This window comes from Oncorhynchus nerka, linkage group LG12, assembly GCF_034236695.1.
Source record: "Oncorhynchus nerka isolate Pitt River linkage group LG12, Oner_Uvic_2.0, whole genome shotgun sequence".
NCBI lineage: Eukaryota > Metazoa > Chordata > Actinopteri > Salmoniformes > Salmonidae > Oncorhynchus > Oncorhynchus nerka.
The window spans coordinates 54690079-54834257 of NC_088407.1; the positions used below are offsets into that span (position 1 = coordinate 54690079).

Consider the following 144179-nt stretch of genomic DNA (forward strand, 5'->3'; position numbering starts at 1 on the left):
GTGACAAAACTGCACATTTTAGAGAGGCCTTTTATTGTCCCCACCACAAGGTGCACCTATGTAATGATCATGCGGTTTAATCAGCTTCTTGATATGCCACACCTGTCAGGTGGAAGGATTATCTTGGCAAATGAGAAATGCTCACTAACAGGGACGTAAACTAATTTGTGCACAACATTTGAGAAACATAAGCTTTTTGTGTGTATGGAACATTTCTGGGATCTTTTATTTCAGCTCATGAAACATGAGACCAAAAGTTGACATGTTCCCTTTCTATTTTTGTGCAGTGTATATCTGCCTAATCACTCCCTTAGCTTGCTCTCTGCTCTCCAGCAGTGGTATATTGGCTTAGTCACCAATGATGATACACATGCTTACACTGTTCTAAATATCCTTATTGCCTATCGGGTCTCATTTAAAGCAATAAGAATACAGTTCTTATGTTTTTGAAAGATTCCCACAAGGAGATAGTGGGGATGATTAAATGATTCACATATGAGCCAAATGTCTCTCCACTGAGTGTGTCCCTGGATGAGTGTTACAGGCTGCAGCTATAGGTGGATGACAGTGAGAAGATGATGACAAACCCCATCAGGTCAGATTGTCTGGTCATCTTCACTCACACACACCTCTCTCAGTGGATATTTCTCACTTCCTCCTTCAACTACATCAAATTCACTTTATTAGTATTTTACAGCCTTATCTTGCCTACATCTGTTGTTCTGCCATTAATGTATCGAGATTAGTCTTATTGAAATAACATCTATTTGTCTATGTCCATGTCCCTCTTTCATATAGTTGGACAAGGTCCACCCTCCATCTGGAAACTGAGTTTTCATTGGCTGCTTATAACGGAATCAAGGATAACAAACTCAATGCAGTGTATAAGTAATTTGCAAAAAGTCTACTTTGATTTTCCGAAAAAGAGTTGGTTAGCATGTTAAAGAGAGACAACAAAAACAGAATTCACTTTCCCAAAACAGCTTGAAACATTTTCTAAATAAAACATTTACAACATCCATACTTTTTTTGTCTAAATGTATCATGACTGAAAACTTCAAAGAAAGTGTAGGCCTTACTGATCAAGAAATGAGAAAAGAATGTCATGGTTTTTTTGCAGCCTCAGAGACTCCAAAAAGCACATGTATATTTCTAACTGCCATAAATCTATTTAAGTTATGACCCCTAAAGATTCCATACAAAATTCTAGATATCCCAGTAATTATGTTTGTTCAATCTCAGTTGACAGGGAACATACTGTATATGACAGCTGACTTGTATCAGATTTATTCTTAGTGCATGCAAGAACAAGACTGACAGAGAGTGTGTGAGGGAGAGAGAGGGGGGAGTGAGAGAGATAGCTATGGCGTATAAATATAGAGAGATGCGCAGGATGTGGAAGCGTGAGAAAGCGAGAGACGAATGACATTTTACTGTAAAATAAATTTTCAGTAAAAATGACTGATAATAGTATATTCTTATATCCACCATAATTTCAGGATAAAACACAACACTACAGTTATTTTCCTGCAATTCTACACATTTCGCTATGGGGCATAGAGAACATTTTGCAGTTTTAAAGCAAGTTTGCTGCAACTCTGCACATTTTGCCACATTTTACTAATTTTTCCAGGGGGCGGAGAAAAACATTATCGGAATCTGAGTGAGAGTCTGGGGCCTCATGATTACTACAAGTTTAGATAGCTGGCCGCTAGACAACCTACCAATACAAAAAAGTTAGCTGACATGGGCTAATTGAGTGACTGTCAGTGCCTGACATGAAAGAAACTGCTGATGCACAACCACATTTCGAACTTGCAACTTGTATATTCTGCTATTTTAACTCAACAGTAAGTTGAGATCCCGACTGAGTTCCTAAAAAAGTATTTATTTATTTTTGGGGGGAGGGAAATAGATCGTCAGTCCTACAAAACTGCGGTCCACCCGTTGCCCATCCTTGATCTAGCAGGATCAAAGATATGGGCCAGGTAAGCAGGTTACACAGAGTTGACATTATGCAGTGAGGAAGTGCCTCATAGGTGAAAGATGATGACTAGGACACAAATATAATGGAGCTTGGTCTTTATGAGCAGCATAGGGTAGGAGGATGTATCTGTTCGATTGACCAAAATGGTGGATGTTTGCAGCTCAAATCTAGTCTATATCTTTGAAATCAATTTCAGATCATGTTTTTTGGTGTCACTTACTTTTCAAATGTTTCCATTTTCAGAACTCATCAACGTATTAATGTATTTTTTTCTTGCTCATCTGGGCTTGTTTCCTATTTTTCTATTCGTTATGGAAACAGACTTCCCTCCCACTCTCTCTGATGCTGTCTGTCAGTCTGTGAATGTATGTTCTGAACAAAGACCCCTCCGCCTCCCCCTGTGACTCTGCACTGGAAAAACATCAACAGAATTCCACACAGTAAATTGGCTGAAAGTCAACCTGGAAAATTATTAGACTGATATGATGTTGAGAGAAATGTTTTTTGCAATGTAAAAGGATTTCACCAAATGCCCACGCATGTTTGAGTGTTTTAACAAGGGCTGTCCCTAACAACAACAAAAATATTGGTTAACTAAGAGTCGTCTGTTCTTTCGACCAATCGAAAGAGAACAGACAACATTTTTTAAATTGTGTTTTTTCCCATATATAGATACACCCTATGTGTTTTGATAAAATCAACTATATGTAGGCTTCCAAGTTTGTCTGATGCTTTAAGCACACTGTGATTCAATAATTAAAACACACAAATGACTTAAGAGGGAGCCAGAGATCAAGATAGCCTAACCAGAAGAAAGAAACCTGTTCCCGAGCCATCTCCTCCCATTGCTGCTGGCCTTCGAAGATTCTATCATTACTTTGCCGGTAATAGGCTACACCAGGGGCGGCAACCTTTTCTATTTGGAGTGCCATTTCTACCAATCTGCGTGCCAGTTATGATTTTCATATGCCCATTTTCGTGGAACAGATTCATTTATTATTTGTAAGTCTTTGTATCTCAAAATCATTGTCATGTGATTAATACAAATTCTATCTAAATCTAGATTCAAATCATACAAATATAAAGTCACTTTTATTGCCATTGCCAACAATGTGAAACTAGCCTACATAAAGTCAACTAATAAAAACATTGCAGACTGCAGGTCGAAAATATCTTGATAATAACAAATCACATTGGTAGCCTGTCTGCAAGGAACTTAAACCATTGTATCATCTATCAACGTGTCCATCCCAAAGTTTGTGCTAACAAACTTGCCACATTGTATTCTGTATGATTTCTGAACTTGTTCTCAACTAGCCTACCTGGTTAAATAAAGGTGCAATAAAAAATAAAAAATATTCTGGACCCTCAGAGTTTCCCGGGACCAATGAGCTCCAGACAGACACTGCTGTATTTGCTCAAAGGATAAGAAGTAATTGGGTAGGCCTATTTTATGACCTTTCCACCGGATCAGAGCAAGATTTGGTTAGTGGTTATTGAAAGGGAGAGAGCTGGAAAGATTTTTCAAATAGGTTACATTGAGGAACTATTGTCATTCTCAATGGATTTGTTTACTTGCAGTTTGAGGTGAAGAACAATTACTTTGAGAAGCTGGGGTGATGCACAATTGGCCTAGTGTCGTCCGGGTTAGGGAGGGTTTGGCCAGTAGGGATATCCTTGTCTCATCGCTCACTAGCGACTCCTGTGGTGGGCCGGGTGCAGTGCACGCTAACCAGTTTGCTAGGTGCCCTGTGTTTTAACAATTGGATACCACGAAAAAGGGGGTAAAACATTTTTTTTTTTTTTTTTAACTATCAGATCCCTAAATGGGAACATTTCTAAGCCTACATTGCACGCAGGGGAGGTATCCATAGGCCTACTTCTATGTGTAATCAAGTGCAAGTCCTTACTCAACATTTATTTAATATATACCAACGACCTTCCCTATGCCTTAGTTGAAACTCAAGCTACTATATTTGCAGATGATACTACAATTTATGCAATCGGTTCAACAGGCTTTACAAGGAGATTTGGAGAATATCAGGAAGTGGGTTTGCCAAAACAAACTTGTTTTAAACACCAAGAAAACCAAAGTTATGTTGGTCTGTTCAACTAGGAAAAGGACAAAACAGCATGGGATACAATTAAGTATGGGAGGAGTACAAATTGAAGAAGTGTCAGAAACCAAACTATTGGGAGTGCAGCTAGACAACTGCTTATCATGGTCGTCTCAAATAACTAATCTATGTAAAATATATATATATATATATATATATTAAAACAGCATGCAAGCATAATCAGAAGGATAGCTAAATATTTACAGGAAAAATTCTTCAGCAAATAACACAAGACAACTGCTAATGATCAAAAAATTTGATCATATTACTCCAGTGCTAGCCTCCCTACACTGGCTTCCTGTCAAAGCAAGGGCTGATTTCAAGGTTTTCTTGCTAACCTACAAAGCATTACATGGGCTTGCTCCTACCTATCTCTCTGATTTGGTCCTGCCGTACATACCTACACGTACGCTACGGTCACAAGACGCAGGCCTCCTAATTGACCCTAGAATTTCTAAGCAAACAGCTGGAGGTAGGGCTTTCTCCTATAGAGCTCCATTTTTATGGAACGCCTACCCAAGCCTACCCATGTCAGAGACGCAAACTCGGTCTCAACCTTTAAGTCTTAAATGAAGACTCATCGCTTCAGTGGGTCATATGATTGAGTGTAGTCTGGCCCAGGAGTGGGAAGGTGAACGGAAAGGCTCTGGAGCAACGAACCGCCCTTGCTGTCTCTGCCTGGCCGGTTCCCCTCTTTCCACTGGGATTCTCTGCCTCTAACCCTATTACAGGGGCTGAGTCGCTGGCTTACTGGGGCTCTTTCATACCGTCCCTGGGAGGGGTGCATCACCTGAGTGGGTTGAGTCACTGATGTGATCTTCCTGTCTGGGTTGGCGCCCCACCCTTGGGTTGTGCCGTGGCGGAGATCTTTGTGGGCTATACTCAGCCTAGTCTCAGGATGGTAAGTTGGTGGTTGAAGATATCCCTCTAGTGGTGTGGGGGCTGTGCTTTGGCAAAGTGAGTGGGGTTATATCCTTCCTGTTTGGCCCTGTCTGGGGGTGTCCTCGGATGGGGCCACAGTGTCTCCTGACCCCTCCTGTCTCAGCCTCCAGTATTTATGCTGCAGTAGTTTATGTGTCGGGGGGCTAGGGTCAGTTTGTTATATCTGGAGTACTTCTCCTGTCCTATTCGGTGTCCTGTGTGAATTTAAGTGTGCTCTCTCTAATTCTCTCTTTCTCTCTTTCTTTCTCTCTCTCTCAGAGGACCTGAGCCCTAGGACCATGCCTCAGGACTACCTGAAATGGTGACTCCTTGCTGTCCCCAGTCCACCTGGCCGTGCTGCTGCTCCAGTTTCAACTGTTCTGCCTTATTATTATTGGACCATGCTGGTCATTTATGAACATTTGAACATCTTGGCCATGTTCTGTTATAATCTCCACCCGGCACAGCCAGAAGAGGACTGGCCACCCCACATAGCCTGGTTCCTCTCTAGGTTTCTTCCTAGGTTTTGACCTTTCTAGGGAGTTTTTCCTAGCCACCGTGCTTCTACACCTGCATTGCTTGCTGTTTGGGGTTTTAGGCTGGGTTTCTGTACAGCACTTTGAGATATCAGCTGATGTACGAAGGGCTATATAAATAAATTTGATTTTGATTTGATTTGATTTGACATTAATTGAGAGTCAGGTGAACTACTGTTTGGTGGTCTGAGGAAATGCATCATCAAGTGAAGTTAGGAGGCTGCAGAATGCACACAATAAAGCAGCAAGGATTGTTTTAAGGTGGAGATATGGTTCTTCTGTTGCAGTCATGTGCAGTGTTCTTCGTTGGTCATCAATCGACAAGATAATTGAAAGAAACATGCTTATTATGTTTCATAATATACATCATTTAAAACAGCCAAGTTCTCTTCACAACGGTTGTCACGTTCTGACCTTAGTTATTTTGTTATGTCTTTGTTTTAGTATGGTCAGGGCGTGAGTTGGGGTGAGCAGTCTATGTTCTTTTTTATATCATTTGGGATTTCTGTGTTTGGCCTGGTATGGTTCTCAATCAGAGGCAGCTGTCAATCGTTGTCCCTGATTGAGAACCATACTTAGGTAGCCTGGTTTCACCTATGAGTTGTGGGTGATTGTTTTCTGTTAGTGTGTTACACCTGACGGAGCTGTTTCGATTGTTCTCGTTTGTTACTTTGTAGTTAGTGTTTCATTTATGAAAAGGATGAACACTTACCACGCTGCAAATTGGTCCGATATCACTTACTCCTCGTCAGAAGAAGAAGACAAGCGATACAACGGTATTCAGTTGGTAAGAGACAGACATTCTGTAAATACTAGGAATAGATTGTCCACCATCTATGCGTTATCCAGACAGAAAAGATAACTAGGCAAAATAACATTTCGATTCAGAGCAATAAAGAAATGGAATAAATTAACTGAGCAAACTAGAAACCTTTCAATATATAAATGTAAACATTATTTTAAAACAATTTAAATATAGTACATAGAAATGTTGTGGGACTATAGTAGATTGAGTATTTATTGGGTCATTATGCTAGTATTATTATGTATGTATGTAATAGTGTGTTATATGTGAAAATGTGTTTGTATTATAAATTGTATTTGAATATTTAAGGACTCTTGGAAGATTAGTCCAAATGGGGGTTAAAGAGATCCAAATAAAATCAAACATTGACAGGAGCGCTTCAAACAAAACACAATGAATAATTTGACAACTCCTAAATGGAATGAAATTAACCAAAACTTGTTTCTCACAACCATGCGCTCTAAAAAAAAAAGTGTCCACTCCGACAATGAGTAAGATGTGCCATAAAAAAATGTTTTTTTTGCAAATGCCCAACTAAAAAGTTATCGGTCCTATCGACCAAAAAAATCGACCAAATTGGGTCAGCCCTAGTTCCAATCCATGAAAGCACACCGAGTTTGCAGATGTATTTGACTGACTGAGCCAATGTGCTTCAGATCTGGCACTCATTTGTGACTTTTCTGTGAAATGTTATTGCTTCAATTGAATGAAACCATCTACAGAATTTGTTTGATGTTGTTGATGAACATGCCCGGAAAGATTCTACTTTGTGAGAATGTTTGCACATTTGTCTCTCGTTGGGGCAAGTTGGAATCATTAAGGCACAGAGCTGCCATCTTATTACCATCTTATTACCATCTTATTACCATGTTATTACCTATTATTATAATTACCATAGTGTTGCTATTATAACAAAAAAAAACATTTGCATGGCCTAAAGTTGTCTCAAGTGTCTTTTGGCACATCAGGACCACCTCAGCTCTGTCGAATGTAAAGGTCACCCCTTCTGCTTCTGACTAGATGGATAATTCCAGGCACAGCCCAACCCTTGGTAATGTGGAGCCAGAGCACAAGATGTCTTCCGTGTGTTTTGGATGTTCTGGTGTTAGCTGCTCGAATAGCCAAGGGCTGAACGTTCTGGACACCGTCATAACTCAAAATGGAGAAAGAGCAGGTGTTTTTAAGCTCATATATATTTATACTCTAATTTCACAAAAATGAGGGTTATAAACAAAGAAGTTGATCTAAAATGTGCCATGTGTTATGATCTATCCTCCAGATCCATTTTAAATGAGTTGTCTCCTTTCCTGCCACATTCACCAGCCACACACACCCACATTTCTTCTCAGCATTGAAAATGATATTTTACTGAATGACAGCCCTATTACCATCAGAAAGACTTTCGCACACCATGTGTGGCCGATCCAAAATAACCAAAAGAGATAACTAATTATGTGATGTGGAGAAAAACCCAGCCCGTGCTACGTTTCTGGCCACATAAAACTTTCAACATGGTATTCTGTATGATTTCTGTGAGCCAACTTCATCTCTAGTGGAGTGAATGTGAGTATGATGGAATGGCAGCTAATATGCTGTATCTCTGAGTGAATGGAACACCATTTGCAGATGGCACATTTGAGGTGAAATCAACACTTCCATTCACCGTGCTGATATGAGATTTCTGCTGTCAGAAATGGTTAGAAACTACATCTTAGCTGAACTGGGTATAACAGTGGTTTGTGTCATTGTAAAATGCATTGTGGTTGTCTTTTTGTCATCTGAGATGACATTTTTTTTAGTCACATCTTACATTGTGGTCTTGAAATAGTCCAAGTTACTACGTCATTACATTTGAATAAACACCAAATGTGTGAGTACTGACTTAAGTAAACAACATTTTATTTTTGAAAGCCAATTTATAAACAACATATAACGTAGTTTCTCTTACTAAATACTTGAACATCACAAAACTCCTTATATCCCTTTCCTGTACACACCTTTTCTATTCATATACTGCCTATAATGTATATACACAACATCACATATGTATATACTGAACAAAAATATAAACGCAATATGCAACAATTTCAGTGATTTTTCTGGGTTACAGTTCATAAGGAAATTAGTCAATTGAAATAAATTCATTAGGCCCTAATCTATGGATTTCACATGACTGGCACAGCCATGGGTGGGCCTGGGAGGGCACAGCCACGGGTGGGCCGGGGAGGGCACAGCCATGGGTGGGCCTGGGAGGGCACAAGCCCACCCACTGGGGAGCCATGGCCAGTCAGAGTTTTTTTTCCCTACAATAGGGCTTTATTACAGACAGAAATACTCCTCAGTTTCATCAGCTGTCTGGGTGGCTGGTCTCAGACGATCACGCAGGGGAAGAAGCCATATGTGGAGGTCCTGGGCTGGCATGGTTACACGTGGTCTGCTGTTCTCTGGTAACAGCTCTGGTGGACATTCCTGCAGTCACATGCCATTTGCGTTCTCCCTCCAAACTTGAGACATCTGTGGCATTGTGTTGTGTGAAAAAACTGCCCATTTTAGAGTGGCATTTTATTGTCCCCAGCACAAGATGCACCTGTGTAATGATGATGATGTTTAATCAGCTTCTTGATATGCCACACCTGTCAGGTGGATTCTGTCCCCAGTCCACCTGGTCATGCTGCTGCTCCAGTTTCAACTGTTCTGCCTGTGGCTATGGAACCCTGACCTGTTCACCGGACGTGCTACCTTGTCCCAGACCTGCTGTTTTCTACTCTCTCTCTCTCTCTCTCTCTCTCTACTGCACCTGCTGTCTCGAACTCTGAATGCTCGGCTATGAAAAGCCAACTGACATTTACTCCTGAGGTGCTGACCTGTTGCACCCTCTACTGTGATTATTATTATATGACCCTGCTGGTCATTTATGAACGTTTGAACATCTTGGCCATGTACTGTTATAATCTCCACCAGGCACAGCCAGAAGAGGACTGGCCAGCCCTCAGAGCCTGGTTCCTCTCTAGGTTTTTCCTAGGTTCCTGCCATTCTAGGGAGCTTTTCCTAGCTACCGTGCTTCGACATTTGGGGTTTTAGGCTGGGTTTCTGCATAACACTTTGACATCTGCTGATGTAAAAAAAAGGGTTTTATAAATACATTTGATTGATTGATTATCTTGGCAAAGAAGAAACGCTCACTAACAGGGATGTAAACAAAATGGTGTACATTTCAAATAAGCTTTTTGTGCATATGGAACATTTCTGGGATCATTTATTTCAGCTCATGAAACACGGGACCAACACTTTACACTAAGTTCAGTTTCCAGACTTATTGTTCAAATTTGTTTAAATTTAAATGTGCGTGTATTGTTAGGTATTACTGCACTGTTGGTGCGAGGAACATAAGCATTTCGCTACACCTGCAATAACATCTGCAAAATATGTGCACACGGCCAATAAAATTAGATTTGACATTGATTTGATTGATCTCTACATGCTTCTCTGCCTATGCTTGTTAGACAATTAGCATGGGAATCCTATGCTGGGAAATGCACGACAGAAGCCCACACCGATATGTAGGTAAATCCTTGGCCAAACCTTAGAAAGCATCAACCATTCCTTACTATGAGAAATACATCTCCATACGGTAGTCAATGTGTCTGGTCTGGTATCGACATTCATTGGACCAGTTTGTGATTGTTATTCTTTTCATAGTCAGAGAATGATGAATGTCTTCCCCACAGTCCTTAAAGGAGAAGAATGCATACATGTGGTAAATAAATTAACCGATACCTCATCTACCTTAGACAAGCAGCCACCAAAATCAACCTATAGTATGCTCTATATCTGGCCTCCAGGCATTGTAGATTTACACTAGATTAACACAAAATGTATCTTTTTTCGGGAAAGAGAGCTTTCTGTAGAGAGATATCTGCATTTGTATTGCAGCAGGAGGATGATATTGTTATTTAAATATTCACCAATGGTTTAGGGACATTAGTGGATGTGCATGATGAGAGATGGGAGATTGGTCAGGAAGATATTTGTTTTGGCTCTCTACCTGGGACAATCACGACTACAGGGACACAATTATATTCAAATTCACTTCTAATTGTGTACTAAAGGGATGTTTCCATTATGTAATTTTGGTTGCTGTTAATACCGACTGCAACTATTGATCACTGAGAAAGATTGTTGTTATTATTCTAAATTACCCTGCTAAAATGCTACTATTAACGTTTGTTACCTACCTATCACTCATTTTCAGACATCCTACGTACTTCATTGTGGTTCATATAATTTTTATCAATTTCATCCAATGACCATCAAGCCAGTATTGACGTTGGAACCTGATGTATTTGAACTTCAGGATTCATGTTGTGATTTGTTGAGGCATGTTACTCGTAGAATTGCCAGAGAAAAGTGTATTGAAATGTCCAATGAAAGCACGGACCATGTCCAACATTGTGTGAGCAATCCCTCACGTAGCTGACATGCCAAATAGGGAACTTGCTATGTCCCTGATTAATCAACCATCTTTGACCTCATTGTTCATAGCGCAATCATTCAACTCAATGGTTCATGCTGCATTAAGATCAGTTAAATGGCTGGTGCTGAATTGCATATGCTCTCTACGGTTCTGGTATGTGTGTTTACATAGGCATGATCTGTTCAAACCCCTCTTTACAGAAAGAACCTACCTCTTTTTCCCTTGGATGTTTACATGAAGAATGTCTCAGTCCAGATGGAGCTCTGGACTACCATATCTGCATTGCCAGGTGAATGAAAATAATTTAGACCTGTAACCCTGAACCAAAAGGCAACTGAACAGACAAGCTAGTATGTTTGGTACTGATTGACCCTTTTGTGTTTGGACCTGTGACACTATACTATATACAATATACTACCTGCATTAACCCTTCTTTGAACTAACTCTCTTCAACTGACTCTATGCACACACACACTGGACTCTACCCACACACTCACGCATACTTACATTGACACCAACACACACACCATAATCACAAAAGCATACTGACACACCACACACACACTTTCACACTCACCACATATGCTGCTGCTACTGCTCAGCATTTGGAAAGTATTCAGACCCCTTAACTTTTTCCACATTTCGTTATGTTAGTCTTATTCTAAATAAATATTTTGTTCTCCTCACACACAATACCCCATAATGACAAAGCAAAAACAGGTTTTTGGATAAAAAATGATACAAATGTAAAATTCAACTGAAATATCACATTAACATAAGTATTCAGACCCTGTAGTCAGTACTTTGTTGAAGCACATTTGGCAGAGATTACAGCCGTGGGTGTGATGCTACAAGCTTGGCACACCTACATTTGCAGAGTTTCTCCCATTCTTCTCTACAGATCCTCCAGGCTCTGTCAGGTTGGATACACAGCTATTTCCAGGTCTCCCCAGTCATTTTCGATCGGGTTAAAGTCTGGGCTCTGGCTGGGCTACTCAAGGACATTCAGAGACTTGTCCCGAAGCCACTCCTGCATTGTCTTGGCTCTGTGCTTAGGGTTGTTGTCCTGTTGGAAGGTGAACCTTCGCCACCAGTTTGAGGTCCTGAGCGCTTTGGATCAGGTTTTCATCAAGGATCTGTACTTTGCTCCGTTCATCTTTCCCTCGATTCTGATTAGTCTCCCAGTCCCTGCTGCTAAAAAAACATCCCCACAGCATGATGCTGCCACTACCATGCTTCACTGCAGGGATGGTGCCAGGTTTCCTACAGACGTGACGCTAGGTATTCAGGCCAAAGACTTAAATCTTGGTTCTATCGAACCAGAGAATCTTGTTTCTGATGGTCTGAGTCCTTTAGGTACATTTTGGCAAACTCCAAGCGGGCTGTCATGTGCCATTTACTGAGAAGTGGCTTCCATCTGGCCACTCTACCATAAAGGCCTGATTGGTGGAGTGCTGCAGATATGGTTGTCCTTCTGGAAGGTTCTCCCATCTCCACAGAAGAACTATGGAGCTCTGTCAGACTGACCATTGGGTTCTTGGTCACCTCCCTGACCAAGGCCCTCCTCCCCCGATTGCTCAGTTTGGCCGGGCGTCCAGCTCTAGGAAGTCTTGGTGGTTCCAAACTTCTTCCATTTAAGAATGATGGAGGCCACTGTGTTCTTGGAGACCATCAATGCTCCAGTATATTTTTTGGTACCCTTCCCCAGATCTGTGCGTCAACACAATCTTGTCTCGGAGCTTTATGGTCAATCCCTTTGACCTCATGGCTTGGTTTTGCACTAACATGCACTGTCAACTGTGGAACTCTATATAGACAGGTGTGTGCCTTTCCAAATCATGTCCAATCAATTGAATTTACCACAGGTGGACCACAATCAAGTTGTAGAAACATCTCACAGATGATCAATGGAAACAGGATACACCGGAGCTCAATTTCGAGGTATTTCTGTTTTTAATTTTTAATACAAACATGTCTAAAAACCTATTTTCACTTCATCATTATTTTGTATTGTTTGTAGATTGAGTTTTTTTTATTGATTTAATCCATTTTAGAATAAGGCTGTAACGTAACAAAATGTGGAAAAAGTCAGGGGGTCTGAATACTTCCCAAAATTACTGTACACCGCATTCACGGTAAAGGCTGCATACGTCGGCTCAATCAGCACTGACCTTTACATTTCTGTCATGCAATCTATATGACGCCTCACAGGTACAGATTGAATAGAGCCTCTATTCTCATCCACCAGCCAGCTCTCCATGCATTAGCAATGGAGACCGCGGACAAAGTTACACAGGACCATATACTCCATCAGTTTGTGATTGCACATTTTCCCATCTGTTCCAACATCAACATCTCGCACACCCCGAGAGCTTCTGGTCAGCGGGGTGGTGGCACCGGGATCCTCATCTCTCCCAAGTGGTCATTCTCTCTTTCTCCCCTTACCCATCTGTCTATCGCCTCCTTTGAATTCCATGCTGTCACAGTTACCAGCCCTTTCAAGCTTAACATCCTTATCATTTATCGCCCTCCAGGTTCCCTCGGAGAGTTCATCAATGAGCTTGATGCCTTGATAAGCTCCTTTCCTGAGGACGGCTCACCTCTCACAGTTCTGGGCGACTTTAACCTCCCCACGTCTACCTTTGACTCATTCCTCTCTGCCTCCTTCTTTCCACTCCTCTCCTCTTTTGACCTCTCCCTCTCACCTTCCCCCTACTCACAAGGCAGGCAATACGCTCGACCTCATCTTTACTAGATGCTGTTCTTCCACTAACCTCATTGCAACTCCTCCAAGTCTCCGACCACTACCTTGTATCCTTTTCCCTCTCGCTCTCATCCAACACTTCCCACACTGCCCCTACTCGGATGGTATCGCGCCGTCCCAACCTTCGCTCTCTCTCCCCCGCTACTCTCTCCTCTTCCATCCTATCATCTCTTCCCTCTGCTCAATCCTTCTCCAACCTATCTCCTGATTCTGCCTCCTCAACCCTCCTCTCCTCCCTTTCTGCATCCTTTGACTCTCTATGTCCCCTATCCTCCAGGCCGGCTCGGTCCTCCCTCCCGCTCCGTGGCTCGACGACTCATTGCGAGCTCACAGAACAGGGCTCCGGGCAGCCGAGCGGAAATGGAGGAAAACTCGCCTCCCTGCGGACCTGGCATCCTTTCACTCCCTCCTCTCTACATTTTCCTCTTCTGTCGCTGCTGCTAAAGCCACTTTCTACCACTCTAAATTCCAAGCATCTGCCTCTAACCCTAGGAAGCTCTTTGCCACCTTCTCCTCCCTCCTGAATCCCCCCTCCTCCCCCTCTCTGCAGATGACTTCGTCAACCATTTTGAAAAGAAGGTCGACGACATCCGATCCTCGTTTGCTAAGTCAAACGACACCGCTGGTTCTGCTCACACTGCCCTACCCTGTGCTCTGACCTCTTTCTCCCCTCTCTCTCCAGATGAAATCTCGCGTCTTGTGACGGCCGGCCGCCCAACAACCTGCCCGCTTGACCCTATCCCCTCCTCTCTTCTCCAGACCATTTCCGGAGACCTCCCTTACCTCACCTCGCTCATCAACTCATCCCTGACCGCTGGCTACGTCCCTTCCGTCTTCAAGAGAGCGAGAGTTGCACCCCTTCTGAAAAAACCTACACTCGATCCCTCCGATGTCAACAACTACAGACCAGTATCCCTTCTTTCTTTTCTCTCCAAAACCCTTGAACGTGCCGTCCTTGGCCAGCTCTCCCGCTATCTCTCTCAGAATGACCTTCTTGTACCAAATCAGTCAGGTTTCAAGACTAGTCATTCAACTGAGACTGCTCTTCTCTGTATCACGGAGGCGCTCCGCACTGCTAAAGCTAACTCTCTCTCCTCTGCTCTCATCCTTCTAGACCTATCGGCTGCCTTCGATACTGTGAACCATCAGATCCTCCTCTCCACCCTCTCCGAGTTGGGCATCTCCGGCGCGGCCCACGCTTGGATTGCGTCCTACCTGACAGGTCGCTCCTACCAGGTGGCGTGGCGAGAATCCGTCTCCTCACCACGTGCTCTCACCACTGGTGTCCCCCAGGGCTCTGTTCTAGGCCCTCTCCTATTCTCGCTATACACCAAGTCACTTGGCTCTGTCATAACCTCACATGGTCTCTCCTATCATTGCTATGCAGATGACACACAATTAATCTTCTCCTTTCCCCCTTCTGATGACCAGGTGGCGAATCGCATCTCTGCATGTCTGGCAGACATATCAGTGTGGATGACGGATCACCACCTCAAGCTGAACCTCGGCAAGACGGAGCTGCTCTTCCTCCCGGGGAAGGACTGCCCGTTCCATGATCTGGCCATCACGGTTGACAACTCCACTGTGTCCTCCTCCCAGAGCGCTAAGAACCTTGGCGTGATCCTGGACAACACCCTGTCGTTCTCAACTAACATCAAGGCGGTGGCCCGTTCCTGTAGGTTCATGCTCTACAACATCCGCAGAGTACGACCCTGCCTCACACAGGAAGCGGCGCAGGTCCTAATCCAGGCACTTGTCATCTCCCGTCTGGATTACTGCAACTCGCTGTTGGCTGGGCTCCCTGCCTGTGCCATTAAACCCCTACAATTCATCCAGAACGCCGCAGCCCGTCTGGTGTTCAACCTTCCCAAGTTCTCTCACGTCACTCCGCTCCTCCGCTCTCTCCACTGGCTTCCAGTTGAAGCTCGCATCCGCTACAAGACCATGGTGCTTGCCTACGGAGCTGTGAGGGGAACGGCACCTCAGTACCTCCAGGCTCTGATCAGGCCCTACACCCAAACAAGGGCACTGCGTTCATCCACCTCTGGCCTGCTCGCCTCCCTACCACTGAGGAAGTACAGTTCCCGCTCAGCCCAGTCAAAACTGTTCGCTGCTCTGGCCCCCCAATGGTGGAACAAACTCCCTCACGACGCCAGGACAGCGGAGTCAATCACCACCTTCCGGAGACACCTGAAACCCCACCTCTTTAAGGAATACCTAGGATAGGATAAAGTAATCCTTCTCACCCCCCCTTAGATGCACTATTGTAAAGTGGCTGCTCCACTGGATGTCATAAGGTGAATGCACCAATTTGTAAGTCGCTCTGGATAAGAGCGTCTGCTAAATGACTTAAATGTAATGTAAATGTAAATCAAACTAATGTCCTGTTATGGTGTTCCAAGATAGTAACCATTCAGAGAATAATAGGAATTCTCTTCTCTGCTTCATTTCTTTTCAAAGCAGCTGAAGTTTAAAAAAATAAATAAACTCCTCTATGCCCTGGTGTAAATAACAGCAGATGAGACTTCCTGTGATTTGGCATCCATCACCCACAGGACTTTGTAATTTCAAGCATTTGCATAATGACAATGGTTTCAAGACTCCATCCAGCTCAAGCGAGGCACTCATGCGTTCCAGAAGGCCTGTATTCCATCCCTGCAACGATCAACAACAACTGGTTTTATATTTCGTAAACTAATGCAGACCGATAATATTCAGCTCATTTGGTTACAAATGTGTTCTAAATCTAGACTGGTTGAAAAAAATGCTTTACTGCCTAACTGTAGCATATATTACCTTATTGTGGATTTGAGAAAAAGATCAAGGAATATGCCCAATCCTTTTCTCTGAGTGTCTCGCTCTCTCTCTCTCATCAGAAAACAAACCGTCCTCATGCACACAAAGAGATACAACCAGTTAAAACAACAACGAGCAGGTGGCTAGGTTTGTATGGCATGTTGAAAGTGCAGTGAAGTGAGAGATACCACAGAGATCATCCTCTACCAGTCCTTCTGGGTGACCCATCTCCCAATCCAAACACATCACACCAGATGAGTGACAGGGAGATAGGTACCCAGAGCCACCCACCTTGATCAAGTCAGCCCATGTTTTCACCATGACTGTGCGTCCTCACATCATACTGCGTAACCTCTAATGAAATGACCTTCAGAAATCAGAGTGGGTTTGATGTCTGTGGAGGCAACAGTCAGACTGACAGGGCCTTGGCATAGGCTACAGGCAGATAGTTAAAAGGATGTAGGTTTCTTGCAGTATTTTTTTGCCGTGAGTTGTCAACTGTTTAAGTAATATAGAAGTATGTCAAATTCACACCTACTATGTCCTGTTATGTAGGTCTAACGCAGCCTTCCTGGTTTATGGTGCTGCTCCTACTCTTCCTGACCAACCTGCCCTCCCCATCCAGTGAAACACATACCTTACACTCAGGCCTTCCAAGATGAAGATGAGGGAATGCTATTCTACCTTATAGCATAAACTTTAAAGCCATAGCATTAACAGAGCATTTTAAGTCCAGTTTTTGAGCCCATCGCTGTACTGCTTCTCTGCAATGCTTTTAAATGTAGCAGTCTCTAGGGTATATTAGTGTGATACATGTCATTTCAGTGTCAGGTGTCAAGTTGCGATGGAAATTAAGCAGGACCAATTCTATAGAAGCCAGACGTGTGGTGCATGCATCATGCAACTACACAGCTGAGAAAAAAATTCTCAAAGAAAAGTGATTATAATGAGTTGGAGCAGGAGAGTAACAGAAATATATTTCCAGACCTGGCACAGGCAACTTTTTTTGGTGCCATTTCCCATTGATGTTGTCTCTTCTATCACCTTCCCCCAAACGTTTTTCTCTGAACTAGAGCCTACTCAAGTAACAGTAGGTGTCATGCCCTGATCTGTTTCACCTGTCCTTGTGCTTGTTTCCACCCTCCTCCAGGTGTCGCCCATCTTCCCCATTATCCCCTGGGTACTTATACCTGTGTTCTCTGTTGCCAGTTCGTCTTGTTTGTCATGTCAACCAGCGGTTTTTGTCAGCTTCTGCTTTTCCCCAGTCTTTCTTTTTCTCGCTCTCTTGGTTTTGACCTTTGCCTGTCTTGACCCTGAGCCCGCCTGCCTGACCACCCTGCCTGCCCCTGACCCTGAGCCTACCTGCCGTCCTGTGCCTTTGCCACTACTCTGGATTATCGACCCCTGCCTGACCTGACCCTGAGCCTACCTGCCGTCCTGTGCCTTTGCCACTACTCTGGATTATCGACCCCTGCCTGCCTTGACCTGTCGTTTGCCTGCCCCCTTTGCTGTAATAAACATTGTTACTTCAACACAGTCTACATTTGGGTCTTACCTGAAACATGATAGTAAGACACATCCTAGTGAGCATGGTCCTCTGATAGAGGCCTGTGGTTTGTATCTACAGTACAATCACTGAATGAAACTCTGCCATAGGTATGTCATGACTTCCGCCGAAGTTGGCTCCCCTGCCTGTTCGGGCGGTGCTCGGCGGTCATCGTCACCGTCCTACTAGCCGTGTGACAGAGTATTTAATCTGACAATGATAGCATCCTCTTCTATTTGGGGAGATTGCTAAGTGTGCTGCACGATAGATGCTCCACAAATGCATTACATATATTTTGAAATGGCCTGTGCACATTTGGAGTTTGTCACGCCTTTGTTACGCCTTAACTATGCAAATAAAGTTAATTGAATTATGGCTTTTAAATCAGAGAGTGCACATACAACAATAATTTAAGACTAATATAAAAAGCATTGATTTCTCAAAACAGCCATTGTTTTCTACCCAGGTGATGCCATGAGCAGTCTATACTATGCTTCAACAGGTCACCATCAAGTCACATACAGGGAATATTTATTTAGGTGAGAATACTTACAGTAGCTGTACACCTCCAAACATTAGATCCTAAATCAATAGATTGAGTCATGTCACATAAGACATGTAAAATAACCCATCAGGCTGAAGACGGCAAAGAGCACATTCCTCATCAAAGATCTCCACTAACAAAAACCCACTGACTACATGGTCTGCTGCCAGAGGCAATTACTTTTCCAGGTGCCATATAGTGGATCTGCTACATTTCTATGTAATGTATCTATTTCAAGCGGGATACAGACCTATTTTAAACAAAGCGCTGTCTAAAGTACAGTACCTTACTCTATCTTTGGGTGACACAGGGTGTTGACAGATCTCATTCACAAAGGCACACAATGGAAGTCAAGTCAGGTTTGATGAGAGGATGTCGTTCGGCATTACTGTTGCAGCAAGGTACTAACACTACTGTGCCTAGGATTTCTGCACTGAGACTCTCTCACTGTGGCTCTTGAAAGATTTGACAGTGTTCTCTCCTCGTGAGAAGGGAATCTTTGTAGCGTGATAGTCTAATGTCTGCATGTGTATTTCTTCTTTCAGTAGACAAGCGTGATTACTCTTTAACTTGTAACTAATTATGAGCATTATGAATGTCTCTGCAATCTGTGTTGGCAAACCAGCCATGACCTGTCTGCCAATTAGAAGCTCCAATGGGCCTAATACTTCAAGATTACCACAGCTGCAACACCAACAACAATACACTGTATTGGGAGTGCTGTATTACAGTAAGTCAAGGCCACTTACAAATGTCAGCTGTGCAAGCCAGATGCTTTTCTTTCACTTGGTGTGAGAGATAGAAGACGTGAGGAAGGCCCAGGTCAGAACCTCACAGACCACAGAATAAGAAATTAGGAGTACCAAATCTATGATTAATAAAGTGTAAACCTCATTAACTGGTTTCCACGTGGAGAAGCCACCACCATCTACAGTGGAGTTAGAAATTGAACCCCAAAATCACCCAGTCTTTCACCTTAAATATTTACATCCAGCAGCTCCTGAATGATGCTCAGAGCAAGGCAGGCACTCCCAGTTTGATTAACGTCTGGTTGAAGAGTTAACGGTGTTGATACACCGCTCGTTAAAGACATCATTAATGGGTTCATGCTTCCTGACACCACCATCTGTATGTTGACATATGCACTACATCAAGCCCAGTCTCCCAAGCAGCACATCCCACAAAAGCTTGGCCTAATGTCATGGATTCTACCCTGAGATGAATATGCTGATTTCTACAATGGTATGTGTGATTTAAATGATTAAAGGGATTTCATAGTAATGTCTTAAAGGAGAATATCAAGTCAAGTACAATTCCCATCAAGGCATAAAGCGAGATCCGAATGCAGACGCAGGAGATAGATGGTTGGAGCCTTACAATGTTTATTAATCCTAAGGGGTAAGCAAGAGAATGGTCGTGGACAGGCAAAAAGGTCAAAACCAGATCAGAGTCCAGGAGGTACAGAGTGGCAGACAGGCAGAATGGTCAGGCAGGCAGGTACAAAGTCCAGAAACAGGCAACGGTTAAAACCAGGAGGAATAGAAAAAGGAGAATGCAAAAAGCAGGAGACCGGGGAAAACTGCTGGTTGATTTGGAAACATACACGACAAACTTGCACAGGGAGACAGGAACCACAGGGATAAATACACTGGGGAAAACAAGCGACACCTGGAGGGGGTGGAGACAATAACGAGGACAGGTGAACCTGATCAGGGTGTGATAATTCCACTGCTCTTCACTACAGAAAATGCTCTCAAATCCTCAACTAGACAAAAAATGGTGTGCAAATATAACTTAGCATTGCTGCATTATGCCGGCAATTATGCATAAGATCTTGATGACTGTAATTGGAGAGAAAAAATACTCCAATTCAAAGCACATACAACACACATTGTTGTATTCACCATCCAATTATTTCCAATTACAGTGATGTACTAAATCGGGTGGCCTGAGGTTTTGCCCCAAAATAACATTTTATAGTATCCCAAAATACAATGTTAAATTGCCATCGTTGAAAATGTAGTTTGTACGATGCTTGACAGCGAAAAGGTGCTTTCATGTGGGTAGGTCCATACAGGGCCAGTCATAACGCAGCTGGATTGGCACTGTCCAGGAGAATGGAAAACGTAGCACTGGGAGCCAAGCCTCATGCTGCATTGCCTGAGCTTTTTTAGTCTGCTCAATACTCTCTGCTCTCAGCTGGGACAACTCTGGAAGGGATTTCAGCCACAAGTGTTTGAGCACAGCGCAGTGAGGCAGCCATGGTATCTGGCTCGCTCTTCTAGAAGCATCTGCCCTAATTAGCAGAAATCGCTTCGCAGGCAGAATATGAGACGGACACGCAGTGATAATTTCAGGGTTTTCATTGCCTTTGGGGAAGCGATCCATTCCAATCCGTTTCCCCGCCACATCTGAGAACTGGATCGGCCATGGATCTTTTTGGTCTGGGGAAGTCTGGCCTGACAGACATAGGCACCAATAAAGATGGGAGAGGGTTTGGGGGTGAGGGGGAATGGGGAATGTCTTTTTTTGGTTCTTTATTAGAGAGTAAGCAAACAGTGATCGTTCAAGAGATTGATGCGATCACTGATATTTGGTAAGCAATGGTATCATCAATCAACTGCCATTGTGGTTGCATAATTGTTGCAGATGACTGAAGAGTGAACGACCGTCAGGGAAATTGCTATTGCTGCTCCGTATGGTGCTCTTTGAGGGCTTACCTCACTGTCACTATACTCTGTCTCAAGCTTGCTTGAAAGTGAGCTAGGATTTGCTTATGTAAAAGAAAAACTCAATGTTAATTTCCTTTTACTTCTTTATCAATCTCAAGTCTGCAAATATATGCATTTACCATACTAACAATAAAGCCAATTGGAAAATGTTGTTAAAGCCTATGAGCATTTTAATCACATTTACTTAGTCTTCTGGCCCCTTCTAAATCTCAGCCTTGGTATGCGTTTGCCATGAATTGTGCTTGATTGGGCTGTGGCTTTAAATTGAGCTACTATATTTGACCACCCAGAAGCAGTAATGAATAGAACACAACCAAACCCAGCACAGGCCAAACGCTAACTCTACCACCATCTGGGAGAAACACAAAGCAAACATCTGACATCACCAACATCATGGTAGTATTTGACCCTCGACCACCTTCCTAATAGTCAGTCTTGTTCAGTCATGCAACGTTGTAAGTAGACAACATTATGGTTGAGACCTTTGACACACCCACTGCATAGATAGCAGGCCTTTAGAGGCCTTTAAACTTGTTAGACGGCTGTTTTGTGTTCCAATCTCAGCTAATCACAATTAGCCGTTGGCAAGGAATGTGGCCAATGGTCGGGATGAGAATTGCATGTCAGAGATTCCTTGGGAAGGATAGACAATACTTTGGGAAGAGGCAACTTCTCTTGGCAAGTTTGTAAGTTCTCAAACATCTCAAAGTTAGTTTGTTTCCCTAAAAGATCATTCTCCATCCCATTTCATATGCCAAATTCAAAGTTCATATATTGCTATAAATATGATATGACTCACAACGATCAAGCAGTTAAACAAATAACAACAGCTATCACATCATTGACATCTGTCTCGTGTTAACAGCCAAGTCTTACACCCCAACATAGTCTGACACAGTTTGAGATCTCATTTCCTTCTACATGCTTTGGCCTCCAACTAGCCTCTCTGATATGGAATGTGTTACAGATCTCTCCATACGGAAAATGAAAGGGATTGATTAGACTGTGCAAAGGCCTGCTTGGCTGTGTGTATGTGTGTGTGTGTGTGTGTGTGTGTGTGGGGGGGGGGGGGGAACAGTGTCGTGTCTAGACCAGAGTGACAGACAGCTGTGTTTCAGGAACACAGAGCAGCATGTGGTGAGAAGGACTGGGGGAGGGGGGGGGGGGGCTCTGCTGTCTCTCTCCGCGTTGACACAACCCAAAGAGCATGACCCTGTCCCAAAGGATTAGACAAAGTGGCCCTGAGGACAAGTCTACACGCTGGAGGGTTGAGGGTTAGAATGGAAGTTCTTACTCTCTGTCTTCAAAGTCCTCTTGAAATATGACATTCACAGTAAGCAAAGGCCCACCTCATTCCAACACAATGAGTTAGGACAATCTGGGAGAACTCTAGGAGAAAGCGATAAAGATAACAGCTAATCTTACTTTTCAGCAAAGAGGGAAATCAATCAATTAAGTTTTCAGTAGGGGGATGGATGGTGAAACATTCATCCAAATATTAGATAACTAGTTTGCTCCAGGTGAGAGAAGAAAAGTGTGTTCATAACAGTAATAACATGTAAATGAATGTCCACACTCTGTAATGATAATCTAACTCATACATCCAATATTGCTTGTCAGCAGTTTGCTAAACCCAAGTCCTCAGGCTGTATACTCCAATAACAAATATAGGTTCACTTACCAGGCAACTTTAATGATAAAAGAGGGTTCAACAACAACAACCTATTCTCTAGGTTATTTACTTACCAACTTTCTACTGCATTTATCATCTTCAACTTTATTGTGGCTTTGTTCATTACACTTTTTGTTCCAGTGAAGTCTGCACGGGCATGCATCAATTACATGTCATTCACTTTATTGAAATGATCTCAGCATTTGACATCCAGTCAAATGAACACCTAGAGCTTGTCAGCTGCCATCCCACGTGGTATATTTACCTAATTCTAGGTGGAATTTCATAGCCATTTTTATGAGGAAGATATTCAGAGTTTAAAGTGTTTGGCATTAGTGCACCGTAGGTGGGGGGAGTCCTAAGTACAATTAGTTAGACCAGTAAAGTGCAGTCAAGCTAAATGTAAATGAAACTGTGTGGCATGCTGCTTTACGAATGTTGAGATGTTAATTAAGTTATACAAAAGTGGCAAATTCAGAACAAATGCAAATTATCAAATTAAATGAACAGTACAGCATATTGATTAGTGAATACATATATGTCTGAAAATGAATGGAACACACGCTGAGGGGGGAAGGAGGGTATGGGAAATGGCTTTCACATGTTTGAAAATGAGAGTGAACTGGCCAACACGGATGTGCAGTTGAGCACTTACCCAAATCACTGCTCTGATGATAGAAATGCAATAAGAGGCAGCCTAGCTGGAGGAAAGAAAACAAAAGAGAAATGGTAGAGAAATGTACATTGAGTACAGTGAGTGAATTTATTTTTATAGTATAGGATGATGTGACTTTCCAGATGCTGTTTTCACAATAGGAGACAGAGGTGTAGTTACTATTATAGTGGATCATACAGGAGGTGTTTGTCCTGGCACAACATTAGCATCATTTTCCATTCAGTGGTCCATACACCAGAATATCCTCACCAAAGCAAACACCTCAGATGGAGAAGACAGACTGGCTCGGCCAGGGTTGGAGCCCTTGTTCAGACAGATTAGCTTTGGAGGTCCCTGGTTTCCTGGGGGTTACCACAAGGTGAAGTGTGTGGTAGTGGAAAAACTAACGTCCTCTCTCTGCGCGTCAGGCATAAAGTTTGGCAGTGTGGATTCTCTCACCAGACAGACAGACTCACAGACAGAAGGACAGACGGGGGGTCTGTGTCTGGGAAGTGGTGGCGAGAGAGAGAAGCCTTGAAATTAAAATCAGGGGTTATGACATGTGAAAGCTGCACTTAGCATCACTGTCTCTTACTGGCTGTGGGGACTGGTGAGATGGCAGAGGAACAGTGACACCTAGTGGTTAGAAACAGAGGTCCCTGGAGCAGCTCTTCACCAGGCTCTATGGGCCCTGATATAACTAACACTAACATGGTGTAACATGGACAGAGAAGTCAAACCCATAATGTATAAGCTGCCCTTGCCAAGACAAAGCTTGGGTGGTATCCATCTTGTCATACCTTCATACAGACCTTGTGCAATACCAGGATATTCGGTAATACTGGCATTGAGCACAAGGGGCGCTATTTTCAAACCCCATTGAACTTTTGTAAACCGAAGGTTAGCAATGCTAACAAGTACATGGAAGGGATGGATCGAATTTTACAGAATGGCTACCTGGAGGAAAATGGGGGAGGATCATGTTTTTTCAATTTTATTCAAGGGGAGGGTTTAGTATTTTTTAACATAGTCCAGGGGAGGGTCATTTAATTTGTAATTAATGACATTTTGATATTTCTCTGTGTTTAAGAATTAATTTCTTATTAGGCTATATATCGATGTGTGCCCTATCCCTCATCTCGGATTCTCCGCTGGGCCCCCTTTGGCTGTTTAGTGTGGTCTCAATCAAATGATCAATAACCTATAGGCTACAAAGTGCATGCTCAGAGAAGCACAGAGCAAAGTTGTGTTTCTAAGATACAGTAGCTGCTGGGATGGTGTAAATGCAACTAGGCTACATTAAACATTGAAATGGATATTCCAACCCTGAGCCCTGCTCAGATCAAAAACATTTTTGTATGCTCCCTAACCAATGGCAGTGCTGTGTTGGCCAACGGTGGTAGTTCAGGAGTCAAAGGCTTTTTCAGAATTGTTTCATTTATTAGGCCTAGTCAAAAAAAATGCACTCTTGCAAGCGAACTAGCCTATAGTCTATGATCTGTTCAGTTTGAAAAGGAGCGTGCGAAGATGAGTAGGGAGACTACAGGTCAACTTTGATTGATAGCTTGCTACTACTACAATAAATTGGATTTAAAAAATGATATGTTTCTTGCTCATGATGTATTTATCACAGTCATTGACCTCACAATAAGCGAGATTCAAATAACTTACATTGTTGTGCTGAAACTTGGAAGCAGCAGCTGCTGGCACAATCAATCCGAAACGGACTGCACATGGTGCTGAAAAGTAGCAAATTCAAGTAGGCATAATTCCTTTAAACCATCATCATTTTAATTAGACTTTACTAACAACAATAGGACTTTATGCTGAAGCCGGTTTCTTCCTATTTATGAAACAAGAGGTAGGCCGACAGACAATATTAGGCTATAGCTGCTACATCCATAGATTTGTCGGTCAATTCCTCCACCCACCATGCACTCTTTAAATAGCCTACCAACGTGTCAGTGAAAGGCTGTTAGGTTAAAAACCAAGACTGGAATTGAAGGGGTATGAGAGGGTATGCCATAGGCCTAACTTTTCATAAAGAAAATGGCAAAAAGCACAGGCCTACCCCTTGTTAGCTTAAGATTTTGAAGACAATATAATGGATCCGATTATATAAAGTGATCTATAACGGTGCTTTAGTCCGAGATCATTTAAGCTAGAAACAAGCTGTAAAATACCCAGGAAAGACTCTGATGCATATGGGGATATGTTTCGTTTCTTTGACATTCAGAGGCTGAGCTATAATCTTCTATAGCAGAGGAGACAAAACAATTGACTTTGCCCCAGGACAGGGGGCAGCAGTTGTTTTACAGTGGGCTGGAGAGCAAGAGCGAGAGAGCGAAGTCAAATATTTGATTGCTACTCTGGGGGAAATTGCAGGAAAGATTTTAAAAAGATAGTGGATAGAACCCGAGGACAGAAAGTGCTACAACGGCGATACAACAGGACACATGGCAGAGGATTGTAAGGTCCCACCAAGGAACAGTAGACAGAGACAGAAAAGGGAACGTAGGCGAAGGAGAAAGAGAGAGAAGTAGTAGCAGCAGGAAGGCAAGTGTAAAGAGAGAGACAATGAGAGGAGAGAGTGAGTGAGTTACATGGAATTTTTGAAGTTTGAATTAAATACGTGAATTCTTTTGATAATGTTGTTTAATGCAGTAAGAAACACTTCTTTGAAGGGGTGGTATGACTTATGACCTCTATCATAACTTTCCTTTGTGGTCTGATCAGCCTCATTGGAAAGCAATTTGGATAAAGAATCTAAGGTAATTTGTAATACTGATCTTAAGGTAATGTAATACAAGGCTGTGAAATTGATATTATGGTGTTATTATATTTTCTTTGATGAATACGGTGAGAAAATGAGCTAGGATAAGTTAATTATGGTAGACTCATGTTAAGTATTTAGGACATATTTTAAGCCAACAGGGCAGGAAAAAAGATGAAGATAGAAAAATAGTGATTTTATAAGCGTTAAAATGAATTATGTTGCAGTTCTTAGGGATGGTAAATTACTGTAGATAATGGATCCCACACTATGCAACATATATTCCATTATTGATGACTGATTTAAGATGAACTCAAGTTATTGTTAGATAAAATACAGTAGACTCCCGAAGGAGAGATTTCATTAGTACAGAAAAGCATATGCTATGTTTAGCAGTCGTTTTGGCTTTATTTAATTATTAGAAGATTTGTATTTAAATAGTAGAAAGATGACAAGGATATGGTATTTGTTGTGATCCAGGATCATTGAGAGTATCGAGATAATTACATAATTAAGTTGAACTATCTTATAGATTACTACATAGAAATGTTTCTATTAAATTCATTAGTGCAAACAAGGAGAAAGTCAATATTTGGAAACAGAAACCTCATCTGGCATTGACAGTAATGGGAAAGAAAATACAAATTTGATCATCCATGTTTAAGCTAAATTTTGATATACAGTGGGGAGAACAAGTATTTGATAACCTGCAAAATTGTCAGTGTTTCCTACTTACAAATCATGTAGACGTCTGTAACTTTTTATCATAGGTACACTTCAACTGTGAGAGACGGAATCTAAAACAAAAATCCAGAAAATCACATTGTATGATTTTTAAGTACTTCATCTGCATTTTATTGCATGACATATGTATTTTATCACCTACCAAACAGTAAGAATTCTGTCTCTCACAGACCTGTTAGTTTTTCCTGTTCTGCACTCATTACCTGTATTAACTGCACCTGTTTGAACTCGTTACCTGTATAAAAGACACCTGTCCACACACTCAATCAAACAGACTCCAACCTCTCCACAATGGCCAAGACCAGAGAGCTGTGTAAGGACATCAGGTTGAAAATTGTAGACCTGCACAAGGCTGGGATGGGCTACAGGACAATAGGTAAGCAGCTTGGTGAGAAGGCAACAACTGTTGGAGCAATTATTAGAAAATGGAAGAAGTTCAAGATGATGTTCAATCACACTCGGTCTGGGGCTCCATGCAAGATCTCACCTTGTGGGGCATCAATGACCATGAGGAAGTGAGGGATCGGCCCAGAACTACACGGCAGGACCTGGTCAATGACCTGAAGAGAGCTGGGACCACAGTCTCAGAGAAAACCATTAGTAACACACTACACCGTCATGGATTAAAATCCTGCAGCGCACACAAGGTCCCCCTGCTCAAGCCAGCGCATGTCCAGGCCCGTCTGAAGTTTGCCAATGACCATCTGGATGATCCAGAGGAGGAATGGGAGAAGGTCATATGGTCTGATGAGACAAATATAGAGCTTTTTGGTCTAAACTCCACTCGCCGTGTTTGGAGGAAGAAGAAGGATGAGTACAACCCCAAGAACACCATCCCAACCATGAAGAATGGAGGTGGAAACATCATTCTTTGGGGATGCTTTTCTGCAAAGGGGACAGGACGACTGCACCGTATTGAGGGGAGGATGGATGGGGCCATGTATCACGAGATCTTGGTCAACAACCTCCTTCCCTCAGTAAGAGCATTGAAGATGAGTCGTGGCTGGGTCTTCCAGCATGACAATGACCCGAAACACACAGCCAGGGCAACTAAGGAGTGGCTCTGTAAGAAGCATCTCAAGGTCCTGGAGTAGCCTAGCCAGTCTTCAGACCTGAACCCAATAGAAAATCTTTGGGGGGAGCTGAAAGTCCGTATTGCCCAGCGGCAGCCCCGAAACCTGAAGGATCTGGAGAAGGTCTGTATGGAGGAGTGGGCCAAAATCTCTGCTGCAGTGTGTGCAAACCTGGTCAAGAACTTCAGGAAACGTATGATCTATGTAATTGCAAACAAAGGTTTCTGTACCAAATATTAAGTTCTGCTTTTCTGATGTATCAAATACTTATGTCATGCCATAAAATGCAAATTAATTACTTAAAAATCATACATGATCTTCTGCATTTCTGGTTTTAGATTCCGTCTCTCATAGTTGAAGTGTACCTATGATAAAAAGTTACAGGCCTCTACATGCTTTGTAAGTAGGAAAACCTGCTAAATCTGCAGTGTATCAAATACTTCTCCCCACAACAGAAACCAAGAAAGTTGTCTTACTATGACCCAATTTAATTGACCTTGCTTTATCTGATGGGTAACTGACTATGTTTGTAGATGGTTGATCCAGAAAGAACCCCGATGGCACTAATGCGACAGAATATGCTGTAGTTGGACACTGACGTGTTGGAAGCTGAAGCGTTACCAAAAAATTACTCCGCTCAACAAGCTGAAATTGTTGCCCTTACCAGGGCTTGTGAATTGGGGAAGGGTAAATGCATTACGATACATACTGATGGTGCTTATGCTGTTAACACCGTCCATGTATTTGCAGCTCAGTGGAGAAACAGGGGTATGGTCACCACGGCGGGTAAACCCATTACCCATGCACATCTAATTTTGAATGTACTAAAAGGCAGTTTTATTACCAAAGAAAGTAGCCATTTGTAAATGTGAAGAACATACGAAAGGCACGGACACCATAAGAGTTGGTAATAGAAGGGCAGATGAGGAAGCTAAGAGAGCAGCCGGAAAGCAACACCCACATACAGACTCTCATTTGAAAGAGGAAGTTAGTATTGACACAGAATTACTGAAGGAAAGTCCGCTTAGAGCTCCGATTAAGGAAGTTACTAGATGGGTTAAGATGGGAGCCGCTGATAAAGGAGGAATTTGGCACAACGGGTACCTACCTATTTGACCTAAGTTACAGTTTAAATAGGCTGATGTATTGTTACCTGGACGGAGCCAGGTATCAAATGGGGGATGGGTAGTTGTGGCCTAGGATAGGACGGGGCCTAGAGGGGCCTAGGATAGGACACTTTGTGGCCTATTGGATAATAAACTAATACAAATTTTAAAAAATTCTAGCTAACAAGTAGGCATAGAAGTTGAAGATACAACAAATGAGAAACTGTTTGTTAACCAAACCTGCATGTCCAAGATTTTATGCACTACAGGTGAATTACAGGAGAAGGTGATTCACTCAATCCAGTCCCTGGGGAGAATAGACAGGAAGCAGCCCCATTGGGGGGGGCCATACCAAGTATTCCCGGTGACAGCCTTCGCGGTGAGAATAGCTGAAGGAGCTGCCTGTAAAAGTACCACCTGGATTGGACACAGCTAGACAAACTATCTTTTTGACAAGATTATGAAGTTTTGCGACGAAGAGGCTATGGACATCACATGCCCTGCACCAAAGTCAAGGGCAGGACAGAAACAGGCTCTCCGAATATAGATTCCCTTGTTCATGCGTGGTTTGGATGGACTAGTCATCAGCACTATCTGCAGTGCCTCTATTCCCATGACTCTCTCCTATCACGTTGCTGCTACTATTGATTTTCTATTCTGTTGCTCAGCCACTTTACCCCTGATTGTATGCGTATAACTACCTCGTCTATCACTGATATCGTTTTTGATATTGTTCTTGTACATACTGTGTATGTTATTTATATTGACACTATCTATTTCTGATATTGCTACTATGCAAGTAACCATTTGGCTGTACCGTTTACACCTTCTGTAGAGACCCTCTGCAAAATATTGATATACAATGAATATTGATGTGTGGTCATAAGAGGATTTTGTGACACACCACAACAATATCATGTGACCGTATCAAGTGTCCACCACACAAATACATGGAGCATTAATCTGTTTATGTACTGTACATGTGCACCTCACTCAGGTTTCAACTCAGTTTGCATGGCCTTAACTTCTGTATGGAATACTATGTGATTGTAAGGGAGTGCGTAACTGGCGGCAGGGAAGTCCGGTGCAGGAGAGCAAAACTGGGTCATCAACGGAGCAGTTTTATTCATAAAACCCCGGAAACCAGAACAACAAACAAATGTGTACAAAGCCCGTCAACGCACCAGAGAAAACGTCTACATGCACTTACAATAAACAATTCCGCACAAAGACATGGGGGGAACAGAGGGTTAAATAAATACACAACATGTAATGAGGGAATTGAGACCAGGTGTGTGTGTGGGAAGACAAGACAAAACAAAAGGAAAATGAAAAGTGGATCGATGATGGCTAGAAGACCGGCGACACCGACCGCTGAGCGTCGCCAAAGAAGGAAAGGAACCCACTTCAGCGGAAGTCGTGACAGTGATAAGTGCATGTGTAACAGTACATAAAGTGTGCTAATGTACTGTTGTGAAGGCATTTGGGCAGTGGTGTAAAGTATTTAAGCAAAAATACTTGAAAATACTACTTAAGTCGTTTTTTTGTCGTATCTGTACATTACTGTACTATTTTATATTTTGGGCTACTTTTACTTCACTACATTAGTAGAGAAAATGTACTTCTTACTCAATACATTTTCCTTGACACCCAAAGGTACTTGTTACATTTTGACAGGAAAATTGTCCAGTTCACACACTTATCAAGAGGTCATCCTTACTGCCTCTGATCTCGCCAACTCACTAAACATAAATGCTTCGTTTGTAAATTATGTCTGAGTGTTGGAGTGTGAGCCTGGCTATCGTCAATTTAAACAAGTGTGCCGTCTGGTTTAATATAAGGAATTTGAAATGATTTATACTTTTACTCTATGACAATTTAGTACTTTTTTTTTTTTGTACTTTTTCCACCACTGGATGTGGCTGGGGATTATAGCATTTATTTCACATGACCCATCAATTTAGACAAGTGTGTCTGGGTAAGTGTCTAATATTTATAACATTTTTATCTGGACACTGTTTACCTGGAATTGTTCCTTATTGTAGGCTACTACTTTTACCACTTTTAGTGTTAATCTTTACTGCACTACTCACTGTTTAGCACATGACCTCACATGTGAATCCTTAAAGAGATGGGTGGGGCTGGTTTAAGAGGATGTGAACTGTGCTGAATGGGTGTAGACAAAGGAGAGCTCTCCAGTAGGTACCAAGACTTTCAAGGCCCTTTTTTCAAAAGTAAGTTGATCAACTTTCAAAGCAGAATTACTTTCCCATTGTATGATATACCATAATGTAGCTCTGAATCTCTACTTTTATCCAATGTAAAAAAAAAAAAAAAAACATTTCAAATTTGGCTACATAAGACCGATTTGAGCTGGTCAGTCACATTTTCACATTCAACATAAAACCGTTACTAAACAGCAATCAAAACCTGAAAAACTAAATGCTGGGAAGTACATCTGGCAGCGAAAGACAGACTCCCACTGATATCCGCCAGTGACCCTGGTGCCCCCCCTGAAACACATCTCCTCCTGGGCGAGGAACATGCTCTCACGGACCACCACACTGCATGGCTTGGCGCAGTGTGAATCAGAACCTCAGCAATGCGCACTCTGAAGTTTCTCTCCTAACAGTCAATAAAATGACGCAACTAGAGGAACAGGAAGGCTGCTGAGAGGGGTAGTGCTGAGTCCACACATCGCCATATTATTTTAGAGAGAAATCTGATGACGGGGGATTTGCTTTGAGGGAGTTTGGGGCTCTTTTTAACAAGCGGAAAATAAGGCCCGGAGCTATATTTGCATTGTTGGTTAGGAAAGTATTCGGGAAGGCCATTGACGAATGGAAAAGCCCCATGCTGTCTGTGGTGGGGAGGGCGATGAGAGGGGGAGGAGATTGGTGACCACTGACTGTAGGGTTCCTGGTTCTACACCACGGTGTTCTTTCGTACTGGGTCTCCAGCACGTGCTCACGAAAGGAAATAGCTAAATGCTGGCATGAGTGTATAAGCGTGTGGGTGATAGAGAGAGGTCTGATGACCACACTCTGCAGGGTTTCATCCAACTCGGTTCACCACCATACTACGGCACGTGTGCACAGATGGGGAAATATCACCATTTCAAAGCTAACACAAGGCAACATATGGTACATACTGTAGACCTAGAGCGGTACATAATCTCCTCAATGAAAGGCCTGTGTTAGCAACAAAAACTGTTCATGAGCATTATGAAGTCAAAATATTTTTGTCAGGTGAAAAGCACCTTTCTCTTCATTCGTTTTCACAGACGTCCTATTGTGTTAAATGGTCTGAGTGTTGCTTAAACGGGTCTGGCCATGCCACTAGTCTATCACAACAAACTCCGCATACACTCTTCTGGGAAGGCTTTCCACTACATGCTGGAACATTGCTGCGGAGATTTGATTCCATTCAGCAACAAGAGCATTAGGGAGGTCTGGCACCGATGCTGGGCAATTAGGCCTGGCTTGCCATTCCAGTCTCCATTCCAATTTATCCCAACGGTGTTCGATGGGGTTGAGGTCAGGGCTCTCTGCAAGCCAGTCAAATTCTTCCTCACCGATCGACAATCCATTTCTGTATGGACCTTGCTTTGTGCACGGGGGCATTGTCGTGCTGAAACAGGAAAGGGCCTCCCCCAAACTGTTGCCACAAAGTTGGAAGCAGTGTGAAACAAAACATTCCATTTTACAACCTGTGACATTTACAATGGATATAAATGTGTCAAAACGTGTGGTTTTGGGTCTGACTTTTATTTTTCTCAAAATCAAAGGACAAAAATACGAAAGGATTTTCTAAGCAAAGTAATTCAAATTAAGTCGTAACTTCTTTGGCAGTTCGTACTCCGGCATTTTTTTGTGTTGCAGTCTATTGTTAAGATCGTAACAGCAAGAATTATATGATATCAACAAGTGTTACAATTTTGATCAACACAGACGGGTATAGCAGTGATAAACTATAGGACAACATGAAGTATGTGTATTTGGCAACCAGCAGTGTGACAGGTTTATGACCAGTGAGAATAAGTAAGTGACTGGCTATGCCATCAGACAGCCAAGGACTTGTAATCATTCTGGAGAGGAGAGCTAATGTAGCTGCTGGCTTTCACAGGAGCTCAGGTCATGGTTACCTAAATAGAATGTACGGTAAGTCTACCATTAATCAATTAAAAAAGTAACTTAAGTGATCAGTCATCTGTCAAGGTTTCACACTGTTAAGAATTACAGTAGAGCAAGAACTAGACATATACAGGCCAATATGACCACAACTACAGCCATTGTTCTCTAAGCATTGAAAAACCTTTCAACTGCACTTATTGGCCTACCTTGCACAAGCCATTACAATTCCTTCTGAAAAGCAGCCATCCCATGGCACCTTCATAAGGAAATAAAGTTGATGGTCTCCCTTTTCTATTCAGCTCCTCCATTGTTGTGAGTGTGGGGGTGGCCCCGCTTGGTCCTCCAGGGCTGCAGGGTCTGGTGGGTTTCATAGTGCTTCAACGCTCAACTGGCATAATGACTTGGCCAGCGACAAGCTATACTCACTCACCTGGGTGTTCTGCAGGCCAAGCATGCAGGGATGTAAAGATTACTGTAAGAGAAGCCCCTGAGAGCTGTGAATTGCCTAGCTGCCATACAGCAATGAATAGGGCCGTGACATAAAAGCACAGCACCCCACAGTGAAAGTGTGTGAACATTCTACAATGCCAATGTGTATTACATCTTATTTGGCCCTTCAACGCTCTTACAGCAAATGGAATCAAATCTGAAAATATCAGATGTGAACAACTGTATTTGTAAACGTACTGCAAAACACTGAATGGCACAGCATTGGTAATAGTGCTGTTTAAACAAGGACACTGATATATATTTTGGTCACTTTTTCAACGCTTTATCAGTAATAGCTGACAACACAGACGTATCACATGATGCTTAATAAACATATGAAGCTATCAATTATTCCATTCTCTGTTGCTGAGGAGTCTTCTTAATCGTGTTCACCACAAACCATGTTTCACTTTTACTTCTTGACGTCTAGAGCAAAAGGGAGGTGCCCAGTCTGTCTGATTCACTCGAGACGAGACACAAATCACCTCCCTCAGGCCAAACCCTCCATGACCAACAGTGTTGCACATCAACCCTGTGGTTAGGGACAAGAGAGGGCCAGAATAAGGCCTGAGTCAGACAGCCACAAATCACAGAGAGACACGAGGCTCATTCTCTACAGCCCCAAACAGAGCCTTCTGGTTAGTGTTTGAACCCCGGGGCCTATGGAAAAGATAGGAGAAGAGGGAGAGTGAGGCTGTCCAATTACAAGCCTTCCATATTTTCCATGACTTAAGCGCAGCTCTTGGTGTCCTGGCAGCGGCTCCGTGGCGTCTGCTGGAGAGATGCCTGAGCCAGGGGGTTAGAAGATGGGGCCTGATGCAGATGGATGTATGGATGAACCACCCCCCACCCCCGGGCTCTGCGGTCCAGTCCCACTATCATACGTCAGAGGTTGTCTAGTCAAGACAAGATAATGGCCCCCACTCTGCCGCAGAATAACAGGGTCCATGTTAGCTAGGCCTCGCTTTGTCTCTCTCCTTCTCCATTCTTCCCACTCTCTCTCCCAGAAGGTTTTCAAAGACAACCCGACGAGCAGAGTGGTGGCATGATGGTGCAGGAGCCATCAAAGGGAGAGGGGCTGGTGGGCTTCCTGAGATCCACAGAGAGAAGAACGCAGAAAGGGTGAACCAGCAGGAAGCAGTGTATGCTGAGAGGAGGCTAAAAATGGTCAAAGACTCCAGCCACCCTAGTCATGGACTGTTCTCTCTGCTACTGCATGGCAAGTGGTACCGGAGCACCAAGACTTTTTCCAAAAGACTTCTTAACAGCTTCTACCCCCAAGCCATAAGACTCCTGAACAGCTAATCAAAGGTCTACCCAGACCCCTCTTTTACGCTGCTGCTACTACTGTTTATTATCTATGCAGTCACTTTGACTCTACCTTCACGTACACTACCGGTCAAAAGTTTTATAACACGTACTTATTTAAGGGTTTTTATTTTTACTATTTTCTACATTGTAGATTAATAGTGAAGACATCAAAACTATGAAATAACAGATACGGAATCATGTAGTAACCAAAAAAGTGTTAAACAAATCAAAACATATTTTTTATTTGAGATTCTTCAACTAGCCACCCATTGCATTGATGATAGTTTTGCACACTCTTGGCATTCTCTCAACCAGCTTCATGAGGTAGTCACTTAGAATGCATTTCAATTAACAGGTGTACCTTGTAATAAGCTCAAATAAGCAAAGAGAAACGACAGTTCATCGAGTTGCTACAAAGAAACCCCTACTACAGGACACCAATAAGAAGAAGAGACTTGCCTGGGCCAAGAAACACGGCAATGGAAATTAGACCGGTAGAAATTTGTCGTTGATCTGGAGTACAAATTGGAGATTTTTGGTCCCAACCTCCATGTCTTTGTGAGTTGCGGTGTGGGTGAACGGATGATCTCCACCTGTGTATTTCCCACCGTGAAGCATTGAGTAGGAGGTGTTATGGTATGGGGGTGCTTTGCTGGTGACACTGTCTGTGATTTATTTAGAATTCAAGGCACACTTAACCAGCATGACTACCACAGCATTCTGCAGCGATACGCCATCCCATCTCGTTTGGGCTTAGTGGGACTATCATTTGTTTTTCAACAGGACAATGACCCAACACACCTCCAGGCTGTGTAAGGTCTATTTGATCAAGGAGGAGAGTGATGAAGTGCTGCATCAGATGACCTGGCCTCCACAATCACCCGACCTCAACCAAATTGAGATGAGTCGGACCGCAGAGTGAAGGAAAAGCAGCCAACAAGTGCTCAGGATATGTGGGAACTCAAAACTGTTGGAAAAGTATGGACTTGTTTTTTTTTTACCAAATAGGGCTATCTTCGGTATACCCCTACTACCTTGACACAACTGATTGGCTCAGATGCATTAAGGAAAGAAATTCCACAAATTAACAATGCACACCTGTTCATTGAAATGCATTCCAGATGACTACCTCGTGAAGCTGGTTGAGAGAATGCCAAGAGTGTGCAAAGCTGTCAAGGTAAAGGGTGTCTATTTGAAGAATCTCAAATATATTTAGATTTGTTTAGCACTTTTATGGTTACTACATGATTCCATATGTGTTATTTTATAGTTTTGATGTCTTCGGTATTATTCTACAATGTAGAAAATAGGAAAATTAAAGAAAAACCCTTGAATGAGTAGGTGTTTCTAAAAATTTGACCGGTAGTGTCCATATTACCTCAATTACCTTGACTAACCGGTGCCCCCGCACATTGACTCTTACCGGTACCCCCTGTATATAGCCTCGCTATTGTTATTTTACTGCTTCGGTTTAATTATTTTAACTTTTATTTTATATTTTTACTTAATAACACTTGTTTTCATAAAACCTCCTAAATGGTTGTTAGTTAGTAAGTAAGCATTTCACTATAAGGTCTACAACTGTTGTTTTCAGTGCATGTGACAAATACAATTTGATTTGATTTTGATTTGAGAGATGGCCCTGTGGGTATAGGGTGATGTCATGCCCGGCACTGTGTCCTCACCAGAAGCATTGTCATACTGATTGCAGGTCATGAGTATGACCCACATTGCATTGGACTTAAAGGGGAAATCAGCAGTTGCTACATCCATTTTTGGACTTATAAATAATGGACATGTACCCATTGATTCCTGAATATTATTACTTATAAATGCCTCATGAGCTCAGTTCAACTGTAGTATCCCATCAGAACCGAAAATATAAGCTTGATTTACTCCAATGCTTGTAAACAAACATCTGTAACCCTTCACCGATACAGGTTGAATAGAGCCCTAACTCTTTGTCATGTCAGACCCAGTGAGGAAGACAAAGTTTGGCAAGCATCTCCACCTGATATCTTGTCCATATGTCTGGGGCGTGGAAGACTCAGGCAGTAAAATATATTTATGTTGGGCTCCTCTGGCTTTTTGTTTATCATTGCTGCCAAAACCTGCCACTCCATCTGACATACACTCAGTGGCCAGTTTATTAGGTACACCCATCTAGTACAGGATCGGACCCCCCTTTTTCCTTCAGAACAGACAGAATTCTTCGGGGTGTGGATAGTACAAGTCGGAAACGTTCTACAGGGATGTTGGCGCAGATTGGCCGTAGGCACACCACTGCGACCAGCCTGTACTGTTGACACCAGGCCGGATGGGTCCATGGACTGATGCTGCTTATGCCAAATCCGGACTCTATCATCATTATGGAGCCACAGGAACTGGGATTCGTTGGATCCAGCAATGTTTTTCCAATACTTAATTGCCGAGTGTTGGTAATCATGTTCCCACTTCTTGTTTTTAGCTGATAGGAGTGGAACCCGGTGTGGTCGCCTGCTGTAATAGCCCATCTGTGACAAGGAATTGACGAGTTCTGCGTTCCAAGATGCCGTTCTGCACCCCGCTATTGTACTGCGCCGCTATTTGTTTGTTTGTGGCCCACCTGTTAGTTTTGCACAATGCTTGCCATTCTCCTTCGACTTCTCATCAACGAGCTGTTTTTGCCCACAGGACTGCCGCTGACTGGATGTTGTTGTTGTTTGTCGCACCCTTCTGGGGAAACCCTAGACACTGCCGTGCGTGAAAAGCTCCTGAGGACCGTTTCTAAAATACTGGATCCGGCATGCTTGGCACTGATGGTCATACCATGCTTAAAGTCGCTTAAGGCCACTCATTTTGCCCATTCTAATCAAACAGTAACAATGCCTCGATGCCCATCTGCCTGTTTTATATGGAAAGCCCCAACCATGTGAATCACGGTCTGTAGGAGCGATCCATTTTTGAGAACGGGGTGATGTAACTAATAAACTGGTCGGTGATTGTATAAGGCTTGATTAATAATCGATCCTAAACCACAGACAGTGAAATGAACATGACTTTCGTGTCTAGTTCGGTATCCCTTTTCTGTCTCAAGGAATGTATCATTCTAGTTAATAATTTTATGGCAACACAAAAGCCATTCATCCTCATCATGCGTTATATACAGTATAACAACAAAGTATTAATCAAAACCGTAAGAAATCCGCTGTTCTGTGTATGGAAAAGATCAGGCCCGAATGTCTTGCAAGCATTTTCAGGTGTCATGAGAGGGTCTGACAATGAAATTAATCTAAGGTATCATTTTTGCATGAATAATGCACATTTCTTGTTTGTAATTTCCATAGTACATATGACAGGGACGTTGCACAGTATTCCTTAGATGTGTGGAGATGGATGCGATGCGTGCGAATGGCATATGTATCCCGGTGTTGAGGATCCAGGGCAAAATCCAATATCCAAAAGCAGATGACTCGTCTCATGTGGAACTCAAATGTTTGAAGTGAGCCATCAAAAGGAAATTCCATGGAACCCATAGTTTAGCAGAAGCTTCCAGTTTTGTGGTATTTCGTATTCTCTTGGCGGGGTTCAGAGGGAGAATATGGAGTCTCCCCCTGGAATAAAAACATGTCCAACACTTTGTCTGTCAGTAGAGAGTTCAACATGGCTGGAGAATGATTGGCCATTACCTCTCAGACCCTGGAGTTAATCACTATCAGGATGTTATAAGAGGTAAAAGGTGGTCATGGTCCTCATTAGGTAGGGCTATAACATGGACAATTGGATTGATGGTATGTCTGGGCCATGGTTTATGTTTAGGTAAAACTTGGACTCGTTTCCCTACACAGGTAAAACATTTTTAGATCTTCTCAAATGAACAGCACATTTTCATGCATGTGATTTCACCCAGCATAAAAAAAAAACAAGTCTTGGGTTAAGTTTCTCAACATGCACGCAGTTGCTGCGACCATTTAATGTAATAAAGGCCAGCTTTTTCATGTAGCATGCTTTGACTTGTCAACAGTCCATATAGCTTTCCAACAGGGGAGGAGGGATATGGAACGAAAATAAGTGAGAAACCATACATCTCCCATATCTCTATCAGCACACTGACTGCTTAGGTGACATGGCCACTGACCTCAACCATCTGGGTTGGGCTGGGATCGTATTATGTACACCTCTTAGACATAGACATTCTGGTTCCAGCTCAGAAAACACACTCAACCATCTGGGTTGGGCTGGGATCGTATTATGTACACCTCTTAGACTTAGACGTTCTGGTTCCAGCTCAGAAAACACACTCAGGTGACATGGCCACTGACCTCAACCATCTGGGTTGGGCTGGGATCGTATTATGTACACCTCTTAGACATAGACGTTCTGGTTCCAGCTCAGAAAACACACTCAACCATCTGGGTTGGGCTGGGATCGTATTATGTACACCTCTTAGACTTAGACGTTCTGGTTCCAGCTCAGAAAACACACTCAGGTGACATGGCCACTGACCTCAACCATCTGGGTTGGGCTGGGATCGTATTATGTACACCTCTTAGACATAGACATTCTGGTTCCAGCTCAGAAAACACACTCAAAAAACACTAAGGCTCATCTTAGTTCTCATTCTTTCTTCTTTTAACAGTGAGAGAGCTGCAATGCCCGAGAAGATTTACTGTGTATGGATTGAGACCACCATATTGAGGGTGTGAGTTACATTCCTCCGAATACTGTGCTGTGTGTGTTAGGAGGCTCCAGAGTGCAGGAGTGGACGGACTCCACTGGTCCATAATCCATACAAAAGCGCCCCGTGCAGCTGCCGTCTGTCTGGAGTTAGGGGCCAGGGCAGAGTAGTGGACGACTGGGCCAATCACATGTTTACACACCAATGATTTATCTCATGGACACACACCGAGACATGGCGCAATCATAACATTACAGAGGTACTAATGTTTGAATGTCATTTTGATTAACGTGTCAAATGATCTCAATAGCAGATATAGATGGCTCTTTTGTGATGTTTTTGTGACCAGAGTCTTGGTTTTGTGTGTGTATGTGTGTGCCCCCATTCAACTCCATTAAAAAAACACGCTCGTATTTTACCAGCACTGAATTGGGAAAGAGATTTCTGTGCTGTCTGAATGAGATAGAGATGCAGCCTCACATATTTGACTTCCTTATTAAGTGTCCTTTTTTAGCTCCGATCCAATGTTTTAGTCATTAATTGATAAATATGTATGAAATAGAACAGCTGGGACGAGTGGCCAATGGCATAAATGGGGTGTTTCGAAGGGAAGTCTTGGAACTAGATATTGAGAACTGAGTACTATTCGCTCCTTTAAGCCAAATGGTTTAAGCCAAACATTCAAAGGCCTCTTCTGTTTGACTTACGCAATATTATACCCTATTAAATCGAAGAGGGGATATTTCCCCTCTTGATGAGAGAGAAGTCAAGTTAAATATGACCCACACTCTCTTGACTTGGCAACCTGGGACTCTGTGTTAGTTTCCTCACACACTTATAGGGGGGGTGGTGTGTATATACAGAGTGTGAATATTCTCAGTGCATCTCTATAACTCAGACTGGCCTTTGTCAGACTGGCCTTTGTACTCAGACGTACCAAGCCCAGAAGTTCCCCCAGAGCCCATTGGCTGTAAAAACTATGCTCCTGACTTTTAGACCATCAACCATCCTACAAAAGTCTTCAAACTGTTCCAGGAAATATTTAGATAACAGCTCAGCACTGTCAGTCTCAGAGAACGCCAATGGACCCAGAAGAATATGCATAGAATGGGGTTGCGGAAGTAGGGTTGGAGGAAGGCAGAGATATTCAGAATGGTAGCTTCTAGCAGAGCAGATCCATTGTAATCTCTTTTCAAGCATTTGGCGATTTGTAACTCTTGATTATCATCGGGGCATACGTCACTTTAATAACAGAGAGTGATGGTTTATTTTGACAGCCCCTCCCTTCACCAGTCCCACACTCCCTCCCTGCTACTGCTCACATATATATTTCACGTGTGTTGAACTCAGGGAAGTCAGACCCAGGTTCCTTTTCCTTCCACCACAGAACTATCAAAGCAGCTGATCATACCAGCCCTAACCAAGACGCGTCAAACAGCAATATTTGGACAGATCCCAATCAAGCCTATAGGAGCCTCCACATTTTTTCATGGTTTCGGCTACCTCCGTACTATATAAATATCATGCCAATCACACACACAGACAGACAGCGATGGTGTGCCGCACAGTATTTAACTCTTTCTGATTAGACTAATTGACTATTGTGGTGGAGGAAATGTGTGGCCGCTGTCAGTCTGTGCCAGAAAAACTGAACAAGGTAAACATTTGTGGAGAACCGTATGAAGACAGAAATCACATTGGGCTCACAGCGCTTTCCTAGTCACTGGGGGATCAAACAGCACACACAGAGCATTTTCCTATTCAATATCCATTGTTCTCCAAGAGTGGCTCAACATCTCTCACATACAGCTTGCATCTTGGTTGAACTGTGAGGTACTGTAGCTAGTCTAGTGAAAGTATAGTGTTGCTTTTCCTGGGCAACAGAAGCATAATACTGTAGTACAGTTAAAGCTATGATCCCCCACTGTGAGTCACTCATTCAAACACACCCAGTTAGGTTTAACACAGCCTCGGTTCACCGGGCTTCACTGACTCAGAGAGTTATGCCAACGCATCAGGCCAAATTAATCACACACACAGAGGCAGCGGAGGCTCTGATTCAAAGGCCCCAAAATGGGTCAGGTGGAATAAATCTAAAAAGACACAGACTTCCATTTACAACGTCTCAGCTCCTCATGCTTTCCCCTTTCACACACCGAGATGGCTTTATTTTATTGGTTTTAAAAGCCAATGGGGCTTAAAAAGAGGTATGTTCCGCCCCTCTCTGCATGGCCAGGCCAGAGTGGAAGGGTCCACTCATACTCATGAGAAGGGGTCATGATGACTTTGACTGGGAGAATATTTCTGAATTGTGATACTTTCTTAATATTTGATCATCCATGAATGGCAACCTTGTGTTCCAGACATGCACAGACCCACACACACACCATCATTCCCAGTGATTCCTGACCACATGCTGTGGTGACACAGATTTTTCTAGATTCTTTAAGTACCTCTACGTGGAAGCATTATAGTGAGATTGGGGTGTCAATTGTCTGGGATGATTAAATCAAATAGCTCAGGTTTCTTTGTCCTTACAGTTTCTCTCTAATCCCTTACGTCTCTTTCTGCGTCTGGGTTAGATCAGCCGCCAGCAGCAGATGACAGCAGAGCTGTCGATATGGGGATGTGGAGGGTGACTGAGGAGATAGTGCAGAGCAGCTCACTGGGTTGTGTAAATACACACTCTGGGTGGGATGGAAGCTCAAATGAGTTTCCATGACTCTCCTTGATGACTGGAGCACGGCCTGTCAAACATAGCCTCTGTGATGCCTGCCATGACGATGTGTAAGTAGGTGCCCATCCTAGGGGGTCTCCCATCGGTCTTCTTGTTATTGAGGAGACCCCCCGTTGTCTTTCATAAAGCAAACTCTACTAGGTTACCAACTATGGGATGTTTGTTTTGTTTGCCTTTTGTTATTGAATTCCTTTTAACCATTTCATCTCTGATACCAGAACCAAACATGCCAAAGTTTCTATAAAATACCAGATGTAGTACTCCAGCTTGATCCACATCACTGTAATAGGCCTACAACTTAATATGAAAAATCATATGCAGAATGAATTCAACCATCTAACTCATCCCCATGCAGTCACTATGGATTATCTGTAGTACAAGCGAACATTATTTGTCTTTCCTTGTGTCAGATCTCTCTCCAATAACAGCAGTACATGTTGTTCTAGTTGCTCACCAGGCTTTCCGTTAGGGAGTGGGGAACATAAGTTAGTCTCCTACTTTGTTTATTTCATCTACATCCCCATGGTGACAGCATCTTCGCAAACCGTCATCTCTCAGCAACTTTGACGTTATTGAATATTAATCAGTGTCACCAGTCTCAACGGTCATGATTTATGGTTACATGTGAACCTCATGATGTTGTCTAGAAACTCTGAAATCAACAATTTGGTTTGGTGCAGACATCTGTTCCTCCAGCCAAATTCAGAGATTCCTTCTGTGATTGCAAGTTTCAACAGCTGGTTATTGAAAATAATTGCATTTTCCATGACCATAAGCCTACAAATCATTAATTTTCATCCCCTGTGAATAAATGCAATTACATTGTTGCTTCTGCAATATGCTATGAATATCTATTCCAATAAAGTCATCACAAAACAAAAGCACTTTATCATCTTCGCCTATTCTGAACAAATAGAAATGCAACAATTCCAAAGATTTTACAGAGTTACAGTTCATAAGGAAATCAGTCAATTTAAATCAATTCATTCGGCACCCATCTCTGTGCATGTTACTGTTACACAGAGTGTGGACCACTGCAGTACTGAGGAATTGCACTCAGAACAACAAAAAAAGATGTATAAAACAAGGAGTTGTTGCTTCAGAGCACATTTTCCTATAAATGGAAAGTATATGTTTGACAGACATTGCTATGGCCGCTAGCCCATAACTATAATAATTGGCATTGCACAAAAAAAATTCTGTACCGCGTTTGTGTACACGGCGACCTGACATGTTTCTATTGAGTAATGATGAATTAGTCCGTTTTCCTTTAAAATGTGCTTAGGTGTGTGTGCGCGCGTGTGTACCATCCTCATATGTGTAACGGATGTGAAACGGCTAGCTTAGTTAGCGGTGGTGTGCGCTAAATAGCGTTTCAATCAGTGACGTCACTTGCTCTGAGACCTTGAAGTAGTAGTTCCTCTTGCTCTGCAAGGGCCGCGGCTTTTGTGGAGTGATGGGTAACAATGCTTCGTGGTTGACTGTTGTTGATGTGTGCAGAGGGTCCCTGGTTCACGCCCGGGTATGGGCGAGGGGACGGTCTAAAGTTATACTGTTACATATGCATAGTTTACATTCCCACAGGCCCACCGATGTAGATGTGTGCGGTCACAGCTGACTGAGCAACATGTATATTTAAGGAGGTGTCTTTGAGAACTGTGAGGAGCAAGGCGTGTCTGTGCATCAGGTCTGTCTTGTATGTACTAGCAATTAGTCCTCGGGACACCTGTTTCTGATCGATGTTGTGTGATATGCGGACATTCTGTGCCACTGTTCTGTGAGTTACATGGGGCCACACAGCAAACTAGCTAGAGACTGACGGGTTGCATGGACTGTAGTCTTACATTATTTAGTATGTTTATGTACGGACAGAAATTGTCTTGACAAAGCTATTGTCAATTTGTCACTCTCAGAAAAATCCTGGGACTGATATGAGTGGGAATGACAATAGCTGAGAATTGTGATATTCTAACAGGAAGGTATTGGTGTATAGATCCTGGAACAGTCCTGCTGCAGCAGCTGCCCCTCGCTAGGCCCTGTTCTGTCTGGTCTGGTCTGGGGTCTTTCAGACCTGGCCTTCAGAGCCAATAAGAAACACACTTTATGTATTTCTGAGCACCTCCCAGATGTATGATACCTACAGGACTAATGGTGAAGTTACTTTAGACAGAAACGTTTGGGCGTAATCCGTGACCATCAAGCCAGCGGGCGAGTGGAGTTTCCTGCTCAAGAATTGATTTGTATCTCTGGCGGGTAGCCTACATTCAGAGGACAGCTATAAGCCCTCCGCAGGTCGCTTTTCCATCTGGCTTTCAGCATCCACTTAGAGGACGCTATTCGTCCTAGGCAAGCCATCTAGCCATGAGTTAATTTGAAAGACAATAGGAAGGAATCTCTCATCTCAAATTCGGCCTGTCACCTTCCAGCTAACCACTGCCACGTGAACAGCAGGCGCATGACCTGTCATGGGTGCCCAGTGAATGAGGCGATTGGATTGCTAACCAGTTAGCAATGAGCAAAGGTTGCGTGTTCAAGTCGCATAGCTGGCAACTGTAGCATTTTAGTTAACCCTTATTCTAAACGTAACCTATATTTCACCTAACCTGCTACATAAATTCTCCTAACCTTTGTAGTGTTAGTTCTCCTAACATTTTAAATAAAATTATCCTAACCTGTCGTTAGCTCCCCTGCCAACGTAAATTCTACCTTTAATTATCACTTGTTGCAGACAGACAGATGGACAGACAGACCAATATGGTCTCAGGGCAATTCGTATTATTCTGGAAGTAAATCTGTATCTCCATTTAGTGTGATGTATTACGTTACATTATGAATGGAATAGTGGTCAGACAATATAAGCAATAAGGCCAGAGGGGGTGTGGTACATGGCGAACATACCATGGCTATGGGCTGTTCTTATGCACGACACATCGCGGAGTTCCTGGACACATCTCTTAGATGTGGTATATTGGTCATATATCACAAACCCCCGAGGTGCCTTATTGCTATTATAAACTGGTTACCAACATAATTAGAGCAGTAACACGTGGTATGCGGTCTGATATTCCATGGCTGTCAGCCAATCAGCATTCAGGGCTCGATCCACCCAGTTTATAATACGAATTATAGGACGTGTAGTATAATATGTTTTACCCGGTCGTACAACGGCATACAAATTGGATGGTGTACATTATCATATATCTTGGAGGACGTATAGTACCATACATATTTCTCTGAGTCCAGATTGCACACCCCCTCTGGCCTTATTGCTTATATTGTCTGACCACTATTCCATTCATAATGTAACGTAATACATCACACTAAATGGAGATACAGATTTACTTCCAGAATAATACGAATTGCCCTGAGACCATATTGGTCTGTCTGTCCATCTGTCTGTGAATGGAAACAGATAAGGAAGTCTAGTTGGCCACTACACTAACAATCCCCATTCAGCTGGCTGTAGTTAAGGCTGCAAAGGTTTATGATGATTGAGTAACAGTGATTTGCATAGTGGTGTTGTCTAGTACAGTATGAGAGAGGTAGTACTGGGCGAACGCCAGAGAGCAGGAACTCATCAAACGAGTCACTCTGCAGCTTTGAGCTACATCACACTAAAGATGTGATGAGAGATATCCCAATGGCAGATACTTTAGAGTCTAGAGGCATTAAACATGGTGATAGACATTCAGCATCTGAAACAGTTTCACTTCTAAAACTCCTTTCATCCTTGTGGTAGACTAGAGTTGACTGACCCTAGCAATAGAAACCATGGCCTCTACTTGCCCAAGAGCAGCTTAAAGTGGCATCTCTCCAAAAGTGGCGAGATGTATGCAAACTCACAGAAAGAGTCCAGTGCAACTTTATTAAAATAGACGCTGAATACATAATTGTGAGCTTAAACACATTGAACCCACAAGTGATTAATTTGCAGGGAATCAAGTTGAGTGCTGGCAGAATAAATCTTAATAGATAATTTTACTGCCTCAGCTAAACATGTTCTTCCAAAGGGTCAGAGACACATGTGGAGGATGAAAGCCAATGACTTTTATCTGTTCGGTTGCCAAATATCCAGAATGTCAGCTAGATCATAAATTATTCAGTCCGCAATTAATTAACACAATGGTATATCAGACCCATGTATCACATCCGGCTGTGATTGGGAGGCCCATAGGGCGGCGCACAATTGGCCCAGCTACGTCCAGGTTTGGCCGGGGTAGGCCGTCATTGTAAATAAGAATTTGTTCTTAACTGACTTGCTTAGTTAAATAAAAGTTCAATACAAAACTAAATGAAAAAAGATGGGAAAATAAGAGTGGGGAATTGAAACGCATTTGTTCCACGTAATTGGAACGTACACCTACATTTGTTTGTTTACATTTTTATACCAAAGTGTTCATATGAATGAGGTTACCTCACAACATTTAAAAAGACAGATGTTTTTGAAATACAAAAAGTACATTCAACCCAGTGCATCAAATGGCTTTTTATTTTTATTTTTTACCTTTAACCATTCGAACCAGGGACTGCAGTGACGCCTCTAGCACAGTGCCTTAGACCGCTGCGCCACAGGGGAGCCCAAAGCTAATAAAACACTCAGATTTGACCAATTTACTGATTCAGGGTAAAGTAAATCAAATATATTACTAGAATTATAATTATATATTTCTACAGATAGTTTTTTGCCTTCTGACAGTGTCTTTTAAAATGGTTTATATTGTTATAACAGTAAAGCTATGATTGCAACCAGTACACATCCCAGCCAGTGGATGGCGCTGTTCTTTGTATTGGTGATGGAGGAGCCAGAGATTAAGATCTCTTGCCTGCAGACTGCAGTCTCTCCCCCAGAAGACATAGGAGGCCCTGTCTTGCAACACACCAGAGTTGTAGAACCTCACTGCTCTACGCCGTATAAGATATTGAAGAGGTAAATGTTGTACTGATAAATATTGTATTGATTACTAGAGAGATGTAGTATAACACTGAGTGATTGTCTGCTTTGATATTAAAGGTTACTTAGTTCATAGTAGTCGTACACTTGAACCACAGCATCTTGCACATGAAAAACGTTGAAGTCTTAACATTGGAATTGTGATGCACACCTCTGTTGTGGTCAACTGCAAATAAAATCGTTGTGAATTAGCTACACAATCAATGATGACAAATCAATCTTCCATCAAAGCAAATGCATTATTTATTGTCCCAATTCAACCTCTGAAATATCAATGCTTTTGTATTTAAACATGAGGCGTACAGTATGTAAAAGTCCATTTACTGAATCTAAATATAGGCTAACTTTCCCAGGAGAAGCCACAGCTTTTCTGACCAGGTCTCCCGTGGCAACAGCGGGCCACTGAGCACACCCACCAGCAACTTCCCCAACGGAGCTTTCCTCTGTCTCTCTAACAGCCTCAGACAGAAGTTGATTGCATGATTATACATGGTGGAGTTATAATTATGACAACTGTCAAGACAAATAGAAAATAGTGGCACATACTGACGCTTGCAACAGACAAAGAATTAGGTTGAAAACAAATGAGCCAAACATCTCCATAGAGATGATAAGTTACCTGGGGCATATGGATAACACGATACTGTATGGTCCAGGTCATTCTCTTCGTCAAACGCCTCAGCATCCAGAGAGCAGCCTTCTGTGTCAGCTTCGCTCCTCCGACAGCACTCGGTCCTCCATGTTGTAGAAAACATTCATCTGATTGACAAGAGAGGTAGAAGTGAGCGTATGACATGAAGTGGTTCTATGCCTGTGTAGTGAAATTGTAATAGTAATTACTGTAGTAATTACAAAGGGAAAGGGGGTAGCTAGTCAGTTGCACAACTGAATGCATTCAACTGAAATAGGTCTTCAACATTTAACCCCACCACTCTGATCTTCTAAACAGCAGTATACATGACTTTTTATGTGCAACAGAAACACAATAAACAAAATAGTTGTCAAGGACAGAACAATGAGAACAAATAATTACAATGAATATAAATTAATTAATGAAAAGGAAAGAACTAAACAAAATCCCCCTCACAAAAAAATGTAATTGATAAGGCTAAAGACGGGCTCCCGAGTGGTGTAGCGGTCTAAGGCACTGCATCTCAGAGCAAGAGGCGTCACTACAGTCCCTGGTTCGAATCCAGGCTGTATCACATCCGGACGTGATTGGGAGTCCCATAGGGCGGCGCACAAATGGCCCCGCGTCGTCCGGATTTGGCCCGGGGTAGGTCGTCATTGTAAATAAGAATTTGTTCTTAACTGACTTGCCTAGTTAAATAAAAGGTTAAATAAAATACAATAAATTAAAAAACAGAAAGCTCTGTTGTTTTAAGTCAATTTGAGAGGAAAACAGTGAACGTGTTTGAAGAAAAGGCCAAATCCTCTGTGGATTTTTTAAAACTGTTTCCAAAATGTAATACATCATATAAATGGCTCCCCAGGGCAGGTGAGGACACTGAAAGAAATATGTTTAGAGGGGGTCTGTAACAGACTAAATTGAAGGCAGTTGGAAGCAGAACATTCCATCATATCCTATCTGCGATACAATCTAAGCAGATTTAACATGGACCAGACGGTATGTGTTCCAGATGGTCATTTCTGAATGAATGTGGTCAATTACCACGTTTCTGCATCTCAACACAGTTTTCACGCTGCATTGTGGGGTCAGAGCTATCATTCACAGCTGTTGCCTTCATTCACACTGGACATCGTTCTGGGATTACATGGAACGCAAGTGAGGAGACAACACTGAGAACGTATGGCCATTATATCTGAAGTGTCGGACTTGCTGGAACCTGAAACACAGGGCCCCTCTATTGCCTGTAGGAGCATACCTATACCTCACCTTCTTCTATGACATAATTAAGTCATCACATATCATAAATGTCTGTACAAGTTGAACACTGTGTTTATAGCTATGATTTAACTAGACATCCAGTGATGAATAGGTGACCTGAATACCTGAAATAAGGCAGATCAATACTTCAATGAGTAAATCCTGTTCATCGTCTACCTGGGAAAATTGTTAATACTGTCGCCTTGGAACTGTACATTATGGTGGCTGTTAGGCTATGATGCATGCAGTCAGGTGAAACATCACTGAAATAATGTGTCATATGTTCCACTTGAAACAGACAAAGACTGTTACCTCTTTGCTCTGATGTAGCAGGTAGTTAGTGGAGTTGGTGTTGAAGTGGGACACTTTGTGAGAGCAGAGGGAGAGAGAGATGGATAGAGGCGAGGGGAGACAAAAGAATATGGCTGAGAGACAAAAGGACAGAGATGAAGAGACAGGAATCCTCTTGGTGTTTAGAAAAGATTGCCTGTATAATATACATAACATGAATAGAGACCACACGGTTTGGCCTTGAACGACAAAAGTTGCTAGGTTTGTATTCTACCATGACAAATCCCTGGATCTGATTGGTAAACATAAACAACTCCACAGCTGCTCTGAGTCGAGTTGCCACAAATATTGTTTTGATAGCCCTCATTTCCGTTTCCATCATCTACCACCCAACCCAAAATTAGAGATTTTTACTGGCCAGCCACGTGCCTGCATCATGCCCATTGTCTAAACACAAAATGAAACATAGGCGTTGAGTTAACGACATGTAAACCTAAACAGAGCTGTGTTGGTGATAACAAAAGATGGATGGTAGACAGTATTGAACGGTACATACCAACCACTGCCACGTGAGCCCTCTCGCGGCCTGGCACCACATCTGGAGGGAAGGAGACGTGGAGCTGTCTGGACAGCCAGCTCCAGAAACACTGTCCCAGAGAAGGGCCGTTCTTTGCCCTCGGGGCTTAGAGAATACAGACCGACAGAGGTTACGGGACGAGTACTAAGAGGCAACATAGTGTTAATTAGTCATGGTCTGGGGTGTTCTGAGGGGAGAGGGGTACCGAGGGGGTTGTATCAAAAGACTGACTGAGTTCGTCATTTTACGTCCATCAAGAATCCACTTTGTAACTAAGAAAACTAATTTATTATGAAGTTAATCAGCCACGTTGTACCTTCACAAGGATCTTTACGACCAATTTTCTCAGTCCAGTCTTTGCTTTCACAGACATTGTCATCTCTCCACGAACCAGGGGCCTGATGGGAGAGAGAGCAGCAGCGCCGCCCTGGCTCTGTACAGCCACCATACGTGCGTTCAGTGTAGAAACGAGGGCATTGTCTGCCAGGACAAACAAAGAGCTGACTCTCAGCAACCACCAAGATGACCTGCGGAGAACAAGAGGAATGGGAAAACAATTAAGGATGGATCACTTACATCCAAGAAGCGGTTTGATACGGGAGATGCAGAGTATAGGAAGAAGTAGAATGAAGAAAGTAAATTATTTCATGATCTAAGACATTTTCTAAGAGTTTTTCACAACACCATTTAAAATAACTGTCCAGTATTTCCAGATTCCTATGAAATATACCATTCTTTAAACTTTAAGGGGCGGTTTCACGGATAGAGTTCATTTAAATCAGCAATAGGCTAATTCTTCTTAAATGAATCCAGATTTTTTATAAATGTTTCTGAGACGTTGCTTAACTTCAGATGAATTAGTTCTAGACTAGGGAGTCTGATTAGATTAACGACGAGCACTTGGTGCTGACCTGAGGATGCTTCAAAAACCAGGGATGGGACACTAATACAGAACTATTGTGTGGATTTGGAGCAAGTCACCTACACCAAACAATGAAGTAAAAGAAAATGTTCAAAGAATGACTTTGGGAAAAAAAGTAATGTTTCAAAGCACTCAATTATCAAAAACTAACAGCATGATTCATCAATAGAAAACAAGAAAAATAATGCCTGGACTACAATTTGTAATGAATTCAACTCAAATGAAAAGTAAACAAAAAGGACACTACAACTACTTCAGGTCAGATTCTGTATTTATTGTTGGCTCACTTTTACAAATCAGAGTCACTTTGAAATGTTAGTTTTCTTGTGCAACACAGTTTGGCCAAAATGTATGTGTGAAATGTAAACACAAACAATATCATACATAATTACTAATATATTTATAGATTTTCTTGTCTTTCTAAAGGTCCTGTCGAAAACAGAAAAAGACAAATGCTGTTGCTCGTAGGGAGTAATGGAATTGGAATTTCATGAGCGCAAACTATGTTTAAAAGAAGAGCATGATATGAGTTGGCTGTTAAAGGAGGGAAACATGAAGCAGCACCAATGATCTTCTCGAACCAGCACCAGTTCACAGTCCCAATATTTACATTTGTGAATTATGGATATTGTTTGCGTCAATCACTTGAGCGATCTTTGTTGTGAGAAGTGCTGCATTATAAAAGCATCTCTGCAGGCTTGTCCATTTGTCTGTCTCAACCATGGGAACATCTGGGTCATTCCCATCTTTAATGTGAGGTTCTGGGCAGCCATGCTGTTTGAAGTAATTGATCTGGGCAGCCATGCTGTTTGAAGTAATTGATCTGGGCAGCCATGCTGTTTGAAGTAATTGATCTGGGCAGCCATGCTGTTTGAAGTAATTGATCTGGGCAGCCATGCTGTTTGAAGTAATTGATCTGGGCAGCCATGCTGTTTGAAGTAATTGATCTGGGTAGCCATGCTGTTTGAGGTAATTGTGAAGCACTGCTGTTGCAATTATGACAAATGCAGCATCTTCTTGGTTGAAAGCGCAATGTGTTTGAGACACTGGAAATGACTCTTCCATACACCAAACATGTGCTCCATTAAACCTCTGGTGTGGATATGAGCTTGGTTGTACCGTTGTTTCTCAGAACCCTAACACTAACTCTACCGTGTAGTTGGCTTGGGCAGAAGCATCAGAGAACTTGATGCAATTGTCTTTCAGTTCACATATAGCACTGCAGACTTTGTGGACTATTCTGCGTACAGTCGGTTCACTTAGACCACCCAAATCTTCTGTTTCACGGCGGAAGGTTTCAGGTGCCAAAAACCTCAAGGTGATCAGTACTTGTAAGGAAGGAGGGATGGGCCTTCCCGGCAGAGAGTCAGATGAAAGCCTTGGCTCATGCGAACTATTGTCAGCTGCATTTTCTTTGTAAATACAGAAAAGGTCACAGTAATTGATTTCATCAAAATCATTCAGTGGGTTGCTCCTGTCTATAACCACCCTTCTGTCAAGTCTTGGTGGTGCTCTTTGATCATCATTAAAATAGTCCAGGTAATCCATTTTTCTCCACTGCCAGGGTCAACCTGGGGACCAACACCCATTAATCTGAAGTTAAGCCTGCCTCTGGCAAGGTTTCATTTAAGCCTACACTTAGATCTAGATGAACTCTAATCGTCCTTCTGGAAATCAGACTAAAAATTTAGACTAGGGCAAGTCTAAGACTATTTTAAACCATGTCTGAGAAATTTAATTTAGTCCAATTTAAAAGTGCAATTTAGTCTAGGACTCGGCTTAATCTGTGTCTGTGAAACCGCCCCTAAATGTAATGTAATGTAATCTTTGTGTAGTATGCCACATCTCCACAAGAGGGACCCCTTGATTTCATAATCCTTTCGGGAACAGAAAGTAGATCTCACAATATATGGGCTTGTTTACGAGTTGTTTAAATGTTAAGTTATCCAAACATGGTGTGTGTAATTAATTTCATACCCAATTCAGTCTTCTGTTTAATGTAAACTGGTATCTGTTCATACCACAAGGTTGCAAGTCTAAGATTTGAAAAGCAACAAGCTAATGTTTTGGCAACAGTGTACACAACACACTATAGGCCTATTTGTACTTGCAGTAAATGTTGTGCATTATGGAATTTTATCTGCAAAAGTCAATATTAATAGAATAGTAAGAGAACACTTGTTTCATAGCCAAATGTATACAGTTTCCCCACATCACGGTCAACTATCATATATGAAGAAGTGGGTCAGGTCACAGTCATGATGTAACGCAACATCAACCCAGGGATACAGTGAGGTGAGACTTAGGGTTATTCCAGGCTCAGTGTAGTCTATTCAGCAAGGCACAACGTGTGCCATCAGTACTGTGAAAATGGAGAGCGTGGTATCTTTCCCTCCAGTCATTCCACTGTGGTGAAGGGTTATCTCCTTGAGTTATCCAGTCATCTCCCCCAGCAACTGAGCACACCCCCACCCACAACACTAGAGATGCCTCCACCACTTAGACATAACAAAACAACTAGCTACATTACAGCAGGTTGGGCCAGTTCTGATGCCGCAGAAGTTTACCACGTCGCCATTGATACAGACAGAGCCTGACTGCTGAGCTGATGACCTAAAACTGTTACAATCACAAGATGAACCACTTGAAGAGCTCATCTGAGATGACCCTATCAGTCTTTGTCCTCCACGCCACCGCCATGATTCTGACCAGAGGGCCAGGTTCAAAGCACACTGACGGAGGAACACCTCATCACCTGTCCTTGCCGTCAGATGGCTCCAGCTGAGACATACCTGGAGAACAGAATACATTTCATCATATTGCAATAATTCATTTAGTATACTATCACTGTATGCACTGAGTAATTTCAAAAATAAGAAAGATTAGCATTATTAGTGATACGAGTTAGTTACCTTGTTTTGTAGGACTTACATGGGGCTTGATAAAGATGTGCAGTAGGCCATTGATGACCTCACCATCAGGTAGTACACAGTGACAGGCCTCTGCTGACCAAGACACTGCAGGGGTTAGAGAGAAGGAGGGAGAGGTTGCTGTCCCTGCAGCCACCACCTGACCCCTGGACGTCAACTGGAAGTCAATGACAAGAGGTCAGGGGTCAGATGTCAAAAGGTTATCGCAAAGAGCAGAGAGGAATCACTACAACTCTACACTCACCAACCAAGAGAAAAACCTACCAAATAATGAAGCTCATGAAGTTGGAAAGTGCTCTTTACAGATATAGGAGATTCTCCAATCTGGAACATCAAATTAAATAAAAACTGTTTTATTTTCATCTGTATACCTCAGGTGAAAGATCAGATTCATATAGAGACATTGATGTCAAGTTTTGGTGACGTAAAATGGACGCCGATATGTTATGCTACAGTCTGTTGAGAGGAATATCTGTGGTTCCCTTACTATGCAAAGTGTTCCTGAAAGTTTTGTTGTCTATGGACATTCCTGTGGTATACAGAAAAGCACATTGAAAAGTCGCTATTCACCGGGAGGAAAAGCATCTCTACTCGTTTGTGTAAATAGAACTCTACCTGACAGGTCGCTCCTACCAGGTGGCGTGGCGAGAATCTGTCTCCTCACCACGCGCTCTCACCACTGGCGTCCCCCAGGGCTCTGTTCTAGGCCCTCTCCTATTCTCGCTATACACCAAGTCACTTGGCTCTGTCATAACCTCACATGGTCTCTCCTATCATTGCTATGCAGACGACACACAATTAATCTTCTCCTTTCCCCCTTCTGATGACCAGGTGGCGAATCGCATCTCTGCATGTCTGGCAGACATATCAGTGTGGATGACGGATCACCACCTCAAGCTGAACCTCGGCAAGACGGAGCTGCTCTTCCTCCCGGGGAAGGACTGCCCGTTCCATGATCTCGCCATCACGGTTGACAACTCCATTGTGTCCTCCTCCCAGAGCGCTAAGAACCTTGGCGTGATCCTGGACAACACCCTGTCGTTCTCAACTAACATCAAGGCGGTGGCCCGTTCTTGTAGGTTCATGCTCTACAACATCCGCAGAGTACGACCCTGCCTCACACAGGAAGCAGCGCAGGTCCTAATCCAGGCACTTGTCATCTCCCATCTGGATTACTGCAACTCGCTGTTGGCTGGGCTCCCTGCCTGTGCCATTAAACCCCTACAACTCATCCAGAACGCCGCAGCCCGTCTGGTGTTCAACCTTCCCAAGTTCTCTCACGTCACCCCGCTCCTCCGCTCTCTCCACTGGCTTCCAGTTGAAGCTCGCATCCGCTACAAGACCATGGTGCTTGCTACGGAGCTGTGAGGGGAACGGCACCTCAGTACCTCCAGGCTCTGATCAGGCCCTACACCCAAACAAGGGCACTGCGTTCATCCACCTCTGGCCTGCTCGCCTCCCTACCACTGAGGAAGTACAGTTCCCGCGCAGCCCAGTCAAAACTGTTCGCTGCTCTGGCCCCCCAATGGTGGAACAAACTCCCTCACGACGCCAGGACAGCGGAGTCAATCACCACCTTCCGGAGACACCTGAAACCCCACCTCTTTCAGGAATACCTAGGATAGGATAAAGTAATCCTTCTCACCCCCTTAAAAGATTTAGATGCACTATTGTAAAGTGGCTGTTCCACTGGATGTCTTAAGGTGAACGCACCAATTTGTAAGTCGCTCTGGATAAGAGCGTCTGCTAAATGACTTAAATGTAAATGTAACTCCGTGTGTACGATCGCAGGGTCTACAGACAATCACGGACTACAAAGGCAAAACCAGCCACGAGGACACAGACATCTTCCTTAAACACCTTCTTCGACCGCTACCAAGGACTGTGGACTCTTGTTCTCCATGGTCGACGTGAGTAAGACATTTAATCGGGTTAACCCTCGCAAGGCTGCCGGCCCAGACGGCATCCTTAGCCGCGTCCTGAGAGCATGCGTAGACCAGCTGGCTGGAGTGTTTACGGACATATTCAATCTCTCCCTATCCCAGTCTGCTGTCCCCACTTGCTTCAAGATGCCCACCATTATTCCTGTACCCAAGAAAGCAAAGGTAACTGAACTAAATGACTACTGTAGCACTCACTTCTGTCATCATGAAGTGCTTTGAGAGGCTAGTTAAGGATCAAATCACCTTGACCTTACCTGACGACACCCTAGAACCACTTCAATTTGCCCACCATTATTCCTGTACCCAAGAAAGCAAAGGTAACTGAACTAAATGACTACTGTAGCACTCACTTCTGTCATCATGAAGTGCTTTGAGAGGCGAGTTAAGGATCAAATCACCTTGACCTTACCTGACGACACCCTAGAACCACTTCAATTTGCTTACCACCCCAATAGATCCACAGACGAGGGACACTGCCCTATCCCAGCTGTACAAGAGGAATACCTATGTAAGAATGCTGTTCATACACTGTAGCTCAGAATTTAACACCATAGTACCCTCCAAGCTCAGGTCCCTGGTTCTGAACCCCCCTCCCACCCCCCGTGCAACTGACTTCATGACGGCCCACCCCCAGGTGGTAAAGGTAGGAAACACCTCTTCGCTGATCCTCAACACAGGGGACCCACAAGGGTGCGTGCTCAGCCCCCTCCTGTACTCCTTGTTCACCCATGACTGTGTGGCCACGGACGCCTCCAACTCAATCATCAAGATTGCAGACAACAGTAGTAGGTTTGATTACCAACAATGACGAGACAGCCTACAGGGAGGAGGTGAGGGCTCTGGGAGTGTGGTGACAGGAAAATAACCTCTCACTCAATGTCAACCAAACAAAGGAGATGATCATGGACTTCAGGAAACAGCAGAGGGAGCACCCGCCTATCCACAACGACAGGACCACAGTGGAGAAGGTGGAAAGCTTCAAGTTCCTCGGCGTACACTTCACTGACAAACTGAAATGGTCCACCCCACACAGACAGTGTGGTGAAGAAGGCACAACAGCACCTATTCAACCTCAGGAGGCTGAAGAAAGTTGGCTTGGCACCTAAAACCATTAAACTTTCACAGATGCACAAGAGATCATCCTGTCGGGCTGTATCACCGCTTGGTACAGCAACTGCACCGCCCACAACCGCAGGGCTCTTCAGAGGGTGGTGCGGTCTGCCCAACGCATCACTGAGGGCAAACTACCTGTCCTCCAGGACATCTACAGCACCTGATGTCACACAAAGGACAAAAAGATCATCAAGGACAACAACCATCCGAGCCAGGGCCTGTTCACCCTGCTATCATCCAGAAGGTGAGGTCAGTACAGGTGCATCAAAGCTGGGACCGAGAGACTGAAAAACAGCTTCTAATCTCAAAGCCATCAGACTGTTAAATAGCCATCAATGGGCGGCTTCCACACGGTTACGTAACCCTACACCTTAGAGGCTTCTGCCCTATATACATAGATTTGGAATCACTGGCCACTTAATAATGGAACACTAGTCACTAATAATGTTTACATATTTTTGCTTTACTCATCTCATATGTATATACTGTTTTCTATTCCACTGTATTTAGTCTATGCCATTCCGACATTGCTCATTCTAATATTTATATATTCCATTCTTTTACTTTTAGGTTGTGTGTATTGTGTATTGTTAGATATTACTGCACTGTCGGAGCTAGAAACACAAGCATTTAGTTAGATATTACTGCACTGTCGGAGCTAGAAACACAAGCATTTAGTTAGATATTACTGCACTGTCGGAGCTAGAAACACAAGCATTTAGTTAGATATTACTGCACTGTCGGAGCTAGAAACACAAGCATTTAGTTAGATATTACTGCACTGTCGGAGCTAGAAACACAAGCATTTAGTTAGATATTACTGCACTGTCGGAGCTAGAAACACAAGCATTTAGTTAGATATTACTGCACTGTCGGAGCTAGAAACACAAGCATTTCGCTACACCAGCAATAACATGTGACAAATCAAAGTTGATTTGCTTCGACCCTCAGGCACTGGGAGAGTCAAGCGTCGCTAGCATTCTATGTCCTACATCTCGTCTTGTGGAGAATCAGTTGAAAAATCCAAGCCTATAGATATTTACACTCACATGTTGAAAAGTGTAAAGATGGTTTCAGAACATGTGAGAAATTGAAAAGAAACAAACTATCATGCGTAATTGAGTTCATCTTATTTCTGTGTAATTAGGCTGTAATATCCTAGATTAGTCATACTTGGCCTAACATGTATACTTTGTGTCATCAATAGTCATTTACCCACCACTGACCAGCTCAGATATTACCTCAATATATTAATTGATACAGGAGAAAAAAGAAAAGAAAACTCACAGGAGGAAGATCAAGAACACACCTTTGAAAAAAACAGCAACCATGTTTGTTGCTTAAAGAGAAAGTTCAAGATAACTTGAAAGATGTTATAGACTGATAACATTCCTCTGTTACATCCTCTGAAAGCGCAATCTGCCTGGACCAGGCCGGTGTTGCCGTTGGTCAGCTCTGCTGTGACCCTGACTGGGTCGTTCGTGAGGATGGTGACAGCTAGGGAGGTAGGAGTCTCCGGACACAACACACTGGGGGTCTGAGATCAGGTACGTAGTGCTCATATGAGCGAGAGAGAGAGCAAGAGACTTCTACATCAGCTGGGATACAAACACTAAAGTGTTCAAGAAACCAGTAAAATGTCAACATATTTTTTTTACATGATTGAAATTCCAAAATGTTTGCTTCTTGGCTCCTATGAGTTATGACTATCAGAAATGAGTACCTATAATAATGACTAGACTACATGACAGAGAAATTCCATTTACGGACATGGCGAAATAGTACAAATAATAAATCACAGAAATGTCTAGTTTCCATCAGCTCAAATTCAAGGTTCATTACCTGGAGGAGACCTGAGCAGAAACAGAAATGACAGCCAGCGCCACACAAACTCCCAGGAGCCAAATCCTCTCCATGTCTTCTCTGCTGTGTTGTAGTCCAGACCAACACATCGTTATGGCTCCAACCCCACCCATAATAACAAATTCTGATAGGCTTGTAAGAATTTGATCATAGCCTATTTTATTGCACACATTCAAATAAACTTTTTCCAGTATCACCCACTTGGAACAAATGTTAGGTTGGCGCAAAACAACTCCCTAGCCGAGAGCTATTGCGGATGACTTATTGAGTAATATTATTCAGATGTCTCAAGGTTGTCATGATTAATTCAAATAAGTAATTAATGGACGTGATCTTGATGTCAAGAGGGCAGCGGCTATGTGTGACGTTGTCCTAGACGGTCATTGCGTGTGTGTACAGTGTGTGTGTGCGCGCGACTATGGGTATAGCTTGTCAGCTTTGAAGACACCAGTAGATGGAGACAAAGGCAAGACCAAACAAGGTCTCACCTAAGATTATGGAGGACCAAGCCTGCAATAATTAGATGTATTTAGATATCCCAAGTCAAATCACTGTGATAAAGCAATTCGGTCTCCGTGGAGACTGTACAGAACAAACAATGTTAGCTTTATATTGGCAATTTTATTTATTCTGCGTCTTTGGGAACGTAGTCAGCGATCACATTTTAGTTACATATAAGCATCCACGGATTGCAAGACAGACTGTATATATATATGCATTCCTTTCCTTTTAAATTACAATCATCAAAGTGCTTATAAAAGTGCATATTTACAGAGTGCTAAAAACTGATAGAAAACATGAAAGTCTTTGGAATGGAAAACTGATATTAAAAAAGGCACTGCACACAAAGCAGCAGCTTAAGAAGGTACTGCTGAAAAAAAGCGCACCTGCACTCCTGACCACAACGGGGCTCTGTTGTGCCAACAAACACTTACTTTCACTAGATGCCCATCACTAGCTAGGTTTCCATCCAATTGGCCACAGATGTTCATGTGAATATTATAAAATCAATAGGCACATTTTCTCACCACAGACGTGTTTCCATCAAACTGACTTGTTGCGGATTACATGCTGTGCGTGATGACCTTAGTACATATAAAAATAGATTTTGCGCTTAAACTCCCATGTACTGAATTTAAAAAAGTAATGGGTTTCCCATTGCATTTTCAACTCTACCGATGGTTTTGTCCAAAAAATGTTGCGTTATATAGCAAAAGTACCCACTCTGGTTTTGGCACGTGTGTGCTAGCTAACAGCTGGCAGACACAGTGCGGGTATAGGCTAGCCTAGGCCTACATGATGAGATTATTATGGGTAAGATCGAGATTATTTGTCAAAACGGCAGCCAAGCATCAATCAGAATAAGACCCTGGAGATGTATTGGAAAGGAGCATCAAGCTTTTATCACGGTGCACTTTCACCCCCCTGTGAAGTTATCTGTAGCTTAATAGACTGCATGCTTTCCCGAGTCGTAGTGGGACGACCACACCACATATCATTTGTGACCATGTTTAACATATGATTGATTGATTACTATATCAATATTAGAACACAAAAGGTGTTTAACACCATTTCTCGCGTAATTAATTGTACCGACACAAAAGTATCCCACCATGTTGAACAAAATTTATGGAATTGTACCAACATTTCCTCTTTCCATCAACCCGGTCATTTTCATGCGTCAGGCAATTCATCCACATGAATTGGTTGGATGGAAACCTGGTTAATGACCATCTCAGCTAGTAGAAGGGTGAGTTACACTCCCTCTCCTTCAACCAGTAGTAGTGAACTGTAACCCCCTCCGAGGCTTCCCTCATACACAGTCATTACATCTCAAAGTGATGGTACATGCTCTCCACATATCCCAGAACCCTTTGCCAGTCTGGTCCTCCAGCCCTCAGCATCTCCTCCATGGTCTGTAAAACACAGAGGACTTCAATGCGGCAGCATCTCATTCACTATTGAGTCACTATTGAGTTATGACACTAACACAGCTTCTGATTAACGGAGACTCGACTCACAAGTAATGTTGTGATTCCAACATTCTCTCCAGTCTTAAATGCCAGGCTGAGGTTCTCCCTCTATGGATAAAAGAATTAGCACCATGATTGACAGGCTAATCAATAGGTGTGTGTGCAATGCATTCAAGTGTGCTATGCATGTGTGTGTTACCCACCTTGCTGTCAGGGCTAAGGGTGCAGTAGGGAATACGTGAGGGGAGGTAGGTGTGGTACAGAGCACAGAAGGCCAGACCATCTGCCCAGCTACTGCTGAAGTTAGTGATGTCAATATTCTGTAAATAGAGTGAGCGTGGGCAGAAAAAGGGCGAAGAAAGTATCATAATGAGTGTTTACTGATTACATATGGAATGTTCCAACATTCTCTACCGAGCGTCCTTTCTCCTGACCCCGTTCAAAAACACAAACATCGCGTTACGGTACCTTGTAGCCCTGAGTGCGGTTCTGACACCAGCGCAGCAGAGAGTTCCTCTTGGAGCCGCCATGGCGGCGCAGCAGCAGGCTGAAGCTGTCCTGAGACCTGGTCTTAGAAGCCTTGTTAGGGGGCAGGTCTGTCAGGGCAGAGTTGTACTGGTTCAATGCCTCCTCCTGTATCCCTGTAAAACACACAAACGACAGTAGAATGCATTTGACCTGCTACATTACTGATCAAGGGGTCGTGGTAGGAACGAACGCACTGACACGTGGTTGATTGGGGAACACAAAACACACCGGTGTGAGTGCTGGACCAGCTGCCTTGCCTTTCCAACTCTCTTCTTCCTCTGGTTTGGCTTTGGTTCTGAAGTGAGAGAACATAGATCATATCTATTCATACGCTATTACATACTGTACCATACATTCCTTACATTTTATTGTTGTGCCTCAATATTTCAAAAACATGTGAAGGAGTTAGTCGATGACAAAACACATTCTAACTATTGCAATGACGCCACCTGCTTGAATAGTAATGGTTATATATTTGCAGGGTTATGAGAGACAGACTAGCAGTTGGACCCCAAATTCTAAGTGGTCTACCTTGAATGTAGACCCAACTATTGTGGCAGTATTGGACTGGGATGTTCCATTCTGTACCGTGGGAGAGTCTGAAGACGCGGGTAGTCTGGAAAGGCTTCTGTGAAATCATGGAACGCCCTTTGATATTACTGGATGAAACTCAACTCACACAGACACACTGATCAGAGAAGAACCATATGTTGTTCAGCTCATCAGGGGTCAGACATGATAGCAAAGCTAACCATTGTTGAAACACTTTCTCAGCTTTCACCTTCAGTACCAGTAGTAAAATAAGTTAACATGGTTCTTTACAAATCAATGTCCTCAAAGGGTCCCGCCTGAACGTCAGTTCCATTGCAACAACCGCTCAACCTTCCAGACAACGATTCGTCTGATTATGAAACTCTGTTTATGATTTACAAATTATGGCAGTCAAAAATCAGTCTGGATTTACAGTTGAAGTGGGAAGTCTACATACACTTATGTTGGAGCCATTAAAACTAATTTATCAACCACTCCACAAATTTCTTGTTAACAAACTATAGTTTTGGCAAGTCGGTTAGGACATCTACTTTGTGCAGGACACAAGTCATTTTCCAAACAATTGTTTACAGACAGATTATTTCACTTAGAATTCACTATATTCCAACTCCAGTGGGTCAGAAGTTTACATACACTAAGTTGACTGTGGCTTTAAAACAGCTTGGAAAATATCAGAAAATGTCATGGCTTTAGAAGCTTCTGATAGGCTAATTCACAAGATGAGTCAATTGGAGGTGTACATGTGGATGTATTTCAAGGCCGACCTTCAAACTCAGTGCCTCTTTGCTTGACATCATGGGAAAATCAAAAGAAATCAGCAAAGACCTCAGAGAAAAAATGTGTAAACCTCCACAAGTCTGGTTCATCCTTGAGAGCAATTTCCAAACGCCTGAAGGTAAGACGTTTATCTGTACAAACAATAGTACACCAGTATAAACACCATGGGACCAGCAGGCCGTCATACCGCTCAGGAAGGAGACGCGTTCTGTCTCCTAGAGATGAACATACTTCGGTGCGAAAAGTGCAAATCAATCCCAGAACAACAGGAAAACAAGGACCTTGTGAAGATGCTGGAGGAAACAGGTAAAAAAAAGTATCTATATCCACAGTAAAAACAAGTCCTATATCGACATAACCTGAAAGGCCACTCAGCAAGGAAGAAGCTACTGCTCCAAAACCACCATAAAAAAAGCCAGACTACGGTTTGCAACTGCACATGGAGAGAAGGATCGTACATTTACAAATGTCCTCTGGTCTGATGAAACAAAAATAGAACCGTTTTGCCAGAATGACCATCGTTATGTTTGGAGGAAAAAGGGGAAGCTTGCAAGCCGAAGAACACCATCCCAACCGTGAAGCATGGGGGTGGCAGTATCATGTTGTGGGGGTGCTTTGCTGCACTTCACAAAATAGACTGCATCATGAGAAAGGAAATTGTGTGGATATATTGAAGCAACATCTCAAGACATCAGTCAGGATGTTAAAGCTTGGTCGCAAATGGGTCATCCAAATGGACAATGACACCAAGCATACTTCCAACAACATCAAGGTATTGGAGTGTCCATCACAAAGCCCGGACCTCAATACTACTGAAGATTTGTGGGCAGAACTGAAAAAACGTGTGCGAGCCAGAAGGCCTACAAACCTGACTCAGTTACACCAGCTCTGTCAAGAGGAATGGGCCAAAATTCACCCAACTTATTGTGGGAAGCTTGTGGAAGGCTACCCAAATCATTTGACCCAAGTTAAACAATTAAAGGCAGTGCTACCAAATACTAATTGAGGGTATGTAAACTTCTGACCCACTGGGAATGTGATGAAAGAAATAAAAGCTGAAATAGATCTATTATTCTGACATTTCACATTCTTAAAATAAAGTGGTGATCCTAAAAACGGAGTTTAAATGTATTTGGCTAAGGTTCATGTAAACTTCCGACTTCAACTGTAGCTAGAATAGCCAGCTATATAAAATCATGGACATTAACATTCATTTTAGTTCATGTATAGTTGAAATCCTTCAAACAGGTAGTCATCCTGGTACTCACCTTGACCTCTCCTGTGCGAGCATCCGTCGCGTCTCCCTCACATCACACCCCTCCTCTGCACTCCTCTCCACATTGGTCACCTTCATCAAGTACCGGTTGGCCACGACCTTAGTGTCCGTCCTAGCCTCTTCCACAACCACATTCTTATTCACTTCTTCCTGGCTCCTCTTCCCCATATCTCCATCTCCTCCTTGGCCCACCCTGCTGATTCCCCTCTCCCTGCCCCGGTGGCTTCCCTCCTGGGGCTCAGGTGTGCTGATCTCCCCAGTGGTACCCTCCTTGCCCTGGGTCTTGGCCTGTCCTGGCCCCTGGTTCTGGGTGAGGTGGGCCAGTCTCTGCCTGCTCTCATTCAGCTCTCCTCGCAGGATGACCAGCTGCCCATCAGTCTCTTCCCATCTCTGCTGGGCTGCCGCCAGCTCTCGCTCTGTATCCTTCTGAGCCGTTCTGAGCACGCTCAGTTCCTCTTCGGCCTCGGCCCTCAGCCGGTCGGCCACCGCTACTGCCACCTGCAAGTCAGACTGGAACTGCTGCCACTCCCCTCTCTCAGTCTGCAGAAAGGAAGACAGTGACAGTTCTACTATGAAGAACAATCCATAGGTTGAATTGGGTGTGTTAGGGCTGGGCTGAAACAAACATACACATGGCCAAAAGTATGTGAACACCTGCTCATCGAACATCTTATTCCTAAATTATGGGCATTAATATGGAGTCCCCTTTTTGCTGCTCTAACAGCCTCCACTCTTCTGTGAAGGCCTTCCACTAGATTGCTGGAACATTGCTGCGGGGACTTGCTTCCAGTCACCCACAAGAGAGTTTGTAGTCTGGTTCGCACTCGGTGTTCCAATTCATCCCAAAGGTGTTCGATGGGGTTGAGGTCAGTGCTCCAGCTGGCCAGTCAAGTTCTTCCATTCCGATCTCGACCAACCACTTCTGTATGGACCTCGCTTTGTGCACGGGGCATTGTAATGCTGGAACAGGAAAGGGCCTTCCCCAAAATGTTGCCACAAAGTTGGAAGCACAGAATTGTTATTCTATGCTGTAGCGATAAAATTTCCCTCCATCTGAGTCAACTACTCACAACATTTTATGCACTGCTAGCTAGCTTTAGCTTTCAGTACTAGATTAATGATTTGATTGGGTGGACAAGATGTCAGTTCACCCTGCAAGAGCTCTAATAAGTTGGAGGACACCCTCTGGAAGTTGTCATCATTACTGTGTAAGTCTATGGAAGGGGATGAGAATGATGAGCCTCCTAGGTTTTGCATTAAGGTCAATGTACCCAGAAGAGGACAGAATCTAGCTGGTGCTACCCTACAGAGTGCTGCTGAGGCTACTGTAGACCTTATTTGTAAAACTGTGTTTTAACCAATTATTTGGTGACGTGAATATATTTAGTATAGTTAACTAAAAAGGACAACTCCCCTTCCTCATCTGAGCAGTGGAGGCTCCTACATATAGTACCAGACAAAAGTTTGGACACAAGGCTTTTTCTTAATTTGTACTATTTTGTACATTCGAGAATAATAGTGAAGATGTCAAAACTAGGAAATAACACAAATTGAATCATGTAAGTAAGCAAAAAGTGTTAAACAAATCCAAATAAAGTTTATATTTGAAATTCTTCAAAAGGAGCCAGCCTTTGCCTTGATGACAGCTTTGCATCCCAGAACAACAGCAAAAGACCTTGTGAAGATGCTGGCGGAAACAGGTACAAACGTATCTATATCCACAGTAAAACGATCCCTATATCGACATAACCTGAAAGGCCACTCAGCAAAGAGGGAGCCACTGCTCCAAAACCGCCATAAAAAAGCCAGACTACGGTTTGCAACTGCACATGGGGACAAAGATCGTACTATTTGGAGAAATGTCCTCTGGTCTGATGAAACAAAAATAGAACTGTTTGGCCATAATGACCATCATTATATTTGGAGGAAAAATGGGGAGGCTTGCAAGCCAAAGAACACCATCCCAACCGTGAAGCACGGGGATGGCAGCATCATGCTGTGGGGGTGCTTTGCTAAAGGAGAGATTGGTGCACTTCACAAAATAGATAACTTCATGAGAAAGGAAAATTATGTGGATATATTGTAGCAACATCTCAAGACAGTCAGGAAGTTAAAGCTTGGTCGCAAATGGGTCTTCCAAATGGACAATGACCCCAAGCATACTTCCAAAGTTGTGGCAAAATGTCTTAAGGCCAACAACGTCAAGGTATTGGCGTGGACATCACAAAGCCCTGAACTCAAACCCTTAGAAAATTTGTGGGCAGAACTGAAAAAGCATGAGCGAGCAAGGATGCCTACAAACCTGACTCAGTTACACCAGCTCTGTCAGGAGGAATGGGACAAAATTCACCCAACTTATTGTGTGAAGGTGTGGAAGGCTACCCGAAACATTTGACCCAAGTTAAACAACAAAGGCAATGCTACCAAATAATAATTGAGTGTATATAAACTTCTGACACACTGGGAATGTGGTGAAATAAATACATTCTCTACTATTATTTTGACATTTCACATTCTTATAATAAAGTGGTGATCCTAACGGACCTAAAGCAGGGAATTTTTACTAGGATTAAATGTCAGGAATTGTGAAAAACAGTTGAAATGTATTTGGCTATGGTGTATGTAAACTTCCGACTTCAACTGTGTGTGTGATATATATATATATATATATCCTCCTAATGTGTCGCTTCAAGACCAGATTGATCTCAGTTTGTCAGAGTAGCCACTCATTTAGGTGGTATTAAAATTCAGATTCAGCTAATGTCTCCTGTCATGTAAATGACGTAGAATTGCATGAAATGCATTTTTTAAAATCTGATTTTTTTTCTAAGACTAAAATCAAAATCCCCATGTGTGGAAATCCTAAAAACGCCTCTGCTGAACTGTAGCCTACACCACATTGCCAAAGATTTCTTAATCAGGCCCTGTCTGCCAGCATCACATCATACACAGCACCTCTAGAGACTATACAATTTAAATGTCCATTTGGCCTTCATAAACTAACAGCTGGATGGGATGAGACGGAGGCAAGTCTTAGCATGTTTAGAGGAGTGGATCTAGCGAATCAAATGAGCCACATCGAGACCTGTGCAAACGCATTGCTGTAAACAGCCCTGGCCCCATTCAGGTGCACTGGCTCAGATCCACTAACCTGGAACGTGTGAGTTGTTTACTGCCCTTCCTCCAAAGGGGCTATGATTCACTGAGGTTATTGCTGAATTACTAATGAATCACACAAGTCGAACACAGGGAGAAGAAATCATACCACAGCAATGCAGCAGGCTATCACATACAGTAAACTCACGAGAAAGGGTGGATAGAAAAGATACCAATAACAGATTGTGCGTCGCAAAGTGGCTTCGTCAACTAACATGCTAACCAAACTGACAGCGCTGCGTGAAGCATAGCAAAATAAACCAAACACGACCTAACTGCGTAAACGAGTATGCGTAGCCAAGCGTTAAAATAGAACGGATCTCTATGCGAAGGAGATGTGTCGTGCTGCATGAGGAAAATGGTGGGTACACCAGATACTGGCTGGTTCTGATCCACGACCCTACTTTTTTTATTATAAAGGTATCTGACCAACGGATGCATATCTGTAATCCCAGTCATGTGAAATACGGTGTATTCCGAAAATATTCAGACCTCTTGACTTTCTCCACATTTTATTACATTACAGCCTTATTATAAAACGGATGAAAATTGTTTTTCCTCAATCTACACACAATGCCCCATAATGACAAAGCAAAAACAGAATGTTTGGCAAATGCACAAAAACAGAACCATTCAGACCCTTTGCGACACGACTCAAAATTGAGCTCAGCTGCAGCAACCATCTCTGCAGCACTCCACCAAATCAGGCCTTTATGGCCAGACAAAGGCCAATCCTCAGTAAAAGGCACATGACAGCCAGCTTGGAGTCGGCCAAAAGGCACCTAAAGGACTCTCAGACCATGAGAAACAAGATTCTCTGGTCTGATGAAACCAAGACTTGTGCCAAGCGTCACGTCTGGAGGAAACCTGGGACCATCCCTAGAGTTCAGAATGGTGGTGGCTGCATCATACTGTGGGGATGTTTTTCAGCGGCAGGTACTGGGAGATTAGTCAGGATCGATGGAAAGATGAACAGAGCAAAGTATAGATAGATCCTTGATTTAAAACCTGCTCCAGTGCGCTCAGGACCTCACTGTGGCGAATGTTCTCCATCCAACAGTACCACAAACCTAAGCACACAGCCAGGCCAACGCAGGAGTTGCTTCGGGACAAGTCTCTGAATGTCATGGAGTGGCCCAGCCAGAGCCTGGACTTGAACCCGATCGAAGATCTCTGGAGAGACCTGAAAATAGCTGTGCAGCGACGCTCCCATCCAACCTGACAGAGCATGAGAGGATCTGCTGAGAGAAATGGGAGACTCCCCAAATACAGGTGTGCCAAGCTTGTGACGTCATACCCAAGAAGACTTAAGTCTGTAAATCGCTGCCAAGGGTGCTTCAACAAAGTACTGAGTAAAGGGTATGAATACCTAAGCAAATGTGATGTATTTTTAATATGTAATACATTTGCAAAAAATGTCTCATTATGGGGTATTGCTTGTAGATTGATGGGGAACATTTTAAAGTAAGGCTGTAACGTAACAAAATGTGGAAATAGTCAAGGGGTCTGAAGGCACCGTACATATTAGGACCTAATGACTATTTCAATTGACTAATTTCCTTATAAAATCTTTGAAATTGTTGCATGTTGTGTTTATATCTTTTGTTAGGCTTAATACAGATGGTTCACAGTTGGTTTTGCTATTTTAACTTGCGTGTCACGAACGTGTCCGGTGGGGATAGACAAAAATAAATAATAATAATAAGGGGACGCAAGCGCGGAGACGGTTTAGTGTTACCTCACTTGTACTGATATTAAAAAGAACTGCACCGACGTAACGTACCAGTAAACTTCCACCATGTTTTCTTCACATATTTATTTTCTATTGAGTGCAGATGCAGGAGAGGAGACCAGGTGAGAACGCCACTATCAACAAACGTACACCCTGAAGAGCATGCCCTAGCTCTGGACATGCACAAACACTGCCCTGTGGATAAAAGGTAGAAAAAAAAAAACACAGGCTCTCAAGCAGAGTTGCTGAGCCAAAAGGTAAAATGATAAGGAACGGAGAATCTGTTGAGCAGCCAAAATACAGCACTATCCAGTTACCAAACATGCAACGGCACATAAAGTAACATGCACAGATGGAATCAGTGCAGAATGGGTGTGAGCATTGCAATGTGACCCCGCAGAGAAATGTGGGAGTGTGGAGGAGTGGAGGGGTTGCCTTGTTTGGTAATTAAATGAAGAATGGAGAGACGCGGAGGAGGAGAGACTGGAGCCAGCTCGTTTCCTCATCTGACCAGCGACTCTAGACCACAGCTGGGGTCTATTATGTCGTCATTGGACAGAGACACTCACACACCTCTCCTTGGTCATTTTTCTTCCAACACAAGCACAAAGTGAAGTTCACCCCTCTCTCTAACACAGTAAACTTTAGACCCCTGAACAACCCATTCTTACATTCTTTGATTCAAAGCCTCAGAGTTTAAACTGCCTTATGGCAGCAGACACAAAGTGCTTTTTATTAGTACACATGATGCAACTCATAATGCCAGATGGGAGACAAGAACACAATGGGAAACCATTAGACTAAACCACCCCGTCCTGTAGTAGCCTCTGATCTGCATCCTGCCTGTACAGCTAACTGTCAGTGTGTCCAAATAGGGCACGTCTTAGACGGGAAACAGGAGGGGGCACTCCTCACACACAGAGAGATAACACTGTTGATTCTCCCTTAGACACACACATACTCCCTCTCGGGAATCCCTAGTGATCCACCACAGGCACAGACTCGTATGCACCGACACATGCCGCATAGTCTCTCCAGGAGGGTTGTGGTTAATTCCAGTTGTGTGTCTATCTCAGCTGGTGTGTGTGTGAGAGAGACAGAGAGAACCATCCGTCTGTCCCCAAGCCTCCGTTCACTTCCACACCCAGACCCCCTAATCTGTGTCCCCACTCGCCGTGGGTTTTCTGCAACTTTCCACACTCACTTGGGTGTATTAAACAACCAGTTCCCATACACTCTGATACTCATTAAGAGACCAACTCAGTTCAACAGCAGTCCCTACAAGGCCTGTGGATACACTCACCCACACTAGATAAATCTAGATCAAAGACAGTGCTTCTACCACCCCACCCCCCACACAGGATATCTAACTTCTCCCCAGCCGCAACCATTTATTCTGCATTGCAAATTTGACACACAACCTTCATTTGGCATGTAAACATATTCAACCTCAGTTTCAGAGCCAAAACCAGCTCAAACCTGGAAATCTGCAGCACTGTCCAACTGGAACTGATCCCAGAGCAGATCTGAGAGCTATTTAATCCACGGGAAAAGATCAGCCCACCTACCCAACCACATGGACAGGCGCAATAGACCGGGAAAGAGACCGGGTGGATGAACAGGACATTGGTTTGGTGAGAAGGAGGAGTGGACGTAAAGGACAGGGAAGACGAAGGGCAGAGGTGGGATCAGGAGGGAGCAACAGTTGTGAGGTTGTTTGAGTGTGAGGGAGGGAGGGGTGGTGAGAAGAGCCTCGAGAGCACAGGAGCAAGAGAGTGCGAGATAGCAGTACGGGAGCGCGAGAGAGCGGCACGGGAAAGCGAGAGGGAGCGAGCGAGCGGTATGGTTAAGAGAGAGAGAGCGGCACGGGGGAGAGAGCAGGAAAGCGAGAGAAAAGCCAACTGACATTTACTCCTGAGGTACTGACCTGGTACACCCTCTACAACTACTGTGATTATTATTTGACCCTGCTGGTCATCTATGAACGTTTGAACATTTTGAAGAACAATCTGGCTTTAATGGCCATGTAGTCTTATAATCTCCACCCGACACAGCCAGAAGAGTTGTTCCTAGCCACCATGCTTCTACGTCTGCATTGCTTGCTGGCTTCTGTTTCACACTTTGACATCTGCTGATGTAAAAATGGATTGCATTTTATTTGATTCAATAGTGTTTACCATTATTCTTTATGACTACCTCATCTCTGTACCTCACACATACAATTATCAGTCGATCAGTGAATTTCAAGTGATTCAACCACAAAGACCAGGGAGGTTTTCCAATGCCTCGAAAAGAAAAGCACACATTGGTAGATGGGGTAAAAAAAATAGACAATGAATATCCCTTTGAGCATGGTGAAGTTATTAACTACACTGTGGATGCTGTATCAATACACCCAGTCACTACAAAGATACAGGCGTCCTTCCTAACTCAGTTGCCCAAAAGGAAGGAAACCACTTAGGGATTTTACTATGAGGCCAATGGTGACTTTAAAACAGTTAGAGTTTAATGGCTGTGATAGTAGAAAACTGAGAATGGATAAACAACATTGTAGTAACTCCACAATACTAACCTAATTGATAGAGTAAAATATTCCAAAACATGCATCCTGTTTGAATTAAGCACTAAAGTAAAACTGCAAAAAAATGTGGCAAAGAATACAAAGCCTCATCTTCGGGGAAAATCCAACACAGCACTGAGTACCACTAAATATTTCCTAGTATGGTTGTGGCTACATCATGTTATGGGTATGCTTGTCACCGGGAAGGGAGTTTTTTTAGGGTAAAAACAAAGCTAAGAGCTAAGCACAGGCACATTTCTGGAAGAGTGTGCTTTTCAACAGACACTGGGAGACAAATTCACCTTTCCGCAGGACAATAACGTAAAACAGTGTTTCCCAACCAGGGGTACTTGAGAAGACTCATGAGACCGTAGGCTTACTGGTAAAATGCACGATGGGGTACTTCAGGGGTACTCCATGCAGAGCAAAAATGTAATTGGTGGTACATTAACCAAGAGCGTTTAGGAACCACTGACCTAAAACAAGGCCAAATATACACGAGTTGCTTACCAAGACAACATTGAATGTTCCCGAGTGGCCTAGTTAGTTTTGACTTGAATCGGCTTGAAAATCTATGGCAAGACATGAAAATAAATGGATGTCTAACAAATGATCTACAACAGACTTAACAGTTTGAAGATTTTGATTATTTTTTATAAATGTGAAAATATTGTACAATCCAGGTGTGCAAAGCACTTACTCAGAAAGACTCACAGCTGGAATCGCTGCCAAAGGTGAGCCTAACATGTATTTACTCAGAGGTGTGAATACTTATGTAAATCAGATATTTTTGTATTTCATTAAATTTTCTAAAATGTCTAAAAACATGTTGTCACTTTGTGCTTATCGGGTATTGTGAGTAGATGAGCAAGAAAATCTATGAAATAAATGTTGAATTCAGGCTGTAACCCTACTAAATGTGGACTAAGCCAAGGGGTATGAATACTTTCTGAAGGCACTGTATGTATATACAGTATGTACAGTTTGTGTGTGTGTTTGTGCATAAAGGGGAGATCAAGATTATCTTAGAGCATTTTCTCCTTGACTCCTCAGGATCTCAGGAGGGGTCTAGGACAGGAAGAGGCCATTTAGCAGGACTGCGTCTCCCAGAGGCCCTTGCTCTGTTCCATTTCTGGGTGGAGATGACAGGATGTCTTTTGTTGTTATCTCCTGAGCTAAGAGGTTACATGCGGTAAACCCCAGCTGCAACCTCTGCCTCTGGGATTGTGTAATTTCCTGTTTATGTTTCTAAACTTATCCACCAAAAACTCTCCCCAATACACCTCTCCAAGTACAATGAACAAAAATAGAGTTTAAGTCGGAAGTTTAAATACACTTAAGTTGGAGTCATTAAAACTTGTCTTTCAACCACTCCACACATTTCTTCTTAACAAACTATAGTTTGGCAAGTCGGTTAGGACATCTACTTTGTGCATGACAAGTCATTTTTCCAACAATTGATTACAGAGATTATTTCACTAATAACTCACTGTATCACAATTCCAGTGGGTCAGAAGTTTACATACACTAAGTTGACTGTGCCTTTAAACAGCTTGGAAAATTCCAGAAGAGTATGTCATGGCTTTAGAAGCTTCTGATAGGCTAATTGACATCATGAGTCAATTGGAGGTGTACATGTAATGTATTTCAAGGCCGACCTTCAAACTCAGTGCCTCTTTGCTTGATATCATGGGAAAATCCAAAGAAATCAGCCAAGACCTCAGAAAAAGAATTGTAGACCTCCACAAGTCTGGTTCATCCTTGGGAGCAATTTCCAAACACCTGAAGGTACCACGTTCATCTGTACAAACAACAGTACGCAAGTATAAACACCATGGGACCAACACAGCTGTCACACCTCTCAGGAAGGAGACACGTTCTGTCTCCTAGAGATTGACGTACTTTGGTGCGAAAAGTGCAAATCAATCCCAGAACAACAGAAAAGGACCTTGTGAAGATGCTGGATGAAACAGGTACAAACGTATCTATATCCACAGTAAAAAAAAGTCCTATATCAACATAACCTGAACGGCCGCTCAGCAAGGAAGAAGCCACTGCTTCAAAACCACCATAAAAAAGCCAGACTACGGTTCGCAACTGCACGTGGGGACAAAGATTGTACTTTTTGGAGAAATGTCTTCTGGTCTGATGAAACAAAATAAAAAACTGTTTGGCCATAATGACCAGGAAAACTGACCTAAGACAGGACATTTTTACTAGGATTAAATGTCAGGAATTGTGAAAAACTGAGTTTAAATGTATTTGGCTAAGGTGTATGTAAACTTCCGACTTCAGCTGTAAATGCAAAATGTAAAGTGTTGGTGCCATGTTTCCTGAGCTGAAATAAAATGTCCCAGAAATGTTCAATAAGCATTAAAAGCTTATTTCTCTAAAATGTTGTGCACACATTTTTTATATCCCTGTAAGTAAGCATTTCTCCTTTGCCAAGATAATCCATTCACCTTACATGTGTGCCATATGAAGAAGCTGATTAAACAGCATGACCATTACACAAGCTGATTAAACAGCATGACCATTACACAGGTGCACCTTGTGTGTGGGACAATTAAAGACCACGCTAAAATGTGCAGTTTTGTCAAACATCACAGATGTCTCAAGTTGAGGGAGTGAGCAATTGGCATGCTGACTGCAGGAATGTCCACCAGAGTTGTTGCCAGAAAATGTTATGTTAATTTCTCTACCATAAGCCGCCTCCAATGTCATTTCAGATCATTTGGCAGTACGTCCAACCAGCCACACAACCGCAGACCACGTGTTTGGCGTTGTGTGGGCAAGCAGTTCGCTGATGTCAACGTTGTGAACAGAGTGCCCCATGGTGACAGTGGGGTTATGGTATGGGCAGGCATAAGCTACGGACAACGAACACAATTGCATTTTATCGATGGCAATTTGAATGCCCAAAAATACAGTGACAAGATCCATTGAGAGGACAATTGTGCATATCTATACGCCCAGTCATGCGAATTCCATAGATAAGGGCCTAAAGAATGAATTTATTTCAATAGACTGATTTCCTCAAATGAACTGTAAATCAGTAAAATCAATGAAATTGTTGCATGTTGCATTTATATTTTTATTCAGTATACTTAGACAAATGCTAAATTAAGAACAGTAGCATCACCTAAAACAAAGTAGTTGTCCAACCTAAAAACCCACCTGAGCTTAGTACTTAGATTAAAGGAAGGGAATCTGTCATGTTCTATTGTCTGAGTTTGTAGCAATGGTGACCCTCGCTCCACATCTGTTTGTGCTTTAGCCAACTCTTCTCTGCAGTGTTCCTTTGTTGTCATGCCAAAGGTAGTCCATGGCATGACAACAATAGTTAGAAGAGTTGGCTAAAGCAGAAGTCAATCTGGGACTAGGCTAAAGCTGAAGGGTTACACTATGTAGAATCTGTATCCTGATTTGGAAACAGGTCAGTTCATTGTTTACTGGAATGTCTTGTTAATCTTTCTCACCTGCATGGTCTCCCTCAGACTCTGGACCTCTACGGTCAACGTCTGACGTTCCACTAGCAGATGCTTCAATACATCTACTAGAAGGGGAGAGAGAAAAAGAAAGTGAGAGGAGAGGAGAAGAGAAAAATGTGTTTGTTCAGAGGTATGAGATCATGCATTTCAGAAATACGGCATTGTGGGATTATTTTAGGCATTGCTAGAAAGAGGGTCTGTTAATGTCTACGTACAGTATGTGCTGCTCTTACCCACGCTGCTCAGAGCAGCATACTGACTGGGGCTGAGACCCAGTGCTGTCCTACACTCCTCCACCAATCTCTCCAGCTCTCCCTGGTTGTCTGCAGTCCTACGGACCTCCAGCATGGATGTGCTCAGTCCACTGTCCTTTTCCTTCCAGCTATGGTCAGAGGGGCTGACCGGGCCGGCTGAAAACAAGGGGCTATCCAGAGATGGAAGACTCTTGGTGGGGCTAATCATTGAACTATTCCCCTGGGATACAGGACTCCTGGGAGTAGAGCAGGTGGGGCCTCCATTACGCCCCATCACAACCCGCCTTTCAGGCGCTGCTGCATCACTTCCTGTCTTGCCCTGCAGGGAGATAAGCCCAGGACCAATCACAGAGTAGCCTGGGCTGACAGGCAGGGAGGGTAGTAGTCTCTTCCCACTTAGGGCTGGAGCTGGGGCCGTAGCTGTGGCTGGGACCGGCTGGCCTGGTGTAGAGGGTGTGATCTGAGTGAGAGCAGGCAGGGTGGAGGTCACTGGAGAAGTAGGGGGGGTGTGGAACACATCCAAGTTGGGCCCTGGAGAGAATAAGAGCAACAGCACAAGTGTGAGTAAGAGACACAGCCAGAGAGACAGCCAACGAGAGGGTGAGAGATTGAGTGCAGTGGTCACTGGTTGGGCATGTATCGTGTGATGGCATGCAATGCTGCCTTGGTGACTAATCCAGACCGTCAACCCCCCCACAATACTCAGGCCGTCATTCTCAGGATGAATGGGCCATTGCTTGTCAGGAGACACACGTTCCTCTGCTCTGTGCTGCTGATCTATACCACCACTGACCCTAAATCCTCCTTTGTCCTTGGTTTAAACAGATATTCTCTAGGCTTAATTCATATCATTCCTGATAGAGTTCCACAATACAAGTTATGGAAAGTGATGCATCATAATCATGTCAATCTAACCCACAGCAAATTCAGTGACTGGCCGTAACTTCCCACTTCCACCGCTGACTTCTATTCACCCATTCCAAGCCATAATGTGTGTATGCATCAGTCCGCCAGCATTAGGCTTCCCATGATTAATCCGTTGCCCTTGTGCTGAGCCGGGGAATTCTGAAGATTCATCACAGCTTGGGTAGCAAAGCCTGACAAATCGCAAGGGGACGCGAGGAGAATGACCACCGAGCAACACACACACAGGAACCAAGCCAAGATTCCTACCCCCTGACCCACACACACACTCTGGAGATTGGGGAACACAAATGCAGAGACGGATCCAGTCTCTCCTCACTCCCTCTTGTCTCATTCCTTCTCTCTATTAATGCCTCTCTCTGTCCATCCCCATTCGGTCTTTTCACCATTGACTAAAAGCTGAAATAGGTATGTGAGCATCCCTCTGGGTAGGCTGTCTTTGTTCTCTGAAGGAAAAGTCAAAAGACTTCAGAGGCAGCTGTTCAGCACATCAGGAGGGTTGACAGGTTAAGTGAGGAGTGTGTGTGTGTGTACGGGGGGGCAGAGGGTACCTGTGGGTCCATGGCTGTCCTTGCTGGAGAAGTTACCCATGATGCAGTGGGAAAGTAGACAACACGCCAGTGGCCCTGGCCTTTCTTGGCTCTCTGGACAGAGCTGAGGCTGCAGAGGAGACCTGCACAACAGCAATCAGTGCGATTAATCATCTCTAATATGGCACTGCACTGTTATGTAATGTTCCACAAGGGAAATGATGCACCAATGAATAACACATCCCGCACACAGCAATTCTCGACACATTGGTGAGGCACCAATCTATATTAAAAGTGATTAGAGAACTGCAATGGGAAAATATGACTTGTTTCACATGGAAAGCAGTCACTTGTATCTGACCCTCCTGCATATGCCCAGTAAGAGAGAGGACATGAGTGTATATCCAGACTAAACATTAGATAGACATCTTAGTTCTGCACCATGTTCATTTGAATGTTGCACCACCTTCGGGGGAAAACAAAAAGTCTGCAACAAACCAAAGCACATTTGAGGGATAGAACAGATGACAATAGAATCCCACAACTCAATTTTTGTAGTTTTAGTAAAACAGTGCCCGTATCATGAATTTGGTCGTCTAATCTGTCAGTGAGATCTGTCCAAAGCGTGCCAATACGTGACTGAGGTGCTGGTGGTTCTCAACTTTAATTATTCTTATTTGTAGCTGACTAATGACGGAGATCATTCAAACCTCAGTGGCTTTGGGCGTTTGAATTGATTCCCATGTTAAATAGACACGAAGGCCCATTTCCATATCTAAATTGGATGATTAATAGCCAAATTAAGTTGAATGCATGTAGCCCTAGAGTTACAGAACCGCACCTTCCCCTACAATGAATTTACAGGCGCAACTCAGTCGTCCCATCAAAAATACTAAAACTCAACGTATATATTTACACAAGGGAGGAGAATAGAAAATATTTCGTTTTTCTACCAACACGAAACCCGTCTCAAAGAAATTTGAAAGTTAGCTGAGACACACGCCGTTCTATCCAAACAGCGACGCATTTATCACGTTTTTTAATCAGAGAAAAAAAATCAACTGTAGGCCTACACACCCTTTAAACGTTAAGGTATAATTATTTATTTGTATCCCTTTCTTTTCCTCCTCGTGCAAATATAATCAATGGTATCTCCTCCTCACCTACCTTCCCGCTGTAGCCTACCGCGCACTGGATCTGTCCTCTTTGTCAATGCGGGGAGTGCCTACCACGAAAGAGGATGAAGTAGTCAAACGCACCAACTCCGCTTGTTCAAGGTGAAGTAGACCTATACACTTGTTTCTCTCATGAGAACCCCCAATATGTAATGTGACAAGTATTTTATAACAGAACTTAATGCATCTTCATCGTGATCAACTTCACCTAACTTTCCTCCATTCTGCTCTGATACAGTAAGCTCTCAGTTCTGGCCATGGCCACTAGGAGCATAATTGCGCTCTTCTATTAACATGCAATAGTGATTTGGTCGTTCGCGAACGGATTTTTTTGGTGAACGCAGGGAAAATAATAGCATCGGTGAAAAATACGTTAATTTGGCTCCCTGATTTGCATACTGCTGCTACTGCTTTTTGAGCTCAAAAAAAGTTTTTCTGCAGATAAATGACAAAATAATTATCGAAAGAAAGTGAATTCTCACTGCAGTCCACGTTGATGTTTTGTGCATAAAAAAATGTAGTTCCTATTTTTTGCAGGCCATCTAATTTGGCCAGGTAAAATCGTATTTGAACAACCATGTCACGATCTGACATAATGGTAGCCTACCTTTTGGGCTTTACATTAAATGTTTTTTTTATTTTTATCATGGTTCTAGGTAGATTTTTAAAGGGAAACTTCACTGCTAGACACAATGTAGGGTGTTTTTCCAGTTTCCCGGCATAACTATGATTGATGGAGGGTGTTTCAGACATAATTATGCACTACAGCTGTGTTTTAGAATTTTCGAGCCAGTAGAGTTCAATCAATGACGTCATTGGTTGATTGATCTTGCTGTCAGATCTAAAACTGAATGGTCATGTTTTGTAGCAATTATTGTGTCTTTGTGTTTCGCAGATTGCACGATCACGCTAGCAGAGTGTAGATGTACCACGGCATGAGTCATAATACCCATAAAACCTAGCGATCAAACAGGGAAATGGTTCCAATCGTTTTTACACCATTCAGTTTTCCCAGGGGATTTTAGAAACATAAAAAACAAGGGCTGTGTTTCATGTAGACTTACATGTGACGTTTTGATAACCATATAAATCTCTCTTGGACAAGGTGACTTTTATCAGTATATATCGGCTCTATTTACTCTCATATTCAAATGCTAATTAACATCAGAGTAGATATCATGCTAAACTACAAATCCCTGCAAGCTCCTGCACATCATCTCTAGCTGAAACCTTTGCTAAACAGGTATTGTCAATTTAAAGACAGTTCACAGAATTGCCAAATAAAATAAATATAGCCAATTTATTCATTACTACATTTAGCTAACGTTAGACAGTTAATCCAGAGATTCTTACCTTTGCCTTGATTAGCATTTCATTTTTTTGCAGGTAAATTCAAGTTACTGGTTACTAGTTACTGGAGCTATGTTATCGTGCATTGTCTCGCCGAGATTGCTAAATAATTAGCTACAATGGCTGCTTCTGATGATTCCTCTTTCCAAGATGAGCTGGACAACAATTATTATGTTTTTAAATGTTCTTTTACATGGAAACATACAGCCCTATTTATTTGAGCCGGAATACAGGGAAGAGGAGTTGAGATAGTGAGAGAAAGAAATTGCGAGACCAGCAGGCAGCGGGGGCAGCTTAGACAAGTTAGTCCAGGACTCGGGTGGGCAAATGACAAACTAGTAAGTTGTTTTGCTGTCGGTAGCTAGCTAGCAATATGACCTCTCTTTTTACAGGAGGCAGAGTTGTTCAATACAGTACAATTTGGTGATAAATGTGGCCATAACGGTGCTTGCTAATACCACTACAAGTCAAGTTTAGCAAGCTAGCTAACAAATGAATAGAATTGACTCAATACAGTTCAAAAATTCAATGAGCATTTCACCAAACAACATGTTTTATTTTTATGGTGCAGATAAAACAATCTGGTAATAGAAAAAAAGTACATGAGACTTGAAAGATAAAAAGTAACATACCTTATCAAGGCTATCAACTCCCCCTTTGTTCCTGTTGTAATCCAGGACAGCGTTGCGTTTCTTGTCCTCCCTGTGCAGAGTTGTCATCAGGAGCACATTCTTCTTTGGGCAGTAGGACACAAGAGTGTGTGTATCGGTGAAGGCAAATTTAGAGGAAAAACGATCCCTGTCCTTGGTAGTGAGTAAGGCAGGAGGCAACTCAGGCTTGTTCCTTCTGACCGTCCCCACCATGGTCATTTTTGTTTTGGAGCAGCTCCTGACCAAGAGCATATGAGGTGAAGAAATTGTCACATGTTATGTTGTGCCCCTGGAGACCTGCAGTCATTTCCAGGACCATCGCTTCCCCTACTTCCTTCCAGGAACACCGTCAGCAGGTTTCCCAGTGTAAACCTGCATGTTCCAGGCATAACTTGTCCTGGCATCACATACTGCCCATATCTTTACTCCATATTTACACGGTTTGCTTGGCATATACTGTTTGAATGGGCAGCGACCAGATGCTCATCCACTGTGATGTCTGGACTTGGGTTATAGATGAGTGGCAGGCGCTCCACTCACTTCTGCCAAACCTCTCTGATCGCTGCCAGCTTGTCTTGTTGATGGCGGCCTGGTCTTGTATCACAGTTGTCAAAGCGAATCAATCGTGAGAACACGTGAAATGTCTGGAGTGACATAGTGGCACCCAAAATTGCCTGACACATTCTCTATCCTATAAACTGGTGGTAGATTTGTTTCTGGATCTGAACACACCAGCCAAAATCAAGAGACCCACGAATGCTTGGACGTCTGTCTGGTCTACCTCCTTCCAGTTGTCTGTGTCTACCTCCTTCCAGTTGTCTCCCCTCCAAGTTGGTCATGTTTATCACTATAGTTTCGATTGACTGTTAGGAACAGTTCGAAGCAGCGTATCTCGTTGGCCCTGGGGTCATCCTGATAACATTTTCAGCCAACAGCAGACCTCTCCTCTCAACCGGAATGTAACAATAACCTCAGCAGGGCCCTCTGCCTCATCACTGGATTGTTCCACATCGGATGTCTCTTGGTCTGGATCATATTCTGTGTTGTCTTCAACTTCTGACACTTCCTCCTCTAATGCATCTTCACTGTCAGTTTCCTGGCCTCTCTCCTCCTCACCAGAGTCATGATCAAAGATTGATCAAGAGCCTCACATACAGTATATCGCTTGGTCATTGTGCTGTCACAGAATGAATTGTGAGCAAGGCCTCAAAAAAGCGTTATGTACCAGAGCTGCGGGAAAAGTTCTATATATTATTGAAACAATGCAGCAATTGTTTGTGAGAATGCCAAACAGGTGTGGTTCCCGTGGGGGAAATATTCTATTGGGGAAAGGTTCCTGTGGGGGTTGCCATGCAAGCCAAAAAGGGATTGAGGTGTGTGTGTGTGAGTGTGTGTGTGTGCGCACGCTCAAACACACATGCATGTGGGGGTCTGGGAGAGGAAGTGTTTCCATCTGATGAATGGACATGTGCCTGAACTCAATTTTATACACTAATTGTAGTCTCACCCATTCATTTCTAATGACCGGTCATATTTAACCGGGACACCACAGATGTACAAAAGTAAAATAAAATATCCTGTAATGAAAATCATCATAATGTATTTTTGTGTTCAGATACCCTGTGTGGACAAAGTAATCTGACAATCAGATTAAATTAACTACATTTTCCAGAGACAACTTGTAAAACAATCCAATTCGACCGGAACACAACAGGAGGGTTACATCTACTGGAAAAATCTAGACCTGAAAATTGTTGTCTAGCAATGATCAACAACCTATTTGACAGTGCTTGAATAAATTTGAAAAGAATAATGGGCAAATGTTGCACAATCCAGGTGTGGAAGGTCTTAGAGACTTACCCAGAAATACTCACATCTGGAATCACTGCCAAAGGTGCTTCTTCAAAGTATTAACTCTGGGGTGTGAATACTTATGTAAATGAGATATTTCATTTTCAATAAATTGACAAACATTTCTAAAAGCATGTTTTCACTTTGTCATCATGGGGTATTGCGTACAGATAGGTGCTAAAAAAGTATTCAATCATTTTTGAATTCAGGTTGTAACAAAATAAAAATAAAGCACTGTAGTTAGCTAACCTGTGTCTGTGGGATGTCTCATATTCAACACCGTGCTGCTGCAGTACAGGCACAACGATTGTCCATGAATGTCTAATACCGTTTGAATACAAAGAAGTTGATGACTCTCAAGAAGAGATGTGAAAGGTCCCATAAGAACAATCTGCCGTTGGATCAAAGGGACTTCGAACACCTCACTGTACAACCCAAACACACCATATGCAAGTATTCCCTTTGTAGAACTATAGTATTTATTATTAGTTAGTAGTATATTTCTATTTGGAAAGTATTCAGACCCCTTGACTTTTTCCACATTTTGTTAAGTTACAGCCTTCTTATCCTTCACCCCAGTCTGAGGTCCTGAGCGCTCTGGTGCAGATTTTCATCAAGGATCTCTTTTTTTACCCCCTTTTTCTGCCCAATTTCATGGCGTCTGTCTTGCCTCATCGCTACAACTCCCGCACGGGCTCGGGAGAGATGAAGGTCGAGAGCCATGCGTCCTCCGAAACACAACCCAATCAAGCCGCGCTGCTTCTTAACACAGCGCACATCCAACCCGGAAGCCAGCCGCACCAATGTGTCAGAGGAAACACTGTACACCTAGCGACCTGGTCAGCATGCACTGTGCCCGACCCAGCACAGGAGTCGCTAGTGCGCGATGAGACAAGGATATCCCTACCGGCCAAACCCTCCCTAACCCTGATTACGCGAGGCCAATTGTGCGTCGCCCCATGGACCTCTCGGTCGCGGCCGGCTGCGACAGAGCCTGGGCTCAAACCCAGAGTCTCTGGTGGCACAGCTAGCACTGCAATGCAGTGCCTTAGACCACTGCGCCACCCGGGAGACCCCAATCAAGGATCTCTTTTTTATTGTGCTCCGTTCATCTTTGCCTCGATCCTGACAAGTCTCCCAGTCCCTGCCGCTGAAAAACATCCCCACAGCATGAGGCTGCCACAACCATGCTTCACCGTAGGGATGGTTCCAGTTTTCCTGCAGACGTAATGCTTGGCATTCAGGCCAAGAGTTCAATGTTCATTTCATCAGACTAGAGAATCTTGTTTATCATGGTCTGACAGTCTATAGGTGCTTTTTGGCAAACTCCAAGCGGGCTGTCACGTGCATTTTACTGAGGAGTGGCCTCCGTCTGGCCACTCTACCAGAAAGGCCTGATAGGTGAAGTGCTGTAGAGATGGTTGTTCTTCTGGAAGGTTCTCCCATCTCCACAGAGGAACTCTAGAGCTCAATCGGTGACCATCGGATTCTTGGTCACCTCCCTGACCAAGGACCTTCTCCCCCGATTGCTCAGTTTGGCTGGGCAGCCAGCTCTAGGAAGAGTCTTGGTGGTTCCAAACTTCTTCCATTTAAGAATGATGGGGGTCACTGTGTTCTTGGGGGCCTTCAATGATTCAGAAATGTTTTGGTACCCTTCCCCAGATCTGTGTCTCGACACAATCCTGTCTTGGAGCTCTACGGACAATTCCTTCGACCTCATTGCTTGGTTTTTGCTCTGACATGCAGTCAACTGTGGGACCTTATATAGACAGGTGTGTGCCTTTCCAAATCAGGTCCAATCAATTGAATTTACCACAGTTGGACTCCAATGAAGTTGTAGAAACATCTCAAGGATGATCAATGGAAACAGAATGCACCTGAGCTCAATTTCATGTCTCATAGCAAAGTGTCTGAATACTTATGTAAATAAGGTATTTCTGTTTTTATTTTTAATCCATTTGCAAAAATATCTAGAAATCTGTTTTAACGTTGTCATTATGTGGTATTGTGTGCAGATTGCTTAGGATTTGTATTTATTTAATCCATTTTAGACTAAGGCTGTAACGTAAGAAAATGTGGAAAAAGTCAAGGGGTCTGAATATTTTCCAAAGGCACTGTATTTCATATACTGCCATAACTCGGTCTCCAGAGCAAATAGACTTTGTCTTGAATACAAGCCATGTCTGCTTACTGGCTACATTGACAGACTAATCTATTGTTTTATTTAAACATGTTAACTTGCCAACAAATTAAAGTTTCAATGATACATCAACTCCCTTCATCCTTTGTTTTAGCATTTCATTAATATCACAATTAATTGATGCAGAAGTTGAAGTCGAGACTGATGCAGCTAGAATCGTTTATTCATGTCAGTACACTTCAAAAAAGATTATATAAAACACCATTATATACATACAACAGCTAGCGATATCTATACCACAATGCAGTTATGAGCATACTAGGCACTCTATACTATACTACAACATCAGTCTAACTAAATAGTATTGGTTGAATGTTCCAGGCAGGTTCCAGAATGTTCTTCAGCTGGTGAACCTCTTCTTGTGTTGGGTAATGGCACCTGGTTTAGCAGGCTTTGGCGCTGTGGCAATGTTCTTCACCACCCACTACTTAGACCTCTTGCAGAAGATTTGTATGTATGTACAGTACTGCAAGTCTCCTGGAAAGACATGAAGACTGATCATGAGAATGTGTAACCATACAATAAACCATGTTCATCTGTAAATGAGAAAGGGTACAGTAGAACTGGTAGGTGTTTTGTTACACTCAATAATGGGGCATTGAGATGGGCTGTTGGCAAAGATATAAAACATTTGAGGAGGGCTTGACTTGTAGGCAGTCTAGTCGTGTATTGTTGTGTGTGAGCACCTACACTTGTGCTGTTAAGTAGACAAGCACTGCCAACAGTAGAGTGGATAGGGTAGAAGAGTGTACTAACAGCCCCTCTCTCCCATGGCAAAGAACTGACTACAATGGTGTGAAAAATTGAGAAGCACTTACATTTATATATTTTTGTCTTGCACACAGTAGTTTATTCATGATTTTGTTTTCTCAAGAGGGTAGTGTGCTTTCATAAATCCATCTGGCTGTCCTGGCTTGTTTCAAAGTCAGATGATGTTGAGTTTGAGCTTATTCCCGGCTGAAAGCTTTCATCCAATGGGTCTACAGGCTCTGTACTACTGAAGCTAATGTCAAGGTCGTCGTTGTCAGTAACAGCAGGACTAGTCTGCTGAACACACAGTGATTAGCCTACATGTCACTACTTTGTCCCATCAATAAACACTCATACTATATTCACCCCCCCTTCCCCCCCTCATGTCAACAGATCATACATACTAACCTTCACACACAATAGCCACCCCAAAAGACACCATTCAGTGACCCACACCATCCCCTCTTTACTGATCCCTCCTTTTCTCCAGTTTACACTTCAAGCCTTGCAGGAACAATCAGCTAAACCTCTATAATACAGAGAAAACTACAGTAGTAGTTGTAGCCGACTTGTGAACACATCAACTGTAACAACAAGACCATGTTTATGCCTAGCTCATCATGGAGTCTTGGAAAGATTTAGTTGATTTTATTAAGATTTTTAGAAGGTGACTTCGCTGCAATAGTTTCTGGTGCTTAGCTTGATGTTGATGCCTCTGCAGATGTTGATGGGATTGGACTCTAAATAGAACACATTCATGTTAGCTAGCTAATGGTTAACTAATGTAACCTAACAAAGCTATCGTTAGCTTGCAAAGTTACAAATATTTTTTGTTGTTGCACAAAACTACCCTCTATACCGGTACCGGTTACCTTCAGATGAGTCCCGTGACACTTGTGGGGGTCGTAGAACCAAACGGAGAACACCATCGTGTTCGTGAGAGAATATTATTTTCCATGAGAAGACTGATTTTCGGGATGTCTGATAGTCTGACAAACACCGCTGTAGTTCGTCCACCTACCACCTACCACAGGCCGATATAGGTGGATGCTGTGGTTGAGACACAGTCCATGCAAGATATCTCTAGCTTGTAAAATAGTTGCAGGCCTGCAGCTCTGAGTCTCCCCTTTCCATGGTGGGGTCAAATATATTTAAAGTTTTAAGCTCTAACCCCAACAATGCAGTTACAAAATAGAACGAAAACACACGATAAGAAATAAGAAGAACACAATAAAATAACTTAGCATACTATATACAGGGTCAGTTCCAGTACCATGTTAACAATGTGCAGGGATACTGGATCGCCAGAGGTCGATACAGTTGAAATCGGACGTTTACATACACCTTAGCCAAATACATTTAATCTAGGTTTTTCACAATTCCTGACATTTAATCCAAGTACAAATATCCTGTTTTAAGTCAGTTAGGATCACTACTTTATTTGAAAAATGATTTCTTTCATCACATTCCCAGTGGGTTAGAAGTTTACATACACTCAATTAGTATTTGGTAGCATTGCCTTTAAATTCTTTAACTTGGGTCAAATGTTTCGGGTAGGCTTGTACAAGCTTCCCACAATAAGTTGGGTGAATTGTGGCCCATTCCTCCTGACAGAGCTGGTGTAACTGAGTCAGGTTTGTAGGGCTCCTGGCTCGCACACACTTTTTCAGTTCTGCCCACAAATGTTCTATAGGATTGAGGTCAGGGCTTTGTGACGGCCACTCCAATACCTTGACTTTGTTGTCCTTGAGCCATTTTGCCACAACTTTGGAAGTCTGCTTGGGGTCATTGTCCATTTGGAAGACCCATTTGCGACCAAGCTTTAACTTCCTGACTGATGTCTCGAGATGTTGCTTCTATATATCCAAATAATTTTCCTCCCTCATGAAGCCATCTATTTTGTGAAGTGCACCAGTCCCTCCTGCAGCAAAGCACCCCCACAACACGATGCTGCCACCCCTGCACTTCACGGTTGGGATGGTGTTCTTCGGCTTGCAAGCCTCCCCCTTTTTCCTCCAAACATAACGATGACCATTATGGTCAAACAGATCTATTTTTGTTTCATCAGACCAGTATGTTTTGTTCGATAAAGTTCATATTTATATCCAGAAATCTCAGTTTACATTGGCGCGTTACGTTCAGTAGTTCCAAACCATCCGGGGATTTTGCAGAGAGCCACATCAATTTACAGAAATACTCATAATGAACATAGCTAAAATATATAAGTGTTATGCATGGAATTTTAGATCCACTTCTCCTTAAATGTATTTGGCTAAGGTGTATGTAGATTTCCGACTTCCACTGTATATAATAAACAGAGTAGCAGCAGTGTATATAATGATTGTATGTGAGTGGGTGTGTGTAAAGTCAGTATAAAGGATGGAGTGAGTGTTTGTATTTGTGTTGCAGTATGTGTGCGTAGTGTGTAGGGCCCTATGAGTGTGCTTAGAGACAGTACCAAAATAAGAATAAATGACGGTTAATTAACGGTTAACTCAGCCTGTGCAGCCATTTTGTTAGCTATTTAGTTAGCTATTTAGCATTCTTATGGCGTGGGGACAGGCACTGTTCAGGAGCCTGTTGGTGTCAGAGAGAACAGTCCTTGGCTTGGGTGGTTGGAGTCTTTAACAATTTTCCGGGCCTTCCTTTCACATCGCCTGATATAGAGCTCTTGGATGGCAGGCAGCTCGGCCCCAGTGATGTACTGAGCTGTCCTCACCACCGTCTATAATGCCATGCGACAGAGGGCGGTGCTATTGCCATACCAAGCAGTGATGCAGCCAGTCAAGATGCTCTCAATTGGACAGCTGTTGAACTTTTTGAGGGCCTGTGCCAAAACTTCTCAACCTCCTAAGGGGGAAGAGACTGTTGTGTCTTCTTCACGACTGTACACGTGTGTGGACCATTTTTAATTTCTTTGTGATTTGGACACCAAGGAACTTGACCCACTCCACTGCAGCCCATTCGATGTGGATGGGGGCTTGCTCGCCACCCCATTTCCTCTTGTCCACGATCAGCTCCTTGGTCTTACTGATGTTGAGGCGAGAGGTTGTTGTTCCGGCCCCACACTGCCAAGTCACTGTCCTCCTCCCTGTAGGCTGTCTCATCGTCACCGATGATCAAGCCTACCACCGTCATGTCCGCAGCAAACTTGATGATGGTGTTGGAGTCGTGCATGGCCATGCAGTCGTAGGTGAACAGGGAGTACAGGAGGGGACTAAGCACACAACCCTGTGGGTCCCCCGTGATGAGGGTCAGCGTCGCGGAGGTGATGTTGCCTACCCTCACCACCTGGGGTCGGCCCATCAGGAAGTCCAGGATCCAGTTGCAGAGGGAGGTGTTCAGTCCCAGGGTCCTAAGCTTGGACGGCCTATAGAGTGGCCGTCCAGCGCTCTAACATTCATGGGAGTGGAGAGGGGCTGAGTGGGAATGTTCAGCTCAGAATCCAGGGTAGTGCCCAAAAAGCTCTCATCGGCCAAAGAGTCAACGAGGACCCGGAGAGATTTGGACTGGTTTCCCCACAGCAGAATGGCATGAAAAGGATTGCTTGCAAAGGATGCAGGAAAGTTCTCCATATGGCCCACTCGAGTACTCGCTTCTACCAGTGAGCCTGGTCTTTTTAGGCTCACTGAGAAGGTGGAGTGGCCGATGAGACGGCACTGCTAGAAGCTGGGTTACTGAGGGGCTGTGGGGTTACCACCGTGGTAGGCTGCCTCCCAACAACCCGCAGAATTGCTCCAGCAAAATGTCCAATGCCCGGTCATGGTGTCCAGCCAACATTTGGACCCCCTCCATAAGGCCGCAAAGCAGTTCCTCGTGCCTCCCGATGGTGGCTCCTTGGGAGGAGATGGCATCGCACAGCTGGCCCTGGTCTGCTGGGTCAGTCATGGCCAGTTCGTACTAACACGTTTGAAGGTAAGACCCAGATGCAGACAATGTCGAAGTAACAACATTTTTATTGATTCGAACATGGGCAGTCAAAGGTACAGGACAGCAGACAGGCTCAGGGTCAGGGCAGGCAGAAAGGTCAAAACCAGGAAAACTAGAAAACAGGCACTATAAAACAGGACAGGAGAAAGGGGAAACCGCTGGTAGGTATGAATGAACAAAACGAACTGGCAACAGACAGAGAACACCGGTATAAATGCACAGGGGATAATTGGGAAGATGGGTGACGCCTGGAGGGAGGTGGAGACGATCACAAAGACAGGTGAAACAGATCAGGGTGTGACATCCTTACTAATTAGTGACCTTAATTAATCAATCAAGTAGAAGGGTGGAGCGAAATCCGCAGACACTCGGCCCTCCGTGGAATGAGTTTGACACATGGTTTACAGTGTTTGTTTACATTTAGTTTGTTTATAAAATTTGGAGTAAAAGAAGCTTATATTTTGGGTTCTGATGATCGACGAAAGTTGAACTAAGCTCATGAGGCATTTATAAGTTATTTTCTTCAAGAATCAATGGGTACATATCATTCATTTATAAGTCCAAAAATGGATGCAGCAACTGCAGATTGTCCCTTTAAACCAACTTCAAAATGGCGGTCTTTGTGAGTCAAGATGTGGGTTTTTTATGACCGAAGGCACATGCACAATATGGAATTACATGCACGCGAACCATGCATAGAGCTGGCTGCCCAGCCAAACTGAGCAATCGGGGGAGAAGGGCCTTGGTCAGGGAGCTGACAGAGCTCAAGAGTTCCTTTCTGGAGATGGGAGAATCTTCCAGAAGGACTACCATCTCTGCAGCACTCCACCAATCAGGCCTTTATGTTACAATGACCAGACGGAAGCCACTCCTTAGTAAAAAGGCACACGACAGCCTGCTTGGAGTTGGCCAAAAGGCACCTAAAGACTCTCAGACCATGAGAAACAAGATTCTCTGGTCTGATGAAACCAAGATTAAACTCTTTGGCCTGAATGCCAAGCATCACGTCTGGATTATACCTGGTAACACCCCTACGCTGAAGCATGGTGGTGGCAGCATGCTGTGGGAATGTTTTTCAGTGGCAGGGACTGGGAAACTAGTCAGGATCGAGGGAAAGATGAACGTAGCAAAGTACAGAGAGATCCTTGATGAAAACCTGCTCCAGATTGCTCAGGACCTCAGATTGGGGCAAAGGTCCACCTTCTAACAGAACAATGACCTTAAAACCTCTTAGGGCTAGGGGGCAGTGTTCAGAAGTTTGGATAAATGATGTGCCCAAAGTAAACTGCCTGTTACTCAGGCCCAGAAGCTAAGAAATGCATATAATTGGTAGCATTGGATAGAAAACACTCCGAAGTTTAGAAAACTGTTAAAATAATGTCTGTGAGTATAACATAACTGATATGGCAGGCGAAAACCCAAGGAAATTCCATCCAGGTCACAGTCCATTTCAATGCTTGTATATGGGATATACAAATAAATAGCTCCCTGGTTGCAGTTCCTATGGCTTCCACTAGATGTCAACAGTCTTTAGAAAGGGTTTCAGGCTTGTTTTTGAAAAATGAGGAAGTATTTGTAGTCTTTCAAGGTGTCCCTCGTTAGGACTCTAGTCTTGTGGTGCACGTGAAAGAGTGAGCACACTTCGTTATTTATCTCCGGTATTGAACATACTACATTTCCGTCTTGTATTGTATCATTTATTTACATATTAGGGTACCTGAGGATTGATTAGAAACGTTGTTTGACTTGTTTGGATGAAGTTTACGGGTAACTTTTGGGATTCCTTTGTCTGCATGTTGAAATAGTGAAACAGGTGGAATACTGAATCAAACGTGCCAACTTAAACAGACTTGTTTGGGATATAAAGAAGGACTTTATGGGATTGGGACCCTTGGGATTACAAACAGAGGAAGATTTTCAAAGGTAAGGGATTTATTTTTTCGCTATTTCTGATTTTTGTGACGCCTCTGCTGGTTTGGAAAATGTTAATGCTGGTGTATGCGGGGCGCTGTCCTCAGAAAATCGCAAGGTATGCTTTCACCGTGAAGCCTTTTTTAAAATCTGACAACGCGGTTGGATTAACAAGAAGTTAAGCTTTTAAATGATGTAAGACACTTGTATGTTCATGAATGTTTAATATTACAATTTTGTCATTTGAATTTGGCGCGCTCTAGCTTCACAGGATGTTGTCGATTTTGATGCCGGTAACGGGATCCGTGCGCTAAGAGGTTTAAGCACACAGCCAAGACAACGCAGGAGTGGCTTTGGGACAAGACTATGAAAGTCTTTGAGTAGCCCAGTCAAAGCCTGCACTTGAACCCTACAGAGCTTGAGAGGATCTGCAGAGAAGAATGGGAGAAACTTTCCAATACAGGTGTGCCAAGCTTGTAGCGTTATACCCAAGAATACTCAAGGCTGTAATTGCTGCCAAAAGTGATTCAACAAAGTACTGAGGAAAGGGTAAATACTTATTTGGATGTGATATCAGTTTTATTTTTATACATTTGCTGAAAATGTCTAAAAATTAGTTTTTGCTTTGTCATTCTGGAATATTGTGTGTGGATTGATTAGGAAAAAGAATAAGGCTGTAACATCACAAAATGTGGAAAAAGTCAAGGGGTCTGAATACTTTCCAAATGCATTGTATAAGGTCCTTGGACGTTAAAGGAGTAGGCTTGCTTGCCTACATTCCTTAACAGTACATTCCTGATAGACATGAAAGAATGATTGATGTGTATAGGGGATATGTAGGTGTCTCAGTGCTTCATAGCCCAGTGACAATGCCTTACATCTTAGGGACACATCAAGATTTCTCTTTGCTTATTTTTCAGCACAATAAACTGATTTATTTTTATAATGAACAACCAAATATCGCTATATATCTTTATGAAGAACATGAATGAAAACAATCCAGCTCTATGAATACACTCCTTGGTTGAAGAACTCACGCCTTATCATAGAGATCCTATTAAATTACTAGAGGGGCTATGTCATAAACCCTCAAAGTTCCTTAATTCCATAATGGGAGAAAAAAACTGCAGCCATCTTGGTCAGGGAGAAATCTAAAATCAATCTAATTGGAATGAAGGGAATGCAGAGCAAATAAATTGCCCACGCTGAAGACGTCTACAGTATATGGGTCTGCAAATACAGGACTAGTAAAGGACCAGTGCACTACTTTTGTGAAAATTGTATTTGAGTGTTTACCAGCATTTGTAACTTAAGTCTGATAATTATCTGTACAAAGCAGTTAGTCTGATAATACAAAACAGTTAATCTGATAACACTTGTGGAATATAAAAATACTTGCTTGATATATGTTTTCCAGTTTCTTGAAATACTTTGCAAATGCAACTTATTTCTATGTGAAAACTGAAATGGTCTATTCATTCCTTTTCCATTTTAGTAGATGCTCTTGTCATACATGTTTGTATCTGTGGGAATCAAAACCACAACCCTAGCATTGTCATACCAACTGAGCCACATCATCACAAACTACTTGATGTCTCAATGTACTCAATTACTGTATTGGTCATTGTTTTTCTTCACGGTGATGGAAAGTCTACATGTACAAACCCCAGCCTATGTACAATACAGTGGTTTGTACGGATGGTAAATTAATACTTCACACAAAGTGGTTGATTTCAATCTTATTTGATAAAACAATATATTTCATTTGATGGGGATGTTTTGTGTCTTTACCCATAACTTTGCACCTTTTGGTGTAAATGTTTGAGGACAGGGTTTTGTTCTTTCTGGATCACATTAGAATGGTGATCACAGAGAAAGGGACAGGGTTTTGTTCTTTCTGGATCCCATTAGAATGGTGATCACAGAGAAAGGGACAGGGTTTTGTTCTTTCTGGATCCCATTAGAATGGTGATCACAGAGAAAGGGGCAGGGTTTTGTTCTTTCTGGATCCCATTAGAATGGTGATCACAGAGAAAGGGACAGGGTTTTGTTCTTTCTGGATCCCATTAGAATGGTGATCACAGAGAAAGGGACAGGGTTTTGTTCTTTCTGGATCCCATTAGAATGGTGATCACAGAGAAAGGGACAGGGTTTTGTTCTTTCTGGATCCCATTAGAATGGTGATCACAGAGAAAGGGACAGGGTTTTGTTCTTTCTGGATCCCATTAGAATGGTGATCACAGAGAAAGGGACAGGGTTTTGTTCTTTCTGGATCCCATTAGAATGGTGATCACAGAGAAAGGGACAGGGCAACAACTCTTACAATTCCAACTATTGAATCCTGCAAGATCCTGTTCTTAATTATACAAATACCTTTTTTTTGCCAAAGCACATTTTTGCCCGAGCTATAGGCGTTTCTATTGGTCTGCTAATACTAGTAAAGGCCCAGTGCACTACTGTTGTGAAAAAATATTTGGTTAAAAAAATAATAACATTAGTTTTTTATTCCGATTTTCAGGGGTTGCTGCACCCCATACTTCCCGCAGCTATGGGGTTGACTGCATTGTTTGAATGGAATGTTAGTAGATTGGCAGTTAATTATGAACATGTATGGGATCATTCCTATAAAAAAGTCTGCAGATGAATTCTTCACATTCATTATTTTAACACAATATCTTATCACAGCACTAGCAAACCATAGTTGACCAACATGGCTGACCTTTGTACCAGCAACAGACAGCCTGGTCTCATAACATAGTAAATGTAAATCCGGCACACTCAAATTAGTACGATATGTTACGTTTTAATTTATTATTTTAAGGTTATTTTAAGATGTATTACATTACTTTTAACCTGTTAAGTCTACCCCCTACTTTTTCGAACATTCTGTTAAAAATCGCGCAACATTTCAGCGTCCTGCTACTCATGCCAGGAATATAGTATATGCATATGATTAGTATGTGTGGATAGAAAACACTCTGACGTTTCTAAAACTGGTTAAATCACAGCTGTGACTATAACATAACGTGTGTGTCATCGAAAAGCGCAAGAAAAACTGATCACTGAAAACTGGAAAATATATCAATGCGCCACTTGCATGTATTGTCTATTGGAAAGCAAATTACATGGGGCTGAGATTGCAAGTCCTACAGCTTCCACACAATGTTGCCAGTCTTGTCAATTGCCTGGGCTTTGGTTCTTGGTCAAACGAGTGAGAGAGAGCCCATTCCTTCCGGTCTCCGACAGGATGTTTTGGATGAGAAATTTCCGACCATGATTTCAAGACGTGGAGCTATTGAATACACATCGCCCCGTGATCAATTTGATAGATTATTAACGTTTACTAATACCTAAAGTTGGATTACAAAAGTATTTCGAAGTGTTTTGTGAAAGTTTATCGTCGACTTTTTTAATTTTTAAAAATGACGTTACGTTTTAAAACGGTGTTTTTTCCTTGATCACACACTCTTCATAGATCGATATTTAGGGTATATATGGACCGATTTAATCGAAAAAAAAGACCGAATAGTGATGTTTATGGGACATCTAGGAGTGCCAACAAAGAAGATCGTCTGTCACGCATAGGTGTAATAGGTGGCAGGGAAGTCAGGTGCAGGAGAGTAAAAATGGAGTTTAAATATGGAGTCTTTTAATAAAGTTCCACGAGTATGCTCCATAACAATAAATGTACAAACAAACAAAACATGGGTACGAAAACCCGCCGCGCACCTATACAAACAAGCACACTACACAGACAACAAATCAATCTCTGACAAAGACATGAGGGGAAACAGAGGGTTAAATACACAACAGGTAATGAATGGGATTGAAAACAGGTGTGTGGGAAGACAAGACAAAACCAATGGAAAATGAAAAAAGGATCAATGATGGCTAGAAGACCGGTGACGTCGAACGCCGAGCACCGCCCGAACAAGGAGAGGCAACGACTTCGGCAGAAGTCGTGACATCGTCAAAGGTAATGAATGTTTTATATTTTATTTCTGCGTTTTGTGTAGCGCCGGCTATGCTAATTATTTTGTTTACGTCCCCTTCGGGTATTTCGGGGTGTTGCATGCTATCAGATAATAGCTTCTCATGCTTTCGCCGAAAAGCATTTTAAAAATCTGACTTGTTGGCTGGATTCACAACGAGTGTAGCTTTAATTCAGTACCCTGCATGTGTGTTTTAATGAACGTTTGAGTTTTAACGAGTGCTATTAGCATTTAGCGTAGGGCATTTGCATTTCCAGATGGCTAGATGGGACGCATGCGTGTCGGGTCGACGTAAGAGGTTTTGAGAGTGATTCTTTTATTGTATTTATTTTCACAGTTAATGCTGTGATGTCATCAACAGGAGCCATGCTCTTACTCCTCGGTTTGCATAGAGCATGATGAGGAGAGGTATGTGTTATGTATGCTCTGGGCTTTTTTTTTTTACCCCTTTTTCTCCCCAATTTCGTGGTATCCAATTGTTTTTAGTAGCTACTATCTTGTCTCATCGCTACAACTCCTGTACGGGCTCGGGAGAGACGAAGGTTGAAAGTCATGCGTCCTCCGATACACAACCCAACCAAGCCGCACTGCTTCTTAACACAGCGCCATCCAACCCGGAAGCCAGCCGCACCAATGTGTCGGAGGGAACACCATGCACCTGGCAACCTTGGTTAGCGCGCACTGCGCCCGGCCCGCCACAGGAGTCGCTGGTGTGCGACGAGACAAGGATTTCCCTACCGGCCAAACCCTCCCTAATCCGGATGACGCTAGGCCAATTGTGCGTCGCCCCACGGACCTCCCGGTCGCGGCCAGTTACGACAGAGCCTGGGCGCGAACCCAGAGTCTCTGGTGGCACAGCTGGTGCTGCAGTACAGCGCCCTTAACCACTGCACCACCCGGGAGGCCCATGCTCTGGTCTTTAGAATGCACATGTTCGCAAATGTTCACAAATTCACAAGAAAAGACAAGCAAAAGTTATATCATCACTGATTTAGTGTTGCATTACTGTTTATAGCAATATATATTCATGTGAATGGGGATAATGTTTGAGTACAACTTTGCAAGGCTAGCCCAACTACCATTAGCTTTGTTGTGGGAAAGGGTCTCTATCAGGTGCAGACATTGAGTTTTTATTTTGTCATGGGTTTTATCAGGCAAATGTACTTGTGTGTAGTCCAGACGGCAGCATTAACTTTGTATTCGTATCCATTCCATGCAGGTATGTTGTGAAATGTGACGATTTTGTATTTCATGTTTAATGTGCCGTTCATTAGCTGCCGTTAATTTTGTTACTTGCCCGGGCATGTCAAAAATGGCGTTGTTGCTTCATTAGTATGCCTCCGGGTATAATGGTACAATAGTACACTCTCTTTGAAATATTTAGCACTTATTAACAAATTATTGGTGTACAACATTTATAAAATGTAATGAGTCTTTTGAAAATATGAACATATACAATTTTGTACAATGTATTTTTGTTGTTGATGCTTTTACTACTGAGTTCAGAGCGTGATGAGGAGAGGCAAATATAGTTGTATGAGAGTCCAGACTGCAGCATTAACTTTTGCCTTGTATTTGTATCCATTCCATGCAGTCATGAAAAGAGAGACAACCTGCAGAATTGTGTCTAGAGCCTTATCTTCCACCTACACCTTACCAGAACACAACGCAGAAAGGTACCGGTGCAGAACCAGTCACAGTTACTTAAGGCAAAAACTAAAGTAGGGTGGTTGGCCAATCGTATATGTTACGAATACTCAGGGAGTCAGGGAGTCAGGAAGCAGGTGCAGGAAGAGAGTTTATTAATGATGATGCAAGGCAGATGAACATAACAGGGATAGCGTACTGAACACGTTGAAATCTCATTATGGACAGCTTTCGCATTTGATCTAATTAGCAACTTTTCAACGACTTACTATTTTTTAGCTACTTGTACTTTGCAACTACTTAGCATGTTAGCTAATCTTTCCCCTAACCCCTTTAGATAACCCTTCCCATAACCTTGACCCTTCAACCTAACTCCAAAATGTACATATTGTGCAAATTCGTAACATATAATACGAATTGTAATTCGTAACATATATCTTACGAAATGGGGTGATGGACATCCACAAATTAATACATACGAAACGTAACATAATCTACTAAATCTGGGATTTGCGTACAGAATAATACTAAATGCTAAGAGACCAGGCTGCATAAGACGGTTCATGTCCATTCTAGTATTCTAATTCCTAATTGCGCTTTATACACTCACACAAAGGGCACTTTTCCTCGCTAAATAGAATGAATGATGCAACATCTGACTGGTAAAACAGAGTTGAATCCATTTGGAATTTACTACCGTGTAAAAGCACATGACTCTGTTACACCCTGTGGGTTCATTAAGAGAATTGATGGTGTCTAGTTGGATGATGATAGTGAGTCGGATGGGGGATACATCAGCAATATGTGCTCTATGAACCACAGCTAACAGAGCTGATCTAGAGCTAATGCCTCTGGATGGTGTTTCATGCTTCAAGTCATTATTATACAGCCAAAGAGCCTGAAGCCTCCACAGGAAACAAGTCTGGAATTGGGAATAGAAAGACCAATATCAATCATTCTAACTATGCCTGTTGGGGTTCTGGGTACAGTATATGCTATTCTACACGCCGTTTCAATTACCATTATTATGTCTAAGTGATCAGACAAAACAATATAATACATTGGTCAATCATTTTGAAAAACGTTTTATTGACTTTCTACTGTACAGGTAGATATAACATACAGATAACAGGGGTAGTGAAGGTCAACAATAGTCAACAGTAATAACTTAAAATAGTAGTGACACATTTGTAGAAACAAGATAAATGAAAGAAGGAAAAAGTGCCCAAAGTGCAAAATTGTCAGATTTCTTTGTCCCAGAAATACCTTACAAGGTATAGAATACATCATGTTCTATTTAGAGGGCAACAGGGGGTGACCTAACAGGAGGCATTAGAGTTTTGTGCTGTTTCGACATGTCATGTTTCTGTGTAAGATCATTAGCCAGTCCATTGACAAGTTGTTTATGAGTGTCCGTCTCAGCCGAGTTGAGGGGACTGCCGGTCGCTCTCTGACGCCAGCTTGGCCAATTAGAACATCTGCTGAGTGGATTAGGGCCATTTGTAGTGACCTACAATGCTGAGGCAGGGCTAGCACCGCTAATCTGGTCCTGCTAAAAACGTATATCTTGGCAGACTCCGGAAACTGGCTCGGCTGCTGTGGAAAAAGATTATGGGATCAGATTCTGCTGACCTGTACTCTACCTGCTCTCCTTAAAAATCACTCCTCTTTGTTTAAGGTCAAGAGTATTGATTTGACGTTTAGTGGTTTTACAATAGCTGGTGATTTTGAATGTATCATCTCCCATAATATGACCGCTTTGGTACCCAGCCTCTGTTCACAGCGGGAACCAGTCTCCTGTCCTCATTGGTCATCATCCCTAATACCAGATTAGAGCGATGTGCCAACTCCACCTGGTTAAATCCTACAGGAGGAAATTGGCTTAGTGATTAGGAGCTTCGTCATCCTGCTCTCTCTCTCTCTCTCTCTCTCTCTCTCTCTCTCTCTCTCTCTCTCTCTCTGTCTCTGCCAGCATCATTTTAACCATTAGACTATACGAACGTGACTATATGAACGTACCCAAACCAAAAAACGTGGATTACAGGCAATATCCTCACTGGGCTAAAGACTAGAGCTACCGCTGACAAGGAACAGGACACAGACATGGACACACGACCTCCGACAAGACATCAAACGTACAAAAGGACAATATAGGAGGAAGGTAGAATCCTATTACACCGGCTCCGACACTCGTCCTATGTCGCGGGACCTTGTAGACGATAACGGATTACAAAGGAAAACCCAGCCGCTTCGAGGACTGTGTGATCTCGCTCTCTGAGGCCAATGTGAGAAAAACGTTTAAACAGGTTAAAAATCACAATCCCAACCAGTTTCAAGCTGACCACCCAGTCCTGTTAACAAGAGCTCCTAGGTAAACTGCCTAAATGACTATCGTCCTGTAGCACTCACATCTGTAATCATGAAGTGCTTTGAAAGGCTGGTCATGACACACATCAACACCATCATCCCAGACACCCTGGACCCACTCCAATTTGCATACCGCCCCAGCAGATCTACAGATGAAGCCATCTCAATTGCACTCCACAATGCCTTCTCACACCTGGACAAGAGCGGAAATAATTATGTGAAAATGCTGTTCATGGACTACAGTTTTCAGTACTATAGTCCCCTCCAAGCTCATTATCAAGCTAGGGACCCTGGAACTGAACCTCTCCATCGGCAACTGGATCCTGGACTTCCCAATGGGCCGGGCCCAGGTGGTGAGGCATAGTCCCTTCCTGTACTCCCCACAACTGTGTGGCCACGCATGACTCCAACACCATCAAGTTTGCTAACGACACAACGGTGGTAGGACTGATCACCGATGGCGATGAGACAGCCTATAGGGAGGAGGTCAGAGACGTAGCAGTGTGGTGCCAGGACAACAACCTCTCCCTCAACGTCAGTGAGACCAAGGAGCTGCTCGTGGACTATAGGAGAAAGCGGGGAGAGCACGCCCCCATCCACATCGACAGGGCTGTAGTGGAGCGGGTCGCGAGTTTCAAGTTTCTTGGGGTCCACATCACTAAGGACTTAACATGGTCCACACACACCCACACAGTCGCAAAGAGGGCATGTACGCGCCTCTTCCCACTCAGGAAGAGGAACAACAACAATCAGGACTGGCCTAATTACCGCTTGGTATGGCAAATACACCGCCTTCGACCGCATAGCGCTACAGAGGGCGATGCGAACAACTCAGTACATCACTGGGGCCGAGCTCCCTGCCATCCAGGACCTCTATATCAAGCGGTGTCAGAGGAAGGTCTGAAAAATTGCCAAAGAATCCAGCCACACAAGCCATAGACTGTTCACTCTGCTACCGTCCGGAAAACGGTACCGGAGCATCGACTCTCAAGACCAACAAGCTCCGAGACGGCTTCTACCCCAAAGCAATAAGACTGCTAAATAGTCAATTAATGGTCCCCAAACTATCTGCACTGACTCTATCTTGCACTGATCCTACGCACACCTAGACTATACAAACCAGATACACACTGACTCACAGAAAACCCACACATTCACATGCACTACATACACACACACACACACACACACACACACACACATAACTACACAACACAAACACACACACATTACACACACACACTTTAAACTCGTAATTTGCTGCTGCTACTCTGTTATTTATTTTGCTCTTATTATTATCTATTCTGATGCCTGGTTACTTTACCCTGCCTTCATGTACATATCTACCTCAAATACCTCATGCCTCTGCACACTGATCTGGTACTGGTACTTCCTGGATATACCATAGTTCCATTCTTGTGTATTTTATTTCATTCTTCTTCTGTTACTATTTTATCCTTATTTTTCTTTTGTATTATTATTTTTTAAACTCCGCATCGTTGTGAAGGGCTCGTCACCAAGCATTTCATGGTAAAGTCTACACCAATTGTATTCAGCGCATGTGACAAATAAAATGCGATTCGTTTTGAAAATAGGAACAGTAATCTAATGATAAAGTGCATTATTTACATGGCATTGCAGTCTGGATGTAGTCCTCAAGTGAGAAATCATATTGAGAGTATGGTCCATCCTATACAACAGGAAGAATCACTAGCTTGCTTCAGTGACTGTCTGAAAAATCACACTAAACACCCTTGGACATCCCTCATTACAGTGTACAATGCACCTCATTACATACAGTATCAATATGTAAGAGAATTGACACCCTCAGAGAGGACGACTGTAGTGCTATCGTTTGACAATGCAGTGAAATAATAACCTGTCTTTCACTCTGGTCCAGACCGGACAGTGCATGCCAAGCTATAGTGACGGATGGCACCTCCTGTTTCTTATTCATTGAAATCAATGAAAGTAGTTGGACGTGGATGAGCTTCCCCAGCCCTTATGGATGGCAATCTGCCCGAGGGAGCGGGGGTTGCCAACCATCTGTGTATCAGGGGGCTGAGCCAAACATGGTGACAATTTACCAGCCTTCACAGGCACACAATATGTAGCTATTCAGATGGACTTCCACAGCTAAATCTTCCAAGCTACTATAGCAACAGGTTGAACTACTCATCGAATCAGTCATCTCAAATTCATAACCTGGTATAGCAGCTCATATACTGTATGCCAATGAAGAATTTTACATAGGTGAGGCTAGTAATCATTGCTTATCAGATTATTGATCACTAGGTTAGGGTTCAACTTCTGTTAACACTAAAGTGCTTGCACAGTGGAGCTAAAGCTCCACCATACCTGGGTAGAAAGATACTACATACTGAGGGATTCATATTGATTGATTGTTGTTTTAAGGCACTTTCTGCCCAGCAAATGACGGAGGCGGGATGTTCTGACAGACAGTGTAGCGTTGAGACAGGTCCATGAAGGATGGGGCTCTCCCCTTCACCGGGGTGCTCCCGACGTCCATCCAGGTCAGCACGCGAGCGGAGGGCCGGTGGTACAGTGCCAACTGCCTGGAGCTGTAGCCACACACCCCAATCCCCAAGGCCCCCAGGAACATGGCCAGACGGGGCATGGCCAGGTCCCCAGCCCTCTGGGTCTCACTTGCCACAGCCTGGGTCTGAGTGGGAGACAAAGCAACATGATGTGGTTACAGGGGAAAGCTTTCTTATTCATTAACAATTGACTTGGGAGATGGCATGGCATTGGCATCTATAGGATAACCAGAACAGGTTTTCAATACTGGCTCAATGCAAACCACTGAGACAAAGACCAATGTACTGAATGTACTGTGCATTGTGGCCATATAAGCCAGCTAAATGAAAATCACATATATATAATGCAATTATTTTCTATACTGATAGATGGGGGAGATGTTGTGGGCTGCGGTCGCTTCAACAGAACAAACATAATATAACCTCCCAGTCTCTTGCGACAGAAGTCTCCACTTTCCTCTGCGCCAATCGAGTCAGCCACAATTATGCCCCCATCACCCCCACCCAAGAAATTAAAAACCCACTTTCTCCCATTTTGCCAAATTAACTCTGACAAAGGCTCTCTTGTGATACGGGCACATTTCCACACAGGCCCCTAGACAACAATAAAGAGAAGAGGAAATAACAGGAACCTGAGCTCTGAGTCCCAGCCCCATTCCTGATGCTCTCTCACTGAGTTATTTGTAATCAGAATTCAACCAAACATGTCATGGATTTGTCCTCACTAGCTTGCGGTAAACAGCAGTAAATACGTCAAATGAAGCTTTGTGAGCTAAAACAAAAGACTTCCTCAAGTCTATAGCTGATGAGTAAAACAGAGAATATAGTTTTTTTTGATGGAAGTAGAAACGTAAACTGCACTGTGGTCTATTACACATTGCAAATTCACTGTGTTTTTTCCTCTGTCATTGCCTGCAGTCACTCTCAAATTTGAATGATTGCAAAGCCGCTGAACTTTCGAAGAAGGATCTAAACATAAAACTATTTGAGACAAACTGCCCTAATATAAGATGCAATGGATTAGTAATATATTATAATGTTAGGCTCAGTGAAGCAATCTATGGATAAGATGTAAACCTAGAGGCAGAGCCGAACCTGCCCACCCATCCACAACAACTACAGGCAATACAGCATACGTCAATACACCATCTCAAGTTCAATCCATTTCTTTACATCCCATGTACTCCTTAGAGACTCCGAAAGCCTCAGAGTTCCAAGGACCAAGTCATCTATACTACAACATCAGCAGATATTGCCAGGCATTATGTTTGAGAGGTCCTCAATCAAAACAAGCCAGGCAAAGTCATGCCAAAAAAAGCAGAGCCCACTGCCTCATGCTATCCAGTGTCGAGGGCAGTTTCCACTGCCTCATGCTATCCAGTGTCGAGGGCAGTTTCCACTGACTCATGCTATCCAGTGTCGAGGGCAGTTTCCACTGCCTCATGCTATCCAGTGTCGAGGGCAGTTTCCACTGACTCATGCTATCCAGTGTCGAGGGCAGTTTCCACTGCCTCATGCTATCCAGTGTCGAGGGCAGTTTCCACTGCCTCATGCTATCCAGTGTCGAGAGCAGTTTCCACTGCCTCAAGCTATCCAGTGTCGAGAGCAGTTTCCACTGCCTCATGCTATCCAGTGTCGAGGGCAGTTTCCACTGACTCATGCTATCCAGTGTCGAGGGCAGTTTCCACTGACTCATGCTATCCACTACGGGATGTCAAGGTCATATTTTTCCATATTCTGTTCCGGTTAAAGGGTTGTCAACCATACTTTTTTAATGGATAGCTCAGAATATTAGCTTTCCAAAAGTAGTTTATATATTATAGAGATCAGCCCTTTCAGGAGCCCAGATCATGTATTTATAAATACCATCATTTGATGGTTCGGTAGCAGACAGTTTTAACAACAATGCTACAGCAAAACATGCTGTCCTTTTGTATCATTTTATAAGATTTATCTAAAAAAGTACATTATACTGGCCACTCACCTGTAGATATCGTATGTACCCAGGAGTTAATCTTGGGAGTCTAAAAAACATCTTGCTGCTGGTCTCCAGGGTTTCAACTGGTTGCTTAGAGACTGATAGTGAAAATACAGCTCTGCTGGGCAACTCCTCTCAAACGGTTTCCTCTCGGTCTTCCTAGACTCCCTCTCTTTCTCTCCGATGGGGAACCCTCTGTAAGAGAGAGGACTGGATCTGGATGTGTGGACCTGCTGTTGTCTACCTGGTGTGGGTCAGTGTCTGAAGCTTTTATATAGCCTCTTTATATAACCACTCAAACACAGTACAGTATAAGACACAGGTGGTGCATCTGACTGGATTATGGGAGTTGCTGGCACAAAGACAATGGCCTAGGAGTAAACACGTGGGGGAGACCATCAATGAGGAGACACAAGTCAATCGTTAGAGAGCCAGGTGAGATATGGGTCAAATTCCTTTGAGATCAAGCATGTAAACACAGCATACAGTTTCAAGTTTTACTAGTCGTATGTATGGGATACACCGTCCAACTAAATGCTGACTTGCAGGTTCCTTCTCGACAATGCAACAACAGTAAGAAATAAGAACATATAAAAATAGGATCATAAAGTAAATGGCTCAGTAGAATAGAATAAACATTTTAGCATAAGTATAATACAGGATAGTCCAATATTTACATGTGTTTTGGGATTGGGGGGGATTGGGGAGCACGTGTTTAAACTGTGCAGTATTTAGCAATAATAATAAGAGTCTGGTAGCAGCAGTTGTGATGTTTGTGTAGCATGAATGTACTGTATATACTGTATGTGTAGATGTGTGTATGTGTGTCACAGGAGGCTGCTGTGGGGAGGACGGCAAATAATAATGGCAGGAACGGAGCAAAAGGAATAGCATCAAACACATGGAAACCGCTTGATGTATTTGATACCATTCCCCTGATTCTGCTCCAGCCGTTAAAATGAGCCAGTCCTCCACAATTTAGGTCCCACCTCCTGTGGTCTGTGAGGGTGTATGCATGAGTGCATGTGTTCTAAGGTGCGGAGAATCAGAGCAGATGGTCAGTCCAGTTCAAGTGTTCAGCAGTCTGATGTCTTGTACAGTACATACAAACTGTCTCTGAGCCTGTTGGTATCAGACCTCATGCTCCGATACCGTCTGCGTGACGGTCAGGGAGTAAACAGCTCATGGCGGGGGTGTGTGGAGTCCTTGATTATATTGCCTTCCTCATTCAGCATTTAAGTAGGTGTCCTGGATGGGTGGGAGCATACAGTATATACACTGAGTGTACAAAACATTAAAACACCTGGTCAGTCTGTCATGGAAAGAGTAGGTGTTCTTAATGTTTTGTACACCCAGTGTACACTGTAGCATACAGTATACTGTACAGCAGTAGTAATACAAAAATGACCCCAGTAAAAGTGAGTCACCCAGTAAAATACTACTTGTGTAAAAGTATTTGGTTTTAAATATACTTCAGTACCAAAAGTTAATGTAATTGCTAAAATATACTTAAGTATCATAATTTCAAATTCCTTATATTAAGCAAACCAGAAGTCATAATTGTATTTATGGATAGCCAGGGGCACACTCCAACACGCAGACATAATTTACAAACAAAGCATGTGTTTAGTGAGTCCACCAGATCAGATGCAGTAGGGATGACCAGGGATGTTATCTTAAATAAGTGTGTGAATTGTAAAAATGTCGTCCTGCTAATCATTCAAAATGTGACGAGTACTTTTGGGTGTCACGGAAAATGTATGGAGTAAAAAGTATATTATTTTCTTTAGGAATGTAGTGAAGTACAGATACCCCCAGAAAACTTTTTACTTAGGAAGTTTAACCACTGAGTAATGATTTATGGTCAAGCATACTAAATGGATGGACATTAGGACCCCAGTTGGTTAGCTACTCTCCCCTTCCCAATCTTAGAGTGATTGATAGGTGTGAGTTGAACCCTGCTTGTAACTTACAAAAAGTATTTAAGAGGGGGTAAGATACCCATCCATGTCACATCACCCCGAAAGATGACAAGCTAGACTGAAATAAAAGTCTGAATATTAGCAGCACCACCAAGCAAAGTTCTAATGGTATGCTGCTAACACGAACTGTTATCACAGCATAATGGCAATGTTGTGTTTGCCTCACCGTCCCCTCTGGCTAATGGCTCGAGAATGGGACTATAAGCATGAACCAGACACCACAAACCTGGTGGTTCCTCCTATGAATAGGGGCCAGAAATGGTGGCCCTTGTGTTAATCGTTCACTACTGCTGTGGCAGGTAGCTACTGATCCAGTCTGAGCTATTCCTGATCTCATTATGCCACTCAGTTCTAAATCAGCATCTGAGCACCGGAATGAAATCAATTCCTCTTAATCTAGTGTAAATTTACTATTGAATGTTGGGCAACCACAACCCAAACTAATTCCCTTCACCCGCTCCTCTCCGTCACACACGCTACTGCCAATTCTATTAGATTAGAATGCTCAGTGCTAAAGTCAGATGCTGTGATGTTAGTGGATAAGCTGTTGGCTCTGTGACAATAGGTGATTATCAACTTAAGTTCACTCACCAACAGAATGTCTGTATCATTGTGTGTGTTTGTCCCTAAGGCCAGAGTTTTTCCATAGCATGAGATCTGATCAGCAACAATAGCCTGATGCTAGGGCTCAGAGTTCTCCTGTTCAGGAAAAACGTCACATGTGCACCTTTACTGGATTAGTGAAGTAAATTGTTGCCAAGTTAGCTTGTTCAAGAGGTGTAGGTTCTGACCTTGTTTAAAGTGGATTGTGAATACTACACTGTACAGTAATTGCTAAGCTATCAAGTTGGTCCAAATGTCATATCAACAAACAAACAAACAACTAAGCCAATAATTGGGCCAGACTTGGCATTTCAGTCTCTGGTAATTTGGAAGGACGCTGTGTGATGCTACTCCCATTAGGTATCCATGCTATCATATGAAACAACTTTAACAGTAACTCAATAGTGGCATTATCATGCTTACTCATGGAAGGAATAATGATCCAACAGCCTGTCAATTTGAGGAAGTAATTAGGGTGCAATGTCATACTGTATATCATGTGGACAATACAAATAAATACAAAATATATATCAAAACAAACATTTTAATACGCATACAGACATTCCCATGTACAGTGCCAGTAAAAAGTTTGGACACACGTACTCATTCAAGGGTTTTTCTTTATTTGTGCTATTTTCTACATTGTAGAATAATAGTGTAGACATAAACACTATGAAATAACACATGGAATCATGTAGTAACCAAAAAAGTGTTAAACAAATCCAAATATATTTTATATTTGATATTCTTCAAAGTAGCCACCCTTTGCCTTGATGGCAGCTTTGCACACTCTTGGCATTCTCTCAAACAACTTCAATAGGAATGCTTTTCTAGCCGTCTTGAAGGAGATCCCACATATGCTGAGCACTTGTTGGCTGTTTTTACCTCACTCTGCGCTCCAACTCATCCCAAACCATCACAATTGGGTTGAGGTCGGGTGATTGTGGAGGCCAGGTCATCTGATGCAGCACTCCATCACTCTCCTTCTTGGTCAAATAGCCCTTACACAGCCTGGAGATGTTTTGGGTCATTGTCTTGTTGAAAAACAAATAGTCCCATGAAGCGCAAACCAGATGGGATGGCGTATCGCTGCAGAATGTGGTGGCAGCCATGCTGGTTAAGTGTGCCTTGAATTGTAAATAAATCATGACAGTGTCATCAGCTAAGCACGCCCACACCATCACACCTCCTCCTCCTCCATGCTTCACAGTGGGAACCACACATGCTGTCACGACTTCCGCCAAAGTCGGCTCCTCTTCTTGTTCGGGCGGCGTTCGGCGGTCGACGTCACCGGCTTTCTAGCCATCGCCGCTCCATTTTTCATGTATCCATTTGTTTTGTCTTGTTCCCTGCACACCTGGTTTTCATTACCCAATCAATCCATATATATTTGTGTTACGTGTATTTGGAATTGTGGATATTGTTACGCGCATCACTTTTTGTCTATGTTCTGTGTTTGGGCACATTTTATGTTACTTTGTGCTGTCATTTTGGACCGGAATAAAAAAGTGTGCATGTTCACTACACTCTGCTCTCCTGCACCTGACTTTGCCTCCAATACACACTCCTAACACATGCAGAGATCATCCGTTCACCTACTCTGCGTCTCACAAAGACACGGTGGTTGGAACCAAAAATCTCAAATTTGGAGTCATCAGACCAAAGGACAGATTTCCACTGGTCTAATGTCCATTGCTCATGTTTCTTGGCCCAAGCAAGTCTCTTCTTATTATTGGTGTCCTTTAGTGGTGCTTTCTTTGTAGCAATTCAACCATAAAGGCCTGATTCGATAAGTGCAGTCTCCTCTGAATAGTTGATGTTGAGATGTGTCTGTTACTCTGTGAGGCATTAATTTGGGCTGCAATCTGAGGTGCAGTTAACTCTAATGAATGTATCCTCTGCAGCAGAGGTAACTCTGGGTCTTCATTTCCTGTGGCGGTCCTCATGAGAGCCATTTTCATCATAGCGCTTGATGGTTTTTGCGACTGCACTTACTGTATCACGTTCAGGTAAGACCCAAATGCAGACTGTGTTGAAGTAGCAATGTTTATTACAGCAACAGGGGCAGGCAAACAACAGATTAAGGCAGGCAGGGGTCGATAATCCAGAGAAGTGGGGCAAAGTACAGGACGGCAGGCAAGCTCAGGGTCAGGTCAGGCAGAGGTCGGTAATCCTGAGTAGGGGCAAAGGTACGGGACAGCAGGCAGGCTCAGAATCAAGCAGAGTGGTCAGGCAGGTGGCTAGGTGGAGACAAGCACAAGGACAGGTGAAAAACAGATCAGGGCATGACAGCACATGAAGAAACTTTAAGTTCTTGAAATTTTCCTGGATTGACTGACCTTCATGTCTTAAAGTAATGATGGACTGTCGTTTCTCTTTGCTTATTTGAGCTGTTCTTGCCATAATATGGACTGTATACCACCCCTACCTTGTCACAACCCAAATGATTGGCTCAAACACATTAAGGAAAGAAATTCTACAAATGATGAATGAAGCTCATGAAGCTGGTTGAGAGAATGCTAAGTGTGCAAAGCTGTCATCAAGGCAAAGGGTGTGCTACTTTAAAGAATCTCAAATATTTTGGACAACCAAATTGAAGCCAAAATGATTGATGAAATCAAAGTGTTTCAGCTGTAAGGCGATTTGCGATTGATAACTTACATTTTACCGGTACTACCAGTAGTAGCAGGCCAACCGATAACACCAAGATGGAATGCTTTTGAAGTGTTAATGCGCCGCGGAGAACATGTCCAGCGAAGTACATCGCCGGTGGCACGCACACACTTCCTGCCGATCAGCAGCTCCACAATGATGTGATCGACTGTCTCCAAGGTGGGGGCTTTTTTCGTGGCAGCCAGACGAGACAATCGAAGGAGGATGTGGTGAGCAAAGCTACAGGGCTGGAACTTAGTCAAGCTTGCTCTATAGATTTGATGCTCCTAATTGTGCACGTTAAAAACAACATTTTTTATTTGGTGATGATAGGCTATACTCTATGGCTGGATACATGTATTTTTGCCAATGCTACATTCATTTGGCAGACCTAACTTGATTGACCCTCTTTCTACAAGGCCTAGTCTATGAGAGGCCTAATCATATTTGTATGAATATTTTGTTAACGCCTAGGCTATAGAGATGCAGTCAGGTAATGAACTCATTATTGTACATCAACATTTTAATCTGATTACAATTATTTATTGTCCATCATTCTTGAATTTGATTTTTTTTTGTCTACTCTATTACCCTTTACATCACATTAAATTACGAGATTGGATTGCACTTTTTCCATTAATTTGACCCAATTCAAATGATTCCCCTTTATTAACAATGGCATATTTTCTTCCTAGAAAGGGTAGTCTATGAAAGGCCTTTATATTTCCATTGTCTTCATTTGTTAATGCCTTGTTAGGCTATTTTCCAATCATTTTTCAATATATCATTCTATTACATATCCTATGTGAACAATGTTCATTAATGTTCATTTGTGTATTAATAATCTGATAATCAGGATGAAATATAACGTTTCTCCTATTTTTCATGTCCATATAGCCTGGACATTCGTTACTCGATTATCAAAAGCACTCTGGTATATGGAACTCCATCTAGAGAAGTTTAAAGAGGGAGGCTTAGCCATACCAGACAGATTCCTGCAATTAGGCCTTGGATCCAACAACAGGTACCAGGAAACACGACACAAGGCACCAAAACGAAGTCAAAATCAGCTTCATTGCAGTCAGCTGTCTATTTCAATATCCCAGCCCTGGGCACACTGGAATCACTTCACAGGTATGTTCATGAATGTGTTGTGTCATTTTTCTATATCAATTAAGTTTGTGGCGTACCACTACTCCTTGGAGATTCATGTCACACATACTGTGTCTGATATTGTAAAATGTCACCATTTATTCAGGAAATGTAAAACGTGTAAGCTTTGTTTTAAACCTCTCAACTAAAACTGCCTGTATTCATTAGATCTCAGAGAAGATGTGGCGAGTCGAACAGAGTCCATAGCAGCTGATGCATCCCACTGGGAGAAGGTGAATCAAGCAATGACCAGACGTCACCAACAGCCCACTCCCCTACGTACACCAGAGTCTGATGTTTTATGCTACACTGAGAGCACCATGCGGACCGGTCAGCCCCCAGTATAGCACTCTGTTACAAGCTTTGGATAAAGTGCCCCAATTCCACCCCCCTCTTTCAACTGGACTTTGCTGCTGATGATAAGATTCCAGAGAAGGAAATGGATTGACAACTTGAAACCGCCATCGACTTTCACTGTATAGAAGTATGCCTGTGGTAACCACCTAGGCACTCTGACATTGATATGGAAGGTATCCTCACACAGCAATGGTGTTCATGAGACCAGGCTTCTGTCATCTCCCCACTATGAAAAGAAATACCAACATACTCCACACTAGAGCAATGCAAAAAACAATCCTGAACACATACGCACACGCTGCAAAGCGAACAGCTACTTCCTGAGAGAAATGTATCCGTTTCTGACAGATGACAAGAGTTAAGCAAACGATGATGAGAGAGTATCCTTGTTCCTCCTTGATGGTGATGACCCAGACCTGATCATGGATTTAAGGAAGCTGAATGGCAAACCACAATCCTCATTTCAGCCCTTTTGGGATGAAGTACATAAGTATTTTAACGAATACACAGCTCAGGTCAACGATTGCAGACATGGGGCGGCAGGTAGCCTAGTGGTTAGAGCATTGGACTAGTAACCGAAAGGTTGCCAGATCAAATCCCAGAGCTGACAAGGTAAAGATCTGTCGTTCTGCCCCTGAACAAGGCAGTTAACTCACTGTTCCTAGGCTGTCATTGAAAATAAGAATTTGTTTTTAACAGACTGGCCTAGTTAAATAAAGGTAAAAAAAAAATATATATATATATATATATATATTAGTTGAGGACTTGTGTGGAAAAGCGGCTTCCACCAGTAACTAAAATCCCATCAATACAGTGGCTAAGACTGCAGTTTACACCCAAGAATCCATGGTCCATGTCTGCTCTCCAGTACACAGGAAGGTTTTTGACCTCAAGTTCATAGTCCAGTCACGGGTGATAAGAAAGGAACATCAAGACTGAAAGTTTAGAACTACATTAAAACAGTTTGCCTGCATGTGGCAGAAGGACAGTGAAATGTTATGTGTGGATGATAAGGCAATCATCCCTGTCGGAGAACCTGGCCAGCCTATAGGGACCTGTAACAGAGGCAAACATCCAAGCATTTCTCCTGTGAGTGGGCCAGTTCTAGCAGCTGCCGACCATGATTATCACATCAGTGGACTTGTACCATCTGTCATGTTGATCCCAGGATCTCCATCTAGTTCATTCTATGATGGGAAAGTTCATGTCACTGTCAAGGACAAGGTTTTCTAGCCTTCCAGCCCCCTTTGAAAATACAGTTAAAATCTCAGCATCCTCAGTGGATAGAACTACAGTGAAGATGATGTGTCTCTCAACAAGTCAATCTTGATCATTCAATCGGATAGCGGGCCAGACCACAGAACCACAAATGCCTCTGTTCAAGCATGCCACACACTCAAACCCACAAAGGCTGATGCTCCAGATACTCAACTAGTCTAAAGGCCAGTTTTATTGCTTCTTTAATCAGGACAACAGTTTTCAGCTGTGCTAACATAATTGCAAAAGGGTTTTCTAATGATCAATTAGCCTTTTCAAATGATAAACTTAGATTAGCTAACACAACGTGCCATTGGAACACAGGAGTGATGGTTGCTGATAATGGGCCTCTGTACGGCTATGTAGATATTCCATTAAAAACAAAATCTGCCATTTCCAGCGACAATAGTCATTTATAACATTAACAATGTCTACACTGTATTTCTGATTAATTTGATGTTATTTTAATGGACAAAAAAAATGCATTTCTAAGTGACCCCAAACTTTTGAACGGTTGTGTATATCAGAGATAATTTTTTTGATCAGGAATAACGAAACTGTCACAAGTTATACTTTAGTGTTTTTAATTTCTCATGGTTATAACAACATTGTAACATCTGCATTCTTTTTAAGAAAAATAGTGTACGTTTTCACATGAAATAATATAACTCTAGAGCCCACACAGGTGCATAGGACAATGTGGTAAAGTAATGTTATTCCTTATCCACTTAATGTTTTCATTTTTTAATTTTTATTTAAAAGACTTGCTCGCCTCACTTTTCTGTGGGGAAAATCCATTAAACGGTTAATTCATTTTGTCTGGTATCACTTCCCCGATTCGGCTCGTACCTGGCTCGAACTCGGGACCTCTGCTTTGCTAACACATGTGGCCTCCCTCCTTGACAACATTCCAACGGTTTGAGCCACCCAAAAGGTACCGATTGGATGGCTCCATCCGCGACATTTAAAGCTAGCTGTGGAGTGAGTTTACGGTATGTACTTAACTCCGTTTCATGGGCTCACAATTAATTAAGTCAGACATGTTTTCCGTCAGCAGTATTGTTAAAAACCCTGAACATCTAGGAAAGTCTAAGGTTGTGTTGTTGGTTGGCTCGACTAGGAAGGTTATGTTGTAGGTTGGCCTGTTTTCCATTCTCTCTGCATGGTGCGGGATGTCTGTGATCCAATACTGAAACAGGGACACAACTGCAGTGGCATCACCTGGAAAGAGAAGAGACAAACGTTACATTACAGTTGATTGCAATCAGGAATAGTGAGTGGTTAAACGTTAGTTAATGAGGTCATTACTGCTGTTCCATAGCGGTGAGGACAAGTAAACTAGTTATCCTAGGCTAAATCCAGTATTGTACTGCCAGTGTACTCCTATCACCTACAGTACCTCACTGTTTCCTAACAGCTTCCCTTTCCCCCTGGGCTATGGCTTTTATCTGACTGTTCCGTTCAAGCAAAAATTAAAAGGAGATTCCATTCACCAGGTGCATGAAAGTCATTAAATAAAACTGTCAGCAGACGTCATCCCTGAGCGAGAGGTGTTGGGTGAAATATAAGCTGTGGGATATTCCTTAGCGCTGCCCCTTGGGTGAATTGATTCCTCCTCTCTCTCAGTTCTGAAAGGAAGCTCCAGTGAACTGTAAAAAGACGTGAAGGACTTTAAAACAGGCTAAACCAACAGCACACCGCAGGCTTACTGGGCTAAAGCATTGGTGGCCAGAAGCGGCTGGTTTTATTCCACTGGTGGCCAATTCCATTTGTGTTTAGCTCGATGAATACCCCACTTTGCATTTGCCACCTAAAACATTTATAGTACCCCATTGACATTCTGTTAAATGGAAATGTGCTTTTAGCAAAAAATAACAAGGGGGAATATTTTGCCGCTCCGACACAATATACAGGTGGGAATAGATTTGTTTTAACAGACTAAATGGTTATTAGACTTCTTTATTTCCCCTTCAAATGACTAATTAAGTTTCAGGGAAATACACAAAGCTTGCCCACATCTGGAGAGCAGGTGGAGGGACCAGCAAGAATACACTGTGTGGTTTGAGTCTATAGTGAGTCTATTGTTGGAACTGATCACTGGTTTGGACTGGAGCCTGTTTTGCTCCTCAGCGTTGCCTTAGCGACGAGAGTGGAAAGAGGAGCGTCACTATTGCCACCTGCTCAACTGTGCCCTGAATCCCCTGGACAGGACAGTCATATAACACTCCAGAATAGTACACTCTTCCCCAGGGACAGCCAAGTATCCACTGATCCTATTAGTCAATTAGGGCTGGGAATTGCCAGGGACCTCACGATACAATATTCTATATGTATTGCGATTCAATATGGCGATTTATTGCGATTTCATGTTCCAAACATATTGGTCTGCTGCTGAGAGAAGAGAGACCATGATCAGTCATGGAAATAAAAGTGCCGTAAACATGTTGGCTCAGGTACAGCCGACTAGCTCTAAGTAACGCAAAAAAGATATATAAAAATCTATATAATATCATCCAAAAATAATATCGCAATATGTAACTATCGATTTTCCCTCCCACCACTATTAGTAGGGTGTCTAATCAAAAACGCATCTTTTGACCAATGGATAAAATAATATGTTAATTGTGTTGATGCCCCTCTATGAAAACACATGGTCCAAACCGCATGTCTCTATCATAATCTGTTCAAAAGTTATTGGCGTTGCTACCCTTGTAGGATGGCCAAAATTAGGGTGAATAATTCAATGGAGGCCAGAGGGAAAAAGTTGTCAAATATTTGGAAAATAGCATCGTGTCAGCTAGGCTGAATGCTGTGCGATAATTGAGGCAAACTGACAGGCTCACTGTTGAACTCGTCCCCTTTCTTCTCAAATCCAGAGGACATAAAACAATATTGAGGTAAGCTATATATCGATTTTGAGACATGACATGATATTTTAGTATACGCTTTTCATATAATTTAAAAACCTTTTTAACCTTTATTTAACCAGGTAGGCTAGTTGAGAACAAGTTCTCATTTACAACTGCGACCTGGCCAAGATAAAGCATAGCAGTGTGAACAGACAACAACACAGAGTTACACATGGAGTAAACAATAAACAAGTCAATAACACAGTAGAAAAAAAAGGAGTCTATATACATTGTGTGCAAAAGGCATGAGGAGGTAGGCAAATAATTACAATTTAGCAGATTAACACTGGAGTGATAAATGATCAGATGGTCATGTACAGGTAGAGATACTGGTGTGCAAAAGAGCAGAAAAGTAAATAAATATAAACAGTATGGGGAAGAGGTAGGTAATGTTGGGTGGGCTATTTACCGATAGACTATGTACAGCTGCAGCGATCGGTTAGCTGCTCAGATAGCAGATGTTTGAAGTTGGTGAGGGAGATAAGTCTCCAACTTCAGCGATTTTTGCAATTCGTTCCAGTCACAGGCAGCAGAGAACTGGAACGAAAGGCAGCCAAATGAGGCTTTAGGGATGATCAGTGAGATACACCTGCTGGAGCGCGTGCTACGGGTGGGTGTTGCCATCGTGACCAGTGAACTGAGATAAGGCGGAGCTTTACTTAGCATGGACTTGTAGATGACCTGGAGCCAGTGGGTCTGGCGATGAATATGTAGCGAGGGCCAGACGACTAGAGCATACAGGTCGCAGTGGTGGGTGGTATAAGGTGCTTTAGTAACAAAACGGATGGCACTGTGATAAACTGCATCCAGTTTGCTAAGTAGAGTGTTGGAAGCTATTTTGTAGATGACATCGCCGAAGTCGAGGATCAGTAGGATAGTCAGTTTTACTAGGGTAAGTTTGCGGGGTGAGTGAAGGAGGCTTTGTTGCGGAATAGAAAGCCGACTCTAGATTTGATTTTAGATTGGAGATGTTTGATATGAGTCTGGAAGGAGAGTTTACAGTCTAGCCAGACACCTAGGTACTTATAGATGTCCACATATTCTAGGTCGGAACCATCCAGGGTGGTGATGCTAGTCGGGTGTGCGGGTGCAGGCAGCGAACGGTTGAAAAGCATGCATTTGGTTTTACTAGCGTTTAAGAGCAGTTGGAGGCCACGGAAGGAGTGTTGTATGGCATTGAAGCTCGTTTGGAGGTTAGATAGCACAGTGTCCAAGGACGGGCCGGAAGTATACAGAATGGTGTCGTCTGCGTAGAGGTGGATCAGGGAATCGCCCGCAGCAAGAGCAACATCATTGATATATACAGAGAAAAGAGTCGGCCCGAGAATTGAACCCTGTGGCACCCCCATAGAGACTGCCAGAAGACCGGACAGCATGCCCTCCGATTTGACACACTGAACTCTGTCTGCAAAGTAGTTGGTGAACCAGGCAAGGCAGTCATCAGAAAAACCGAGGCTACTGAGTCTGCCGATAAGAATATGGTGATTGACAGAGTCGAAAGCCTTGGCAAGGTCGATGAAGACGGCTGCACAGTAGTCTTTTATCGATGGCGGTTATGATATCGTTTAGTACCTTGAGCGTGGCTGAGGTGCACCCGTGACCGGCTCGGAAACCAGATTGCACAGCGGAGAAGGTACGGTGGGATTCGAGATGGTCAGTGACCTGTTTGTTGACTTGGCTTTCGAAGACCTTAGATAGGCAGGGCAGGATGGATATAGGTCTGTAACAGTTTGGGTCCAGGGTGTCTCCCCTTTGAAGAGGGGATGACTGCGGCAGCATTCAATCCTTGGGGATCTCAGACGATATGAAAGAGAGGTTGAACAGGCTGGTAATAGGGGTTGCGACAATGGCGGCGGATAGTTTCAGAAATAGAGGGTCCAGATTCTCAAGCCCAGCTGATTTGTACGGGTCCAGGTTTTGCAGCTCTTTCAGAACATCTGCAATCTGGATTTGGGTAAAGGAGAACCTGGAGAGGCTTGGGCGAGTAGCTGCGGGGGGGGGGGGGGGGTGGAGGTTTTGGCCGAGGTTGGAGTAGCCAGGAGGAAGGCATGGCCAGCCGTTGAGAAATGCTTGTTGAAGTTTTCGATAATCATGGATTTATCGGTGGTGATCGTGTTACCGAGCCTCAGTGCAGTGGGCAGCTGGGAGGAGGTGCTCTTGTTCTCCATGGACTTCAGTGTCCCAGAACTTTTTGGAGTTAGAGCTTTTTTGGAGTTAAATGCGAAATTCCTGTTATTTTTTAAAGATTTCACAAAAACAAGCAGATCTCAGAAATGTCAATGGGAGCACTGAGCGTACAGCAAGCTTTAAAAAACCCCACAAAAAAACACGTTATGTTAATTTAGCTTTTTGCGACTCGCGGAAACAACTTTGCAGACTACCACCACAACATGGAAAATCCTCAAAAGTCACTGCGAGAAAGCGTCGCCACTACTGTATGTAAACAGAGCTCGGTGCTTATTATCGGACGTATTCGGTTACGAACTCCGACTTTTTGAATATAATGTTCCACTGAACAATTCAGAACATGAAAAATCATATTTGTCTTGGTAAAATGTACTTTATAACACAAGTCAAATTTCATCACAAAAAGTGTGGGCAGAGTGGGTGGACGACATACTATTAGACAGATTTGACCCAAATACACACCTGAGCTCATCTCATTCACAATTTCTAGATCTGTACAAAGTGTGGTCTCCTGGCAGCTCCTGAGTGAAACTCTAGGTGAATGAATGGCAGGAGACGCTGATGATTTTCAAACTGGTTAGTGTTTGGATAGGTGAGAGCATGCATATATAGGTAAGTGATAGTATGGACAGGTGTGGTCTGGTATTTACGGACAGGTGAGGGCTGATACTGACCAGTGACTGTATGCATGTGTACGTGAATGGTGTGCTCAGACAAACACCGTTTAATCCAGGCGAGGTAAAACCAGATAAGACTACTCACCAGTAGACATGGTAGAGCTGTTCTGGAGCTCCTGCAGATCCTTTGGCATCCTTGCTGTGTCCTGTTGCTGCACCAGGGACTAGAGGCTGTGGAGCTGGGCCAAAACAGCAGGGGGGAATGTTCCATTGTACAGGCTGGTCAGAAGGCCCTCCACTACCAGATGAACCTGCTTGGTAGTGGAGTAAGTATACTATTACTCCACCTACCATTATAAACTCCGTTGCTGAATGGGCCTGTGTCTAATCACCTGGTCTTTCTCTAGACTGAGGTGCATATAAGGAACAGGAGCATCTGGCCCCTTTAACTGAACTACTGTGGACATTTCCAGAGGTCTTCCTTCTTAGCCTTCCACAGTAATTCACCAACAGAGAAACCTTAATCCCTGGAACCAATGGGATTCTTTGGACTGACTGACTGTCGGTCTGTCTAGCCCTCCAGAGGCAAGTCATGGAGGGATTATGACAGACCAGATGACTGAGCCTGTCCATTACATTTGAGCATGATGAAGTAAACCCAAACACCTCAATGCACCTCTACACCTCGATTCCTAAATCTCTCAAGGTCCTCAAGTTGTTATAGGCTAGTGATTAATGAGCTGTGCTTTCACTTTCAATGTGCGTGTGCTCTGCACAGTGCTGTTTAAATTATTTATTTTCTGCCAATCCCGAAAGCGATAAAATTAACTATGCTTCAGCACTTTTGGCCAGCTCTTAGGAAGACTGAAACACAGCCTAGGCTATATGTGACCGTATCTGGGTTGATTAGCAGCCCTGGTATGTCACACGCACAATCAGACACATAGATCTTGTGTGGTCCTGAGGAAGATTATCACTTCAGCTGCTCTTCTCTGCCTCATCTCTTCCTCCCCCCTCGCTCTCGTAGGTGAACTCGAGCCGCAGCACGCGGCACCAGACCCAGAGACAAGAGCTTCTGTTTATGACGTTGCTTCCTCCTCTTCTTGTTGAGCCACACTCCTTCCTCCATGGAGGTCCCCAGGGTTGGATCCTGTAACCTGGCCCGCTTCGTCCACCACTGTCCCACCTCCTGGAGCTATAGTTCCCATTTCTCCTTCTTCCTCCATCGTCTTCTTCTACCTCTTCATCTTTGTTGGACTCATGAGTGTTCTCAACTGAAGGGAACAATAAAAAGTGAGAGCTTTTTAACTTTCATGACTTTCACAAACTAGTGTCTAATCTCTTAAAGCTGGAATCCGCAATTGTAAAACTGCCACGTCCTTTTGTGAAATTAGAACAACAAAGTTGCTGCAAACAACGAACGCAGCTTTTTTGCAATTTCTTTCACTACCATGCAATACGCTCCCCAGCGCTGCTTCGCCAACAAAAACAACGGCTATGGCACTGTTTCCCCATATTGCGGATTCCAATGCAGACGTTTTAGATCAATACCTATCTTACTGTAACAGTTTTCCATTTAAATGGACAAAAATAGCTTTCTAGCAAAAAACGATTTCTCAAGCAGAATTTAACTAGGACTGTCTGGGAGTGGTCTGAGTTGGGAGGGGAAAACTGAAAACTAGCAGTCTGGAACTCTTTGTTATTGGTCTATTAAGAAATGTACCGCTTGGTGAGGTCAGCAGGCAAGCAGAAACTCACGTCCATGCAAACCTGCTGATTAGAAGGTCCTGTGTAGATTGCATTTCAAACCAGCAACTATCAGAAAACAACATTGATTTGGCGGCAGGTAGTCTAGAGGTTAGTGCGTTGGACTAGTAACTGAAAGGTTTCAAGATCGAATCCCCAGGCCGACAAGGTAAAAATCTGTCGTTCTGCCACTGAATAAGGCAGGTCACCTACTGTTCCTAGGCCGTCATTGAAAATAAGAATTTGTTCTTAAGTAAATAAAATGTCACATTGTTACCATGTTAGTTTCATCAGCTGTTGTACAATATGATACAAAACACAAGAAAACATTTTTGACTGCCCTGGGCCTTTAAGGCAAGAATCCCATTTGGCTGTAGTACTGTGATCCCTGTCCCTGTGATCCAAATTCATCAAAAGTACCCATTTCATCGCACTTGGAATGAGCCACCTTCAACACCATGTCTACCCGGCCTTTAACACAAGACTTTGTTTATTTTGTAACAGATCAAGCTAATTCAGCAAGCATATTCAGCCAAGCTGCACCCCTTGGATGACCCTGCCTATAGACCTCTCTGTAGCTGAGGGGCTGGATTGATGCTCCAGGATGGGTGGATATCCACTGTCCAGGATCACAGAGCACAAATCTGACCGAATCGCCTGTGGTAAAGATGGTGCCTTCCCACACACAACAGAGAGTGGAGGTTTTTCCCTAGGGTAACTGGTGGGTAGAGAGGCTGTCTGGAAATCAGCAACTCAACCACAGTCTACAGACTCCAGCACCACTACTGCAGAGCGTAAATGCACACACTGTTAGGTGGGCGGCACACACACACACACTCTTTCTCTAGGCTTTCAGCAGAGTGTTGATAGCTTAGCGGTCCGAAGGGGAAGCAGCTACCATATGGGCAGCTGTGCAGAGACAGAGAAAGTGGCATTTTAACCATCTTAAAAAACATTTGATTTATTTATCCATTTTCAGCTGTGAAAGAAACTGCGCAAATAGCAAGCTGGTAAATTATTATTCACGGTATTTACATAAAACTATTCATAAAAACCATGTACAGTGCATTCGGAAAGTATTCAAACCCCTTGGCTTTTTACACATTTTGTTACGTTACAGCCTTTCTAAAAATTGACAAAAAAATGTTTTCCATCAATCTACACACTATACCCCATAATGACAAAGTTAAAACAGGTTTTTAGAAATGTTGACTAATTTATCAAAAATAAAAAAACAGAAATAGCTTATTTACATAAGTATTTAGACCCTTTGCGATGAGACTTGAAATTGATCTCAGGTGCATCCTGTTTTCATTGATCATCGTTGAGCTGTTTCTACAACTTTATTGTAGTCCACCTGTGGTAAATTCAATTGCGTGGACATGATTTGGAAAGGTACACACCTGTCTATATAGGCTCCCACAGTTGACAGTCCATGTTAGAGAAATGAGGTCGAAGGAATTGTCCGTAGAGCTCCGAGACAGGATTGTGTCGAGACACAGATCTGTGTAAGGGTACCAAAACATTTCTGAACCAATGAAGGTCCCCAAGAACACAGTGACCTCCATCATTCTTAAATGGAAGACGTTTGTAACCCCCAAGACTCTTCCTAGCGCTGGCCGCCCAGCCAAACTGAGCAATCGGGGGAGAAGGGCCTTGGTCAGGGAGGTGACCAAGAGTTCCTCTGTGAAGATTCGAGAACCTTCCAGAAGGACAACCATCTCTGCATCACTTCGCCAATCAGGCCGTTACGGTAGAGTGGCGGGACAGAAGCCATTCCTCATTAAAAAGCACGACAGCCCGCTTGGAGTTTGCCAAAAGACATATAAAGACTCTCAGACCATGAGAAACAAGATTCTCTGGTCTAATGAAACCAAGATTGAACTCTGGCCTGAATGCCAAACGTCATGTCTGGGAGAAACCTGGCACCATCCCTACGGTGAAGCATGGTGGTGGCAGCATCATGCTGTGGGGATGATTTTCAGTGGCAGGGACTGGGAGTTTAGTCAAGATTGTGGGAAAGGTGAACGGAGCAATGTACAGAGAGATCCTTGATGAAAACTTGCTCCAGAGCACTCAGGACCTCAGACTGGGGCAAAGATTCACCTTCCAAAAGGACAACGAACCTAAGCACACAGCCAAGACAACACATCTTGGAGTGGCTTCGGGACAAGTCTCTGAATGTCCTTGAGTGGCCTAGCCAGAGCCCGGACTTGATCCCGATCGAACATCTCTGGAAAGATTTGAAAATAGCTGTGTAGTGAATCTGACAGAGCTTGAGAGGATCTGCAGAGAAGTATGGGAGAAACTCCCAAAATACAGGTGTGCCAAGCTTGTAGCGTCATACCCAAGAAGACTCGAGGCTGTAATCGCTGCCAAAGGTGCTTCAAAGTACTGAGTAAAGGGTCTGAATACCTACCTGTTTTTGCTTTGTCACTTTGTCATTATGGGGTATTGTGTTTTAAATACATTTTTGAATAAGGCTGTAATGTAACAAAATGTGGAAAAAGTCAAGGGGTCTGAATACTTTCTGAATGCACTGTAGGAAGCGATTTGCTGTTGGAGGTAATATGTAAATTATGCGGCAGATATGGGGCTAAGATAACATGGGCTCGATAATAGACGCTTAATGCAGCAAGGTCCAGGTCAATCAATCGTGGTTCAAAGACACAGGCTGTCCTGTAGAATGAAGACGGACATGTGGTACATTCACACGCACGCATAGTATTAGTCATGAAAAAAAATGGTTTGTTTTAAAAGGGAAACAGGTGAACTGCAGTCATCTAAGGAATGTGAGTCACACTGCTCCCTCTAGTGGTCAGGTAGGCTAAATCTATTAGTGATCCAGAAACAACATTGTAATGTTGACAGGAGGGATGAATAGTAAGGTCATCCAAGGCCTCTCTGATGAGTAAATCTAAACCACTGATAAGATATCCTTCTTGGCTGAGTTGGTCCCTCACTTTACACATTTTGACAGTCTACGAACTCCAAGGCCTTGTGGGAGTTTGAAGGAATTAGGCTTTTGGAAACAAATTCCCTCTGACATGCATAGACACACATGCCTAAAACTACTCACCAACTAGCGGGCTCTGGGCAGCCCAAATACAATGCAGTAGAGTTGCTATTAACTAGGCAAATAGCAGTAGACATTGCTCTTAGTGTCAGATTATTCAGTCACTTGAGTATTGCTGAGCTTCTCCCCATGCCTCTTTACTTGTTTTTGGTGTGTATACTGTTCATTGAGATTTTCCCATAAGTGGGCCTTTTCAAATATGCAATATACATGATGACTTCATTCCTTGCTTAGATGTTAATTAAAAAAATGGAGAAGAACTGCATCATGCGTATACACCCAGCTGCTCTACATGGAAGTACTTTAAGCCATTATTCAAAATAGACATCTGCCACGGTAAATGTTAAGACTTTGAAGAAACAACTAAAAAAAATACAGATTTTCATGACTGAGTTTGTCATGCTCTTTGCTTTCTCCATGGTAACAAGAAATATTTAAAGCGGTAGGCATACCGTACCTGCAAGCGTAATGTAGCACAGAGCCACAGGCACAAACATCCACTCAAAACCACTCTACTACTCCATGTGTACTGCTACAAGATTAGGCCTATCCTGTGCTAACCTCTACTACTTCTAAAATAGTGCTGCTTGTCAGAAAAATGGAATGGCCAAGCATTAAAGGTGCAATACGAAGAAATCGCTCCGCCATTTTCTGGTTACAAAAGTGTGAATAGTTTGCCAAATTTCAGTTGGTGACAAAACAAGCAATAGTGTAGAGAATCATTGTACCATCTAAACTGCTGTGAAATATATTTCCAATAAACAACAATATTGTGTTTTCAGCTTGTGTACAAAACCGAAAGACGCAAGAACAAAACTTAACGGGAAGCATAGAAATAGCGCACATAGAACCGATCTACCGGTTCTTAGACTCGCTTTTAATGAGAATGATAGATCTATAACTCACATTTCTATGTGAATTTGGACAGGCTTTAAGAGAAAGTATTAATAGGCCTAAATTGCTGACTCGGCCTAAACCATTGTAACGGGCAAATATAGCTCAATTGAGTATGCCTTGATGTCATAAATTCTTGAGCTGCTAGAAAAACATGTCTTCCAATTAATTAACACAATTGCTGCAGAGAGCTGGTAAAGTGTAAATACTAGCACAACCCATTCAGTGTACAAATTAAGCTGTTGCCTTAGGCTATTCTCTAATGGCAATACTCATCTCATCAGTTTCAGCCAGGTAGCCCAAACCCCCTACCCCTCCAGCAGGCAGACGGTGAGTGAGTGAAATGGACTTGTGTAGGACGTCTTAAAGCAGCTGGTTCATTCAGCTGTTTCGTGATGCCAGGGAAACCTCCACTAAACACATCTACTGTACTTGGTTACATCTCAGTCTACTGACCACATATCAAAAAATATATACGTTCTTTGGTAAATCAATGTCAACTGTTGAGGCAAAATGGTTTAATTGAGTGCCCACATAAGCCATTTACATTGAGATAATCAACCCATATCTGTAATGACAACCATAACATTTGACCTTGAGAACACACTGAGCAACAGCATCAACCATTTTATTTAACCCCAGCCAAACCTTAACCCGGACGATGCTGGGCCAATTTTGCGCTGCCCTATGGGACTCCCAATCACAGCCGGTTGCGATACAGCCTGGAATCGAACCAGGATCTGTAGTGAGGCCTCTAGCACTGAGATGCAGTGCCTTAGACCACTGCACCACTCGGGAGCCCCAAACTGGCTGGTCTAATCCATGTGGCACAGAGATTGAAAAGATCCCATCTCAATGCATGGGGTACACTCTGCATAACCATCTAACAACTAAGATCATGGTTAAAAATATTTGTTCCTGCTTTTTCCCCACAACTGGACAGGAAAAGACAATCAAGGAGAGTGATAGTAACACTGAGCACTGAGCCGAACCGGGGAACCAGGGAGAGGCCTCGATAGTAAATCCCTTGCTTTACGGCGCATCTCTTTCCCCACAGACAGTCCATAAATGTAAGATTATAGCCCTCTTACCAAATCCACAGTATTTATGCATGCTGGCTGAAGGCGTGACAGATCCCTCTGCACTCGTCTTGTAATCTGCACTCGTCTGCCTGGCTGGGGATAGTGTTATCCCTCTATCTCCTGCGACACAGAGCAAATGAGAAAGAAAGAACATTAGCTATACTGTAAGTACTGGCAGTTGGTTTGGAAGTGTTTGTAGCTATATCATTTCCAGAGTGTGACACCAACTTAGTTGGGAGTAATAAAAAGCAGGTGATGTCTCACTTTGCTCAGCTCCGGAAACAGTATTTATTTCAAATCAAATGTGCCGAATATTTGTTACATGTGCCGAATACAACAGGTGTAGACCTTACAGCGCAAGGCCTACTTACACGCCCTTAACCAACAATGCAGTTTTAACAAAAGTATGTGTTAAGTAAAAAATATAAGTAAAAAACAAGACACAAACAGTTACAAATTATTAAAGAGCAGCAGTAAAATAACAATAGCGAGGCTATAAACTTGGGGTACCGGTACAGAGTCAATGTACAGAGTCACTGGTTAGTCGAGGTGTTGAGGTAATATGTACATACATGTAGGTAGAGTTAAAGTGACAAATAATAAATAAGTAAACAGAGAAAAAACACAGAAAAGCAGCAGCGTAAAAGAGTGGGGGGCGCGATGCAAATAGTCTGGGTAGCCATTTGATTAGCTGTTCAGGAGTCTTATGGCTTGGGCGTCAAAGCTGTTGAGAAGCCTTTTGGACCTAGACCTGGCGCTCCGGTACTGCTTGCCGTGCAGTTGCAGAGAGAACAGTCTACAGTTGAAAGTGTAGTTTACATACACATAGGTTGGAGTCATTAAAACTCGTTTTTCAACCACTCCACAAATTTCTTGTTAACAAACTATAGTTTTGGCAAGTCAGTTAGGACATCTACAATGTGCATGACACAAGTAAGTTTTCCAACAATTGTTTACAAAAAGACTATTTCACTTATAATTCCTGTATCATAATTCCAGTGGGTCAGAAGTTTACATACACTAAGTTGACTGTGCCTTTAAACAGCTTGGAAAATTCCAGAAAATGATGTCATGGCTCGGATAAGGAGTAGGAAGGATCGGACCAAAACGCAGCGTGTTAAGTGTCCATGATTATTTATTATAACAGATCACGAAAATACAAAATAACAAAGTGAATGTAAGAAATGAAAATCGAAACAGTACTGAAAGGTGAAAACAGGAAACAACTACCCACAAACACCAGGTGGGAAAAGCCTACCTAAGTATGGTTCTCAATCAGAGACAACGATAGACAGCTGCCTCTGATTGGAAACCATACCAGGCCAAACACATAGAAAAGAAAACATAGAAAAACAACATAGAATGCCCACCCCAACTCACGCCCCGACTAAACCAAAATAGAGACATAAAAAAGGAACCAAGGTCAGGGCGTGACAGCTCTAGAAGCTTCTGACAGGCTAATTGACATAATTTGAGTCAATTGGAGGTGTACCTTTGGATGTATTTCAAGGCCGACCTTCAAACTCATTGCCTCTTTGCTTGACATCATGGGAAAATCAAAAGAAATCAGCCAAGACCTCAGAAAAACAATTGTAGACCTCCACAAGTCTGGTTCATGCTTGGGAGCAATTTCCATACGCCTGAAGGTACCATGTTTATCTGTACAAACAATAGTACGCAAGTATAAACACCATGGGACAACGCAGCCGTCATACCACTCAGGAAGGAGACGCGCTCTGTCTCCTAAAGATAAACGGACTTCGGTGCGAAAAGTGCAAATCAATCCCAGAACAACAGCAAAGGACCTTGTGAAGATGCTGGAGGAAACCGATACAAAAGTATCTATATCCACAGTAAAACAAGTCCTACATCGTCATAACCTGAAAGGCCGCTCAGCAAGAAAGAAGCCACTGCTCCAAAACCGCCAGACTACGGTTTGAACTGCACATTTTTTATTTTTTTATTTTACCTTTATTTAACTAGGCAAGTCAGTTAAGAACAAATTCTTATTTTCAATGATGGCCTAGGAACAGTGGGTTAACCTTGCCTGTTCAGGGGCAGAACGACAGATTTGTACCTTGTCAGCTTGGGGGTTTGAACTTGCAACCTTCCGGTTACTAGTCCAACGCTCTAACCACTAGGCTACTCTGCCGCCACATGGGGACAAAGATCATACTTTTTGGAGAAATGTCCTCTGGTCTGAAACAGAACTGTTTGGCCATAATGACCATCGTTATGTTTGGAGGAAAAAGGGGGAGGCTTGCACGCCGAAGAACACCATCCCAACCGTGAAGCACGGGGGTGGCAGCATCATGTTGTGGGAGTGCTTTGCTGCAGGAGGGACTGGTGCACTTCACAAAATAGATGGCACCATGAGAGAGGAAAATTATGTGGATATATTGAAGCAACATCTCAAGACATCAGTCAGGAAGTTATAGCTTGGTAGCAAATGGATCTTCCAAATGGACAATGACCCCAAGCATATTTGCAAAATGGAATAAGGACAACAAAGTCAAGGTATTGGAGTGGCCATTGCAAAGCCCTGATCTCAATCCTATAGAAATTTTGTGGGCAGAACTGAACAAGTGTGTGCGAGCAAGGAGGCCTACAAACCTGATTCAGTTATACCAGCTCTGTCAGGAGGAATAGGCCAAAATTCACACAACTTATTGTGGGAAGCTTGTGGAAGGCTACCCGAAACGTTTGACCCAAGTTAAACAATTTAAAAGCAATGCTACCTCTGACAACGCCTGGTGTAGAGGTCCTGGATGGCAGGAAGCTAGGCCCCAGTGATGTACTGAGCTGTACGCACTACCCTTTGTAGTGCCTTGGGGTCGGAGGCCGAGCAGTTGCCATACCAGGCAGTGATGCTCTCGATGGTGCAGCTGTAGAACTTTGAGGATCTGCACGCCCAATTTTTCAGTTTTTGATTTGTTAAAAAGTTTGAAATATCCAATAAATGTCGTTCCACTTCATTATTGTGTCCCACTTGTTGTAGATTCTTCACAAAAAAATACGGTTTTATATATTTATGTTTGAAGCCTGAAATGTGGCAAAAGGTCGCAAAGTTCAAGGGGGCCGAATACTTTCGCAAGGCACTGTATATACACATATATACACATACACACACATACATATTACCATGCATATACACACACATACGCATACATACGCACACGCACACACACACCCATACATACGTACACCATTTTCCTCTTCCCGCTCGGTGCTTCTCTCACCCCATCACCATCATTGCGTCTCTCAATACATACATTTTAAACAAACTTAAAAACAGAAATTAAACAAAAAGGCTCAGTTTAAACCAAGAGGTTAAGTTCCACACATGGAATGTACAGTGTAGTTCTGAAATACATAGATCCCCGCCATTCTAAGAGAATCCTTGCAGCATAATAGCTGATACCTCAGGTTCTAGGTAATTTAGATAAGATTCTCATACTTTGTAGAACTGGTCTGTTTTAGAATGCAATGTACATGTCAGATATTCCAGAGGCACCCATTCAAATAGTATCTTATGCCAATCTTTAATAGAAGGAACCTTATCACTAATCCACTGTAAAAGGATGTTTTTCCTCACTGCGAAGGTAAGGATGTTGTAAAGCCTCCTTTTACCCACAGAAGTAACATGCCTACTAGGGAGACCTAACAGTAAAGAAACTCGGTCCAATTCTAGATCAACCCCTAGGATCTTTTCAATTTCTTGCAGAACACCAGACCAGTATCTTTGTATTTTGGTACATGACCATAAACAATGTTAGGGTGCCTGTATCAGTTTTGCATTTAAGACACTGAGGGGAAGAGGAAGTGGGGCTAAAAGCATGTCTGCGATTTGGGGATATATGCAATCTGTGTATTATTCTTAATTGGATTGCTCTAGTACGATTACATATAGATATTGTTTTTGCAGTATTGGACTTGTTAATGTGTGAAAGTTACATATTTCTAAAAAATATTTTAGAATTTCACGTGCTGCCTTTTCGCCAGGGGAACCCCTGCCCTAGAAAGGTTAATGTCCCGTTGGTAGGATATACGTGCTTGTAGTTCGTCTATTTTATTATCCAATGATTGTACGTTGGCTAACAGGACTGATGGTAAAGGCAAATTACCCACTCACCTCCAGATCCTTACAAGGCCCCGACCATCGCCCTCAATATCGCCGTCTCTTTCTCCTGCGAATGACAGAGATAAGAATAATTTTAGAATAACTTGTATATTGTAATATGAAACTCTACTTACCAGTGATAGTGCCCTCCTCTAGGCCTACTTTTGTTTCACAGAGGTCTCAAGGGGTGGAGAGCTGGATTCTTTCACAGGCCTGGTAGGTAAGGTACAGCATCTGAAGAACGTTAGACTGGAATACTGAAACAAAGTTAACTAACATTCTTAAAGGTGCTTCACATATTTTTTTGCATAGTAATGTCTAAATATGTCTAATATACCTGGCGCTAATAGTGGAATGATAGAGTTTCACAACATTACTTAACTGCCACTGTTGTGATTGGCTAATATATTTGCCTATTGATTTCTCCCTTCAGGGGCGGCTTCTGTTGTAAAAAGTATATATATAATCTTGTGTAGCATCTTTTAACTTTTATTTTACTTTGCTGTCCATGTCAAGTACATGCCATAGGCTTCAAATAAAAATGTAGTTAATGGACAAATGGGGGAAAAAAAATCATCACAACAGCAGCTAATAGTAATAATAATGCAAAAACACGCGGGATTGACAGGGCAGGATGCCACTTGCGTTTGACACAGTGAGATGCGCGAGGTGAGTAGCAGCCTTACTCGCAGGATAGCTAGCTAGCACAAACTTGTAAAACCAGCTAATGTTAGCGTTAGAAGCGAAATGGACTTACCTTGTTTCCTATGTGCCATATCAGTAGAATTAACTCGAATGCACCATTAAACAAACCTGTGATGAACGCTAAAGCGTTCAGCTAGATAGCTCGTTAGCATACCCATCTACCCTGCTAGTAAGTGTTTTGCAGCTTTTAAGAACTTCTGGAATGACACTCCATCATTTGCATCATTGCATTGACGAAGCATGCCCCGTTACCACTGAAATCATTTAGCCAGATATAATTTTGAGTGTGCACAGCGGTGAAAGAAAAAAAAACAAGCAAGCTGGAGCACAGACCTCACATCCATACGAGAATGGAACCAAAGACTGTATGGTTTAGAAACTGAAAGAAGTTCAACTGCCTGCAACAGTCCCCCTGCCAGACAGTGGCTCCCTATATCCTGATCAACAGCTCCACCTCTGGTCGCATCCAGTAAAACTCCATTGACATGCGCAAACTAAGCCAGATGTGAAGAAGGGTTTGAAAGCAGCGCATGGAAACCGCGATGTGAATATCAAATAGGTAGGTACCAATGGCTCAGCATCAGGACCAGAGTGAGCCTAGTTTGGAATGGGCGCACCCTCTAAACTTCGCTGGAAACCTCAGCATGTGAACGGGATTTGAGGAGGAATTACCTACTGTAGAATGTCAGCCCTGAAGAAGGTAACATCATTTTTGATAATCTACCCCTCATGTCATAGTTATACCATATTCGAAAAGTCTAAAGGTGTCGGATTAGCAACGTTGGCAGCACATGGATTTCAGTGTGTTTGAATAGTCAGTGATTTTAGCATAGTGATAGATTAAGTGTTCAGTTTGGAAATGGGTGGGTCTCAGCATCTTACTTCCAAATAAAAAAAATTCTGTATGGCTGATCAGTCTTATGTAATATCCACTGTTTAAGAATTTTGATAGATGATTTTGGTAGGAAAGATCATTCATTACTTTTTAGTTACCTGCAATTATTAATCCCCCCCCCCCCCCCCCCCCTGCATCTTTCCTAGAAAGATTATCATTGGAATGATTTTGCACTGTGGTGCACCTGACATGCTTTTGTACACAAACACACCACTGTTCTCTCTGGCTGCTACTGCATACATGCATAACTTTGCCCCGGAGGAGAAGAGTGAGAGATGGGACCTTTCTAGGCAAAAAAAAATGATTTTTATTTTGTGAGATGTAAACCTCTGAAATGGAAGAAATGTATCTTTCACAGTGCATCTCATCTCACACACTTCTGTGTGTAGCCGGCAGACATGCAATGTGCTGCTGCTATCTGTCTGTGTGGACTATGTTCAGTGGAAGCAGTGGTGGTGGTTAGTAGTGGGTACCGCTTGCCTTTTCCATGCTTTGAAGGGAGAGCTCGGTTCAGCTAGGGAAGGGAGGCAGGCAGCCGTGTTTGAATAGTCAGTTTCTCTGTCTGTGAGGAGCTGGGAGGAAACCTGGGTAAACATGTTATGTAATCATCGGGTGTTGAGGACACTGTGAGAGAAGCCAAGTATTCAACAAGACTATCTGGGACAATAATAATCAACTAGTACACTGTGCATTTATTTATTTGTGGCCAAAGAGCAATAGCAGCAAGACTAGATGTATTCCCGTGAAGGGTGTGTAGAATCTGTGAATTAGGGTACATCACTTGGGCTGTGGCTGGCGTACTGGAAATGCATACAGTATGATGTGCTATTGTCAGGTATGATGATGAGTCAAAGGCCACAGTAGTTAGGATTCACAATTTGCAGATGCAATGATTGATGCCAAACAAAAATGCTGTTATTGTGTGCAAAATTGGGTTTTTGAACACCACGGGAAGAAATGCCGTAAAATTCCTGGGACACATTGGCACAGTACAATCAATGATCTGGTTGCACAGAGACCGCATATAGGCTAGTGGTTGACTGAGTTCCCACTGGGCTCAGATGTCAGTTCAATGTCTAGTTTTGATTTACATTGGTTGAGTTGTCAACTTATGTGAATTCAATGTGAAAGGAACCAAACATGTCTGGATCATTGGATTTAGTTTAAAATTTGGATGAAAAAAACATGTAATTCCCTTATGTTGATGACCTTTTGCATATCGGTTTACCACATTGATTCAACAACATCATATTGAATTATTTTGTTGAACTGATGTGGAAACAACATTGATTCAACCAGTTTTTTCCCGGTAGGTTGTAAATATTCCACAAACATCATAGGTGTTTTTATTTAACTAGGCAAGTCAGTTATGAACAAATTCTTATTTACAATGATTAACTGCCTTGTTCAGGGGTAGAACAACAGATTTTTACCTTGTCAACTCGTGGATTAAATCTAGCAACCTTTAGGTTACTGGCCCAACACAGCCTAACCACTAGGCTACCTGCCACCCCCTAAAAAGGTGAACATTGTAATTTGCATGTAATTTCTCCTAAAAGCTGAATGGCTGGCACATTGCGATCCCTCAAACCTCATATTTCCTAAACAGTTCAAATACGCTACACCTTGCCTCTTCAATAATACAAAGAGATTGTCCGTATCTTTAGCCCATAGTTCCCAAAGCATCTTTCTTCAATGACAACCAGCTGCGCGGCAGAAACTTTGTGGTAGATTCCTGTTTGTTTCTCTCTGGACAAGGAAGAGAGAGGATCGCTACAGTTGCAACATGGAAACTGCATGTCTTACCATGTGGAAGCAAGCTGGGGGCATGTCAATTGCAAAGTGTTCTGTGTTCATTTATTATGCATGCATGTGTGAGAGATAGTGTTTTGGCAAAGCCCTGTCGTGACAGCCAGGAGGAAAGCAGTGTGTAATGAAATGAAGTGAATGGAAGAAGGGGGCGGACCTGGCGTCAAATGAGCAGGGAGTTATCAAGATTGGCAACTATAAATGATTAGTATGTGTTTGTGTGGTATTGTACGTGTGTGTGTGCGTTCGTGTGTGTGTCAGGGCTCAATTCAGAATTGAATTGAGAATTCCTCATGAATTCCAATGAAATGATTGCATTTTAATTTCATTTTAATATAAGTAGTTAACAGGATACAGAATTGCAATTCGAATTTGCATGAAAGGAAATAGAATTGATATCAGTGAAATTCAATGAAATGTAAATGTCTCTTCTAATCTATATTAGTTGTAGTCTATACAAAGATTCATCTTGTACATTAAACATCATGTCATTATATACAGAAAGTATTCAGACTCCTTGACCTTTCCAACATTTTGTTGAATTACAACCTTATTCTAAAATGTATAACTTTTTTAAACTCATCAATCTACACACAATACCCCATTATGAAAAAGCGAAAACAGGTTTTTAGAAATGTTTGCAAATTTATAAAATATTAAAAACAGAAATACATATTTACATAAGTATTCAGACCCTTTGCTATGAGACTCGAAATGGAGTTCAGGTGCATCCTGCTTCCACTGATCATTCTTGAGATTGGACATGATTTGGAAAGGCACACATTTCTATATAAGGTCCCACAGTTGACAGTGCATGTTAGAGCAAAAACCAAGTCATGAGGTCGAAGGAATTGTGCGTAGAGCTCCGAGACAGAATTGTTTCGAGGCACAGATCTGAGGAAGTGTACCAAAAAAATGTCTGTAACATTGAAGGTTCCTAAGAACACAGTGACCTCCATCATTTTTAAATGGAAGAAGTTTGGAACCACCGTGACTCTTCATAGAGCTGGCCGCCCGGCCAAACTGATAGCCACTCTGACCTTCCAGAAGGACAATCATCTCTCCAGCATTCCACCAATCAGGCCTTTATGGTAGAGTGGCCAGACGGAAGCCACTCCTCAGTAAAAGGCAGTAAGCTTGGAGTTTGTCAAAAGGCACCTAAAGGACTCTCAGACCACGAGAAACAATATTTAACACTTTGGCCTGAAGGCGTCACGTCTGGAGAAAACCTGGCACCATCCCTACGGTGAAGCATGGTGGTGGCAGCGTCATGTTGTGGGGATGTTTTCAGTGGCAGGGACTGGGAGACTAGTCAGGATCGAGTGAAAGATAAACAGAGCAAAGTACAGAGAGATCCTTGATTAAAACCTGACCCAGAGCACTAAGGTCCTCAAACTGGGACGAAGGTTCACCTTCCAACAGGACAACGACCCAACGACCCAGCCAAGACAACGCAGGAGTGGCTTCGGGATAAGTCTCTGAATGTCCTTGAATGGCCCAGCCAGATCCCTGACTTGAACCCGATCGTACATCTCTGGAGAGACCTGAAAATAGCTGTGCAGTGACGGTCCGCATCCAACATGACAGAGCTTGAGAGGATCTGCAGAGAACAATGGGAGAAACTCCCCAAATCAGGTGTAACAAGCTTGTAGTGTCATACCCAAGAAGACTCAAGGTAGTAAGCGCTGCCAAATGTGCTTCAACAAAGTACTGAGTAAAGGGTCTGGATACTTATGTAATATTTGGGTTTTCTTTGTTACAAATTCTAAAAACCTGTTTTTGCTTTGTAATTATGGGCTATTGTGTGTAGATTGATGAAAGAAAAAACGATTTAATAAATTTTAGAACAATGCTGTAATGTAACAAAAATTTAGAAAATGTCAAGGGGTCTGAACACTTTCCGGTTGCACTGTATAACAATTTGTATCCAGGACAAACCGGGAATTGCTTTGCCACATATTCTGTACAGGCTAACTTCTTTTCAGTTCTTTTTGTCAATTAGGTTAGTATTGTGGTGTAACTACAATGTGGTTGATCCATCCTCAGTTTGCTCCTATCACAGCCATTAAGCTCTGTAACTGTTTTAAAGTCACCATTGGCCTTATGGTGAAATTTCTGAGCAGTTTCCTTCCTCTCTGCCAACTGAGTTAGGATGAACCCCTGTATCTTTCTAGCGACTGGGTGTATTGATACACCATCCAAAGTATAATTCATTTCACCATGCTCAACGGGATATTCAATGTCTGCTTTTTTTATTTTTTACCCATCTCCCAATAGTTTCCCTTTTTTACGAGGCATTTGCAAACCACCCTGCTTTGTGGTTGAATCGGTGTGATGTTTACTCCTGAACTTGTTTTAGGCTTGCCATAACAAAGGGGTTTAAAACTTATCGACTCGAGACATTTCAGCCTATTCATTTTTAATTCATTTGTAAACATTTCAAAAAACATAATTCCACTTTGACATAATGTGGTATTGTGTGTAGGCCAGTGACACAACAAATATACATTTGAATCATTTTAAAATTCAGGTTTTAACACAACAAAATGTGAAAAAAGTAAAGAAGTGTGAATTCTTTCTGAAGGCACTATATATCAAAATTAACCCAGTTGAATGAAGACACATACGATTTTGTTGTATTACAACTGCAAATGAGACAATATGCACGTGCCTATACTGCTTGAACTCCAATATACCTTAAGTATAATTATGAATGTGGTTTTATTTGGAAATGACTCATTTTGTTTGGACATGCTCAGGTTGACTTTTTCATGGAATCGCCCAGGCACAGACTTAATGGGCCCAGTCAGTGTGAGTTAAATTTGATTAAGTTACTGTAAAAACACAGAGTTCTGGCTTCTTTAGTCAACAAACAGTAGGCTAATTGTTTAAATGGGTCTTAATTGGTCATTATTCTCCCTTTGGTATCACTTCTCCTGCTCGGGTTTGCTCTGATTTCAGCAGTTGAAGAACTTAACCACTATTTTGTACAGTACTGTATAGGGCTGCACAATTAATTGAATTGACATCGAAATATTAACATGTGCAATATCCATATCGCAAGAGATTCATAGGGCATGCAATATTTTGAAACGCATCTCATCACTGTTAGATTCACCATAAGGCTAAAATGCAGTCAACTGATTGTTCCAAACAAGAACAATGCTTCTTTTCACTTAGCTTCTTACCATAAGTCGTTACATTTCTATGATTCCAACAGTTCGCCCAAGTGTTTTGATCTAGGCAATATCTTATGTCAAATCGCAATAGCAAAATTTGGTAGTACGGTTAATGTTTGGCCATATCATGCAGCCCTAGTACAGTACAGTTGTTCAGCTATAGGTCTAGTAGTCTATCTTGTCTGTGGGTGTAGTTTGCTGGTGCAAATCGTGAATGTGAAAGTGCAGTTTTCTTGAACAAACTGTCACCTCCTGTGCTCTGCAGCGCACTTCTCTGCTTTGAAAGTTAAGCAGAGGGAGAGATTATCAGTCATACAGACGTGAGAAAAACACTCTACTGTGTGAACTTAATGGAGGGGTGATGATATTAGAGGCTGAGATGTTCTCATTTACAGCAACCACCTGGGGAATAGTTACAGGGGAGAGGAGATGAATGAGCCCATTGGAAGCTGAAGAGGATTAGGTGGCCATGATGGTGTGAGGGCCAGATTGGGAATTTAGCCAGGAAACCAGGGTTAACACGCCTACTCTTACGATAAGTGCCATGGGATCTTTAGTGACCACAGAGAGTCACGACACCCGTTTAACGTCCCATCCGAAAGACACCACCCTCCACAGGGCAATGTCCCCAATCACTGCCTTGAGATATTTTATCTAGGACCGGAAGAAAGAGTGCCTCCTACTAGCCCTCCAACACCACTTCCAGAAGCATTTGGTCTTCCTTCCAGGGACCGACCAGGACCAACCCTACTTAGCTTCAGAGGCAAGCCGGCAGTGGGATGCAGGATGGTATACTGCTGGCAAATTTTAATGAATGCCATAGGTAGTGGATTTGGAAACAAAAAACATAACATGTCATTCTGGAAAGTGGCTGCTTTTACCTGATTTATTGTCATATTGTGTAGCGATAATGTGTTAATCTTTACAAACTGTCTTTCTTCAGTTTGTTTTATGAGAGAGCCTACCATGTTCAAATCCTCCTCCTGAAGTATAACCTAGACTTCATCTCATTTTATTAACCTTCATTCAGAAATTCTCTCTCTCTCGCTCTCTTTTCTTCCCTGATATGAACTGTTGGCACTGCCTCGGTCTGGCCCCCCTTCTATCTAACATGAGTGTGAGACGCTGTAGCCAACCTCTTCACCCTGCTGTGCACCACAAGTACTGTATAACTGGTCACCTGTACCTTTGCCAAAATCAACCATGCTATGTCTATGGGATGTATCGACCTCTCCTCAACCCCACCGCTCACTCCACTGATATGGAGGGCTGCCTGCAGATGGACATCCTGTAGTGATTTCACCTCCAGAAGTTAAAAACATATTTTATATCTCCATGTGCAGATATATGCAGTGAAGTATGCAGTGAAGTGCAGTGCTCTCAACTCTAAATGAACACGCTTCTACGTGAAAGAATGCACGGTATACTGCCAGCGAGCGATGCACTGTAAATCTTTACGAAGCGGTTTTGGTGGGTGTTTTGGTGTGAACCTTTATGGGTGATGCAAAAACGGCATAGGTGTTGTAAAATACAGTATCTTCGCTTTAGAGTGCATGAGTACACTTGTTCTGAAACTGAAAGCATCTACATGTGAAGTGGGGGCAGTCTACTTGGTGTAGTACAGAACTTTCCTGCCATGCAGGACATTTTAAACCTGTAGTACATTTGAGGTTTAAAAAGGCTCCTGAAGTTTGTAATTTACACTTTGAAATCTCTGACTTGATTTTCCCTTACAAAAAAATGTACCAACCCCAACACAAATGTCCGTTAATTATAATCCATAATTCACATTTCCTGTTGCTGCGGGATTATTATCGCGCTGTAGCAAACTAGCTCAAATTAAGATCCTACATCAATAGGTGGCTTATAGTGCTTTCCCCTTTTAGGTCCCTTTCAGCCAGTTCACTGCTTGTAATACGATCATTACGCGGTAAGCCATTCCTCAGCAGACTAAACTGACGTTTATTAAGTCTCTAAATTCCTCAGGGGATTCTGATTAAACATAGCACTTATCTAACATTTCATCTACACACAAGTGGTCTTGATAGCTTGACTGAGCATAAGGGACCAAATAGGGGAGAGTAGCAAACACTTTGAAATGCATGGAATCTATTCCACTTCTCAGCTGCAGGAAGAGTTGCTCCCCACCCACCCACCCACCCGTAGTTTGTGCCGAGATATCCCATTATACACTGTTTTTTCCCATAATTAACTGTGTGTGTGTGTGTGTGTGTGTGTGTGTGTGTGTGTGTGTGTGTGTGAATGCATGCATGCGTGAGTGAGGCTGGATTTGACACTGTCAGTGGATCTGAGTCTCTGCTGGGACAATAGACATTTCTGTTGACTACACTCCTCTTGATAAACTGTGTTGCATCTCCCCAGCCCTGCATGCAGTGCAGAGGCGTTACATGAAACTGGGACAGTGTGTGCATCCAACCCTGTCTTGTATTCAGGGGAGTTTTCAACTTTCTTCAGCTTACTAGAGTCAATGTCCGTGCCGCACGGAATTCTAATTACCACACACCTAAGAAATCCCCATCAAAACCTGTTTTTTTTTAAGCGACACTAAGAAAAATGGGTTCCAAAATGGCTCTTCAGCTGTCCCAATAAGAGAAACCTTTTTGGTTCCAGGTAGAACCATTTTTCGTTCTAGGTAGAACCCTTTTTGGATTCAGGTAGAACTATTCTTGGTTCTATGTAGAACCCTCTGTGGAAAGGGTGTTACATGGAACCCAAAGAGAGTTCCACCTGGAATCGAAGGGGTATAGGTTATTCAAGGGGTTTTCCTTCTTGATAGTATCTTTTTTTTCTAAGAGTGTGGAGATGTCTATTTTTTGCATGGGCTGCTGAGATGCAGTGGAGATGTATTCCTGTTAGTGACTACCATTCCAGTGTTTTACTTGCTATATTGTATTTACTTTGCCACCATGGCCTTTTTTGCCTTTACCTCCCTTCTCACCTAATTTGCTCACATTGTATATAGACTTGTTTTTTTTTTACTGTATTATTGACTGTATGTTTGTTTTACTCCATGTGTAACTCTGTGTCGTTGTATGTGTCGAACTGCTTTGCTTTATCTTGGCCAGGTCGCAATTGTAAATGAGAACTTGTTCTCAACTTGCCTACCTGGTTAAATAAAGGTGAAATAAAAAAAAAATAAAAAAAAGTGGTCTTGGGTGGAAAACAACCCAAGACTTTTATAACATTTACATGTATGCTCCTCTGTTATCTATGACTGGGAGAGTTCATGCTGAAGCTGCTGTATCCGTTTCCTATTGAGGGACAATCAGTGTTCTGCTGATTTCTATTCAGCAGTCATATCCACTGGCATGGCCAAACGGTACTTTTGCTTTCTGCTCCCCAAATAGCCATTCAGAGAGTAGGCAATCAGTTCCTTTTATATGAGATGCCATCAGTAAAAAAAAAAAAAAAAACTCGAAACGATAGTGTATGACTTTTCTGGTCTGTATTGGCTTTTTTTCCTTTCAATTTTGCATCTCTCGCCTTCTCACTTGTACTTTCCTGAGTGTGTGATTGTTATTGTGTGAAATTACCACTGGCTAATCTCTCTTTTCATTGGCAGTCTACATTTGATGCTTGTATTTCTATTGAGAGAAATCGTATTCAGTTAAGACATGATTGTGAAACTAACAGTCAGTGGTCGAAAAAAGTACTTATTAGTCATACGTGAGTAAAATAAAAAATACCTTAATCGAAAATGACTCACGGAAAAGTTAAGGTTACACAGCAAATACTATACTGAACAAAAATATAAAATGCAACATGTAAAGTGTTGGTCCCATGTTTCATGAGCTGAAATAAAAGATCCCAGAAATTCTCCACACGCACAACAAGCTTATTTCTCTCAAATTGTGTGTACAAATGTGTTTACATCTCTGTTAGTGAGCATTTCTCCTTTGCCAAGATAATCCATCCACCTGAAAGATGTGGCATATCAAGAAGCTGATTAAACAGACTGATCATTACACAGGTGCAACTTGTGCTGGGGACAATAAAAGGCCACTCTAACATGTGCAGTTTTGTTACACAACACAATGCCACAGGTGTCTCAAGTTTTGAGGGAGTGTGCAATTGGCATGCTGACTGCAGGAATGTCCATCAGAGCTATTGCCAGAAAATGTAATGTTAAGTTCCCTACCATAAGCCACCTCAAACAGTGTTTTAGAGAATTTGGCAGTATGTCCAACTGGCCTCACAACTGCAGACCACGTGTAACCATGCCAGCCCAGGACGGTTACGGTGACCATATTTCCACCACACACAGTCACAAGTCATGCCGGCAGTCAAATTCCATGTGCCCGAGTCACGGTAATTAGGCTTCTCCAAGCCATGATGATACTAATGGTCATTAGTAGCCTACCAAACTTGCTAACTGCCTGGTACTCAGCACTCTATTGTCTCTCTAATCACTCTGACATCAATGAAAATGTAATCAAAAATCTAAACTAACACTTCACGAGAGCCCATGACCTCATGTCGTGCAACATTTCTATAGGCTATGAAATTGCATGAGAAAACAGAGTGATGGTCTCTTTTAAAAATAGGAGGATCCCATCAGCTTTCTATAGACTATTTCTACTATATTTATTTCTCAACACTACTAATATTAAGCACATTACTTTACAACAGGAGTATAGCCTACCTGGCTGGCATGAAAATGAACCAATAGAAAAGCGTCCTCCATTCTCTATTTAAGATGACATGTATTTCTTTCCCCTGCCCCTGTTTCGATACAGGTACTTGATAATGGTCCATTCTAAATCAAAACAAATTTCACACATATATGATTTAGTATATGTAAAGACTAGATTAAATCAAGAATAGTCAGATGGGTGTCAATATTAGCCTATCACTTGTGAATTATATATTATCACTTGTGAATGATGTCCAGCTTGTGTTCAGTAAGGCAAGGTACAGTGCATTCGGAAAGTATTCAGACCCCTTGACTTTGTTACACTACAGCCTTATTCTAAAATGTATTAAATCATTTTTCTCCCTTATCAAACTACACACAATACCCCATAATGACAAACTGAAAACTGAAAATGACAAACGTTTTTACATAAGTATTCAGACCCTTCACTCAGTACATTCTTGAAGCATCTTTGGCAGCGATTACAGCCTCGAGTCTTCTTGGGTATGACTCTACAAGATTGGCACACCTGTATTTGGGGAGTTTCTGCCATTCTTCTCTGCAGATCCTCTCAAGGTCTGTCAGGTTGGATGCGGACCGTCACTACCTGGCTATTTTCAGGTCTTTCCAGAGATGTTGGATCGGGTTCAAGTCTGGGCTCTGGCTGGGCCATTTAAGGACATTCAGAGACTTTGGCTTGTCACCAAAAACACTCAAACTTTTACAGATGCACAATCAAGAGCATCCTGTCGGGCTGTATCACCACCTGGTACGGCAACTGCTCTGCCCACAACCGTAAGGCTCTCCAGAGGGTAGCAGGTGTGTAGGAAGACAAGACAAAACCAATGGAAAATGAAAAATGGATCAATGATGGCAAGAAGGTCGGTGACATCGACCGCCGAACACCGCCCGAACAAGGAGAGGGACCGACTTCGGCGGAGGTCGTGACAGTCGGAACTAGAAGCACAAGCATTTTTAGCTACTGTTGTATTAACATGTTTTGACAATGACAGTTTACAATCCAGGGTTACTCCAAGCAGTTTAGTCACCTCTACTTGCTCCATTTCCACATGATTTAATATTTAAGTTGAGGTTTAGGGTTTAGTGAATGATTTGTCCCACGTACAATGCTTTTAGTTTTTAAAATATATTCTGAAACTAGCTGCAGCTCTTTCTTAAGTGTCGCAGTGATAAGGGTTTGCAGTGATTTCACTCGCTGTAGTAGCTGACGTGTAGTGTTTTGTCATCCACCTACATTGTGAGGACAAACGATGGGCGACGAGAAGCAAGTACAGGGAGTGAATATTTAATAAATAACAGACATGAAAGAAAACAAGGACAGCGTCAGGACAAGGGGAACAAAACAACATTAATGCAGACACAGGGAAGAGACTGACGAAGCCCCATGTGCGCACTCCCTTAAATCATATCCTTTCTATTGTATTCAGCTATGTTCAATTGTATTCTTCATACTATAAAATAATGCCATGGAATTCTAAATACATCTTGTCTGGTATATGAACTAGTGTAGTCCACAACCATGTGGCATAGCCAGATCATGGCCTAACATAAGGACAACTCATAGTATGCTATTCTGTTCTACATTTATTTCATATCATGTTTCTTTAGAACAGAGTGCCCCATGGTGGCGGTGGGGTTATGGTATGGGCAGGCACAAGTTATGGACAACAAACACAATTGCATTTTATCGATGGCAATTTGAATGCACAGAGGTACCATGACGAGATCCTGAAGCCCACTGTCGTGCCATTCTTCCACCGACATGACCTCATGTTTCTGCATGATAATGCACAGCCCCATTTTGCAAGGATCTGTATACAATTCCTGGAAGCTGAATTTGTCCCAGTTCTTCCATGGCCTGCATACTCACCTGACATGTCACCCATTTGACATGTTTGAGATGCTCTGGATCGACATATAGGACAGCGTGTTCCAGTTCACGCACAGCCACTGAAGAGGAGTGGGACAACATTCCACAGGCCACAATCAACAGCCTGATCAACTATGCAAAGGAGATGTATCGAGCTGCATGAGGCAAATGGTGGTCAAACCAGATACTGACTGGTTTTCTGATCCACGCCCCTACTTTAAAAAAAAAAAAAGATAACTGTGACCAACAGATGCATATCTGTATTCCCAGTCATGTGAAATCCATAGATTAAAGCCTAATGGATTTATTTCAATGAACTGATGTTCTTATATGAACTGTAACTCAGTAAAATCTTTTAAATTGTTGCATGTTGTGTTTATATTTTTTGTTCAGTGTACTTCAGTAAAAGTCTAAAAGTATCTGGTTTAAAATGTTCTTAAGTACAGTGGTGGAAAAATTACTCAATTGTCATACTTGAGTAAAAGTAAATGCTGTACATCAAATTCCTTAATTTATCAAACCAGATGGCACCGTTTTCTTGTTTTTTATTTTATTATAAGGACAGCCAGAGGCACACTCAGACATAATTTACAAACGCTGTATTTGTGTTTGGGGAGTCCACCAGATCAGAGGCAGTAGAGATGACAATGCCATATATTGATAGGTGCTTGAATCGGACCATATTCTGCCTGTCCTGCCTGAGCATTCGAAATGTAAAGAGTGCTTTTGGGTGTCAGGGAAAATGAATGGAAGTCAAAATGACATATTTTCTTTAGGAATGTAGTGGAGTAAAAGTAAAAGTTGCACATTCATACTTATCTGAAACCATGCCTCATGATATTTTTCTCTCTCTTCTGAGAAAAGACCCCCTCCTGTGATCTGCTGGCTTTGCCTGGAAACACAGGACATGGTTGTGTTGTGCATTCTCTTTGGCTGCAGAGACAGATAAGGGAAGAAGGACAGGAGGCATCCAGAATGCAAATAATGAGATACACTCTAATTCTTTTGTATTTCATCTGCAGCCCCGAATAGTAATTAAGCAAAAAATATAACATTGAATAATATTGGCAGTAGCACAGAGGATTTGAAAGCACTTATGCTAAATGGTACCTTTTAATAGCACATTGGCACAGTGGATTAAGACTGTTCATTCACAAGATCTGTCCTTTAGTCCAGATGGTAATGTGGTAAACTCTCATTTACAATCTTGTTTCATGCATGCCTATTCATTTATTTTATAGAAACTGTGGACCTCCACAAAAAACATGTAATTATTTGCTAACCAGAGCCATAGTCTGTGCCAATAAGCTCCTTGTTCCCTGTTAAAATTGGACCTGAAGCTAAAAATAACTTAGCACATACAGTATAGAACTAAAATAACAGATCAGCTGTGACTGTGCTTTTTCATTAGTTTCACCTTCTATTCATCCCCCAACTGGAATGTTCCACTATCACATCCATTTGAATGAGTCGACATCAAACACATCCTAAAGCTGATTCTTGACATGTTATTCCCAGTTGTCCCATTTATAGTATTGTACTATTTGTGTTTCTTGTAAATCTGCCTTGTTTAAAGCAGAACAACATAAATCCTCTCTCTGGTACGCAGCCCAAGATGAGCTTCAAGACAAATGGATGCCTAACATGTTTATATGAAATTAGACAATATGCTTTCAGGCCCAACAATCCCTTTAAAGTGAAAATGAGAAAGAAGGAAAATGTTCTCCCCAATTTTCTCCCCAATTTCGTGGTATCCAATTGTTAGTAGTTACTATCTTGTCTCATCGCTACAACTCCCGTACTGGCTCGGGAGAGACGAAGGTCATGCGTCCTCCGAAACACAACCCAACCATGCCGCACTGCTTCTTAACACAGCGCGCATCCAACCCGGAAGCCAGCAGCACCAATGTGTCGGAGGAAACACCGTACACCTGGTGACCTGGTTAGCGTGCACTGTGCCCCGCCCGCCACAGGAGTCGCTAGTGCGCGATGAGACAAGTATATCCCTACCGGCCAAACCCTCCCTAACCCGGACGACGCTAGGCCAATTGTGCATCACCCCATGGACCTCCCAGTCGTGGCCGGCTGCGACAGAGCCTGGGCTCGAATCCAGAGTCTCTGGTGGCACAAATAGCACTGCGATGCGCCACCCGGGAGGCCTGGTGTGAAACATTTATGATCATCCTGACAGTTTGTCTCTCCCCCTCCTAATGCAACGTCTGCCAGCCCAGCCAGCACCATGCACCGTCCCCATAACTTAGCCCATTATGCTGAGTTTGATCCATGCAGGCCAAACTGTTTATCATTCACTTTTGTGGAGCCTCTCATTCGGTTTCAATGCTCCTCTCTTCCTCCTTATCCACCTAACCACTCCACGGCACGGCTTAGGTCATCCTTTAAATACCTGGCGGAGCAACAGCCAATAACATGAGCTGCTAATTGATGAATGGAGCCGAAAGGCTGAGAGGAGGAGGTGAGGATGATTTGTGGCGCTTATGAAGCAGAGGTGACAGGATTAAGACTACCTGTTCAGTGTTTCCCCAATATGCATTTAGCAGCGGCGCACTGCCGTTGCTAGATTGTGGACCCCACTGAAAACAAAACAAAACAAACAAGATATACAGTACCAGTCAAAAATGTTATGAAGACATCAAAACTATGACATAACACACATGGAATCATGTAGTAACCAAAAAAAAGTGTTAAAAATCAAATTATATTTTATATTTGAGATTCTTCAAAAGTAGCCACCCTCTGCCTTGATGACAGCTTTGCACACTCTTGGCATTCTCTCAATCAGCTTAATGAGGAATGCTTTTCCAACAGTCTTGAAGGAGTTCCCATATATGCTGAGCACTTGTTGGCTGCTTTTCCTTCACTCTGAGGTCCAACTCATCCCAAACTATCTCAATTGGGTTAAGGTCGGGTGATTGTGGAGGCCATGTCATCTGATGCAGCACTCCATCACTCTCCTTCTTGGTTAAATAGCCCTCACACAGCCTGGAGCTGTGTTGGGTCATTTGTCCTGATGAAAAACAAATGATAGTCCCACTAAGCTCAAACCAGATGGGACGGCATATCGCTGCAGAATGCTGTGGTAGCTGTGCTAGTTAAGTGTGCCTTGAATTCTAAATTAATCACTGACAATGTCACCAGCAAAGCACCATCTCATCCCCTCCTCTATGCTTCGCGGTGGGAGGTTTGAACCAAAAATCGCACATTTGGACTCATCAGACCAATGGACAGATTT

At 42.8% G+C, this 144179-nt stretch overlaps 2 protein-coding genes and 1 long non-coding RNA gene across 11 annotated transcripts; all 3 read right to left on the minus strand.

Moving 5' to 3' along the window:
* Nucleotides 1-47748: 47748 nt before the first annotated feature.
* LOC135574348 (uncharacterized) lies at nt 47749-59052 on the minus strand. Of its 4 annotated transcripts, none has more exons than XR_010465380.1 (7): nt 59030-59052; nt 54133-54288; nt 53957-53993; nt 50596-50806; nt 50259-50384; nt 49724-49776; nt 47749-48282 (listed from the first exon to the last, which is right to left on the minus strand). XR_010465380.1 is itself a non-coding variant. In XM_065025652.1 (7 exons), exons 1-7 carry the CDS (start codon nt 54492-54494, stop codon nt 48279-48281), a joined length of 705 nt encoding a protein of 234 aa, XP_064881724.1. In that variant the 5' UTR covers nt 54495-55371; the 3' UTR covers nt 47749-48278. The 4 variants fall into 4 exon arrangements, 1 of the variants encoding a protein (XP_064881724.1); XM_065025652.1 differs by lacking the exon at nt 59030-59052 and adding an exon at nt 54396-55371 and having other exon boundaries at nt 54114-54288; XR_010465381.1 differs by lacking the exon at nt 53957-53993 and having other exon boundaries at nt 54114-54288.
* A 599-nt stretch (nt 59053-59651) lies between these two features.
* On the minus strand, nt 59652-80220 carry LOC115138380 (cytospin-A-like). 4 transcript variants are annotated; one of them, XM_029675175.2, is made up of 12 exons: nt 79961-80220; nt 77967-78028; nt 76825-76946; nt 75329-75880; nt 75084-75157; nt 64149-64696; nt 62083-62179; nt 61780-61846; nt 61492-61664; nt 61227-61343; nt 61072-61131; nt 59652-60966 (listed from the first exon to the last, which is right to left on the minus strand). In XM_029675175.2, the coding sequence occupies exons 1-12, from the start codon at nt 80195-80197 to the stop codon at nt 60877-60879; spliced, it is 2199 nt and encodes a 732-aa protein (XP_029531035.2). In that variant the 5' UTR covers nt 80198-80220; the 3' UTR covers nt 59652-60876. The 4 variants fall into 4 exon arrangements, with proteins under 4 accessions (XP_029531035.2, XP_029531034.2, XP_029531036.2 ...); XM_029675174.2 differs by having other exon boundaries at nt 75084-75160; XM_029675176.2 differs by lacking the exons at nt 77967-78028; nt 79961-80220 and adding an exon at nt 78586-78694 and having other exon boundaries at nt 75084-75160.
* Nucleotides 80221-111732: 31512 nt separating this feature from the next.
* On the minus strand, nt 111733-128909 carry LOC115138381 (uncharacterized). Of its 3 annotated transcripts, XR_003864929.2 has the most exons (5): nt 127931-128909; nt 127809-127863; nt 123686-123796; nt 117024-118152; nt 111733-112386 (listed from the first exon to the last, which is right to left on the minus strand). It is a non-coding gene; the product is annotated as an uncharacterized LOC115138381 (long non-coding RNA). The 3 variants fall into 3 exon arrangements; XR_003864928.2 differs by having other exon boundaries at nt 127809-128909; XR_003864930.2 differs by having other exon boundaries at nt 127801-128909.
* Nucleotides 128910-144179: the final 15270 nt, after the last annotated feature.

Bases quoted from the DNA above. Each gene is read 5' to 3' on its own strand.
- LOC135574348 (XM_065025652.1), bottom strand. From the start codon at position 54,494: ATGAAAATAAAACAGTTTTTATTTAATTTGATGTTCCAGATTGGAGAA. The intron at 54,289-54,395 runs GTAGGTTTTTCT...ATTGACTTCCAG, and splicing joins TTCATGAGCTTCATTATTTG to TTGACGTCCAGGGGTCAGGT. The intron at 53,994-54,113 runs GTAACTAACTCG...TCTGTTCTCCAG, and splicing joins TGTAAGTCCTACAAAACAAG to GTATGTCTCAGCTGGAGCCA.
- LOC115138380 (XM_029675174.2), bottom strand. From the start codon at position 80,197: ATGACCATGGTGGGGACGGTCAGAAGGAACAAGCCTGAGTTGCCTCCT. The intron at 78,029-79,960 runs GTATGTTACTTT...CTTTCGTGGTAG, and splicing joins GAGTTGATAGCCTTGATAAG to GCACTCCCCGCATTGACAAA. The intron at 61,344-61,491 runs GTACCGTAACGC...CTCTATTTACAG, and splicing joins ACCGCACTCAGGGCTACAAG to AATATTGACATCACTAACTT.